This window comes from Blennius ocellaris, assembly GCF_963422515.1.
Source record: "Blennius ocellaris genome assembly, chromosome: 12".
Classification (NCBI taxonomy): Eukaryota; Metazoa; Chordata; class Actinopteri; order Blenniiformes; family Blenniidae; genus Blennius; species Blennius ocellaris.
Genome location: NC_137661.1, coordinates 13,338,501 through 13,478,379, shown reverse-complemented (window position 1 = coordinate 13,478,379; position 139,879 = coordinate 13,338,501). Strand labels below are relative to the sequence as shown.

Below are 139,879 nucleotides of genomic sequence, written 5' to 3'. Positions count from 1 at the left end.
ATGCAGGGATGAGTGATCCACTACAAGGTGAATTTCACTGAACACGATTTTTCGGAACAGGGAAACAAAGCAAGCTCAATCCAAACAAAGGCAAAACAGCTGAAAAGGTGTTAGTCATACAGAAAGTGATGAACAGCTGCGATTTCAGGGAAGCATGGCTTGATATGACGCTGGACTGCATATCGTCTAATCCAGCAGCATCCAATAACGTGATGACTTTGCCTTGAATCAGTTGTGGTCACAGAGAATATTAGTCACATCAACAAACCTACAAAAAAACGAGGGACTGTTGACCTGGGAACTTCCACAGTTTAGTGTCATTCAAGTTGTGCAATAAACCAAAAGCAAAACCTTGTTGTTTTAATTACTCTATGTATCACTCAAGATAATATACCACTTGTTTCTACATACAGTAACATCTCTCTTGTGTATTACATATTAACTAAGCAGACGTTAATGGAAAATACATTGTAAATTGCCTTGTAAAATTAAGCAGCTCATATTTGTCATTTATGCACAAGTTGTAAAAAAAAAAAAAAAAGAAAGTGGTTTCTGTCAAGTAAGGGGAAGGCGGTTGTACATCAATAGGAGATACTTAGGGTTGAACACTTTGCCCATTTACCATGAATTGAGCAATTAACAGCTGCTCCACAACCCAATAGTAATAAAGGACATCTTATTATTTAAATATTTACAAATGCATAGCTAACTCTAACGATGCGTACGAGAATTGGTGGTCAGCAGTGGGATTCAAACCCGCAAACCTGCAAGTTGCTTCTCTAACCTCGATATAACCGATGCCAAGTCATTAAGCACCGACTAAGTTATTTTCAAAAACAGTTTCCAACTGTTACAACCACCCAGTATTTCTGCTCTTTTATGCCCATACTTCTCTCGTTGTCCCTCTACAAAGAAGGTTTATTCTAGAAATACCGATGTTGACAGAAACCTGATTAGTGGAAGAGATAAGAGGAACAAAACTTTACTGGAGGACATGGAACATTTGTCAGCCACGGACCTGCCTGATGACTACCAGCTGCGAGGACTGTGGGGAAATAGTTGAGAAGGTAAAGCAGCCTAAAAATAAGGTTGAATTATTTAACACTAAAAGGTGAATGGACATAAATAGACCGTATTACATCAGATTACCTCTCATGTTGTGTGTTGTTATCTACACATCCCAACATGAGCAACAACATGAACATGGTCCTTAACGCAGGTTCCTTTTGAAATACTGCAGAGCAGGACTGGTTCTGAGGTCCTGAAAAAAATAAGTTTTTTCTTCCGTCAAGGGAGAAAGTTAGAGACTGTTAGTCACAATTTTTTTTCATTTCAGACGTCATTCCAATCCTGGGAAAAGGAATTTAAAATTATCTTGCTTTTGGCCCTGAAAACATGACAGATTTCAGCATGCTTGTCCAGTGCGATAACATTTATCGGCAACATCTTTCAGAGTTTTAAGGACTGATTTAAACCCGACAAGGTTCATCCAATTATCACTGGATCCACACGGCTCGGTGTCAACCTACTTTATGTCCTCGGGATAACTCACTCAAACAGAGCATGATGAGAGACACAACCGTGCAAAGTTCTTTCTCTCTCCACTCATGTGATCCTCTGCTCCAGATGACCTAGGAAATGACAAGGATGTCTCTGTCCCAGTCCAGGACCCAGCAAGCCCCCCTACACAAACCCCCAACCCCCACCCTCACCTGTAAGGGAGCGGCACTGAAGCTCAGTCAGAGAGGAGTTATTAAACCAAGGTCCCCATATCACTTTGTTTAACATACCAATGATTTCAAATAGCCTGTGTCATGGTCAAAAGTTAAAAGTGAGATTAAACAAGCAGATACTCCATCTAAACTGATTTTAGTAATAATCTAGTTATATTCATAATATACAACACTAAATGTTATATCCCTGTCATGAAATGAGAAAAAATTGATTTCAGGCTTCAGCAGAAACTTGGTTCAACAAACACACACATACACGCACACACACACACACAAACACACACCCACCAGTGGGTACTATGATGAGACAATTCCATTGTCGGCCGCCGCCCATGTTGCTGCTTGTCCACCCAGGTGGGAGATGATGAAGGCCACCTTGGCTCGTTCTGTCGGGAAGGCAGCTGACCGGAGCTCAAAATGTAGTTCACACTGGGTGACAAACTGCTGTAGCATCTCCGTCTCCCCTGAAAAACATGGTGGAGGAGCCAGCGGAACCAGCGACGGAGGCGTGGCAGGAAGTACGGGGGTCTGGGTCTGTGGTAGGTTGCTCACCTGCGCCGAGAGGGTGTTTAGCTGTCCGCCAAAGGCCGAGAGGACCTGATCACTCTGTGTGACGTGCCGCTGAAGAAGAGCACTCAGGAACTGGAGATCTTGTCGAGCCTCCAGTGGTTCGGCGAACTCTTGTCTGCCGGCTGAGTCCATGGCCAGTTCGTACTGTCAGGGTTTGTGAACTCAATTGCACGGCAGACAAGAAGCTCAGTTCAAAAGTGTTTTATTTTCAAAAACACAGCAGAAGCAAAGTCAGGCAGTCCAAGATCAAAAACCAGAGCACGCAATGGAGGAGGAAATCCAGGAGGCGAGGTCGGGCAGGCAGGCAGAAGGTCAAAAACACACGAAGGCATCACGAGGGAAAAGGGCGGGTACGAATGGTGGAGAAACTCAGACGAACTGGCAACAGAAGCTGGAAGAGAGGGAACTAAATACACACACTAGTGACAACGCAAACAGCTGTGATCAGGAGGAGGAGGCAGGAGAGCACAGGAGAAAAGGCTGGATCATGACAGTTCCTTAGGAGATTGGCAGTGGATACTCACTATGAGTATATATAAAAAAAACCTCCAACCCAGTAGTCACACCAAAAAAGTATATTTACACAAATATGAACATATGAAAAAACAAGAACATGAACAAGCAATAATATACAATCCCCGATTCGATTATTTGTGGTGATTCAAATGAGAGTTCAATTGTCAAGGTTAAAATCCTCCAATTCAGTATTTCGTGGTATCAAGCTTGACCCAAAACAAAATAGAAGAAAACAAGAAAAGGAAAGTAGCAACTAAAAGGATTTGAGATCTCAGAAAAATAATGAAAAAAAAAAAAAAATCAGCAATCCTCCAAGCTAGCTTGGTAATCTGTTCCCTACCACCCTCCTTGGAAGCAGGTGTCCTTTTGTAGAGAAGTGTCCGTTTCAAGGACCTCAGGTGGCGTCCAGTCTTCAGACCACACGCTGGGATCTTTGTCCAGGATTGTTCACATAAAAAAAACAAAAAACAGCCTGCACACAGAGCAATTACTCCAGCTGTCAAATACACATAATTTATCTAAATATATCTATAATGTCCACATCTTGTCTAATTACACTCATACCTCCGTGGACTACCAGAATTCTGCGGGAAAGCCATCTGCATATTATGGACTGATTGACGGTCCATATCACTGCCGTCAAGTGAGCCGGCACTCAATTTTAACTGCGCTTTTATTATCGTCTTTACGGTAAAACACAAGACAGCGTACGGCCGCAATGCTGGAAGGAAATCCTTCAAAATTAAAGCCCTGAAAGCAACGACACACAGACAGCCTGTTTTCAAATTGCAATAAAATGGAATCCTTCATAGGTTTACACCCAATTTCACTTCAGAGCAGTACTAGGCATACTCCTTTGTTACTACAAGAAACATGAAAGAATATTACAGTAGAAATTTGGAGTAAAGTACTCTTAAACTTGGATCTGTTGGTCGAAAATAATGGTCTATCGCCTGTTTTCAAATTGCAATAAAATGGAATCCTTCATAGGTTTATACATGATTCCACTTTAAGGCAATACTAGACATACTCCTTTACTATTGCAAGCAGTATCAAAGAACATTACTGTAGGAATTTTGAGAAAAGTACTCTTAAACTTGGATCTGTTGGTCAAAAATAATGGTCTATCGCCTGTTTTCAAATTGCAATAAAATGGAATCCTTCATAGGTTTATACATGATTCCACTTTAAGGCAATACTAGACATACTCCTTTACTACTACAAGCAGTATCAAAGAATATTACTGTAGAAATTTGGAGAAAAGTACTTTTAAACATGGAGCAAATTAACGAAGGAGACCATTATTTTCGACCAACAGATCCAAGTTTAACATTACTTTTCTCCAAATTTCTACAGTAATATTCTTTGATATGACTGGTACTGGTAAAGGACTATATCTAGTATTGCACTGAAGTGAAATTTAATGTAAACCTATTAAGGATGACTTTTTATGGCAATTTGAAAACAGGCGATAGAACATTATTTTCGATCAACAGATCCAAGTTTAAGAGTACTTTTCTCCAAATTTCTACAGTAATATTCTTTGATATTACTTGTAGTAGTAAAGGAGTATGTCTAGTATTGCCCTAAAGTGGAATCATGCATAAACCTATGAAGGATTCCATTTTATTGCAATTTGAAAACAGGCGATAGACCATTATTTTCATTGATTTGCTCCAAGTTTAAGAGTACTTTTCTCCATATTTCTACAGTAATATTCTTTGATACTGATTGTAGTAGTAAAGGAGTATGTCTAGTATTGCCCTAAAGTGGAATCAGGCATAAACCTATGAAGGATTCCATTTTATTGCATTTTGAAAACAGGCGAGAGACCATAATTTTCGATCAACAGATCCAAGTTTAAGAGTACTTTACTCCAAATTTCTACAGTAATATTCTTTCATATTTCTTGTAGTAACAAAGGAGTATGCCTAGTATTGCACTGAAGTGAAATTGGGTGTAAACCTATGAAGGATTCCGTTTTATTGCATTTTGAAATCAGACCATCTGTCTTTCTGTAATTTCCTTCCAGCATTGTGTTTTACCGTAAATGCGTTAATAAAAGCGCAGTTAAAATTGAGTGCCGGCTCACTTGACGGCAGTTCCATATCCACACACAGCGCACATGGAGCGTAACCTTGTACATGCTAATAACTTAGCTTTACCCCCGCACGTGCACGCATGCTTTCCATGGAGCATAAATCAAGTTTCACAGGATACAAAAACTCACCAGGATATTCTTGATAAACTCTCAAGCTCCGCAATTGCCGCACCTCCAGACAGGACTATGCTGCTCGGTGTAGTGAGAGAGAAAAAAAAAAAAAGAAACTCGAAAGCTGCAGCTTACACAGTTGCGGTGCATTCAGCTAACTGGAAATTTCCAGCGTCACCAAAAAAAGTAATGTATAAGAAAAAAAACCAATCTAAGTAATAAAACAACACCATTGGCCGTAAAATAACCTTGGGTTACAGGTGAACCGTAGTTTTCCCACCCCTGTACTACAGTATATTTCACCCAGTGGTCGAGTCCACAGTATAGTTCACCCGGGGGTGAACTATACTGTAGACATTTATGTAAACACACCAGGTGTTGTTTACATAAATGACTTACTGGAGGGGCGGGAGTTCTTCTTCTTCTTCTTCTTCTGTGTTTAACGGCAGTTGGCATCCATGACGCTGCAATACTGCCATCTGCTGATTGTAGCTATCTATACCGGCCCCTCCGCTCTCAGGTGGATTAGTCCGATGCTAAGGCATCATTAAAATGAGCTGTTGCCATGGTAACGCCTCACGAAGCCGGCAACAGTTGGATGTTTTTCACTGCTTCTCCGCACTTCGGACGTTGAAGACGTGTTTCTGAGGGCTACTCCAGCAAAACAAACGATTGTTTGACAGACTTAAACCACTGCACATTCTGTAAGTACTGATAGAAATGATTTACACTGAGCAGGATATAACGTAATTACACCCAAATGACTCAAGTGGCTCGTTTTACACACATTTGATCATTGTTAGCTAATATGTTTGTGTTACCATGAATACAACTGAGGAATCGGCCCAAAACTTAAACTTTTGGAACATTTATCTAGAAAACAATCATAACATATGATTACCAGAGTCTAATCTGCACTAGGTTTAAGAATCTTCTCCTGCAATGTAACTTGTGTATCTGCTGACATGAAGTTCGCTTCACGCTGGCTCATATATTAAATATGGCTTCAGTTTGACATGACTTACAAGATGAGATGTTTGTAATGAGCTCAGCTTGTTGTTTCTCTGTGTGACACATCTGTCATTTCCACAATGTCAGAATATTACGACCAAACCATTCGGGTGACAGCGATGGAGTCAAACAACGGCTTTGAATTTTCCCTGGCGGCTCTGGTCAACCAATTGCTAGAGGCAGAGACTCCTCCAGCAGCGTGCAGAGCCGTACCAGTCCTGTCCACCCAGAGTGAGGACCCACAAAACGCGTTCGGTGCTGCTCCCATACTGCAGCCGTTGAGTCCCATCATGGCTCCTCCAAACAGCTGGCAGGCAGTCCAGAACAACGTGGCAGGGACAATGAGTCAGGGACAGGTAAGACACCCAGCAAGAGGCAGGGACAGACGTCCTCACCCGTTGACTTGAACACATTTAGAGAGTAGTCCTAGAGAAATCTGATGAAAACTAACAAACTACTGACAGTAAATAGTGATATTTAGTGATAAACATTGTAGTTGTAGTTCACACATATGCGTAACTCTCCCTGTTTGAGTTTAAGACGTAAACATCACTGGACTTTATTTCCACATCAGTGTTTTCATTCCTCATCATTATCTAATGATTTTATTGAAATGTCAAGCGTTGATGTTTGAGTCTACTTGTCTTGGTATTGATGGACCGATGTGCATTGTGCTGACTGACACTCACGTCTCCCTCTGCAGGACACACAGTATGAGTGGAGTGTATGTAACGGCTCCTCAGCTGCAGCCGTCTTCCTCCCTGCCGCTCCAGTCCTCCCAGTAAGAAACTGAACTCTCCATGTTGGTCTTTGACAGTTTGTTCATTATAGTCAGTAACACTCACTTCTCCCTCAGCAGGACATGCAGTATGAGTGGTGTCTTTATAACAGTCCCTCACCTACAACAGTGAGGACGCCCCCACCGGCTGTAGACCCAGTAAGATCATAGTGACCCACTCACATTGTACAAACAGGTAGAGACTTATGACACCATGACATGTGGACTGACTATGTTGTTTTTTTCCAGTGGGATAATATACCCGTGACTGGAGTCCCCAAACACGTCACCAAAAAGCCGGCGGCTGAATCACTGTGAGTAAATCAAACGATGTGAACACAGCTCCTTAGTTTCTGTGTCTTCACTTCCTCACCATTGAAAAGCCGGTGTCTTTTTGTCTGCAGGACTAGAGAGACGGCGCCCGTCCTTCCCGCTGCTGGTCCTTACGCTAATGTCAACAACTCAAAGTAAGTTTGCTTTTGCTGGTTTTGTCCTGAAGGTGTTTCTCCTTGATAACAGGCTCTGGATTTGAACTGAAGTGGATCAGGTTTCTGCTGATGCACTTGAACGTCATCATGATCAACATCTTTCATGAGACGCTTCATCTACCTATACACCTTTGTTATTGATATTTTCATGTGTTCATATATTCTTTCATGTTTAAAGTGTTTACCTCCTCTCTCCACAGTTGTAGACGTTGTCCTCACACGTTGGTTTTCTCTTGTGTCCTGATAGAAAGAGAAAGCATGGGGACCAGCAGGACGGGCCGTACATCAAAAAGCCGGCAAACGCTTTCATGACGTTCCTCAAGGAGCAGAGGTCCGTCATCACGGCTCGTACAAGCAGCGGAGGAAGTGCCGCCATAAATAAACTCCTGGGAGAGAAAGTGAGTGTCTTTCCTCCAGTGTCACCACTCAGCAGTCAGTGACAATGATCATCTGATGAGTTTTATATGAACAAGCTGGCTTTTAGCTGAGCGTCAGTGTGTGCTGACAGTGTGTTGTCCTCGTTCAACAGTGGAAGTCCTTGTCAGCCGAACAAAAGAAAAAGTACTATGATCAGGCAAAACGAGAGGCCGATCTACATGCAGAGCGATTCCCACAATGGTCCACGAGCCAGAACTATGTAAGTGAGCTTTGTTTCTACAACGTATCATGAAAACTCATGAAAGAATCAGTCAATATATTAGATGGACTCACAGAACATTGAATATGTCTTTAATTTGCAGGGAAAGAAAAGAAAGCGGATTCGTGGCCCCTCCAGAGCAAAGGTACGCTATGATTGCTGAGTGTCACGTTAGATTGGGCGGCATGGCTTGGTTGGGGGAACATTACATTTCTAAAGAAGGGATGATGATGTTATAGTGGTTTTAAAGATTGGGAGAAATAGTTATTTCACTGAGATATTAAGTTAGGGTTAGAATATTTTCCGGATCATTCAACTACTTGTAAATAACTTGTAATATTCAAATTCAGTCAAAATAAGGTGCAACGTGTTGCTTCACACACACATATGCATTGTTCTTTATGTTGCACCCTCTGCTTTTAATCCTCCAGATATAATTGAACATCTGGATGGCCTGCCAGGACCAATAATGGAATCTTCTGCAAAAATAAAAAAACTATAAAAATTTACTGTTGACTATTCCTCCTTTTGAAACTATCTTAGGGACATTTCCACCCTTTTTCCAACATGAGTAGTACATGAGTACTATATGAGTAGTATATGAGTACTATATGAGTGTGGTACTCGGTAGCCCTGTTAATGAGCAAATATTCACATTTCCACATGCACAGCACGAGAGTGCATGTCGTGAAACTCACACATAACGATGACCGTCGGGTTCACCTTCAGTGAGAAAATGTTTGTTTAAAAACCACTGAAGATCCAGGGGGGGCTTCACTGCAAACGTCCCGGTCCGGACATAGGTCTCCACAGGGTTCACTCCACAGGCGTGGACACGGATTAAAACTTGCAGCAGAAGGCCAAAAGAGGAAGAAGATACACTAATGAAGACTAGTCACTAATTAACTATGAATACATGTTTTTGAACTGTGAAAATACACCAAACTAGGTGGAGAAACGTATCCAACTCCAAATGAAAAAGCGAACCACTTGATGTTTTTTTTTACTGTGAGATGAGAATGCTGATCACTACACCATCACGTGTGTCAAAATCTAAACAAAATCTCTGTATTGAATAAAACACACACACACACTTTCTTCCCCGTTGCAATCAGACTTCTGAACAGCTTCTGACATGTTTACATTTTGCACATCTCACTTTCTTACTAATATTTTTGCACTGCTGTTATTTTATTTTATATTTTATTTTATTCTATATTTTGTGTATATACTTACTTATTTATGTATGTCGGCACCAGGGTAGACGGCAAAATAAGAATTTCATTCACTGTGAAACCTGGCTTTTACTGGTGATATGACAATAAAACACCTTGAACCTTGAAAACACACACACACACACGCACGCACGCACGCACGCACGCACGCACGCACGCACGCACGCACGCACGCACGCACGCACGCACACACACACACACACACACACACACACACACACACTGCTGTTCTGGAGTCACACTGCTGTACTGCTGTCAGATAGTTGTCAACTATAACTTATCTTGTGGTTTATTAGCATTGTGCTTAATATAGTAGCCACTATGCAATATATTCATTCCGCTTCCTTGTCAAAGGGTCGAGGCACAAAACATAAAATCTATTGAGATGGGCAACTCAGTGGAAACAGCTGGCTCAAACCACCCCGTCAAGATAAACCCAGAGGAAATGATCCAGCACTAAGAGTGCTGCTCACAACAGCTGTCACAAATGTTGTGAAACTTAACCTTTCTGACATTTCAAAAAAGGGAGGAAAATAAATCTTAAAAATTCAGAACATAAAGAAAGTAAACATAAAAACGTTTAACTTATAGATTAGCAGCAATAAACAAACAAAACAAATCAATATTTGCCAAATTTATATCAGAAAGATCATGGAAGTTTTAAAAATTATTCACCAACAGATGTTCTTCTGAGATATGAATTATTAGTTAAAAAATTTACTCTGTGAATAAAGTAAATAATATGTTATAAGCCTCCCATATACTGAAATTTGAATGAAAGGGGTTAGTCATTGGTCGGAATGAAGGATGTGTGTGACTGTTGATATATGGGCAACAGAGGGTGCGATAAGTTGATAAATATTGAGTACTTGTCTCCTCAAGACAGCAGAAAATAGAAAAGACAGAAGAGCTACAGAGTTTCAGTAAACAGACAATGATGGATCTTTACTTCAGAGGTTGAGAGATTATGGATTTTGCTTTTACTTAATCAGAAATAAGTAAAAGAAAACTTTTTAAAACAGTATGATTTATGTTGTTACTGTGTTTAATCACTTAAACAAAACGTATTATTCATCATATGAAATAAACTTGACGTTCGACTTCACCTTCCATTCATCAGGATACACCCTGGACCCTGTCTCTGTGTGTGTGCCCAATCCATCACAGGCCACACACACATAGACAGACAACCACACACACTCACGTTCACACCTTGGGGCAATTGAGCATCTCCAATTAACCTCACATTCATGTTTTTGGACTGTGGAAGGAAGTACCCGAATAAAAACCCATGCACACGAGAACATGTAAACTCCACACAGAAAGGCCCCGGGCTGTACTTGAACTCACAACCTTCTCGCTGTGAGGCCCCACCTTACTGCCAGCAAGTGTATTGGTTTCTCCATCACAGATGTACTGGGGGAGCTCCTTATCCAAACTTATTTACTGGAGCTCAGCAGCACAAAAATCAGCATCATAAATGAGCAAATTCTCTCAAATCATAAGCTTTTTGTTGCACTGTAATCTGACTCTCAGTCATATCCACACTATGCTCAAGTATTCTGGCTCAAGTATAATGCTGACATTCCAATGGCCTCATTATTCCTCCTCCTCATGTGTTTAATCCACTGGGCTTGCAAGAAGAGCTGCATCAAATGGGAAAATATTCAACATCATTGGTAGAAGATATGGTTGAAGAACTGGTTTGCTTGAAGAGTTTGGTCCTGAGCTGCAACAGACTAACTTGCTCAGCTCCAGATATGTGATGCGCTAAGAAATCTCACTTTTTCTGAACATAGGTAGGGACTTCATAAAAAAAGCTTCCACCTACAGTGTTTTACTTGTTGGCTAAACAGCCAATCTACAACAAGTTGGAAGTGCAAGAGGCTAGAAACTCAATTCCTGAGTCCATGTGTCTCTGCTTCAACACATCTGATTGCAGTGAGCAGCTCGTTATCAGACTTTCTATTCAACTCGGTGATGAACCATCATGAGATTCAGGTGTGTTGAAGAAAGGAGACATGGAAAACATGCAGGGCTCGGCCCTCCAGGATCTGAGTTCTACATCCCTGATTTAGATGATCCATTGAAAGTAACACATGCCCTTTCAACTGATGGACAAAAAACATTTAAACCCTACGACACCTGTCACACATTATATAATATAATATAATATAATATAATATAATATTATATCAAAATGATATTGTTTCTCAGGTAAGGGACTTCCTAATTTCACTGTAGTATGTAATATAATTGTGGACACACATGAAAATATAATTTCTTATATTTGCTATACTGCTATACTTCCAGAGAGTTTTACTGAGTGTAATGACATTTCACCAATATGTGCTCATTACCTGCACATTCATTGTGTTTATAAACCTTCTTTAACATTACAACAGTAATAAATTGAATTTGATTTGTAGGTATTGATTAAATGCATTTTTTGCTCCTTGATTTGATCTACCAGTAGTTATGGATGTAGATACAAGGATATTTAATTGAAATGTCATTTTAGTTTCATTATGGTTATGTTTTTATCTCTGTTATTTGATTTCATATGACAAAAGCCAGATTTCTAAATTAATATACTGGATGACCAATATTCACCATTCTTTTTTAAAATGTCATCCATAAATTCTTCTTGAACATAATTCAATAAGTTACTCTTCTTCACGTAAAAACCATCTCTCTGGAAGCTTGTTGTAATGGTGTACTGCTGTCTGCAGCAAACTTCTGGGGAACAAAATTCAATATTTGCACTCGTAAACAAATGTCAAGGCATATTTTAACATGCTGTCTGAAAAACCTGTACCAGGGTAAAAGCTGTGTGTGAGACAGCAGCCAAGAAGCATCGCCCCTTGCCTTATCAGTTGATTTCATTTCCTTCTCAGAAATAAGAGAAAATGGGCTTTCCAGAAGTGAATCGGTCATCATGGAATATTCATCCTCCACCTTCAAACTTTCCACCAAAAACAGGAAGCACACAAACCCTGACATACTGAAAATTGTCAGAAAAGATAATAAACATATTGTTTTCCACACTATTGTACAAATGTCAAGACAGTGGAGCTCTTCCAGGTAAAATTTCACGTGTATCCATCGAGACAAATGTTTCAGTGTTTTCAAGGTAAATGGTGATTTGAGGGAATCTCAATCACCACATGGAAGCGAACACACACACACGTGCATCTGTTGTGCTCACTTCCACATTAAGGTGGAGGCAGTATAGGAAAGTGGTTCAAATGAGTTGAGGACCTACGAGAAAGATTCCCTCCCTTACCTCAGTCATTGTGTCAGGATTCTGATTCTTTCTTCCTCAAGCCACGTTGAAAAAAGCCATGTTGTTTAAATGACGAGCCTGGAGGGAAATAAAAGGTACCGTCATGGGAATATGTGAATGTGACTGAAATGCTTACATTGTGTTTTAATATTGGTTGGTATGTGTGGATCCTTCATGGGTACGTCTGCTTCTCGTCTCCTAAATGTGAGGACCAATACTTCGAGCCATCACATGAATGGACATTTCCATACCGTATCAGCAGTGCTCAGACTTTTGACTATATTTTTATATTTGATAAAAAAAAACAATTAACTGAGATAATCTTATAGCACATTTTTCTTTAAAAACAAGTTTAAAAGCTTAAAAAAAAATACATATTAAACATTATAAACAATCTGCTCCTCAAAGTTTGGTATACACACCTCTATGAGGTAATTGTTAACATGTGTCAAACCGGACCATTCTGTTAAAACATCACATACAGTATGCTGCTATAAAACGGTTAAGTGAGGATTTATATTTCACAAGTTCTCTGAGTTTTTAGGTGATACTTGTCTCCTGTGTTTCACAAGTCTCTGTTATGAAACTCATCCACAACAATGTGTACATCGATGGCTTGTTTGGAAAAGTGCAAGATTTCTCGTAACGTCAAAAATAAAACCTTAAAGAATTAGGAAAGATTATATATATACACACACACACACACACACACACACACACACACACACACACACACACACACACACACACACACACACACACACACACACACACACACACACCTTTAAGCTTCTAACAATATCAAGTTCAGTTCAGGATAGGCCTTGTATAATTAAGCAATACATGCTGGATTAGGGAATAGGCTCATTTTGAAACTCTTGACGTTGCATTTTATCCAGCTGGTAATATTCTTTGATGATAAAATAATGGAGAAAAACTGACTGCTGGTCATAAAAGTTTGTAAACACCCACAGACTCGCAGCAAATGCCACAAATTCCAAGAGAGGTGATTGGACTGTAAAGTAAACCCAAACAAAAGAGGATGAAATGGTGAACAGCCCCCAAGTTCATTGCTATGACAACAACTGATTAGGCTTTTCCAGGCCGCTGAGCTCACATAACAGTACGCACACGCCACATGCCCATGCTCATGCTCTGCACGCACGCACGCATGCACACACGCGCACACACACACACACACACACACACACACACACACACACGCACACACGCACACACGCACACGCACACACTCACACACACACACACTTGTGGGAGAGGAAGTCTCACTGCAGGCACACAGTGAACATGTGACCATGATGAAAAACAAAGATTAAAAAAAAAGTTGTTTTATTGACATGACATCTGTAATGACCTTTTCTTCAACTGCTACTTGGAGGGATAATCCAGAGCAAAGAGGTTGTTAGTGTTATACAGTGGCTGCTAAACACCAACTATAATATTAACAACCTGTATTTTGTAGCCACATGTGTTGCTGAAGAAAGACGGAACAGCAAACAGGTTACATTTGAGTCTAATATGTATATTTTTTTCATATCAAATCATGTTTGAATTTCAAACTTGGAAATGCTCTTTATAAATATGGATCCAAAATCTCATCAAAAGAAACGTTATTTTCATTTTCTAAGTACACCACTGAAGTATTTAAGACTATAAATAAACTTTATAACAGTAGTTTACCTTATTTTACATATCAAACTCGGATAGATTAGATCAAGTGTGATGATATACAGTTTATATTGTTGATTTCACTTTACACCAGTTCACAGGTCATACATTACTGCTATAGAATTAACAACAAGAATATACCTCCTGCGATTTGACAAAAAGTATGAGAAAGCAGCTATTCATCTAATTAATAGTCCAAGCGTATGCTCTTTCACAAATAAAGCAATTTACTGAAATGACATCAGGAAGGCCATTGAGTTCACCAGGCATTTACTGAGGAGCAAGTAGTTGAACAGTCTTGTACAAGACTTGTGTACCTTGCTAACAATATAACAGATAGTATAACAGATATAACAGATGTAATAACAGAATAGAAAAAAGTGAAACATACAAACAAAAACAGTTCACCTGTCAGGCAGTCTGCTGAAGGATTCTTGTGTATTACTGGACAATCACCAGCGCCCAGGAGTGAAGCTTGAGACTCTAATATGAACTTCAAAGAGAGCTTTTCTTTTTCTTACTGGATAATGAGAAACAGATGAGCCGCATTTCCTGATAGAAACAATTAGGCTGAATGAATGAGACAGTTGAAATAGTTATAAAACAATATGACCACATACTATCTGCCTGTGTCTTGGCAGGATATCATACAATCCCGATCTTACAGAAGTTTTGAGTGTTGATGCAAACCACTCTCATTATCTGTTTTCCTGTAGCTTCCTGTGGAAGGAAAGTTAAATGTTGGAAAACATCCTGTTGCTCAATGTTGCTTATTTTTAAATAACGAAAACACAACATGTACGTGAATCACATTAAATCTACACGGAGAAGTTCAGAAAAACCAAGCCAAGTTTTTTCTTCTCTTTCTTCTGACTAATCTGAAGTTACACTGACATGCTGATAATCACAAATACACACAACAGCGGGGAAAGCTTTGTTCGATAATTTTATCCCTGATTGTGCACTGCTGAAAGATGTTTTCACACATGGCTGCATAGATGTTTGTTAAAGTGTTCAGCAGAGTGAACAAGGCCAAGGCTGCCAAGTGGTTTACAAGCACACCAGTAACCTCCTACTACAGATACTTTCATCTGTTACTTTGCACACCCAAACACAAAGCACATGCGGTACAAAGTACAATTGCCTAAAACCAACAACACAGTCTCACCACTTTTGCAACCACACCCTCAACACAAAAATGTGTTGGTTTTTTTTTAGTTTTTTTTTTGCCATGTCTGAAAACATATGGTTCCCATGTGGGAGCACAGTCCAGCCATCCCACTACGAGCATCGAAATGCCCATAAAAACACAAAATCAGTTCAGACACAGAGTAACACCAGAAGGTGGGGCTTTCCCTTGCCTGATCCCCCTCTACCACATTTAGCAAAAAAAAAAAAAATGCTAGTGTGTGATAGGCCAGCAGACACACAGAGGGGGCAGGGAGAACATGTCCATTGGCAGCAGAGAAAACAGAGCAACACAGTTCATGAGCTCATGGTGAGAAAAGGCTGATTAATGAGATTTAGAGGTGACTAAGAGCAGGAAAATATGATAGCGTGAAAGCTTGGGCAGTGCTGGAAAGTTTCAGAGGTTCACTGAAGTTCAGGAAAGTGAGGACATTTATAAATTCAGCCCTACCAACAGACCGTCTCTCTTCTCTGCTCATCAGCAACCACTAAAGGTAAGTTCTGCACCATGGCATTATGTTCTGCTTAACATAGGACTGATCCGTTTTAAAACTCTTTTACACAAACACATACAGACATTTCATATCTCAACTATGTTACACACACATACACACACACACATATATATACATATATACATACAAAAACCAATAACCAAACAAATTAAGAAAACTCGCTAAAACAGTTCTTTGTCATTTTTAAATAAATCTACAATATGGTATATCTGTGTTAATACTTGTGTTTGTATTGTACATTGAACCATTGTCAAAATTAATTATTAAAAAAAACTGTACAATTTAACTTTTTTATGGCAATAAAATTGAAAATCTAATAAGAAAAAAATACAATTTCATCCTGAAGCTGTTTGGAAAGACAACTTGCTTGTTGAGTCTTTTTCCAACAGACATGTGTTTTCATGTGATGTGGGAGGGGGGGGGGGGTTTGAAGTATTTAATGATGAAGTGGAAATGCCATCGGCATTAGACTAAAGACTACTTCAAGCCATTGCAGTTAAGAGCAAAGTGTAGCTGTAGATGGACTGTGGTGATAACATAAACATAGACAGCTGTTTAAGCTGTTTTACTTCTATTTATTCTATGTTTTTATTTAAGAAATTATACACGAGGTTAGTCATATCATGAGACTCATGTAGTAATTCAACAGCAAGACCTTATGACAACTGTCAAAGCACTAAGTGACATGACTTTTATGTGGTATGGTTTTCAGTTCACAAAAAGAGGAAGGGAGGGTGAGTTTTCAGTTTTCTTGTAGTTGTGCAAATGCGAGTATACGCCTGACTGACATTTGATTTCTGACCTCCACACAGACGTTAAAAAAGGGGGAAGTGTGGCGTAACAAAAGTACAGGGTGGTGAACCACAAACCAACATTTATAACATTTACAGATGATGGGTTTTGATGGCACAGAAAAACAAAGTGCATTGTTATTGCTGGAGCTGAAGTGTAAGAGTAAATAGTGCAGCCACCATATCCTTTCGACAATAGGAAACGTATGTCCCAGGGTATGGATGAAAACTTTCACAGAAAATATAATCTTTTTTTTAAATTGGATGAACTTCAGTCTTTTATATTTTTATTTCTGAATTATTAAATATGTTTAAAATAGCAAGCAAGTAATATAGGAAAAAGAGAAGCAAAAAGAACAAAAATGAGTATATATTTGAAGGATATACAGGCCTCTTTAGACACTTAACTTCCGAGGGGAAGACTGTTCTTGCACCCTAATACCTCTCGGCCACCGAGGAACAACTCAAGCTTGCCAACCTTGAGTTGCAAATGGGTTTGTATGGAGAAGCAGGTCATTCTGTTGCCACAGCTTTGTCTCTGTCGCTTTCTATTCCATTACAAACAAGTGAGAACAGCCTCAGTCTCAAACATGCGCAAGCAGTCAGCAGTCCAGCTGAGAAGTAAGCAAAACACAGAAAACACTTGAGGCATGAGGCAGCAAATTGAACAGCAGCTCTGCATTCAATCGTCACTCAAGAAATTCACCTGCAAAACCACATTTTCCAAACATGTGGGGTGATCATAACTACCATGACCACAAATACTAAGTAAATGGTTATAATGGCAATGTTGATTGAGTGGTTTAGTAGTCAGGCCTGTTGGCAATGCTGGCAGCAACTGCTCCTACCAACAGCCAACGCTGCATCCAGTTATGCAAATATTTCCTTCTTGAATAAAGCAAGACGCCGAGGCGGCAACATGTACACACGGTTCCTGATTAGAGATGGGTTCAGTGTAACTGCCTTATTATACTGGTGATTTAAAGTGCAAACAATGTGGCAGGGCGAGAAAAATAAATAGGCCACAGTGATTTTCTTTACTGCCTCGACAACCACCCACTGCCATACCAGGGTAACAGATCCAAGAGTAGTGTAGTAATGAAAACTTTATTCGTTACCAAAAATAATATTTCTTCATGAACATTTTTTTTTTAAATTAAAGTGTTTTAAGCTGTTTTTTTTTAAAGGTGAATTTATGTTAAATCTGTTCTGCTTACTGATTTATTATTCTTTTTTATTTTTGGAATAGCAGCTTAATAAATCAGAGATTTTTCTTTTGTTTGTTTGTTTTTTTACATTTTTTTTATTTTTACTGCAGATCTACTACAATAGTGGAGGGGAAAAAAATAACAAAAACCGGATTTGGAAAAGGAACTAAATTAGAGTTACACTGACTTCCACATGACATAAATTCCTCAGAACGATTGAAACTTTGAAAACAATACTGCTTCCTGCCCTGTAAATGCGCACTTTTTGAAATTAACATCGCTATCATGGGAGTCATATTCCCAAGGTTAATATTTACACACAATGTAATTCAAGTGTCCTTGAAAAACAGCGAAATGAGTGTGCTCTCAGTGAGATATAGATAGACTACAAATAAAAGGTAATAAAAATACACCAAAAACTATTTAATGACTACAACATATTGACAAACCTCTTAAGCTATACTTGAGCTATGAACTGAAATGGCAAGACTCACAATTGACCTGTTACTGTAACATATTTTCATTTTGTATTTCAGAGCAGTCATGGACCTGCCGCTGACACTCCGGGCACTTCTACTGCTCTGTTCAATCAAAGCTGTAGTTTGGGCGTGTCCAAATGGATGTAGGTGCCAAAACAACAGAGTCCTCTGTGATGGCCTTTCTGAGTTCCCCACAGCTTTGCCCTCATCAACCGCCAGTGTCTACCTTGCTCAATGCAGGTTTACCTCCCTGAAGCCAGAAGATCTGACAGATTTCTCTGATACGCTGGTCATGTTTGTGGTCAAGGACTCAGTTTTAAGGGAAGTGCTTCCTGGTACATTTGATTCCACTCCAGACCTTAATGCCTTGGGTTTAATTGGCAATGAACTGCAAGATCTCCCAGAGGCCTTATTCCAAAATGTTCAGAAACTCAATTCTCTGACTCTGAAGAGCAACAAGCTGTCAGTACTCCGGTCTCAGTGGTTTTCCACGTTCACAGAGCTGAAACAAGCTGACCTCAGCAGGAACCTTTTCTCATCCGTACCTGAGGAAACCTTTCAGCCACTTACTCAGCTGCAGTTTCTGTCACTTTCCATGAATAATATCAGCCAACTATCGAGACAGACATTCAGGGGTCTTTCTCAGATAACACATTTACGTCTTAACAAAAATATCCTGGAAGAACTTCCCATTGGTATTTTGGATGACCTTGTGAATCTAGAGGAACTGTCACTCCAGGACAACCTCATCACTCACCTCCACCAAGACCTGTTTGCAAAGAATCCAAAACTCCAGAAGCTGTTCCTCTCTAACAACAAGCTCACATCTCTTCCACAAGGAATATTCTTAAACCTGCCCCTCCTTTCCCAGATCTCGCTGTATGAAAATGAGCTGGAGAGTCTGGGTCCGGGGGTATTCGGGCCCATGGCCTTGCAGCAGTTGTGGCTGTATGACAATAAGTTAAGTCATATAGAAGATGACACATTCAAGAACCTGACTCAGTTACGTCTCCTGGTGATCAGTCGGAACCAGATCAGCCATGTAACCACAGGTGCATTTAGAGGGCTGGAGCAGCTGGGAGAGGTATCTTTGCACACCAATTTGCTGAAAGTCCTTCAAGCTGGAACTTTCCAAGGACTGCCAAATTTGGTCAACATTTCTTTGGAGCACAACTTCCTGAATAGTCTCCCTTCGGGCTTTCTCAAAGGCATCAGCCACCTCGGAGAGATCGACCTCAGCAATAATTCTTTTCCAAACCTACCACAAGAGAGTCTCAATGCTCTCACTGCGGCAAATGAAGTACTTCTCAAGCAGAACCCTTGGAGATGCGACAAAGACATTGTACCTCTCAGGGACTGGCTCAGACAGTATCCTTCGAAGGCCAACCAAACCCTTGTGGTGTGTGAGACTCCTTTCACTCTCAGCGGTGAGATGATTACTGAACTGACAGATGAGACCCTGATGCCTCTCAGCTCAACTGAGGAGCCCGTTTGGACATCAACAGAGAAGAGGAGGAAGCCCAACACACCTCCAACCAGACGGAGCACTTCTTCACCTTCTGTCAGGACCACGGCCACCTCAGAGCATGAGGAAGTCACCAGCAGTGGACAAGGAGAGGGTGGAACGACTTCTCATGATACTTCAATCACGTTAATTGTCATTGCAGTGTTATCTGCTGTCATCATCAGCACGGTCATCGTCTGCTGCGTGTGCTGGAACAGGAATAAGAGAGGCAAGGGGAATATTGGCCGCAGTAATAAGAACTCTGTGCTGTAGCACAGCCTATTGAACGTCAAGTCAAGAACTTTCAAAGACAATTATCACTGTGGTTTACTTGGAAGACATGAAGCCAGGATTTAATTGTAGAAATTGAAGAGCAACACAAAGAATCACGGCAACTTCATTCAAAAGTAACGAGTAAACAGATTTGCTTTAAACTTCATTATCATTCAGTTTCATTTTTCAGATTTGTCAGGAAACAAATCTTATCAATCATGCTGTAAAAAAAAGAGGTGACATTTTTTGCACTAACTGTTATAAAAATATGCCAGTCTTGGAAATTACCCGGACCATTTGGTAATCTCAAATGGGCTGATGGGGTTTACGTCATTTAGTGTACTCAGCCTCTGTTATGCACAAAATGAATTTTGGACTAACAATGCATTTAGCAAACTGAAAAAGGGCTTAATGAAATGTGATTTTGATTTCATTCTCATACAAATAAATACAAAATGTGTCAATACGATCAATAAATGCACATTTCTTAATGGGAGTCACCTTGTGTTGTGTTTAATCTTAACTGAACTTCATCTTTCAAAGTATAAATTCAAGCTTAAACAGCGCCCAACAAGCTGGACGATACTTATTTTTAACAAGATATGAATATAGATAGAAATTTATCTGAAAATAGATTAGAAAAGTGAACTGCAAACAGCTTTAGACTGACATTGTGCATGGGGAAAATAATCTTTAAAAATAAAAACCAAAATACATTCACACATCTAAGTATTGAAATTTTGATAATCATACCAAAAAACAATGAGCTCCATTTGTGGACTCATGCACTGAATTACCAACCAGCTGTGTCAGTTTATTCAATAAAAACAGACATTAATCAAAGTCTAAAGAGATTGAACAAAATTCAATGTCTGTTGGAAGGAAAAGTTGAACCCTTAATAAGAAAGGAATGGCTCAACACTAAACATTTTATATATTCTAACCTCCTAACTGAATAAATTTCATATAATTTATTTCTTCCTTTAGACTGCCATCTGCTGGAAATTATTCAGATTACTGCAGAAATAATGTCTAATTGCATCACAGGTGTTGTAATGTATGTTGGACTACCAATTTTATCAAGGACATTTTCTTTTATTCAGAAACCTTGTAATACATTTGAGATATATGAGTCAAGGAGAGACAGTTTTAAATCATTTTTAAATGATTATTTTGCTGATATTTTAAAATAAATATTTATATTGACATGAAATCATTTAGAGAAATGATTAAAATATATACTCAGAAAGCTGCACAATTTTTGTGAGCCTGAATAACCAATCATACTCAACACAACAAATTGCAGTTCTGCAGTCATTGTTTTTAAACTCATTGGCAATAATATTGTAATCATCCATCAAATTTAGATGCAAAATTCAGAGTATGCCCATCAGTTGTCATTGCAGTTGCACACACATTTGTTTTAGTGAATTAGTAGAATTTGAGGCAACACTAAAGTGTTTATACTGTATTTATATAGGCTGTTTTTAACTGTTCATTGTTAAACATAAGTAGCAGCCGTACTACAGAGACATATTTAAAAAAACAACCAAAAAAAACCAACTCTTGACTCTTATCTCATAGTCCAGAAGTATGTTACGCCACGCCTCACATGGGATGCAACATACTTGAGGCTTACTGGCCAACATAGATACAAAAAGATAACTAATGAGCCTGCACTTGTTTGTGTTCCCCTGTGACTTCAAGTTCCTGGAGCAGGAAATAATCAGGTAGGCAAATGTCATTTGTCCTTTTACTGTAACAAAGTGCAATTTCATCATAGAAACAATGCAAAGCTCTCATGTATAAACTCTGGTTTCTGTTTTAAGTTTTCGTAAGCACAACTGTTTTTCTCTTTGTAGTGAATAAGAATGCAGAGACAAGAAATCATCTGCCTTTTTCTGCCTTTATTGCTCAAGATTTCATTGACTCAAGATAAACCATGTACATCAGATATAGACTGCCCGAATGAGAACCAGCAAGTTTTTGGCTCATCTCAAACTGTAATCCCTCCCACACTGGAACCTGGTGTACTTGAAGTTTTCTTTGTGTCGAGCCAAATTCAAACAATCCCAGAAGCAGCCTTTACTGCAAGCCCCCAGCTTCAAAAGGTGGAGTTTATGAACACTGCCACGTCATCTATTGAGCTGGGAGCTTTTGAAGGTTTGACTAACCTCAAGCATCTGGAGATCTCCACTAATCCTCTGACATCTGTTCCAGTGGGTGTCTTTAAAAGCCTGAGCAACCTGGAGATGATCACGCTTAAGTTTAACAAGATAGAAAGACTCGACAAAGGCTTGTTCGAAGGACTTACAAAATTAAGAGAGCTCCTGTTACATGGGAATCAGATTGCATTAATTGAAGACGAGACATTTGATGGCCTTGACAATCTTGTTTCACTCAATTTAGGTAAAAACAATCTTACTGCTGTATCCACCGACTTGTTCTCTAACCTGAAAAAACTGCACACATTAAGGCTTTATGATAATCAGCTGACCAGCTTACCCGAGGATATTTTTCACAATTTACCAAGCCTGAAAGAAATTGGTTTGCAAGGGAACAAAATACAGGAATTATCACCCAATCAGTTTCCACATAAAGACAAACTGGGTAAACTGACTTTAGATAATAATCTCCTGACTACTTTACCACAAGAATATTTTGTTGGTTTCCCTCTGCTGAAAACACTGACCCTGAACAAAAACAAACTGACAAGTCTCCCACCTGTGCTTTTTGGAGAAATGCCTAAATTGACTGAATTAAGCCTCAGTCAAAACAATCTTGACACACTTCCAAAAGGAATATTCCGCCCTCTGAAGAAAGTGAAGAAGTTGGATCTGTCTAAAAACCACTTGGTCGCCTTGTCTGCAGAGTTTTTCGATGGACCCGAGAAGCTCACGGAACTCAATCTGCAGTATAACGAAATACAGTCGCTGGACGTGGATGTGTTTGAGAAGCTCAAATCACTGACTACACTAAAGCTTGCTCAAAACAGCCTGCAGACACTTCCTGAGGATATTTTTGAGCCTTTGACAAAACTCAGAAAACTTTACCTGAGTGGCAATGCCTGGAACTGTGACTGTAATCTAATAGGTTTTCACAATTGGATGAAGGCGAACTCTGACAAGCTTGTGGCTGGTGTTTCCTGTGAAAAACCAGAACACCTAAATGGGATGGAAATCACATCATTAACGGAGGATCAACTGATTTGTCCAACCCTTCCACCCACAACTACGCCCTTGACTACCACCACAATTGCAACTACCACAACCACAACTGCAACCACCACAACACTTCCAACAACAACGCCAACAACCATCCCGGCAACCACAACAGCTCTCACTACAACACAACTAACCACATTCACCACCACAATCCAAACCACAAAACCCACAACTGCAGTCTATATGACCACCGCATCAACTACAACTTTACATGCTACCACGGCTGAAGCCACGACTGTTCCCGAGACCACACTAGTCTCAACATCACCAACGACAACAACCTCCATGACCACACCCATAATCACCACAACCACTATTCCACTGACGACCACTATCACCACACCAACTAGTGAACCCACGACGAAAGCAACAACTCCAGTCACAACAATCCCAACAACTACACTCACAACCTCTTTGACAACAACTACACTTGTAACCACTTTGTCCACAATAGCAACAAGTACACCCAGGACTACATCTCCAACTACTACCACACCAATTCCCACAACAATACCAACAACAATCACAACTGCAATTCCCACAACATTACCAACAACATATCCCACAACAATACTAACAACAATTCTAACAACAGTTCCCACAACAATTCCAACAACAATCACAACCACACTACCCACCTCAACTTCAACAACTGCAAGTACAATTTCGACAACAACCACCACAACCAGGATCACCACAGAGAAAACAACCTCACTCCCTACAACCCCCCTGATCTTCACCTGTCCCACTGAACCAGCCACAGAGGACCTGCAGCCCCATGTAGCCTCATTTATCTATGACGAGAAGAAACCTCAGCAGTGCAAAACTCAGATGATGATTTACACATCAGTGCTGGTGGTGGAGATCGCCTGGACACTGGCTCTGGCTAAGTTTACCAAGTCTCTGTATAGCCTGCTGCAACGCGATGAGAGGAGGTACCACCAGGTCAAGCTGACTCACTTCTCCTACAGGAGGGAGGTTATCATGAGGCCTGTTTGAGAGGCAGACACTTAAGGACTTTGAACAACAATGCTACATGAGAGAGAGCCAGCAGCAGTCCCACTACCCTTCAGGATATTGCTAACCATACTCCTAAACCAGGGGTGTCAGAGCTCGGTCCTGCAGGGTTTGGCTCCTCCCAGTTGAAACACACCCGATGGCATTGAGGGGCTGGTTATTGGGCTTTTTCACAACTTTGGTGATGACATCATCATTAGATGCAGGTATGCTGAAGCAGGGAGATAACTAAAATATACAGGAGTTTGGACACCCAACCATGCAACCTTTATGACCTCTGTTGCTCTATGTCAACCAAATAGATTACTCCTTACCAGTAAAATATATTTAACATTGGTACAATAATTATAGTGGGAAGCAATGTGTATTTCAGATTAAATATTGTAACTGTCTTATAATTCAAGTATGATCTGTCCAGTATAACTGCAAGATGACAGTCAATTTGAAAATGGTCTACTGTGCATCATAATATGAACATATACATTTTCTTTTTCTTTTGGATGTGAATTGATTTCTATAACTTATATACTTCAAAGTGTTATACTGTGGGATAATGTGTTCAGTGATTTAAGAAATCCTACCTGGAAATGTGTTTGTGTGATTATATTAAACTTGATTCAATTCAAATAACTCACAATAAAAAACATTTTTGATCTGTTTCATTCATACAACATGAATGGATTTTATGAAACTATTGAACATAAAAGGTAGGAAACACCCGTCTGTTGTTAGGCTGGAGCAGGTGCTTTGAAATGTAACAGCCTGATTCTTATATAATAAAGGAAAAGGAAGTGTTTCTCTTTAAGGATATGATATAAGAGCATCCTTGATGGACCATAACACAAGCATCATTTACCTATCACAAAAGTGTGCACAACTCTTTTTTGTAATTAAGATTTTGTTTTTCCTGAGATTACAAAAAAATCTACCACGTAAATAAACTAGAAGGCAAGGCGATGTTTACATTCAAACCCAGTGGATCAGGTAAGGCTTTTATCAAAACTTAATTAAACAACAGAGACTTGTCACATCTCAAAATGATGCTGTTTCTCATCAAAGTCTCTGGATAGAGCCAAAAAAACAAACATGTTCAACTGTTATCACAGCCATCAGTGTAATCTGGAAAAAGAAGAAGGAGAAGAAGAAGAAATGCATAATTCATAGAATGTGAGAAAGACAATTAACAATCATTGTTTAAATTGATAAATCTGTATAGCTATACCTTTAATATGCAATGCCAAAGCAATGGGAAATGTTGAAACATTCATATCACAATTTAAAAGGCTAATTGTCCAAAAGTTTGCACAAACCATTTCATATGCACTTTGGTTTTGGTGCAAACACCTCATCCTTCATCCTGATTCTACAGCCCTTTTGATCAAAGCGTTCCGTGCACCGTGCACTCAAACAGCAAAATAAAAAGGGAGAAATAATCAAAATGTTGAGATTAAACCATGTAACAAATGTGAAAATGTTACGCTGCTGAAGTCAGGATGCAATTAAAATGTCTGAAGTTTTCTCTACGATCAGCATAATATACATTTTTAGAAAACATTTCTATTTCTTATTATTTCCTTTCAAATGATCATATTTGGAATCATTATGGCAAATTCTAATATTACTTTCTACTATGCTCAGTCCTTTCATTTTCTCAATGGAGATCATGATAATTAAAAAAAATGGTACAAAATACTCAGTGTTTACAAACTGAAACTCTAGATACAACATCTGTGCCTACATTTTCCTAAAGATATATAGTAGCAGTTGGACATTTCAGTAGCTTGGCCATTTTTCCAGTCGCATGTGTGATTCCTCCAAATTATCACAATTTGCCTGATGCCTGATGATAGTCCAAGGTGTCACAAAAAGTTATGTATGTTTAGGTATGTTATGTATGACCTCAAAAATGCATTTTCTCATAATGAAAATTAGTTGAAATGAAGTGAGTTATTAATAATAATAATAATAATCTTTACAATTTCAATAGGTTCCTTCGTCAATTTCAGTGGTCGGTCCCAAATAGTCTTTACAATTTCAATAGTCTTTCCGCATTTTCAGTGCTCGGACCCAAAATATAGATGTATACTCAGTATTATCCACCAGAGGGCAGTTCAGCATTGACGAAACACAATGAAACCCACAAACAGTCCAGAAAAAAAAAAGATTATTTCAAGCATTCACTCTATTTTTACTTTCCTAAAATGGTATTTTCTCTACAGTTAAACTGCTGTATTGAATTGATTGACTTACCCACAGGCTGCCTCACAATAGTCGCTGGAATTAACAGGAGGTGACTATGTTAGCTCTGATGGGGATTTGTTTGTGATGTGTGTGGAAAATAGTATATGGAAGTCTTTATCACAGTGGACATAAAGCAACTGAAATTGATGTGTTTCTCAATTCCTTGATCTGACAAGCAACTGCAACGATAAAATCAGTGTCACCATAAAATTAGTAACACAGATGTTTGGTGCCCATGTGACATAAAAGAACAGGAAACCCACCGAGTTGTGTTTCTAAATATTTCATCCTACTCTGGATGGTTGCTCACTGCAATGCACAGTTAGCTTTTGTTAAGCCATTTCCTGTGATGTTGCATCACAAAGCCATTCTCATCTCAACATGTTTTAAACAGTCTGAGGTCTTCAATATTTATCCAGACTTGGTTGAATGAATTATTACAACTCACTCCAGTTTCCCTACAATGCTTTTGTCATAACAGACACAGGCAGCCGGAAGGACTGTCTGAAGTTTAAAATACATTTTCCAATGCAAGGTGATAAGAAAAGTTCAAGTTGAAATCGTATGAAGAAGGTAACAATACACTTGTCCTGCTGCAATCACACATGGCTTGCTTTAAAGTCTCTAACTGCTCCAACACAACATAAATGAAACTGAACAAATGCCCATTTTAAACACGAGAAGACTCCTCTGTGCTGTGGCTGTAACCTCCAAAAACAACTATTCTGCCCGTTTTTCTTCTCCCAACTATTTATCCACTGGATGGTATCTTTAAAAAGGTTCACAGGGGGTAAGATATTAGGATTGTGCTCGGTAAGCTCCACAGAACAATTTGTTGAACTGTCTCCCACTGCTTGTAATGAGAAGTTTTATCATGAGAACTTGCTTTATTGTTTGTGGCAACAACTCAACAATCTGCTACGTTTTGGTCAATAGTAACATGTTATCAAGCTCGTTGCAGATTTGTCAGCCACACATTCATGATGTGACCCGGCTGTTCCAGCACACCCCAAAGGTTCACTATAGGCTTGTGATCAGATGACTGGTGCTTTTGAGCATAATGTTTATAACACTGGAGACATTCATTACACATTCATAGACTGTCGTCATTAGGTCATTGACATGATAAGTAACAGTACTGATCAATTTGTTATGAGTCTTTTTGTTTTAATATATTGAATTACTGAGTGGAGCTTGAACATAATCAAGTGAGTCTTCTTTAAGCTACAATCTTTCTATTGATGAAACTGTATTTATTTGATGAAAAGTAGTTGTTGAATCCTATTTGAGTCACTTAAGTTGGTGGTCTAATCCTCATAAATAAACACAGCTACGTTTTAGAGATCTAACAACTGAATCATATTTGCACAAATAGTTTAGACTAGTTGAATGTGGTAATAAACCATGAATAATAGCCATTATGCAAAATGTATTGAATTATTAATGATGTATTGGCCAGTGTACAGTAAAACTGATGATTTTGAAATGACTTATTATCGTCCTGTTGAATGTAAGATAATTATTACTAATTCTTACTATCAACTAGGTAAACTATTGCTTTAGGGGCTTCGGTGTTTCAACAACACTCTGCTGGTATGAAGCAACTAGCATTAATACACTCCCACCATATATGGTGTGAGACTTATTTCTGCCCCTGTATTAGCAGTGATTTTGTTTTTGTCTGATTTTCAGGTTTGCTGTGCCATGCAATATATAGTGTCAGCTTTGCACGGGTGGCACATGCTGTGGTTTGAAGTTGCCCATATCCTTCAAAGTTCATCTTGTTAGGCATTCAGAAGTGGTTATTGATTTATTTATGATTTATTTGAAGCACCTCACAATGCAAGTGGAACAATTCAGCCTTGCTTTTAATGTCAAATTCATTATACATAGGGGTTTTCAGAAAATGTGGGTGATGGTCCAATGAAGAAATCTTTCATGGGCGGTTGTTGCTCACTGATGCACCACAAGTGACGGGATCATGTGGTCCATGAGTTCATGTCTGCAGTGGCTCAGCCAGCTGCAGAGATTCTGATAGAAATATGTCAGTGATTTTCTTTACATTTTTCAACATTTCTCTCAATACAAGATTTTTGAAATGATAGGATGATGATTAAACATCTTAAGATGGTAAGTCAGATCTCAGAATGCAGATAAAGCATTGTGCACTTCTTAACAGTGATCAATAATTCACATTTGAAGGTCAGTTATACAATAAAAAAAAAAAGTGAAAATGTGATCATCAAAAGATGGAACTGAGTGTGGAGATTAGTGGCCACACTCAGTTCCATCCATTAGTGGATAATAAAAGGTTATCGAGGTCTGAATGATTCTGAAGCTGTTCAACCTCTAAGCCTTGAGGGCCTTACGTAGGCCCGTGGACAATGTAGGATCCATGGGTTATGTAGGATCCAGATACAATGTTTTTTTCTTTTCCCAGGAACATACAATGAAGCCAAGGCCAGATGATTCAATAACTGTTGTGAGAAATCTTGAAAAATTGCTACTGAGATGTTTGGGTTGGATCTCACTGAACCCGTGTGACTTTCTCAGGATCATTGAGGAGTGGAAAGAAGAAATGTGATCACGCAAATCGATGGAAATGTCATTTCTAAAATCCTATTAAACTCACATTTGTCTTTCTTCACTCGCCCACATTTGGACTATATAGGTCTACTGTAAGTATATAAATGTGCAAATTCAACTTGTTTTAATATCAAGTAGAAATCATTCAAGTTCCTCTTAAGTTTGAAATGTGATAAACAATCGTTTTGCAACGGCAGAAAAACTTTGTCTTCCCTTGAAGCCACTGCTTTTGGGGAAGAATGAGCCTGTAAGTTCTACTAATGAGCCTGAAATGGAGCTGAGGAGGTAATTGCGTGTGAAAAGGGGCAATGTGCTGAAGAACATAAGAGGCCATAAAATGAGGAAGAGCCCATTACAGCCAAACCAAAATATTTCAAGTGGAAAACTGTTTTCAGTCCGCAGGCGGATTTTCGGTTGGTACGGTAAAGCTGATTACCTGGGGTTAATAACCAACTGAAGGTTTTTATGCAGATTATGTGAAACATATGATGAAGCTGTGGCTGATTGATTTTTGTGCAACTCATTGTGTTTAGTTTTTTCCTTGCTTTATGGAGCCATAAGAAAAAGTGAGCACGAGAGAGTTTAACACAAAAGTAAATTCAAAAATATTTATGGTGATTATGGCTTTATGACTTCACTTTTCTTTTCTAACTACGGTATAGTAAAGAACTATTTATTTAGAAATAACTAAAGGAAAGAGGTCAATGTAGAATCAAAATACACAGTGCTCAATGTTTTACAAGGAAAATGCTTGTCGCCATAGAGAGAGCTTTCCATCCTCTGTTCGTAACTCTTCAAATAAATTCTGTGAAATCACCGAGTGTAGTGGACAATCAGTTTGAAGGGGATTTCAGACAGCAAATAATAATGACAAAACTACAGGGCAGGGGAAGTCAAATTTGACTGGACACCACCAAGTGATGAGATACGAAGCAGAAAAGTGCACAAGCATAAAATTGTGTTTTGAAGTACGACCACCTGAAGCATCATTTAAAGTATAGAATGTATTCCAATGACCAACAAAGTCAACAATGTTCTTCACAAGCCAGATATAAAAAAAACAACTAAACAACACACTGAAATTCTGTTGTAGGAAAAGAACTAAGACAAACAAGTCGTCTGATTTCTCGAAACCTTCACTCTTCTTTTCTTAAAGATCTGTTGTGAGTACATGAACATCGACTGTCATATTTACTTCAAGCTTAATATTCTGTACCCACTTTAATGCTGCCCTTTACACTACCAACTGTGATACAGTTTATTCTGACACCTGCCGATCAGAACCAGAACTAACTTGAGCAGTGACTACAGTTTTTTTCTACAGTTTATTCCCTCCTCATGTCAATAAGTCTTAAAAAACCATGACCAAGTTGCAGCCTCACTGTTTTTCCTTCCTCGGACCATATTTGATAGACTGAAAACCACAAGATGAGCAGTTATGACCCAGTCATCACTCAACTATCCATTGTCAAACTGTTGCAAGCTTGTTGCTGTTGCTTGCCCGTTTTTTTTCTTTTTTCTCTGCTTCAAACACAGCGACTCTGAGGACAACATGTTCACTAGACCTACTGCCTCATATAGCCCATCGACTACCAGGAGCCGTGAGAAAAAGAGATAAGAAATGTTGCCTTTAGCCGTCATGCGTTTAACGGTTTAATTATGAGTTCAAAGCTACAAAACCTGTAACCTTCTGTAGCTCATAAGAATGCTTGCTTCATTCTTTGATTTAGTTTTTTAATTGCCTATATTCCTATTTGGAGTTACTACACATTTTATGAATTATTTTACCATTCGTGCCTTGAACTGTCCATGACTGCTATTTCCCAGCTCGTCACATCTGACACATCATGGATGGACAGCTGTCTGGTCTTGGCTCAGTGGACTCAGGCCCTCAGCTGCCCTCCGGCCTTTAGGAAGCTTCTGATGAGGCATCTGTCACCTGCTGTCAGAAACCCACACATACAAATGTCAACAAATACACAAGCTAATAAAAAGCACTAATGAATTTGTCTTTTTTTTTTTTTTTTATAAATATAATTTGTGGTTACTTAATTCTGCATTTAAAAGCACAAATGAGAAAGAAATGATATAAAAGAAACTAAAAATAATCAATGAAGCCACACATGATATTTGTTCTCTAAACATCTTGCTGGTGTAACAGGATCCAGCTTTCTGGGATGTGTTGTGCTTGTGTGCACATGCTGTCCAGTCGTGAGATCGAACAGAAATGTGTCATTATGACCTCCCAGATAATAGATCGACACTTGGTGGCATTAGCAATTCTCTCAGGACCACATTTGCATACAAACACAAAAATGTTTTTCTGAGCCACAATTTCCCAAAAAAGATAAGACCACCTGCGACTCTTAAAATCTGGTTTCTTTGATTTACTTCCAATTCTCTATACCTTTCCATCATCTGGCTTCCCTGTGAGACATTTGTTTAAAAAACAAAGCCTCTATATGCACATTTCATTGTTTCAAATATAGTTACCAGCAGATACGATGACTCGGTTCACAAAGTAATTCTAATGACAAAATTCTAAGTGTGTATATTCACCATTCAAAAATTCACCCATTGTGTTATTACTTCCCAACAAGGCATAAGACTAAATATTACAACTGTTTTCCAAATAACTAGTAATTTTCCAAAGCCTGACCTTAATACAAATTATTTCACAAATGTAAACTCTTTAAATGAGTCAATCATTGTCGCCGCTCTTTGAGCGGCATCGACACAACCTGCAATGCAAACATGTGGATGGACAGAAAGCGATATGCATGCAAGCGGTGTCACACATACAGAAAGCACTGAGGGGTGTTCCTGGCCTCTGGCACAAGAAAACATAATCACATTGGCTCTGGTGTCTTACAGTGCCCCCCCCCCCCCCCCCCCCCCATCACTAACCTCCACCCAATGAGTCTCCAGCAGTGCCAAGCAGCTGAAGCCAATCTGAGCCTTGCAGCTGCGCCGCTCCGAGCACCATGGAGCTGAGGTCACCATTACACCTTCTTATGTGTTACTAAAATCTAAATTTGTCAGAATCTCATGCTGAATAGTGAGACAGAGAGAATAGAATTGATTGATAGAGTCGATCTTTATTATTACCGAACCCCCACAGGGACAAAGTACATTATCACATGATTCACAGCTGTTGATGAAGAAGTAGGTATATTTTATTAGTGTAGCTTCTAACCATTGCACGACAGTTATTACATATATCAACCCAAGCACATACTACTTCCAAAAGGCAGACTGGGAGAACTCACTCCTGAACACAAACGTTGGCTACTGCCACCTGCTGGAAGAAGTTTGAAAATAAACGTACGCTTTGTGACAAACTTTATTGAAGTTTGCTATTCACAATTAATGTGAATATTAATGTTTTCAGAGTCATACATTATTGTAAAGTATAAGATAAACACATCGCTGCATTTCTAATGTCTATTTGGTGTTTATAAACAGATGGAAAATGCTATTTAATGACTGAGATGAGTCCATTTTTTTATCTTAAAGCATTTTAAAATAAATTGTGAACAACCTGCTTTAAAACATGGTTTAAAATCATTTGAAAGATTTTCACATTTGCTTTTCTCTGCTGAATGCTGAAAATCACATAATTTCATTGTGAAGTGATGTTTGCTTACGCGACAACAGCATACGCGCATTATCCTTGGAGAGAAATCATGAAAAAGAAAGTAAAAAATGTTCATAGACCCAAGCTGATGAATCTTGGATGATACTCTGAATAGAGATGCCAATGACCCAGCTGCCAAAACAAGAAAAAAAGAATGGCTTCAAATAATGACTTGTCAGAATTTGTATGAAGAAATGCGACAGAAATAGTTCAGCTTGAAGGGGGAAAAAAATGGCCTTGTCTATTTTTACCCTGTCCTCTTCTCTTTGTCTAATTTTAGTCCAGAATTACTTGAGCTGGCTGCTCAAAATCATCCATCAGCACAAGGGTGTTACATTATTACCAGAAGTCGTGAACATTTCCCTCACGTACCTTTAAACACGTGGATTCACACTGATTCGACACAAAGTCACATCACTTTCTTCTTCTCAATGTGATTTTGAAGAATTGGATTACGGAGAGGCTCTGGGTATCTTTGGGACTGTTCAGACCACGTCTTTTTAAATCACACGAGAGACACTGTTGTCATTGAATTAATGGGATGTGTCACCTTTTCTACACCACCCAGTAGGTGGTTGGGCATTAGCCCGGGATACAGGACACAAGAGAATCCATTTAACCTAAACATGTACAGGGAGAGAGCTTGACTCTTAATTGGCCATCTGCAATTACTGCTATTCTTTTTGTTCTGTTAACCCACTCCACAGGACTGCACTGTGAGTCAATAAGTGAGGGAAGTTTAATTAGAAGAAAATGTATTATTTTACAGTTTTCAACTACAACCACACATTTGCTGCTCTTTAACTGTGTTAGGAACGACAATCAATTAGACAACACTGAGCTGCACACACAAAGTAAGCAGTCGGTTTTACAGGTAAAAAGTAGGCATCTTAAGTAGTGGTAGCTTTGTTGCAAGGACACCAATAGGTATTACAAATATAAACGGTAGTATACTGATATTTTGCTATGTCAATTTTTCACACTACATTCCGTGTGGTTGCAACAATGGGACTTTTTTGTTTGTAAAGCTAAAATACACAGCTTAACCTCTCGTGTGCATGGGTTTCCTCTGGGTGTTAAGGTTTCCTCTTGCAATCAAGAAACAGACACGTAAGCTTAATTGGTGATCTTGAATTACCCCTGTGTGTGTGTGTGTGTGTGTGTGTGTGTGTGTGTGTGTGTGTGTGTGTGTGTGTGTGTGTGTGTGTGTGTGTGTGTGTGTGTGTGTGTGCCCTGTGATGGACTGGTGACCTGTCCAGGGTGTATCCTGCCCTCGCCAATAGTTAGTTGAACTTGTCTCCAGTGCTGAATGAAAATGGGTAAATTGGTTTAGAAGATCGATGGGTGTAAGAAATGACCATTACATACAAGTACTGTAGTCTTATGTGCAGTCATGACATATCGAATATGTTTAGACTATCAATAAGGTAACTATTTTTGTTTATCTCCACACATGCCCTTCTACTCACACTTTTAGAAAAAACACTAACACGATTAACAAGCACTGATTTTTAAACTGCCTGACTTTCAAACTGAGAACTGGATATTTTTAGAAAGGAGTATCACCATTCTGTCAAATTAGAATCAGACGTTTTGAAGCAGACTATGAAATGAACAGTTCAAGAACAAAGTCTCATCAGCTGAGCTGCTTCAGATAGAGCAGACACGGATTACATTTTTTATTTTTTTTTTATGATTTTTGAACTGTACTGTGGTATCACAAATTACATTATTCGCCAGTATTACTGTGTGAATGTGAACTCTGACTGTGATTGCATGTGTTCCAGTTTTGTCACTTGCCTCACTAAACAGATCGTGGCATGTCGGCAGCAGTGCCTCATGGCCTTCAAATCCTACTGTGGAAAGCACTAAGATGAAATGAAGTTGTTGGTAGATGAAAGAAAACATGGTAGATTTCACTAGTATTTAGAACTCCTTCTGTCTCTGTTCATCCAAGGGTTTATTCAAAACGAAAAGACGACCATTCTATCTGAAAGTATAGCTATGTCAGGCTGTACACAACTTAATTCCCGTTGGTAGCTAAACGAGAACTCACAAAGGAACAAGAACTGGATTTTTTTCCCCCTAAAATTTGAGAATATGAGCAATATATCCTTGTAATACAGCTGACTACTGATCAAAGAACATTAATCTCCACAAATAATTGCTTTAGAAAGAATATCTTGTACACACAGCAGCACTCTCCATAGCTGATTGCCTTTCAGTCAATCTGAAGTAATGCTGCAAGAAGCCGTGACACAGTAGGTGTTCTAGTACCCAGCCGGCTGCCGTCATAAGATGGATTTACACGCCGCACGATTACAGAAAACCTGAACTGTTCAGCCTGAACATTTCTATTGTAAATTTCCCACTAAATCAAGTGTGAATTTGAAATTGTCTGAGTACGAGCTGAGAGAATCAAATAGTTTCAATCCACATTTCATTTTGGCATAATTCCACACAAGAATCTGTTTGTCTATCTTAAAGGCTGCTTTATCAGACAATCCATCCATAAATCACTCTATGCTGGCTTTACTTGGACAAAGGTAGTGGAAAGGTTGACAGATGACATTAAGCCAAAAGCATCTAAGTGTCCATCAAAGAGCAAACAGAGAGACATACTTAATTAACTGAACATTTTTCAGGCTGCAGGCACAGAAGGAAAATACAAACTCCAGTTAGAAAAGCCCCTTGAGTCAGAAGGTTTATACCCAAACTAAAACATTAACTTGTTTTGTGCCCTGAAGAAACTGTGTATGTATTAGAGATGATGACACCACACATGGTAGAGTTTCACATTCATTTTAAAAATGCAGTCTGATCTCTTAGCACCTCTAATATCTGAACACTCGCTATGAGTAAAACAAGACATGGAGGAGTTTCATGACAGCTTTTGAAGCTGTACTATTTTGTAATGTTGTACTATGTGAGAATAATCTGTTCTAAGTGTTTTGGTTTTGTCGAATTCTGTTTTTTGCAAACTTTACTAATTTTCTGGAGTAGAATTTCTGGTGAAGATAACTTTGTAAGGTAGTCCTCATTCATTACTTAACTCATAAAGTAAATATTTCAAGAGGAACAATGGACATTCATTATCACTGACAAATGTCAAATCACTTCAAAATACTGAAAATGTTTGAATAAAAGTGTCTGCTTTATTGTTGTGTCATGAATGGTTCATATGGGTCTTCAATAAAAGCACCTAGGATACAAAGATTCCTCTGGCTTGTTTGGAACTTTTACATTTAGTGAACATTAAACTTGAAATCCTGTGTTTGAAATCCAAATGTCTTTTGAATAAAATACTGTTTTTAATCCATCGTACATCTGAGTGGGAAATAATAAATCATCCAAGTGCTGTCACCTCATCTCTTATTATAATAAACTGTACCTGCCTGCATTATACTCTAAACCACTTCTGTTTGTTTTTTTTAGCACTTTAGCATTCACAAACTTTTGTCCTTCATTTTGACTTCAGCCTCTGTTGGACATTGAGCTGACCCTTGGGAAGTCATCGCTGCACACATGTCAGCCCAGTGAGGAGCCTGTCGGCTGCATCAGGCTGCTCACTGATTTAACTTCACCATGAGCGACTTTGAGCATTAAGTAGCAATATAAATGGAAATTACGCCGTCCAATGTAGAGAAAATAAGAGTGCAAGGAAACAATATATGTTTTGAGATAAGTAACAATGATAACGATGGCATGGAAATGACTGCCCAGATTTCATTCTAGTTGTCAGGACCAGGAGTGAATGTCTCATTTCTTTCTTGATGTATGTGTCTCTTGTCAAAATCTGTTTTATGCTTTTTGCTCCATCAATGCTGACAATAATTTACTGAGACTTCCCACCTGAAGCTGCTGCAAACTCCCCCAAAAATCTGTACTTATGCCTGTAATTGATAAACACAATAATCTGTAGTTTCTACTTTCTCTGAAGTTTAAGAAATTGCTCTTTTCAGATTTACTGGCAATGTCAGACGGGTTTCAGATTTCGGGCTGAACAGAGGACCAGCTGAAAAAGACGACCTGTGACTTACAACGTGATGGTGTGATGCTGAACCTCCATCAGTCTGGAATTCAACCCATCTGTGCCAGAATTAAGGCCCCCAATGATTCACACTCATCAATTATAAAGGAAATGTGTTTGGGTGAGGGAAAGATAGCTGTCAGGATTGTTGCCTGAGATTTTAAATGACATTGAGGCTGGTGATGAAACAAGCTTAATCCACAATCTGTGGCTTGTAGCTATAGGGCACCCTGGTACAGCAGACATAGTGAAACCCAGTAGCAAGATGAACAATGCAAAGTCATCATTTGTTCAGACAGCTGTGGCAAACGACTGTGTGTCTCAGCAGCACAAGTCTCTCTTTCTTTTCTTCCTGTGGCTGAGAAGCTCAATACTGCTGGTGTATTTCCTGCTGGAAATAAATAACTCAGTCAGTGGCATCAGGAACAGTGGGCAGGGAGAAGAGGGGGGTGGGGGGGGCTTTGTGAGGTGCTTACCTCCCTCTGGCATAGCCATAACCATTAATAAATAAACACACGAATAGAAGTATCTATCTATCTATCTATCTATCTATCTATCTATCTATCTATCTATCTATCTATCTATCTATCTATCTATCTATCTATCTATCTATCTATCTATCTATCTATCTATCTATCCTAAAAAGCAGTGTGGTCTGATTCAGCCAGGGCTCATTTTTCTTGGTCACTGCCGAACTTACTTGTCGTAATAAAACGTCTTTTTCAAAGAAATGTGACAAAATTATTGATGCCTTTTGATCTCAACCACAACAACCGACATTTCATTTTATTACGACATCTCTTGTTTGTCTGCAAGTCTGTTGTCAAACTTTCCACCACAGTAAGATTCCATTACATTTTGGAGGTGATCTGGAAATATATTTTTTTCTGATTCCTGGTCAAGCTTTGGTGGACGTCAGGAATCTCTGATTGCTCTTCTTATAAATGTCTTCGATTTGTGGAGGTTTTTTTCATAAAATTTTTTTTTTTCAAAAGCATGATTTGTAATCATATATTTCTTCGTCTCCACATGAATTAAGACAGACCACTTTTTGAACATAACAAGTCCCTCAGGGATTTTTCATGACAAAAACAATATTGACATAGTAAGAAACTTTATCTTCTTCTGATAAATTTGGCTAAAGTTTCCACAAGCAAATAAATATTCTGATCACCTTTGCATACGTTTTTTTCTGCTAACATGGAATCTACTGTAAAAACACATTATAAAAAGATTACGTTGCTTCCTAATAAGGTCATTATACTCCACCTATTTTCAGTATAAACCATTCATTACCAGCAACAAGAAAATGCATCAATCCGAACAAATAAGAAGCCGAAAACAACACCAGTGAAAAAGGCATGGTTGAATGATTTATGCTAATGATAATATTTAATAGCCCCCAGGTATGGATATTTGTTCATATACAGGCAACCTTCCAAGGTTGAAACTTGCTGAAATCTCAGTGCTCACTGTCAGATGTGCTGCAGGCTTTAGTGACCCTGTGTAGGATGAGCAGGCACGGGGAAATAGATGGATGGATGGATGTTTGCTCTTGCATATGTCAAGAGGCGGAGTGATTCAACAGCGAACCACTGGGACTGTGGCCAGCAAGTTAGAGCAGCCGTTTTTTTTTTTTTTCTCCCCCCCTCAGAGCTCTCAGACATCACATACAACATTCTCACATCTCAGCTCTCCTGGACCTGCCACAATTCATTTAATGCTTGTTTATCAGACAGGGGTCGGACATCTATCTCCTTTTTCTCAATCATAATTCATGACTTGCGTTTTTCAAGCTGGGATACTTTGAGCTATACATAGCTTAATCAATTGTTTGCTGGAGTCATGCAACTGCTGGTTGCAGAATGACACAAATCATTTTATTACTGTTTATTATTTGGACCACATAACATGCCATGATAATGTGCTAGTGAGGACAATTGGACATAGAAACAAAAACAAAAGGAACAGTATAATTTTCAAGAATCCTTTTTTCCATGTAACTTTGGGAATAAATCTTGGTGAACAAGATTTGATCTTGGAGTATAAAAAATACTTATATGTATTTGAAACACGCAATGACACCATAGGTGTAATAGGTAGGACAGATGTAGAACAGGCATTAAATCATTATCAGGATGAATGCTTTCATATGTGTGTGCATTGGCAACTGTTCTATTCTTTATATTACATTATATATGATATATAGTCAAGTCGTGGCATGTTGTTAATATTTAAACCACATTGTGGTGCATTTTTATTACGTAAAAATGCAACAAAATGGTTTAAGAATAAATTTAGATGACATACCGAGTTTATTTTTTACATTTCGGTTATTAAAACTTACAGAAATAATAGAATTACAGACACTGCTAATTATGCTCAAACCCAAAACTAGATGTCTACCAGCAAGCCTGAAAAAGTTTTTTTGTGTTTACTTCAGAAAAGGACAATCTTAGGAGAAGATTTCGTTTAAAGTACCAAGTTGCTCAGACTAATTTGAAATGTGAAAGTCCTGTAGTCCTGTATTTGGGAATTCCAGATTCCCAAATACAGGACTTTGTTTGTCATAACATATATACATAACACGACTCCCACATGTTGGACTTCTGTGATAGGCCCATATAAGCCTCTCATGTTTCCGGGTCAAGTTGATATAAACTTTCATGGTACTCAATTTTTGTGTTCTATGGGGTACTATTAGACGCGCATCTCTGGGTCTCCACTCCAGAACCGTCCATCTTGAGGAGCTTGACCATGAACACGTCGCTCCTGAAGACATAGCTCTGAAGATCACCAAACCATGCAAGCCCTTCCATCACGATAAGGCCACAATCAAGGAAGTGGTTTTACATATACCCTAATCCTTTTTGCTTCTACTTGAAACTGTGACGACGTTTAGGACATGAATTGTTACTGTTTCACTTTGGTTTATGTTATTGTGGAGTATGTTATGGATTTTCCTTGCATGGTGACTGAAAATCCATGAAAATATAGGAAAAAAGGAAATCCAGTTGAGTATCAATTCACCATTCCTGGTCCTGGAGAGCCCCTGTCCAGCATGTTTTATGTCTCTCAATGCTTCATTACTGGGCTTTGTTATTAGATTCCAAACAGGGAGAGAGCCTAAACATGCAGGACAGCGGCCCTCAAGGTCCAAGGTTGGGGAACCCTGGGGGAGGCCATGAAAACAAAAATATCCCAGACAGCTAGAGAGGAGTTAGCATGAGGAGATTTCCCACTGGTGTATACGATGCATTTACATTTCTTTCTTTTCACCAATTAGTATTGTTTTTCTTGGCTTATGTTCTGTTTTTAATTTGATTTGAGTTGTGATGTGTCTTTACTTTGCAGCGAGATGCCAGCAACTCACTCACTCATCACCCTCAGAAGTCTCACTGTTTTCTCTCTTTCACAGATCACTTTGTCCCCTAAATAGTTCCCCAGTGAGACTAATTTACCTTAGATGATTAGTCAAAAACTACAGTCTGCTGTCATCTCCCTGACTGAGGAGTGACACAGAGTTGGCAGGGGAGTGAAGGGAATGTGACAGAAGAAGCACAAATTGTTGGATGAAGAATATTTAAATGTTGATCTGTGCTTGTGCCATAAAAACTCCAGCCAAAACAGCCTGATTACATTAAAATTCAGTTTGAGCTTCTTAAATATGTTCGCCATCTCCTCACAGTTCAAACAGCGTGGCCCGTGCTCATGTTAGTCATGACAACCCTGCTTTAAATTCACACAGAACACTCAACCTCACCCTTCAAATCATTTAATTGTGACTATTTGCAGAGAATCTTTGAAAGACTTGAATCTCATCTTCATCAACAACTTCATAAGCGTCATGTGTCTATTTTTTTCTTTATGGGTTTCAATCATTATTGCAGAGGACAGAAACCTATTCAGTGCAACAACATGGCAAGGTCATACCTTCTGGTGGTATATGATAATTTCTTGAAATAAATACGTGACTGATGTGAGCTCATGAGTTTCTTTACTAGATGTGTGTCAATTCTGTTCTCTGTAAGATATGCTCACAGCAGTCTGTGTACTTGGAGTGATATATTGGATTGCCAAAAAATAAGTAGTTCAGCACCACAGCCTACAGAGTCTATGTTACACTTGTCTATTACACACTGCAGGCAGACGTGTTTATCATAGTATTTGTCAGCAGTGTTTCTGACTATCCAGACACACCAAAAATACAGTGACTTTCTTCATATAAATGAGGGACATAGAAGACATATGACTGTTAATATATAAAATGAAGAAATGCAAAGAGTCGCTGTACATGAGCACTTATGAAATATTTGTTATTGCTTACACACAGGAGACTTGTTGAAAATGAAGAGAGAAGGACTGTGAATTCCCTGGGAGGCAATATAGCGAGCTCGCCAGTGTTATGTAAGACAGTGATTGCTCCTTTTACAGACACTGGCACCTCAGTGCTCTCCTCAAATCCTGCCTCAAATTTCCTCCTATACCGGAAAAGATAAGCTTTATTACATACTGGGATATTAGTGTTTTGGCTTTAATAATAAGGGTAAAACAATTAAATAAATCGACCACATATTTTTTTTTTTCCGGGCACTATATGGAGAAGGCTGTCTTCTTTTAATCTCTAAGAGGCTTACCTCCTCCCTACTGTGAAAAGAAGTAATGTTTATAATCCCTTTACAGGGAAACGTTTATTAAAGTTTGGGACTTCAGCAGTTGAAACATCCTCTTCGAATGATCCTTCATCACAACAAATTTAGACCAATCAGTTATTGTCAAATTATGTTCATGATGTATTTGGGAAACTTTCCAACATATTATCATCAACTCTGCAGTACTACAACACTGTGTCTAACTTAAATGTTCTGTTCGACAGACATTTCCATGTTTTCTCCTCCAGTTAGTTCTTAGCAGTCTGAACGAAAGAAGAACATTTTTTAAGCCAAAATACATTTGATTTTATTAAATTGTATTTTGTCTCATGACATTCAATGGGTCTCTGTGTGGACTCTTAAAAATAAATGATTTTTTTCATCTCAATAATAAGCAGATTAATAACTAATAAAACATTCTACTATGAACATGATTATTGTTTGGCTATTTGCGCCAAATGGGTTGGTCTGAGTATTTCAGAAACTCCTCATGTACTGGGGTTTCTGTACAGAATCACTGCTAAGATTCACAGAGAAATGGCCAAACTAAAACCCCCAAATATCCAGGCAGTCACAGGAAATTGTTGTCAATTGACTTGTTGTACATATATGTGTGCTTGTCAATGTTAAAGTACATCCTATAGACACCACATACTCCTGCAATAGATTAATCCAATTAAATTTTGTTCGTACAGCATCAAAACAACAGTTACCTCAAGGCACTTAGGTAGAGTAAAAAAAACTATTCCACATAAGCAAGCATGGGCGACAATGGAAAGGAAAAACACCCTTTTAACAGAAACTAACCTCTGCTAATTATATGGTAATTTAATTTATTGTCTGACAAATTTCTGTCTGGATCTAATGTAAAATAGGATTAAATAACCTGTAAACAAACAAACAAAAAAAAAAAACACTGCTACTTTTCTTCAAGGGAGTATTTGTTGGTCTAAATTTAAACAAAACACAGTGCCAGATGTTTAACTTTAAGCATACATTTAGCTGTTGAGGAGCCAGATACGATTAACACATGCCCACTTAACATTTGAATCCCGAGTGCCATTTGTAAGCACAAAAAGCAGCCAGCTGTTCGAGTATGAGGGGTCAGAACACTGTTCTCCGGACGTCATATGATACGACACAGCTGCCAAAGAGTGGGCAACAAAATGGTACAGTGAGTCTATGCTTTCCCAGCAGAGGTGGCAATGATAGAATGCCACTGGAAAAACGTCTGTGATATATTTGTAACCAGTGTTTGAATAATTGTTGGGCACACTTTGTTTTTTTGTTTTTTTTTAACAGAATAGGCAATGAATATAGTGTACATTTCTAGGTTTTGCCCCAAATCTCTGCACAGTAAATATGGTGATATTATTGAACAGAAGAGAATGTGGAGTGAATTGTTGTCCAGAAATTGTTTTGACTCACTGTGAGATTTCTCGTTTATTATTATTATTTTTTACATTTATTTATTTATTAATTTAATCACTTCTCACAATGCCATTGCCATCTGTCTGTGTGGTCGCACAAATATTCCTTTTTCGATTTACAATACAAAGACTAGTTTTGTTTTGTTTTGTTTCAATGATAATTACTTTCTGTCAAACCACTTCTTTGATTTATACATTCCTGCAGTTATTGTCCTCGGTAGTTCTCGTCATTCTCTCCTGAACAAAGAATACGTTAAGACTGTAATGATGTTAGAATGCTTTCTATTGAGAAGTGTTTAAAATGAAAATTGTCCAGCATGTGAACTTCACAAGGAGAAATTAAATTGGAATTTCTGTTGCACTGGATCACCTCATATTCCACAAATGTACCCAAAGGACTATATAAATGAATGCAAGCAGTATGATTGAGATGAGACAAAAACAAGATAGCGAGAAATAAATAAATGGTGTAACAATTACAATTGTCACATTCAATCAGTGTAAGCAATTGTTCTCTTTGTCTACTTTGACATTATATAATTGTTTTTTTATCTGTTTTGTTTATGTCATTACAGTGAAGTGCAAATCTTTCTCCATTCATAGTTTCTGCTCCATCAAAATTCAATACAGAACAGCTTACTTCCACGTTCATCACAGTCCAAACACTTCAACTGAATTCTTTATTTTGTCTCTTGCTCGGTCACCCTTTGCTTGTCTTTCACTTTCTTCAGGTGTTCTGCTTAAAATTAGGCCATTCTTCCTACATTTCACAAATTGGTGGTTTTTAATCAGTAGCTGATATTTTATGTTGGGATTCACAGAACGAAAGTCAAAGAAATGAAAAGCCCACGTATGACAGGCTCAGTAGAAATATCAATGATTTTTATTTTGAAAATAAAACACCTTGTTACGAGAGTGGGTTTACGACTGTTGATTGTACCGAACCTCAAGATTCATGACATTGTTGCATGACAGCATACAACACTGCTGTGGTTTGAAGAAACGTCTTGAGAGGAGACCTTTGACAGCATCTCCATGTCATTACTCCAGCCTCTGATCACTTGCTCCATCAGTGGATAACCGACAAATGATAAGTAATGGAGGTAACAGTCCATTGAGGTTCACTGTTCATTCTCAGGGCCCACTGTGGTCAGCATTAAGTGGATAAGGTCTTTTCCATAGCTTACATCTGCCCACTCTATTTTACAGGTGAAAACCATGATCCAGTTAAAAAAAATGTCCTCTGGGACATGATTAGTAGGTTGTTTTTTTTTGTGTGTGTGTGTGTGTGTGTGGTAGTCTTATTTTATTATAACAAAATTTGGAGCTATCATTTGAAAATGTTGTATTTACTATTACAAATCTGTGACAACATTTTGATTACATGGAATAGTGTGCAGGCCTGAATCAAAATGATTTGAATGATATATATTAAAAAAGAAATGAATAAAACCGTGACATTTTACAGCCATGCTTGTGGTATGTTTGGAGCTTTAAGCAAAAATAACAAGAGCACATTACCATTTCTTCTTGGAGAGTATGCTAACACAATCCCAATGAGAGCGGAAATATACTGAAGCTCGGAAGCTTCCGGAGCGCGCTACTCCTTGCAGGGTGGTCTTTTCTTGAGGCGTGCAGGTGTTTGTCAAGGTTGACTTCAAAGCTGTGCAAGCTCATGTCACATGATCAAATGTACATGCTAATAAGCCCTTGAGGTGAGGTTGTTGTGTCAGCTACATAGAGTCTAGGCTTTGCATGAGGTTACGCCACGAGCATTTGAACAAAGTATTGAAAACTATGTGAAAGGAATTGATTATTGTGGGGGAGGACACATTTTCAATCTTTAGTCAAAATGGTATAGAGTGATAGAGGTGGGTTTACCCACAACAACATATCATCAGTATTTTGTCTCAGTGAAAGTATAAGTCCATACCGCTGATTATATTTATATATATATTATATTACATTAGTGTGATAATGTGCCCACGAGGTCACATAAGTGTTATTGGTTGTCATGGCGGAGAGGCAGCACTGAGAGATAATCACACCATCTCTCTGTCAGCCTGAAAGCCTAAATACTCCAGGCACTAGGCATACAGCCAGCTCTGATGGGATTAACCGAGAAATGAAAAATACTGCTGTCTTTGTAAGACAAATGCACAATTTGCCATCACACAGGTCAAGTATAGTAAGTGTCTACATAATGACAGACAGAAAACATGAAGAAAAGCATTTGAGACCAATAGGTCTCCTCTGTGGCCACACGAATACAGCTTTAAGAAATAACATTTGGAATTTATAAGAAATAAACATGCAACATATGTACCAAGTGCAACACAGAGTGATATGCTATCTTCTTCATTGCTTGTCACAGTTAAAACATACTCATGATAATAATAATCTGCTGGGTGAAAATGTGATTTGTGAGACATTTACCATATGCCATAAGAGGCAGAGAAAATTGAGTGAAAGTTTGAGCAAAATTAAGAATAATGAAATGTGCCATGTTGTCTCTTCAGTAACAGGCTGTCTCATAACCTTTCAGCATTAAATCATTTCACATCAGTTGTTTTCATTTCACTCTCAGGTTGCAGCCTCCAGATTAGATCTCTCCGAGCACATTTCCAAACAATAATTATTCTTTTTTCGACACGAGGACAAATGTTCTGAATTACCGTGGTGTATATATAGTAAATGAACTTCAACAACATCCGCAAAGTGTTCACCAAGTTCGTTAGTTGCATAAAGTAGCTATCCATTGAGACACTCGGTGAGAGTGAAGCAACATGGCAGAGGCCCAGGAAAACAAAACACGCTGGCAGAACAGAGCTGCAAAGATGCATTTCATTTACAGAAAAAAAAGAAAAAAACTAAACAAGGAAATTCCTTCCACAACCAACCAAACTACATGAAGGAATAAGCCCATCAAAAAGAACCTTCTCCATGCTCGGACTTGTGGCCTTCACTGCCATTCCCCCCCTACTAAATGGTGCTCTGTTCTTTACACTCCTGGCTTCAATTCTCACTGACTTATCAGTTCAGAGCATGGAGGACAGGTGAAAGATTTGAAAGAAAATGTATCACACTTAATTGAAGTACCTCTCCTTCAGGCATCATACGGAATTCCACCTTGCTTCCCAAGAGGCTCCACACAGGAAGGAGCCGGTGCTTTCTAACAACATGAACAAACATCGGTAGGAATCATCAAGCTTGGTGAATCACTGTGAACACGCAGCAGTATATGACACATTTAAATGAGCTTTCTATGGTAATTAGCTGCCCTCATCCACATCTGTCTCACATCGCCTCTTCTTATCATATCTTCACCCTATTGTACTGAGGGTGTCAGGTTTCTTTTCACCAGAGGGGGCGAGTGAATGAAAAAGGACGAAGGGAGACCAGCTTTGGGAAGAGATGACTAACTATTCATCATCGTATGAGGGCCTCCACGCATGTGAGCCAACCTGTGACACAATATGAGAAGGTGTTCAATAGACGTCACGCTGCGAACTTATCAGACGGAGAGACAAAGAGGAGATTTAAGTAACACTGTCTAATGGGATCTTTCATTCAGTTTCTGGCTGCAGTATCCTGGAGATCAGACACATGCTCTTCATTTTGACCTCACTGGAGTTAAAATGTAAAATATAAAGTTTCCAATAATGTGTTTTCCAACCTAAAAGTTTCTGCCCAACTAAAGAAAAATGTATAAACTAGAGCTTCTAATGAAGGATCTTAGTTTTAAAGTACAGGGTACAGGGTGTTTCATTATAAATATGTAGATTATTCAAATGCCATGTTGTAAAATGTTCTACATTTTGTTTTGGTCACGTTTACTCTGGCTGGCAAATCCCCGAAATATCTGACAGTTATTTTAACCTTAATCTGCAGAAAAAACACATCCTCATGATAAAACAGATTTACAGTGACTTGTAGAACTTGTTTAAAATTTAAATGCACTAATTAAATGCAATTACAAAGTAAAGACAGTACTGACTCCAGAGCTGTTTTATGTTTCTCAATTGGTTAAAAGCACCTAGTTCTTTGAGCTCTAAGTCCCAATATTTATTAAATTCAGCTTGTACCATATGAAGGGCACATACATACCTCAAACAAATATGTTTTCTAAACAAATAGTTCCATATAATTTTCAGTGTTGATGTTTGACGTATTATATTTAGTACAAATACAAGTATAGAACATGTGAGGAAGAAACTTGATTTGAGAAGTATCCTAAAAGTGACGTGTTTTGCTCTTTTGCAAGACCTTAAGCTGTAACTTGCACCTGTAAATGATTGCTCTAAAGTGAGAAGGAGATGTTGAGAAGAAAGTACAGGAGATCAGGTGTTTAGTTACTCAACTATAAAGAGTATCAATATTGCTTTGAATTGCAAACATGAGCCATTATGCACATCTAGTGTAACAATAAAGACCCAGCTATCATGTGGTTGGATTTGTTTATGATTCCAACATAAATTAAGCATCTTTACTGCCAAATGCAAAACGTCATAGATCAAAGATCCCAGAGCTGTTTAAATGGCGATGGAGTATTTAACCAACACAAACAGAATGCATTCTGAACCCACAGTGCCCAGACCTCTTCAGTTGCCTACCCAAATTGTTCCTGATTACATTTCTGAGGCTCTCTCAAATTCTATAAAACGTCTTGCTGGGGTACAATTGTGACTTTGTGAGATATAGCCCTCTCTGGAGCCGACAAGTTAAATATTGCTGAAGTAGTAGTGTCACCACTTTGCCAGTAGAGTATGTGATCTTGCATAAAGCAATTCTGCACTTCTGTTTTATATCAAAGATTTCAATATTTACTTAATATAAATTTAGATTGCTTCTATCTCTGTCTCTGCCCTGTCCTGTTCTCTTTATATATCCCCTCAACCATATTTTGTTCTTGTTACAGGAGTGCTAACCGCTAAACCAATGTTAACCCCTCCCATGCCAAACCCAAAAAGATGGTTTATCAATAAACAGAATCACAAAACACTAACAAGGAATATAAAATTTGTGTTTCATTGACAGACTAAATAACTGATATATCAAAAGCCATCACACTACATTGTCTATAGGTTGTGTTTTATGTCCAGATGTGACAGGGTTCACCTTTGTCATTTGCTGAAGAGGATGTCTAACAAAATATAAATAATCTCCATTGCTGCAGTAATTGACCTTGCCACTAACAATAGACTGCACAGATAAAAGGCGAGTCACTGACGGGTCAACATTGTTTGAAGGCACTCGCAGCTCAGCGGGCCTGTGAATGCAACCTGCTTTTATCAACCACCAAACAACTAAATACAGCAAGAGCAGGCAGCTGTATTTGCATTCTAAACAGAGTAACAATCAGTGGGTTGTGATATCAAAGCACAACAGACCCCTTGATCTGCATGTGTGTTCATCAAGAAAATCCTGCATTTACTGATAAATGAAAATACTTCTGCATATGAATGATTTGAGTTTGCTTAATCTGGAGCAGTTCAGCTGCCACATGAGTATGTGTTTGCATTGGAGATGAATGGGATTTCTGTGTATCCCTCTACTCATCTGAGGGAATATTTGAGAAACATGAATTATGAATTCAATGCTGTGCACAGATAACCATGGTAATGAACCCGGCAGAACAACTGGATAGGGTACATATTTAAACAGGCTACTTCCTTTGTGGACATGTCATCTGGGCATTAAAGATTCAGACGTTGTGATAGCCCGACATTAGAGGGAACTGTAGATTGAATAGGTTAGAGTTGAGCGCATTTTAGTCAGCATTATGGGACTGATGACGGTAGCAAAAAACCAGAGCTGAGAGGGCCAAGTCTGACAACCTGCCACATGTAAGCTTTACTGTAAAGTGTCCATAATACTTCTGTGAAAACTTCAAAATATCCTTAATTGTTCATGTTGCACATTCTGAATTGTAATGACATCCACATGTAGGAAGAATACTAATGCTTGAGTGGTGAAGGATAATTTAGAGCCTCAAATTCTGTATACTTCCAAACTCTTTAGTAACACCAGAAACAAAACTAAAAATAAATAAATAATTGCATACCTATAAATAGATAACTAAAAATGGTGTAATGCTTTAACTCAGACCGAAACAACAACAGAAAATAAGACTTGTGCCAGACATAAATGAGACTACTGCTTGAAATTAGTCACCACTTTGTATTTTTTCAAAAGCCTTTCTTCACGTCTGCGTAATTAGGCATTCCTGCTCCACTGAGCTGCATCTCAGGCTACGTCACTCGGCTTCTCTGCAATAGTATCTCCCCCCTAGATCCTTATCCTGTCTTTCATACTAGATTCTTGACCTGACTCAGAATATATTGAACCAGAGGAAAGAACACAAGCTGTTTAATCTTCCATTATATCGTGGTTAACCAAGACCAATTGTTTAATCAAACGCTCACTGGAGCCAGTTCACCTCAGACACAGATAAAGACACCGTATACCACTTAAAGGTCTCCACTGACACCAGAACATTAGAAGAATATGTTGACCTGTGAATTCTCAGAGCCACTGACTGCTGGGATTTGAAGTGACTTCCAGGAGCTTCACCTCTTTGTGCTCACAGATCTGAGTGTAACACACCAACAGTGAATTAATGGTGGAAAGGTTGCACAAGCCTCATCATTTACACAGTTGAAAATACCCCAACAATTAAACTGAACCCAATAAAAAAAAGAAATAAAGACTAACAGTCCTCAGATGATCATTTCAACCACCACGAGAACCATTTGCTATCAGAAAACTATTTCTGGGGCTTTTTATATGCATACTTGAGTGTAAATGAGGTGCTGAAGTGGCAATTATGTAAACAAACATTCTAGTAAAAAGTGACTAAAGGAAGAATATTAACATACGCTGTAAAAATAGAATATCTAATTATACTGCACATTTAACTAAAAGCTGGCATATTGCTAAGGACACTGCAAAAAAGGGGGAGACACAAGCTTGTTGGCATGTAAACTGGTGCAAAACGTCTGCCACTCGACATCATTTGACATCGTTTGTTTGCTCTATTAGCTTTTTGTCATTCTCTTCTGCAGCTCTGTGGCTCACTGCTAATGACTTGTCCTCCAAACAGCAGATTAGGACTTAGAATGGTAGTTACACTGTGGGCATAATCAAAATAAATCACATTTGGTCTCAAGTGACCTGATGGAACAGGCTGTTTTCAGGAGTCGGTTTTGCAGCCAAAGAAAGATGGGAAGACATAAACTTTCGGTGACTAATGAAAGAAAAGCACCTGCCAGACGACATGCAATTCACGTCTAATGGTGAAAAGTATGTGACACAGTTTTGCTTTTCGAATATTGACAGCAAAAATCACCACATACAGTTTAAAAAAGGTAAAATAATAGATGCCACCTCCTCAAATAGGTTTATTTATGAAAACACGCTTTCAGGATGATTGCATGCTGACGTTGACCGAAGAGTTGTGGCCCTCTCAAGCAAACGAAGCTCTGTGCTGATGTTACTACACTATAGTCCACAGCAAAACGCACAATGGATAGACCAACAAAAAAAAAAGCAAGACTCTAGGACTGCATGTTGGGTTTGAAGATAAATTGAGGCACAGAATTGGCTTGACTGACATCCTCAGTGACCTGTTGCCCTGTAAGAACTGGGAGTCTATAAAAATCACTTGAAAAGAAATGACAGACACAAGCTGAGCTTCAGAGGAGGAAATGTGTGATTGAATTCATGAGGCACTACTCAGAAAAGGGTAGCTGAAAGGTGACTTCTTTTATAGTGCCTTTACAATATTTGTGTGTCACTTTTTTTTTTTTAAATAAATGAAGGAGATTGTCATGGACTTTAAGGGAAAAGGGGTCAAACATAATCCAGCTCTAATCACTGTAGGAATGATGAGATTTCTTGAGGAAAGTTAAAACACCTTTAAGTCTTTCAATTGTTCTTATTGATATTATTTGGACCTTTTGCTTTATTTGTTGGTTTGGAAAATCTGCCTGACAAGAACTGCATGCACGCTGTCGTGAAGGTCTCATCTGAAATAATGCTGGGTGGAGAGGTAGCTGGTTCAAAAAGCTTGGAGAATAGTTCCCAAAGTGACCAAACCTTTCCCTTCAAATTCATTATAATGCCCTTCGGACATAACATTTTAGCACGAATGAGGAGAACAAATTAGTCCTTTCATCAGGTATGTAGCCTTTGGAGACTAATTTCACAATGTCTTACTATCTTACACATGTTCACATTTAGCCCTGGCATTTGCATGCAGCACATTGCAAATGTGCAAAGTTTCTCCTTGACTATGACATCAATGATACATGAGGTAAAATGGAAATTTTAATTTTTAAACACTACATTTATCAGGTGAATATGTAGTCTGGACCTGAAAATGTGACAACTGCATCTGCTCTTGTCCCTGGTACTTTTCAATACATTCAGAGCATTTCAACTATAGCTTAATTTGCTATATAAGCTGCTTCTCATTTGACATATTTCTACTATTCATTACATTTTAAATAGTGCTATCATAAAAAGTTGCTACGATGGTAATTATTATTGATTTATTTCTGTGGGTAAAATATGTTTGATCAATACATCAAACGTTGCTTTGAAAAGCTTCTGGAAAAATAAATAAATGAGCTTTGAAAAAAAAGAAATCTTGCAACACAGACATCACCCCCCCCCCCCCCCCCCCCCCCCCCACTTCACCCACCCCCACCCTTCTGCCCCCAGGTTTAGATTATTGTTTAATTCTATAACTGCCTTGAGATGACTATGTAATTATTGAAAATAAGGTTAAACAAATTGCATTTTAATGCTGATGTTCTAAGTAACTGCAGTCCATCATTGTTGTATAAAAACAAATACATTTAATTTTGTTCGGATGGGTTAGTTTTAACAAAATATCCTAATTTTCACATATGACGTGACTTCTAAATATTAAGCCCAGCTGCTCCACATGTACATTCAAAGGGACACAAACAGTATCCTCCTGGGTGAATGTTTTTCATTGGTTCAACCACCCCCATCATTTTATGTAATGCAGACTTCACTTGATTGTCAATAAACTCTTCTTTACCACCTTCTTTTCTCCATTGTTCCTCTCATAATTAAAACTCAGTGTATTCATGATTAGCAGCATCGTGCACTGCAATAATGTTCTGACTAGGTAAAGACACAATTGTATCTTTATGTATGAGAAAGGAAGTCATCAAAGGAGGTGAGACATTTTTTTAATGCAATCATGCAACATGTAGCCATTGATGCTACTTAATTATTTGTTTTCACTAAACCTTCACTGCTCTGTATTCATGAACAGTCGGCCTCCCTTGCAGCTGGCCCATTAAGATAAAGATAAAACATTTCAATTTGATGGAAATTATTTGTCTGTCAGAGAGAACATGCTGTCCATTCTCCTGCGCAGAGAGGTAATTCCCCTCATTTTACATTAATTGTATTCTTTGTCTGCCTGTCAACAGATTGAGATTGATGACTAAAGGAGGAAAAACCCAGAAACTGCAGTCCTACGAGGTTTGTATGTATTAGGTTAAGCCAGCCGTTCCTCATTTCTGTCTGGTGAAGTGAGCTTCACCAAGATTTTTATGGTCGCTTGTATTGTAAGTTTTACGGTAATAACTAGGCGCAGAGCCAAACTTTTGGTTTTCAAAATAAAGGACATTTTGAAATGATATGGTTTTCACGTTTGTAACCCCATACCCAGGGAGCGAATACATAGAGGGGATGTAGTAGTACGGTGGGGTGGGGCCTGGATTCAATTGGTAACACCTTATTTTAACCAAAAACATTTTTTTTTCCAAAATGAAAAAGAGCCAATAAATGGAAAAAGAAAAGTAAAATAAACAATATGGATAAATAAAGTTGACTCCAATAAAAGCAGGAGAATCATATCAAATCGGCACCCATAAAGGAAACATGGTTTGTTCGTCGCTAATCAAATATACTTACAGGCACCTAAGCCATGGGAACCTAGATTTACTCACTCACACATCCAATCCTCCTCCAGGAGAGGGTGTGGCCTTCACAGTAAGACAGAGCAGGAGTGACTGACTCTCTGTCATACCAGTAAATAGTGGTTTTGAGTCATTTGGGCTATGAAAAGCACAAAATGCTGGTACAAACTTCAAACCTATAGGTACTGTGAATGACTGGAAATTGAAAAATGAATTATAATTATATTACAATTAAAACAAATAATCAAAATGAATTTTTCATTCATTTCAAATTAGCTTTGAGTTGGCACTGACTACCCTGACTGTACGTCACTGATCTATATACAGTTTATGGTATGTATGTATGATTGCTGGTGCCCAAGTTATTTAAAGTCTTCTGTCCTCTATCGTCTGCAATCCATTGATGGCAGCTTTATCATAGCGAACATCTATTTCTCCAATCATCAGTATCATCAGTTTTATTACAGTATATTTGATAACAATTTGGGGTTGTTGCTTCATACTGGGCTCAAACTAGACTCATCTTCATGCAGCAGTATTTGGATGTTTTAGACATGTTTTATTTTTATATACAGTGGGGATTGAAAGTTTGGGCACTTTCTTTGGTGGGGGAGGGATGGGGGGGGGGGTCTTGTGTCAGGTTCACCATTGAGAAGCGTTTCTCTTTTTCTGTTTTTTTGCTTTTTTCTCTTGTCTTCTGCTCACATACTTTTTTCCAGGTCCCTATGTGAAAAACAAAATTACGTTTGTTGTGTAAAACAACGCAGGTTGAATAGCCTTTCAACCAAGGTTAGTGCAGCAATCTAATTAACTATATGTAAAATACAGCCCATCCAACTGATCCAGTAATTTTTTCAATTATAAAGAACAGCTTGTCTTGTCATTGATGTGCTTACTTGTGTTACTGTTGGATTTATCCTTCTCCCTCGGGGGGGGGGAGGGGGGGGGGGGGGGGGGGGGCGGTCAGAAGTCTTGCACTTCATCTCCTCTTCATTTTGTTTTGGTGGTATTTAATAAGCAGTAGTTTATTCACACACACACACACACACACACACACACACACACACACACACACACACACACACACACACACACACACACACACACACACACACACACACACACACACACACACACACAAACATGTATTTACCCTTAGTTGGGATGATAATAATAAAAATAATAATAATTATTATTATAAAAGATAAATGAGCTTTGTGCTTTAGAATTTCTGGTTCTTCAATAGAACATAATACTGAATACCATTGAAGACCGAAGATGTGAAAAATTGACACATGTAGCTTTAAACTAAACTCTATACAGTGGTGTAATGTTACTACTCAAAAATCACAAATGGTGATGCCTTTTTTATTATCTAGAACACATGTGTCGAACTCCAGTCCTCGAGGGCCGCAGCTCTGCAAGTTTCCCATGTCTCCCTGCTTCAACACAGCTGATTGCAATGAGCAGCTCATTATCTGGCTTTGTGTTGAACGGGGATGAACCATCAGGACATTCAGGGGAGGGAGACGTGGAAAACATGCAGAGCTTCAGCCCTTGAGGATCTGAGTTGGACACCCCTGATCTAGAAGAAGCAGTTAAGCACAGGTCTGAATGCATCTTTTCCATATTGAATAAGCACAATTGTCGACCATGGTCAGTGTCTGAAAATATATGGAGGCTTATGTAGCTTATCAGTGTCACATATTGGACATGTTTCACTGAAGTGCACTTTTATCTGTTTTCCCATAAAATTACTGATAATCTATACATAAGACACTGAGGGGGGATTTTCTGCATGGAAAAGTTACACTTTTCACATAGTGAAGATTGCTGTGGAGGCGTAGCAAGTGTATTAAAAGCAATGAATGAGACCGATACTGTATGAATACTAATCTTGGCTGTTGTGTATAAATATAGAGAAATGTATGTTCCAGTTCAACCAAATAATCACCTGAAAACTGTAGATTTGTAATGTTTCCGGGCAGTGGGAACATGAACTCAGTTGTGTATAATATGGATTAATGTTTCAGGTATTAGATCTAAGGTGCACAATTTATTTATAATTTAATGACACTGTATGTTGCACAGATTATCTTTACTCAGTGTGTATATTGGTATAACTGTAACTGTTAAGCAGTGATTTTCATTTAGGCTACTACTGAATTACCTCTACTACCATTTAAAAAAGTACAAGCATAATAAAGCATTTATTTTCAGTTACTACTAGTACTTTCACAATCTTTTACAATCTATATCATTCTTTAACTGAGATTGTTATCAAGTAATATTTTTCAGTTCGGGTACAATTAAAAGTGACTTTACTGTTTTAGGAAGTATCTAGTAACATTCACTGGAAGTAATTTTAATTGCTCGTGATGTATATCAGCAGTAATTAGTAACTATGAGATAAATGAGATAATAAAAACATGCAGAACTGTAATCAAGTAGTAATTGGTGGAGTAGCTGTAGTAAAGGGCTGATATTCAGCAAGTTGCGGAGTTACTTAAGGCAAATACATAACCACACCTGTCGTGAAACACTGACACGGGTATCTTGTGTATGTCTCGGGTGGTTGTGTTAACACACCTTAGCGATGATTTGAGATGCATGAAAACTGTGACGTGTGATCATATTAGTGCTTTTCGTGTGTTGTCTGAACATGATCCGAAGTGAGCGGGCGAAGTGGAGTGCGTCAGCACCGGAGGTGGCACCAGAGGGCTGGGTTTAGAGGGAGTAGTTGACAAACCGGAGAGAGGAGCGCGCTATAAGAGGAGGATGAGCCCGCAAGAGCGTCGGAACGTTGAAACAGCAGAGAGACAGAAGGAAAGAGCGACAGACACTGGCAGTGCGCTCAAGATGAAGACTTAATTTGCGGAGATTCTTTTTTTTTTTTTTTTTTCTCCAGGAAGGACAGCGAGATAATTGTTCACCGGGTCCCTAAACGGCACTTCAAACCCAGCTCGCAAGCAAAAGGGGATCTGAGAGGCGAAGCAAAGTGCGCTCCGACGACGCACGCCCGGCGCGCCTCTGTGTCACCGCGCGCACAAAATCCTGGATGAACCCCAAAGTGTCAGCTTCAGCACCCGAGGAGAGGATAGCTCCCCTCTCCTTCGGACCTCCTGGCCATAAACTCTGCTTCGGCTTTAATTATCCACACGTCCACCTGGACACTCCCACAAGTATGAAAGAAGTGTAAAAAAAAAAAGAAAAAAAAAAAAGAAGAAGCTAACTAACAAACAAACAAACAAACAAACAAACAAAACATCTGCTGACGGAGAGATCAGCGACTGACTGCGCGATCAATATGTACCAGGGGCATTTACAGGTAAGAGAGTCGTGAGGCTTGTTTGGTCATTGTGCATGGACACCAGTTGTTCTAATAGTGACAGGAACTGGTGTGAACAAGGAGCACTGCATGTCATATCCAATTTTACTCAAGGGATACCAGGTAGTAATTACGAGACAAACAGAGATTTCGTGCAGATGAGTGTGTCTCATCTATTTGTTTGTTTATTTATTTGCCTAAGCTGTGTGTAGTAGTCCCGTTGATTCTCCAGGTTGTAACAAGAACCTCTTGGGGGAAAAAAAGTAAGGTAATTGAAGGGCTGCAAATACACGATTAATCAAGTAGTTAATCATCTGAAGCCACTTTATGTCATGGTTTTTAATGTGTTCACTGAGAAATCACAGCGAAACAGGGCGCTTATAGAAGGAATCTTGCACGTGTGAGAGCATGACACAGGTAAACAGGAGGGGAGCCTGCACACTTTCACCAGGGAGGCTTTGACATGACAACTAATCACTAGTGTCTCTGCCTGCTCATGAATAATCTCACGTCAATTTCCATACAGCAAAGTACAGTAGTATTGTCTATAGACCCGTGTTACATCACCAGCTAAGACTAATACCCGGCTGAAAAATAGGACAAGAAATGTGCAAAGCATGGCACATTGGCTAATGATGAGCAACCTCAGCTCTCTTTCAATTATAACCAGATGGTCTGTGTGTGTAGCTGCTCACAGGAGCCTTGAAAACTGTTTGAAATGATACAAACAATAAATTCTACTCCTCGGTGGTTAATGGGAGACTTTTTATTGTTGAGATCAATGGTTTGAAGTTAATGCTGCTGGTTGACAGAGATACCTCAGTTCCCAGACAGATGATTATGTAATAAAAGATCATTCCTGAGTCAGTACTCTGGAGCATTGAAGACCAAAATTTAATATTTCATGATATTCTACTCGAGAAGCAGTATACATTGGAAATGCATGAAAAGGCGAAAACAAAGACGTGTTTAATAAAGGTCAATGAAAAACCTGCCTATTGGAAAATCAGCGATGTCATAAGAAATATAATTCCACATTTATATCCTCATTGAGTCAGAATTTTTTACGTTTCATCCGTGTTTCAATTGTCAGACACTTTGTGTTACTCATCACATGCATGTGAATCATTGCACTGAGTGATGTTTGGATCACAATTGAAACTAGATGATCTGCATTTCCCGCGGCAAATGCATGATAGTGTGAATGCTGCTAGCAAACTGTAATGCTACCTGCGGCCGGTAGACTGTAATGCTTTGTCCTGCCGGCCCGTCTCTGGTCTGGAGTGAGAGTTGAAACTTGTGCAACTTTTTGAAATGCTACCTGCGGCAGGTAAACTGTAATGCTTTGTCCTGCCGGCCCGTCTCTGGTCTGGAGTGAGAGTTTAAACTTGTGCAACTTCTTTTAAAAGTGTCAAACAGTTAAAAAGGTTCAAACAGTGAAAAAGTTTAAAACAGTGAAAAAGGTGCAAACAGTGGAAAAAGGTGCAAACAGTGAAAAAGGTGCAAACAGTGGAAAAAGGTGCAAACAGTGAAAAAGGTGCAAACAGTGGAAAAAGGTTCAAACAGTGAAAAAGTTTCAAACAGTGAAAAAGGTGCAAACAGTGGAAAAAGGTGCAAACAGTGGAAAAAGGTGCAAACAGTGGAAAAAGGTGCAAACAGTGGAAAAAGGTGCAAACAGTGAAAAAGGTGCAAACAGTGGAAAAAGGTGCAAACAGTGAAAAAGGTGCAAACAGTGAAAAAGGTGCAAACAGTGGAAAAAGGTGCAAACAGTGGAAAAATGTGCAAACAGTGAAAAAGGTGCAAACAGTGAAAAAAGTATAAACAGTTAAAAAAGTATAAACAGTGAAAAAAGTTCAAACAGTGAACAAAGTTGAAAAAAGTTGAACAAGTTTCAAAAAGTTGAAACACTCTAGAAAGTGTCAAACAGTTGAAAAAGTAAGGAAAAGTGAAAAAAGTGGAAAAAGTTGAAAAAATTTGAAAGTTTCAAAAAGTTGAACAAGTTTCAAAAAGTTGAAACAGTTGAAACACTTGGAAAAGTGTTAAACAGTTGAAAAAGTAGAAAAAAGTAGAAAAAAGTGGAAAAAGTTGAAAAAAGTTTCAAAAAGTTGCACAAGTTTCAAAAAGTTGAAACAGTTGAACAAGTTGGGAAAAGCGTCAAACAGTTGAAAAGGTTGAAAAAGTTGAAAAATTATCAGTTGAAAAAGTTTAAATCACTTGAAAAATTTTCAAAAAGTTGCACAAGTTTCAAAAAGTTGCAACAGTTGCAACAGTTGAAATAGTAGAACAGTTTAAAAGTTGAATGGTTGAAATCGGTAAAGATTTGAAGAAGTTATAGCGAGTTAAAACATTTCTCCATCCGTTAACATTGGAAAAAAGTTGCACAAAAGTTGAAATATTTCAAAAAGTTAACGAGATTTCAAAAAGCTAGAACATAGCCGGAAAGTCCCAAAAAAGTGGCACAGTTTGATATTTGAATGATTACGAACGGGCGAAGATTGCCAGAGGAGAAGCGATTTGAAAAACGTACAGAATAAACAGAATAATAATAATAACTAGATGATCTGCATTTCCCGCGGCAAATGCATGATAGTGTGAATGCTGCTAGCAAACTGTAATGCTACCTGCGGCCGGTAGACTGTAATGCTTTGTCCTGCCGGCCCGTCTCTGGTCTGGAGTGAGAGTTGAAACTTGTGCAACTTTTTGAAATGCTACCTGCGGCAGGTAAACTGTAATGCTTTGTCCTGCCGGCCCGTCTCTGGTCTGGAGTGAGAGTTTAAACTTGTGCAACTTTTTGAAATGCTACCTGCGGCAGGTAAACTGTAATGCTTTGTCCTGGTGACCCGTCTCTGGTCTAGACTGAGAGTTTAAACTTGTTCAACTTCTTTTAAAAGTGTCAAACAGTTAAAAAGGTTTAAACAGTGAAAAAGTTTCAAACAGTGAAAAAGGTGCAAACAGTGGAAAAAGGTGCAAACAGTGAAAAAGGTGCAAACAGTGAAAAAGGTGCAAACAGTGAAAAAGGTGCAAACAGTGGAAAAAGGTGCAAACAGTGAAAAAGGTGCAAACAGTGGAAAAAGGTGCAAACAGTGGAAAAAGGTGCAAACAATGGAAAAAGGTGCAAACAGTGAAAAAGGTGCAAACAGTGGAAAAAGGTGCAAACAGTGAAAAAGGTGCAAACAGTGGAAAAAGGTGCAAACAGTGAAAAAGGTGCAAACAGTGGAAAAAGGTGCAAACAGTGAAAAAGGTTCAAACAGTGAAAAAGGTGCAAACAGTGAAAAAGGTTCAAACAGTGAAAAAGGTTCAAACAGTGAAAAAGGTGCAAACAGTGGAAAAAGGTGCAAACAGTGAAAAAGGTGCAAACAGTGGAAAAAGGTGCAAACAGTGAAAAAGGTGCAAACAGTGGAAAAGGTGCAAACAGTGGAAAAAGGTGCAAACAGTGAAAAAGGTGCAAACAGTGAAAAAAGTGCAAACAGTGAAAAAAGTATAAACAGTGAAAAAAGTATAAACAGTGAAAAAAGTATAAACAGTGAAAAAAGTTCAAACAGTGAAAAAAGTTGAAACAAGTTTCAAAAAGTTGAAACACTTGAGAAAGTGTCAAACAGTTGAAAAAGTAAGGAAAAGTGGAAAAAGTTGAAAAAATTTGAAAGTTTCAAAAAGTTGAACAAGTTTCAAAAAGTTGAAACAGTTGAAACACTTGGAAAAGTGTTAAACAGTTGAAAAAGTAGAAAAAAGTAGAAAAAAGTGGAAAAAGTTGAAAAAAGTTTCAAAAAGTTGCACAAGTTTCAAAAAGTTGAAACAGTTGAACAAGTTGGGAAAAGCGTCAAACAGTTGAAAAGGTTGAAAAAGTTGAAAAATTATCAGTTGAAAAAGTTTAAATCACTTGAAAAATTTTCAAAAAGTTGCACAAGTTTCAAAAAGTTGCAACAGTTGCAACAGTTGAAATAGTGGAACAGTTGAAAAGTTGAATAGTTGAAATTGGTGAAGATTTGAAGAAGTTATTGCGAGTTAAAACATTTCTCCATCCGTTAACATTGGAAAAAAGTTTTACAAAAGTTGAAATATTTCAAAAAGTGGATGAGGTTTAAAAAAGCTAGAACATAGCCGGAAAGTGCCAAAAGAGTTGCACGGTTTGATATTTGAATGATTACGAACGGGCGAAGATTGCCAGAGGAGAAGCGATTTGAAAAACGTACAGAATAAACAGAATAATAATAATAATAATAATAATAATAATAATAAAGATTTGAATCTCAAGAGTGTGAATGCCATGCATTCACACTAACTAGATGATCTGCATTTCCCGCGGCAAATGCATGATAGTGTGAATGCTGCTAGCAAACTGTAATGCTACCTGCGGCCGGTAGACTGTAATGCTTTGTCCTGCCGGCCCGTCTCTGGTCTGGAGTGAGAGTTGAAACTTGTGCAACTTTTTGAAATGCTACCTGCGGCAGGTAAACTGTAATGCTTTGTCCTGGTGACCCGTCTCTGGTCTAGACTGAGAGTTTAAACTTGTGCAACTTCTTTTAAAAGTGTCAAACAGTGAAAAAGTTTCAAACAGTGAAAAAGGTGCAAACAGTGGAAAAAGGTGCAAACAGTGGAAAAAGGTGCAAACAGTGAAAAAGGTGCAAACAGTGAAAAAGGTGCAAACAGTGAAAAAGGTGCAAACAGTGAAAAAGGTGCAAACAGTGAAAAAGGTGCAAACAGTGGAAAAAGGTGCAAACAGTGAAAAAGGTGCAAACAGTGAAAAAGGTGCAAACAGTGAAAAAGGTGCAAACAGTGGAAAAAGGTGCAAACAGTGAAAAAGGTGCAAACAGTGAAAAAGGTGCAAACAGTGAAAAAGGTGCAAACAGTGAAAAAAGGTGCAAACAGTGGAAAAAGGTGCAAACAGTGGAAAAAGGTGCAAACAGTGGAAAAAGGTGCAAACAGTGAAAAAGGTGCAAACAGTGGAAAAAGGTGCAAACAGTGGAAAAAGGTGCAAACAGTTAAAAAGGTGCAAACAGTTAAAAAGGTGCAAACAGTGAAAAAGGTGCAAACAGTGAAAAAGGTGCAAACAGTGAAAAAGGTGCAAACAGTGGAAAAAGGTGCAAACAGTGAAAAAGGTGCAAACAGTGAAAAAGGTGCAAACAGTGAAAAAGGTGCAAACAGTGAAAAAGGTGCAAACAGTGAAAAAAGTATAAACAGTGAAAAAAGTATAAACAGTGAAAAAAGTTCAAACAGTGAAAAAAGTTGAAAAAAGTTGAACAAGTTTCAAAAAGTTGAAACACTCTAGAAAGTGTCAAACAGTTGAAAAAGTAAGGAAAAGTGAAAAAAGTGGAAAAAGTAGAAAAAATTTGAAAGTTTCAAAAAGTTGAACAAGTTTCAAAAAGTTGAAACAGTTGAAACATTTGGAAAAGTGTTAAACAGTTGAAAAAGTAGAAAAAAAGTAGAAAAAAGTGGAAAATGTTGAAAAAAGTTTCAAAAAGTTGCACAAGTTTCAAAAAGTTGAAACAGTTGAACAAGTTGGGAAAAGCGTCAAACAGTTGAAAAGGTTGAAAAAGTTGAAAAAATTATCAGTTGAAAAAGTTTAAATCACTTGAAAAATTTTCAAAAAGTTGCACAAGTTTCAAAAAGTTGCAACAGTTGCAACAGTTGAAATAGTGGAACAGTTGAAAAGTTGAATAGTTGAAATCGGTGAAGATTTGAAGAAGTTATTGCGAGTTAAAACATTTCTCCATCCGTTAACATTGGAAAAAAGTTTTACAAAAGTTGAAATATTTCAAAAAGTGGATGAGGTTTAAAAAAGCTAGAACATAGCCGGAAAGTGCCAAAAGAGTTGCACGGTTTGATATTTGAATGATTACGAACGGGCGAAGATTGCCAGAGGAGAAGCGATTTGAAAAACGTACAGAATAAACAGAATAATAATAATAATAATAATAATAATAATAATAACTAGATGATCTGCATTTCCCGTGGCAAATGCATGATAGTGTGAATGCTGCTAGCAAACTGTAATGCTACCTGCGGCCGGTAGACTGTAATGCTTTGTCCTGCCGGCCCGTCTCTGGTCTGGAGTGAGAGTTGAAACTTGTGCAACTTTTTGAAATGCTACCTGCGGCAGGTAAACTGTAATGCTTTGTCCTGGTGACCCGTCTCTGGTCTAGACTGAGAGTTTAAACTTGTGCAGCTTCTTTTAAAAGTGTCAAACAGTTAAAAATGTGCAAACAGTTAAAAAAGTGCAAACAGTGAAAAAGGTGTAAACAGTGAAAAAGGTTCAAACAGTGAAAAAGGTTCAAACAGTGGAAAAAGGTGCAAACAGTGAAAAAGGTGCAAACAGTGAAAAAGGTGCAAACAGTGAAAAGGGTGCAAACAGTGGAAAAAGTGCAAACAGTGAAAAAAGGTGCAAACAGTGAAAAAAGGTGCAAACAGTGAAAAAAGGTGCAAACAGTGGAAAAAGGTGCAAACAGTGGAAAAAGGTGCAAACAGTTAAAAAGGTGCAAACAGTTAAAAAGGTGCAAACAGTGAAAAAGGTGCAAAGAGTGAAAAAGGTGCAAACAGTGGAAAAAGGTGCAAACAGTGGAAAAAGGTGCAAACAGTGGAAAAAGGTGCAAACAGTGGAAAAAGGTGCAAACAGTGGAAAAAGGTGCAAACAGTTAAAAAGGTGCAAACAGTGAAAAAGGTGCAAACAGTGGAAAAAGGTGCAAACAGTGAAAAAGGTGCAAAGAGTGGAAAAAGGTGCAAACAGTGAAAAAGGTGCAAACAGTGAAAAAGGTGCAAACAGTGGAAAAGGTGCAAACAGTGAAAAAAGTATAAACAGTGAAAAAAGTATAAACAGTGAAAAAAGGTCAAACAGTGAAAAAAGTTGAAAAAAGTTGAACAAGTTGAAAAAAGTTGAAACACTTTAGAAAGTGTCAAACAGTTGAAAAAGTAAGGAAAAGTGAAAAAAGTGGAAAAAGTTGAAAAAATTTGAAAGTTTCAAAAAGTTGAACAAGTTTCAAAAAGTTGAAACAGTTGAAACACTTGGAAAAGTGTTAAACAGTTGAAAAAGTAGAAAAAAGTAGAAAAAAGTGGAAAAAGTTGAAAAAAGTTTCAAAAAGTTGCACAAGTTTCAAAAAGTTGAAACAGTTGAACAAGTTGGGAAAAGCGTCAAACAGTTGAAAAGGTTGAAAAAGTTGAAAAATTATCAGTTGAAAAAGTTTAAATCACTTGAAAAATTTTCAAAAAGTTGCACAAGTTTCAAAAAGTTGCAACAGTTGCAACAGTTGAAATAGTGGAACAGTTGAAAAGTTGAATAGTTGAAATCGGTGAAGATTTGAAGAAGTTATTGCGAGTTAAAACATTTCTCCATCCGTTAACATTGGAAAAAAGTTTTACAAAAGTTGAAATATTTCAAAAAGTGGACGAGATTTCAAAAAGCTAGAACATAGCCGGAAAGTCCCAAAAAAGTGGCACGGTTTGATATTTGAATGATTACGAACGGGCGAAGATTGCCAGAGGAGAAGCGGTTTGAAAAACGTACAGAATAAACAGAATAATAATAATAATAATAATAATAAAGATTTGAATCTCAAGAGTGTGAATGCCATGCATTCACACTAATAATAATAATAATAATAAAGATTTGAATCTCAAGAGTGTGAATGCCATGCATTCACACTAACAAGTCACCATCATATGGGGCTAATTTAGCAGCAAATGTTGAGTGAACGCTCGATCTGTCTGTAATTACTTTACAATGACACTTGTGAGTGTGACTATCCCGTTCATCTTGACAGTTTGATCTTGACAGCACTTTCTCCTTGAACTCCAATGTGTCCCCCAGTGTGTGTGCACGAATGGGCGTGTGTTCGTGTGCGCGCGTGTCTGTGTGAGCGTATGAAATGAAATCAGAACCACCTGAATTTGTGAGTAATGCCATCCGACCTTTGTTAGAGCTGGGAAGTGGTAGTATTTCTTTTGTGGCAAATGGGTGAAGACTGCTGTTTGGTACGACATCACAAACACATACATTGTTTATTTTAGCAGCGGTTGATCAGCATGGAAAAAAAAAGATGAAGACTAATGATGAGATCAATGTCCAAATGTACTTCACCGTAAAGTATGTCAGTCTTTAAAACAGTCTTTCAAATAATATCAAAATGTTGCTTGCATTTTATGTAGATTATCTTGTAAGCCATTGCATTAATTTCGATTAAGCCTTCACTCTCTTCATTATTATGTATTTCACTGTGCTTGGGAAAGCTCAGGCATAAATCATTAAGAGTTGTGGGTCTTCTGCTCTGGATTTTAAATGAAGCTCATACTGTAAACACGTTTTGATGTAACATAGTTGCAGCATCACTGGGTGGCTCATAGTCAGAGCTGACAAGTTGCCTTCTACCAAGCACTTCCAACTATAAGCCCATCTTTATTGCAAATGTCAGCAGGAATTGTCAGGTTATTAGCGTTTAAGTTCAGGAAGGCACAAGCTGCAAGAAAATGATGAGGATGTCCACTTGTAATATTTGTTTAACTTTGGATCTGCATCAGTGGGTTGGTGCTTCGATTTCATAGAGCGTGTTTTCTGTAAAGTGAAACATGTTTTGCATGGGAGCCGTGGATCGGCACTCTGTGGTATATCACTGGGAGTATCAAGTATCTTGGCACTAGTCGGGTGTCATAAACACTCCTAAATGCTGTCTTCATGGCTGCTTGGTGTGGACTCGCCTCAGTCTGGGTAATACCAAAGCTTGGAATAACGCAAGCTGTTTAGTTGATGTGCGCAGCTCGTTTTTTCCACTTCTGTTTTTCCTCGGTGAAAAAGACGTGGTGGATAATTGTTAACAAGGAGCATATGGTAGCATGGTACCTACTTGTGTACGCTGGGAATTCTATTTGAGTACAAATGTTGATGCGATTCAAAGAAAAGCAGTTTAGAGGTGTGGATATTCCACTCATTGCTCTCACTGCGAAGGTGCAACTGAAGTCGCTGTGAGGTGAGTGAGCTGATTCAGCATGGCTGCTTATGCTTATCAGACATAAAGCTGGAAGACATACTGTTCAACTCACTGGTCTGTATGCATTTGCTTCAATGCCTTTTATTTATGCAAGAGCTTCAGATTTACTTTGTCCATGCTTTATCAGACGATATGTTCTTGTGACATTTAACATTAGAGATCGAAATTGTTGAAGTGGTTTTCCTGCTGCGGTATTCATGTTTACAGTGAATCTAATTACAAGAGTGCTTGTACTGTGAGTATAAAGAACATACTCACTTAATGGAAGTGATGCTCCAAGGCTTTTTGATATTTGCTCTGTTAAGCACAACATGATTATATAATTTGATTACCATATTTCAAGTCCCTCAGGGATGAACTTGGATGGATGCTATCGTTGATCGGAAGTAGATCAAGTCTCTTAAGATCACAGTTATTCACACCATAATTTCATTAGACTTCTGATCTGCTTGTGCAGTTTGGTTTGTGGTTCTTGGTAATAGATTGTTTGTTTTAAAGCTATTCTCATACTGCTGGCACAATAAATACAAAACTCACTCTGCTTAAGTTTCACCATTGGAGCCTGCGTTATAGAAATTTGTCTCAAGCTGAAGCATCAATGTTTTGTTTTTGTTTTTTTTGGGGCGGGGGGGTTGTCAAAATCTCTCTCCCAAGGCTGTGCTGAAATATTAATGTTAAGTAATGTAAAGTAATGATTTTGAAATAAAGATCATTTGTATCTTACAATGAAACAGTAACAATATTTTTTGACTGACAGCCTCTGTGAAAACATGGCAGAGAAATCAATCAAATCAATGCGTTGACATGCAGAGGTGATGGGGCATCACATCAGTAGGCCTTACCTAACGCCACAGCACATGCACTCATCAATCATAGCAGTACACTTGATCAGGCTGTCATTGGTGAATGTTGACAGCTGGTCCCACCCGACTGTGCCTTCGTTCACTGTTCCATCCCTGATGCAGCCGAGGTGGTCAGCTACAGGCAAGACAAAGGAGCGCTGGATGCTGGTTCCACTATTTTAAAGTCTCCTTGATTTAATGAACCATGGTTTTGATTAAGAGCGATTTAATAGGCTTGACTATTTCAGGCGCCAGGATAATGAGTGAAATCAGGTGGTATCCGGCTGGAACGAAGCTCCACAGACAGCACTGCTGTCCTTGTTGAAGGTGTGTGCCAAGGCTGCAAACTGAATGTCTGCAAGAAGCACAGCTGAGACTGAAGATTGCCAGTAAGGTTTCAGAAAATTGTGAGGCATGAGCCACACACATTTTTATTTCCTTGAAGTGGCTTTGAGGTAGTTATAATTTACTGGGAGTATCGGCCTATTTAAAGTCCCCACACCTACAAGATGATCTCCTTGAGAGGAACCTTTTTTTTTTTTAATGTTTTGAGTCTGAAAAAAAATCTGCATAAGGAGTAGAAGTTAGGGTTGATTGAAGCATTTTTTTTGACAGATTGTCCCACTAAAGTTAAAGTTGACTCTGTATACACTGACCTTCACAGCATATACATGATAGCATCTGTGCATTGATGTGAAGTGGAAGTCATCCTGGTACTTGGTTTATAATTGAGAGTAAAAAAAGAGTAAAAATGTGAATTTAAATGAAGCTATACTTGGATCCATTATGAGCATGCCAAACCTATAGGGGGCAATGTAAACAAGAAGGCTCACCAATCAGAATCCTGGCAAAAAAAAACAAAAAACTTCCTATGTGTAAAATAAGTTTGTAGGAAAATACTAAACAGAGCAGAAGGAGACTCGACACTGTTTGGTGTTTGGAACGTATTGGCACAGTTTTTAGAACAGTAGCTGTAAACGGAGGTCGCACACATATGAAGTTGATGACCCTTCTGTCATATGCTGTGATGATAAACTCTACAACCAAATGGAAAGACAAAGTTTTTCCAAATCTCCACTTTGGCCAGAGTTTTAATATAAAATCGTTTTCGGTGACTTGTAGCTTTGTTTACGCAAACAAAAGGCCCAAACATGGAAATACCACTATTTTCAGTGATACAAAACAGCTATAGTTTTTGAAGTGCTATAAAGTAAAGTTGACATGACCTGAGTGTTCAGTGTTGTGAAAATGGGACCTTTGATTTGAATAAAAGCCGCAGCGGGGAATGACAAGGAATGGGATCAATTATGACTCAATGTAATCCTTTCACTTTCTGGATTGCTGGTTATGTGCTGCTCTCAAATATGTGATTAATGACAGACTTTGCTATGAAATGGGAAATATTTCACATCCATGAGTTGGACAACCTTTGAGCAAAAACATGATGTAGAATTTTTTTCACATGAATGAATCATTGAATAGAGAAACAGACATCAACCCTTTGACAACAATAACCTGAAGATGTGGCTGGCATGTAATCTTCACTCTTTGGTGATGGTGAGAGGCAAAACAGGAATCTTTCATTGCCCTGGTTCGGCTTTGAAGGCTTTACAGAGGACCTGAGCAGCTTGTGGAGCTTCCAAAGCAGACTAAAGAGAGACTAAGAAGGATTCAAACATTCATCAGCAGCTGTGGTCCCATAAGCTGATTAAGAGTAAAAGCAGTTGCTCTTCTTGTCTTTACAGTATGATCTTTTACACCCTCCCAAATGACAAGATAATTGAAAAAAAAAAATCTAAGTATTTGATTAGATGCGAGTCATGTCAAAATAGCTGGCTGGTGCCCCAAAATTGACCTGCAAGCAGATTGAATCAGAATCAACAAGAAAAAGTCTATTTCTTTTATATTCATCGTTTGTATTGTTTTAGTAATAGCAAATGTAAAAGTTGGACCTGAAGCAAGAGATCAGTGCTGTGTCAGTGAAAACAGCGAAGTAGCGTGAGCATCAAATCCATATATTAGTCAGGAGAGAAATGGGGTACCTACCTTTCAGTTGCAGATGTCTAAATTAACTTTTTGGGGAGATTTCATTGTATTTTGCACCAGGAACCATCATTAAGGAGGGTTTAGTATTTAAAATGCACTGGCTATTCCTGAAGAACCTCAATTTGGTCAAAAATAATGTATATTTCTTTTATGTTTTCATATTTTCTGCACATACAAAAGGGAAAACATTTCGAGTCATTATTACCGGTATTTATATGTTCTTGTAACAATTAAACTAATTAGCAAGCTGCAGTCCAATAAATCCTGTCATACCTTTGGGCCACAAAATGATGCAGTGCGTCCCTCTGCCACTTTCCATTCATCAGTGCAAGAACAGGACACTGAAAAGAAAGGAAAATATGAGAGCTATAGTTCACGGACACAATTAACCCAGTGCACGACAGTATATAACCTAAACATAAAAGAAATTGTACAAGAAAGTGAAAGTTTTGATACAAGTTTTGATATCATGTTACATTTGCACAATGGAATAACTAAATGACATGTTCTCATCAATGATTTATTGTAAATAGGGTTGGTTGCAATAGGAAGGGTTTTTTTTTGGATGCTATGCTGCTTATAAAGTTCCTACACAAAGTACCCCTGTTTAATTGAGATTTTTTTTAAATATATAATTACATAAAGGCGCTGAAAGTTAAACAGACACCTCAGCCAAGCAAGTGTGACAGAACAATATCTAAACAGATTGCAGTTTTTTTTCTTCACACAAACCATGCTCATACCTCTGACAGAACACATTCTAAAAACCACAAGTCTTACTTTAAATAAATGTGTTCGACAGCAGCAAGAAAAATAGTCGATAGAGAAGAAAATGTGACACACACCTTCATTAACAGGGCCGTCTGAAAGGACAAAGTGAGCTCCACTGTTTATCATGGTTAGTAATGCAATATTTCTACCTGACAACACAGATGCATTGTGGTATAACGTTGTGGGTCTTTGCAACTAGTCACTGTCATACAGCGCTTGAAAGATGAATAATGGTGTCATACTGTATGTTGCACTCTTTACATTAAAATAGACCCAAACTTCTGGGGTGACAGCGGGTGAGAGTTGCAATTCAGAATCTTTTGGCAATATTATGTGCCCAAATGGCAAGGGACTGTCTTGGCCTTGCACACACACACACACACACACACACACACACACACACACACACACACACACACACACACACACACACACACACACACACACACACACACACACACACACACACACACACACACACACACACACAGTGAAGCAAGCTTCCTTAAACAAGAAGCCTGTGTTTTGAGAAGGGGGTATAATAATCAACAGCTTCACAGCTCAACATTGCCGTCTCAGTTGGTAGATTTCCTCTGGGTGTCTTTCTGCTCCAAGTCTGTTAACACGGCAGCCCTCCCGGCCTCACGCTGAGAGTCCCCCGAGCTACTGTACGAAGCCACATTCTTCTCGAAAAAGTAGGACAAGCCCCAGCGTCTTCGTCACTGGGAGCACAGGGCTGTGCAGAAGAATGGGAAGACCATCCATCTCTCTTGCCCAACCAATTCTTAACAGTCATTCTCCAACTGGGAATTAATTTGCTCCAGAAACCAGGCAGCACAGGGCTGGAGTGCAGGGAGTGTGTGTTTGGTCCTCCAGGGTGATATGAGTCATCATGAATGAGTGCTGTTGATAAACCCTTCAATCTGCCACATGTGAGTAGAATTTATGCATTGGAGGGGTTGCTCAGTTATGACTGAGTCATGATGACCCATAAAAGTGTGTTCATTTGCAAAATACTGCGAATTACTACGCACTGTCGCATTCTGTTGTCGATTGGATAGCTAAAGTTATTCTAGCCAAGCTCTGACATTAATCAAGTGTAAAAAAAAAAAAAAAAGCCAGATAAATTGTTATTCATTGTATTGTGATTATTCATTATGGAATCTGAAATCAATCTTGCGTATTAATCATTTGATCATTCATTCATCATTCATTCATTATACAGAAATAATTTGTGGAAGGATGAGGGCCCCACATCCGTATTTGATACCCCAGTTTTACCAATCCTAATCCCAACTATCATGCGTAACAATGCTTTGTCTCATGCTGTTGTCATTTTTACTTGGAATAATTTTTTCATGTAATAAGCTGTTGCTGTTGGGATCTATATAGGGCTGCTCAATTAATCACATTTAAATCGTGATTATGATTTTGGCTCCAGACGATTTGAAAATTCATATAATCGAGGAAAAACGATTATGTTGTAGAGCCGATGAACGGGAGTCGGCGTGTTCAGCAAGGAAGTCCAAACTTTATTCTCCATCCATCCACACTTCTCAGTAACTCTTCTTTTCTCTCTCTCTCTCCAACATGAGAGCACAGCGCACACGCTCTAACACCAAAATACTACCGACCGAAAAACCCCACCAAAAAATAAAGTTCCCCACTGTGGTGATCAATTAAGGTCATAAGTCACCCAGTTATTGTGGGTCGGTGGGGAACTTTACAGGAGCTTTACAGGAGAAGCTCTCTCCTCGGCACTATGGCTCTTCCTCAGCACTGCTTTGTTGTGAGAATCTTTTCTGCACCCCGAGCGAGAAATAGTGAGCTTTTGATTTGCTCTTTTTGCTCCACACCCGTCCTCGAGTTTCAAATCTATAGTAGCAACCCTATCCTCTCCCTCTGTCTCACACACTATTTTCATTGAGCTGTGATCTTGTCAGACAATTGCAGAAGTACCATCTACAAAAACCAGAGCCTCACATATTATCACAGTAATAAGCATGTACCCACAAATGCAAATTACATCCTTTCATAATCACCACTAATGAAAATTTTCAGCAGTCTGTCACAGCTTTGTATTACAACTGAGTGTTAGCCTGACAGTTAGCAGCAGGGAAGTAAGTAAACTCTTTGTAGAGAAATCAAAATAATGAAACATAAACGACAGCTACTCTAATTCCCTTAAATTAATTTTCAAGACCTTTTTGTGCCGCATCAACCAATAATAAGTCCCTCTCCATCTCTTGTGTGTAGCTATCGTGGATGTTATTTGTACACACTGAAAAATGCTGGAGTGTGAAGGATAATGAATAAGAGACTGAATAATCTGGTTATTTTACTACTTTTTTCAAGAACACTGGAAATATACATTTGATGAGTTCAGTTTTTTTGTGGTGGCTCGATATAGAGCAGTTTTTACTTCTAAGTATTGCCCTAAGTGAAAATAGTGAGTCAAGGAAGTGAGTAAGATTTAGCTATATGACTTTCAGATTGTATACCAAATTCAGTTGATGTGCATTGCAGCCTCTCTTTAACTGTTTGTATGAGCTTGTCAGTTGAAGGCAGGTGAGAGGAGAACATTTCTATAAATACCTATGAGACAGACAGTCAGTGAACTCCCCGACAGAAGTTGAGGGCTAACCTATTGAGTGGGACCGAGAGAGGAGCCGCTTGTAAGGATGGGATGTATGTACGTTCAAGGGTACACCAGCTGAGAGGTCTAAAGGCAGGGAGGCAGGACCATCTTCTCCCCGAGGGCAGTCCCACAGGCCACACTCTGACTTGAACTCCATATGCATCTCACCTTCTGCTCACATGTGTGTAGGTACAAGTTTACATTATGCGTTCATGTTTTCTCAAACACACATGCAGTACCTGCATGCAATTGTGTGCACATGTGCATCTGTATGCCCCGGAGCATGCAGGCATGTTCACACAAGTGTAGATAATGAGGCAAGGCATGGATGTGTGATTCATTCTCCACATGACAGAAGCTCCAGTGTGCCCAAGAGGAGGTCAGAAGGCCCTGCTCCCCTGACTTCTCTCCATACAAGCAGGGAATGAACAATGCTGCTGACAGCAAAGTGACTGACGATACTTTCATGTAGTCCTCACCAAAGGTTTTCTTTGGGTATGTTTTCAGATTCACACCATATCAAATGTCGCGAGAGCCTCGATTATAAAGCAGGTTTTGTCTTTTATTCATGACCAGTAAAAAGGAATAAAAACTGGAATAAACACAGATGACAAATTAATGCATATGTGCCTGAATATGTGCCCAATGAGGACGTTTCGCTGCATGGATGAATTAAAGAACAGGCTCAGCATATAGCTGAGGTCTTATCGTAGTAGTTACATGAGCTCTAGTTTATCAAACCAATTTCAGAGAAGCAACTGTCCACCATTCTCAAGTCACAGCCCTGACTTAAATCTTTTTAATTTATTTGGTCAGTTGAAAAGTCAAAAGAGCTGCAATCACAAATTTGATCATCACCTCAATGATTAAAAAAAATCAACAAAAAGAGAATTACAGATGCACTGAAAGGCGGGAATTCTGTCTCCTGACAAATTACACACTATTCATCAGTGAAGCGAAGTGGCTTGTGAGACTCTTTCTCTGCGTTTGTCCTGTGAAGGACTAGTGACCTGTCCATGGTGTTTTCTGCCCTCACCCATAGTTAGTTGGGATTGGGTCCACTGCCCCTGCTTAGGATTAAGTGCTATCATGGATGGATAGATGGATGGGCCTTGTTGAACATGGCAAGGCCTTCTGGTTAGTGTTATTTGAAACTGCAGTTAATGACCTTCGAGAGGAGAAGCTGCCTTTTAGTTATAGTCACTCTATCCTTGTGTTTTTGTTCTGTCAATCATGGGAACATCTCACAATAAACATCAAATGCTTCCACACAAACTGTGAGGCAGGTGTTGGAGAAAAAAAAGTGCCCACCCACTACCACCACTTATGGTTTTTACACTTTGATTCTTTACTGTGTGTACGGCATGACTAATGAAGCGAATCACACAAATCTTCTCACTATCTTCTTAAACTTTTAGTTTTATTGGAATTTGAATGAGTGGTCTCGCCACATTGTCAATGAAAGGTTTTATACACTGTTTTCCTTGTTTGGTATATCTGTCCCAGTCCATGTGGATGCGTGTGTGTATGTGTGTGCGTGTGTGTATGTGCGTGTGAATAGTTTCTTCTGGTTTGTTACAGCTCTTATTAATGCCCTGCAGTGTGAAAAAATGATGTGATACATCCTTGTTAGCCACGAAAAAAAATAGTGCTCAAGAAACTGAACTAACTGGAAGCATCTGGGTAGGCTGGCGAGATGGATGGCTGGATGGAAATAAACTATGACAATGAATCACCATCCACGTCTGGTTTACACACTTCTATTTCTGGTTAGCTTAAAATTACCCTTGTGATTAATCTTTCTAGACATTACTATTGTTTAGAATGGAGTTAAATCCTAACACAAGTGAAAGAGCAAATCAAGATTCATTCAATACAGTTCATTCAGAGTTTAGACCTCACTTAAATTGATTTATCATGTTCTAGCTTGTAGATAAGCATGCTCTAGATAAGAGTTGCATGTCCGTGGTATTTAAAGCACACCAACAGACAGTGGCGCATTTTCTCAGGCTTGGCACTGTTGTTCTCTTTCTAGATGAGTCTATAGGGTCCAGTGAAGAGATAACAGTGATATCTAGGACTCAGTGTTGTGCAGCAGCGAAACATAGGGATTGCTCGTTAAGTTTACAACTTTCTTACATATAGTGCAGAACTATCTAAACTGTTCTTGGATCTCAAGAACTTTGGGAATACATGAAAAGTTCATCTGCAACCTCATTTACAGGTTGTTTTTTTTTAAAAGCAGCTATCCCCATAGGAGTATTGTCGAGAAATGTTTAAATGCTTTTTATCGTCACTGTCATTTACAATCATGAAGAGACATTTCTGACCTTGGGGAAATGCTAGTAACCTTTCTACTTTCAACATTTCTTTAGCTACTCCTGTCCCTCACCTTGCCCAACCTCAAGAAGGCTATCACGTCAATTAAAGCCTATCCTCCAGCTGTCATATGCCCCTAGGTAGTTGGACAGTCTGCCACAGAAAAGGTCAAATCCTTAACAATGGTTGAGAGAGAGAGAGAGAGAGAGAGAGAGAGAGAGAGAGAGAGAGAGAGAGAGAGAGAGAGAGAGAGAGAGAGAGAGAGAGAGAGAAAGAAAGAGAGAGAGAGAAAGAGAGAGAGAGCTCAGACAGGGGATGTAGGGGATGAATGAGAAACAACACTGCTCCAAACAGCAGGTGAGGTACTTGTTAGTTTTTGAAAAAGCAAAATAATCACATATATTTCAACTATCTGTCTTGAAGGCAGTTCATTCAGCACTTGTTGGGGTGTTTCATTTTGTATCAAAACATCAGACAGACAGAAATGTCAATGTCGGCGTCTGAACAGATTTGCAAGCAAGGCTGAAAAAAGACTCAAGCAAGTGTATTAGCTAATCAGCCCAGTAACTTATGGATCTGCATCTTGTTGTAGATGATGAGGTACTTGCTCATATGCGATTCTTTCAACTCACCTTTTTCTACATTATTTTTTAAAGGATTCAAGTTATTTTAAATAAGTCTTCTGATTCACGTATTCATCAAACAACATCTGGTATTAATGACACAACGGTGATAGTAAATTATGAATATCCAGTAAAAACTCCAAGTAACCAATAATGCCGGAATGTTGACAACAACATACCTGCTGTTCATTTTGGCGACAATGTGTTCATCCTTTTGTGTGACCATCATCATTAACTTCAATAATTCCCTGAGACTGTTGGAGAAAACCCATATGAGGGAGCCATCAAAGATGAGAGGACCGGCTCTTCACAGATTGTTCACTATTTCAGTTTGTTCCCCTGCATTAATTTTGTGCGACAAAGTTTTCACAAAAGGACCAAGACCAGTCGCAGAGCTGGAAACTCTCCAGTCTGGCAGGAGGTAGGAGATAGCAGAAAAAAAGAAAAAAGAAAAACTTAAGCTGTATGATTACGTGTGCCTCACAGCCACTTCTGTAATCAGCACCACTGCTCACATCTAATCTAGTGTGAAGAGCATTCTCTCCATCACACCCGACCCTCGACCACACACGCACACACTTTGTACCCATAACCTTCGAGGGACATTGCATTGACTTACATCAACAAATTGTAACTTTGACCATAACTACTATCCCTAACCCTAATAATTACTCAAACCTTAACCTAACTCCAAATATAGCGTGACCACTTAACTATCACTAGATCTTCATACAGTGATTGGCCCTATGGGATTTTGACTTCTATCCTAATATTTCAGACTCCTTATTACACTAGTGTGTTAACAGAAATAGTTTGGCACAGTGCAAGTCTAAACAAACGCAAACATACATATGTTTCTGTACCTTTTTAAGGAGATTGCATTGACACATTCTCATTTACTACAGACTTTTTCGACACTAAGCCGTACTGTATAAAACGTGCTAAAATTGCATGCTCATGCAAAGACCATGTGCTTTGACTTTGGGTGTGTTTGCAGGTGCTCAATGAAGAATAACAGCATGAATGACATCATGTGCACATAGCATTGTTCAAATGAGGGTTTTGAGTGCATTGGGCCCAGTTCACTGGAGAAAGATCTGCTGGAAACAGTCTGGTTCCCATGTCCCTTTGCTATACACTGCCACTAAGTGATTTGATGTGTCATTCTGTCATTTGGGAGAAGATGTCATACAAATCTGAGTATTACAGAGTGTAGATCTGAATTTGTCCCCCAAAAAATGGAAAATGCAATATTGGAAATGACAATAAAGTCAAAGCTGTGTGGGAGAAAAGATCAACAGACGATATTCTGAAAATATTCTAAGATTAAGGTTTACAGCACAAGAAATATCTAATAATAAAGTACACAAATAAAAGTTGTGGTCAGCCAGCAGAGGGAAGGTTTTTCATCACAATAAGATCTTCAACAGACACAATCCTAAAGTTGTGAATCGCTTTGTAAATACAGTAAATATTTCAGCATATATTCGTCCCAGTCTTTTGCATGATGGAAAATGAACTAGGTTAACAGACATCTCTTTGACACAATATCAAGTTTTCAACTATTTTATGTGGAAACCTTTAGTACATTGGGTTAATCATGTTTTCATTAATGGGGGGCTTTGTATTAATTCACATTCTTAACATAAAAGCTTGTTCAAAACTAAGCTCCTACTTGGCAAACCATATATCAGTGTTATCTGAACACATATCTTCACTTGAAGTGTAGATGTATTTTTGTGATGAGGACTCTTTTACTCCACTATCAAGGAAGAAAAGTCTCCTCATTGTGTGTGTGTGTGTGTGTGTGTGTGTGTGTGTGTGTGTGTGTGTGTGTGTGTGTGTGTGTGTGTGTGTGTGTGTGTGTGTGTGTGTGTGTGTGTGTGTGTGTGTGTGTGTGTGTGTGTGTGTGTGTGTGTGTGTGTGTGTGTGTGTGTGTGCATAGATTTGAATTTCAGTCCTCACAATGGCTTTAAATACCAAGATGAACATGCACACATGCGTAGATGAGATAAAAAAGAAAAAAGAAAAGAAAAAGCGGCTTGATGATCTGTTCCTCAGGTGGTGATTTGACATTTGCATGTATAAAGCCTCATGTGCCTCATCAAGAACAGCCACTCACATCTGCTCAAGTGACTCAACATGGTAAAGTATTCATACTGAATTTCATCTCAGTGCTGATGAAGGCTGCTCATTACCACTGATTGTTTGGGCATACGGTACCACATGAAGTTTGATGTTTCTATCAGAACCTGTCAAAATAACAAAGTATGCATGTAAAAATGGCTTCCTTCACCTGAAACAATTGGACAGTAAGGTGGCGGCATACCAGCAAGCTATTGACAACTGAGACCATGCAATCGATGGCGAGGCACAAAGCCAGCATGCACACTAAAGTTGTAGATGCTCTACATAGGAATCCCACCAGTATGTCTATTTCCACTAAAGAGGCATGCCTCTAATTTTGATGTCATTATTGCAAGCACCTATTAATGACAACTTTGGGTAAAATACATCCTTGAGTAATACTATTATCTATGTTGAAACTGCTGAGGAAAGTTGTATGGTGAGGTAACGTTATCCCTCTGATAGTGTACAAGGTTACGGAGTAGCTCAATGATACAGCGATGATTTTATTCAGCATCACTGTAGTGTCCCTGAACAGGAGCACAGCTTATGATAATATGGCAAGATGTGAAGTAGGACTGTATACTAGTTTGCCAAAGGGTGAGTTTGAGATAGAGTAGTCTAATTGTGTGCAATGCTTATAGGCCATATTGCAATGATGTATTGTTTGATGATGATGAATGAAATTAAAAATATCTTGGCTCACTGATGTGACTGGCTGCTGCTTATTTTTGAAAAAGTATGAGCATCAAAAAAGAGAGACTTCAAAGATTGAGCCAATAAAGGGCTATACTGTGTCTCAATTTGTTTTGAAAGCCATCAGGACAAATTCAAATAAATCCTTATGAGTCAAAGTGCAGAGAATTAGAAACAAATAGCTATAAAGGTGTTGTCAGTGTCTCACCTGGCCCAGCTTCTCTGCATGAATGGCTGTGGTCTCCTAACAATCTGTTTGTGTGCCGTTAAGCCTGGTGCGAACAGCCTTATCAGAGCATCAGTCTTCTACTGATAAAGGCCTCCAGGAAAATCCTACCTGAGTCTGACTTTTGCCAAAGCTAGATGACCTAACTTTGCCACTGCTTTTTTAAGGCTTTCTCGACTTGTAGTACATGGCGTCTGGACACGGACTCTTGATCGGGGTGTGATTTATTTTCATGGATTTCAAAAAGGATTACAGCTGATTTTAAACTAATACCCTGGAAACATTTTGATTACATTTCCTGAAAGACAGAGATTCATAGCCACGTTTTGCCCTGCGTGCCACCCACTGATGTTGTACAGAGTTGAGTTAGATGACTTCCTGCCTGCGCTGAGATCAATGGTACTGTGAAAGGGCATTTATCATCTGACGGATTTCTTGTAATTGTGGTGAACAGGTAATGAGCTGCCTGTGGGCATCTTTCTTTTTTTTTATGCCTTTGTCACAATTTCTCTTTATCACACACACATACACACTAAGGTGTGTCAACATTAATCTGCACACCCGACCATACACCCACATACACACTCAAGCGACACCAACTGAAAGAGAAGCAATTCAGGCCATTGTAAAGCATCTTCACAATAGAAAACCATCTATAACTGCTGGCAGTTCCCATTTATGGCATGTTCTCCTCTTTGGGTCATACTTTGCTTTGATCGATTTGTACTATTACAATGTGCTGATCATAATAAAGCTATTAGATGGGTGAGTGCACCCTTTCTTAAAATGTAATGACTTTGCATGCCTTCCAGACACTGTGACATTGTAAGAAAGTTCCACAGATTCATTCACGCCAGTAAGGTAGAGGAACCTTTTCATTGTCCAAATTCAGTAATTTTTTTTTACTTGGTAGAGGGTGAAAGGTCACCCACTTGGCTCTGCTGAACAAAGAGCAAAGAGTGGGGTATGCTCTACTTGTCTTGTGAATGGCAAGAATATTAGCAACCAAAAGTTATTTGTTAAGTGCACACAATGAACAACAGTGTCTCCTGCCTACAAAATATCATAGCATAAATAACACTCTCGCCTCCCAGCCAGAAGGTTGTGGGTGCAAATACGCGCCAGTCTGTGTGGAGTATATATGTAAAAATAGGTTTTCTTAAAATAAAATAGGGAAGGGCACTTGCTTGTTTGCTTACTAGAGATGCAACCTGGCGAGTAGTCTGTGACGTCATGCTTCAGCAATGTCGACTACAGGTACGTTAGAGTGCAAGACCAAAGTCTGCGGTGTGGAATTTCTTCTTGACATGGCAAAAAATAAAGAAGACTTTCAATTACGTTCTGCCAAAAATATCACAAAGAGCATACCAGCATCTTCATCACTACTGAATTTTGATCCAGCAGAGTTAGCACGATGTTGCTCATTTGTTCAACTGCTCAGTGGGTCCAGGAGGATTCTACTCCGAGCCGTGCTACATGCTACATGCTACATGCTACATGCTACATGCCAAAGAGCTCTGAAGCTTCCACACCAGAAATGCTCCATGCAACACATAATTTAAGTACAACTGATACACATTAACAGCAAGCTGGAACATGTGCGTGGCACACAGAAAGCACAGTCCCTACAGTACACATAGGGTAATGCATAGTATATCTTTTGCATATGGAATAAAAATTAGGCTTTATGGAATAAATACTCGATTTGGTACTTGGTGTCGACAAACAAAAAAAACACCTAAAAGTCAGTGCCCCTACTTGAACGCCTTCACATTATCTGTTTACTCGCATTTTCTTCCATTAAAAGAACTACAACCATAACCGCTGGACCACGTACCACACATTTCATCACACAAAATTAGAAATACATACTATGTTCTTAACAGGAAATAGATGTTATCAGGTTATCAATGAGATTTTGTTGAGAACTGACTGGAAGGAAGCAACTGTGTGGAAGGAGGACAGGGTTAGAATTGGTCCTGATTCTGGGAGGATGGTGTGGTGCTGATGGTTGTTCATAATGATCCATCCTCCTCATCCTGCTCCCTACAATTCTCTATTCTTGCAGCTGCTATTTTCAAAGGCTTTAATTGGCCAAAGTCACTCAAGGTAACAAGGGCCTCATGGGCCTGTGTCTGAGCAACCTGATTACTGCGTGTGTGCTTGTGCCTGTGTTTGTGTGTACCAGCAGGGCAAAGGTACCATCACAGGGGCACTGAAGTCAACAAGGATGACTTGTAATTGCCCATGGTGTAAAATGACGTTAATAGGGCAGTGGTTTGCTTTGATTAAGGTTCAGTTTCCGTCACTACTGGAAAAAAAAAAAAAAAGGTTTTGCCTGACATCCACATCATCATAATAAACATGGAATAGTAGAAAGAAATTTATAAAAGCCCATCATAAAAATATAGTTTAATGACTTTATATAGTTTATATATAAAATATATAGTTATATAGTTTAATCTACTCAATCTGCAGATGCCAGTGTTTTTGGTGATTCATGTTCAACTACCAAACACTGCTGACGTCCATGTGATGCATCCTAAAGGATACTGTTCTGAATGATCTTAATAAATAAAGGATCACTTAAAAAAAAAAAAATCTGCATAGCTTCTCTGTTTGGTACAATTGTCACATATTGCTCCAATTTACATTAAAATAAACATCTAAAGAAAGACTTATAGAAGAAAGCCTTGCAAAGATTAAATAACATCAAACAATGATTCTATAAATCCAGTTGCCTACATCTAGAAGTATCATGATCCAATTCACCTTTCTATAGCCATTACATCGAAGGAACAAATCATCTAGTCAAGGCTATACATGAACATTGTTTCATTTTTTTAAAACTAGAAATGGTTTTGTTCTGGTCAAGGGAGAGGCGGATTAAAAAAATCTTTCAAAGGAGGCACAAATTCAAGTTTGAAAAGTGCTGCTCTGCAACATCAACACACCTGGGAGCTCACCTACAAGCTTGCAACCCAAATTCTAATTAGCAAATATTATACCGACATTGCATCAGTATGTTAGTGTTGCCATCGTGAGCGTCTTGCCATGCTGACTATAGACTTTAGCTTATAGTACTTCTGTGCCAAAGTACGACATCACAGACACTTACACGGCTCTCGACTCTGATTTGCTCTCTCTCTCTCTCTCTCTCTCTCTCTCTCTCTCTCTCTCTCTCTCTCTCTCTCTCTCTCTCTCTCCATAAATAGCTCAGGGTCTATTTCAGTACCACAGATACTTGAGACTGAACAGACAAACGAGTGGGCCTGGATTGAATTGCAGGTATCCAAAGCATAAAAGGCAATTTTCTGGTTTAAGTCAACTCATTAAAAGGTTGCCAGGTGATTAGCTCTCAGCTTCGAAGCTGCATAATATGAGCTGTTTTCTTTATACGGTCCACATCTGAGCTACAACTCCCTGGGGTCCACTGTATGTAATAACATCTTTGTCATTTAAATCAAAGGCACCTCAATCGGCTTCGCTGACTCTACATGGATTCTTGAAGCACAATGGATCTCAACTTAGACAGGAACGATAAGCATGAACTGGAGAGAAAACCATTTTAAAATACTCAGAAACAGCTGCTAAGGCCTTTAGTGTGACAGCTCCTTTTAAAAGCATGGTGACAAACTCATCTATACAGAGGAAGTCAGTGCAGGCTTTAAGATCTGGGGCAGTTCAGTTGCTCAACATGAGAGCTGCGTTTTCTGCTGTAATGTAATGCTATTTTCCGGGCAACCACTAATAATCAGGTTACTGTACCCTCCTGCTCAATGCACAGAGGGGATCCTCCTTCTTTTACTGCCATATCTCATCATTAGCAGCAGGAGCCAAAGCTGCACATAGTGACACAGCTGCGGCCTAAATTATGACTTGGAGTGGTTCTGCAAGAGGGGCTCGGTGTCCTCTTTCTCCACAGCTTTCCTTAATAGGAAGGTAATGGGGAAAAGGAAAATTGGCCACTGGAGCCAGGAGAAGGCTTTTGTTCTGCCACTGTGTGCTGAGTTATCAAAGGGGAAGCGAGTGCTCATAGAGGCCGAGGGAGAGTTCAGCCTGAGGGTGAGTGTTACCGCCCAGCTGCCATTAAATTTCTTTCATCCTTCAATCCTGCACTCTCTTCCCATTGTTGCCATCCTTATACCTCCCACTGTTCTGGTCACAAGATGAGAGGTGAGGTATGAAAGAAACATGCCAATATATATGTTATTTATTAAGTTGCCCAACATACTATTGACTTGGAAATGTGGTAAACAAATTAAAAAGAATATGGGGGAAAAAACAACACTTCATTAACCTTGTAAATATTATGACTTAAATTAATCTGCTGAAATCCATGCAAGTCAGCATGATATGAGGTGCTACACATCTCATTTAATATTTGGACAAAACACGTGAAATCAAGTAAAATAACGTGTTAAAATGTGTTAAAATTATATTTGAGAAGACAAATTACAAAATGGATGTGGTATAAAATGGGAATTACTTTGAAATGATGAGTCAAAATTGATCACGTGAAGAAAACTAAATAGAATAATACAAATATAATGGACAATAGAACAGATTTATACAATAAATCATCCAGTCGGTCAGTCATCCCTGTCTTTTCTAATGAAGGGAGACAAACACTTCAAATAAAACACAATTATTTTTTTCATAAATCCATTTTTTAAGTAAGCTCATCTGAACATGCAGGTTAGAAGCTTATTAATTTAAATTGATTTGTCATTCCTGAAAACAAAAATACTGACGTATTCTTTATTTTCAATTTACCAAACGAGTTTAAAGAGACAGAAGACGCCAGCATTAACATTTACATCTGTTTCTACCACTGCAGATGAATTGTTTTCGTCTGTTGCCATATGACTCGCGATCAAATGGGATTAAGGCGCACCGAAACAACCCAGATTAGGCAGATGAATTTTTCCGTTTGTGGTTGTGCATCTAGTTATAAATGTCTAATGCTATGGAGAACCACGTAGAACCAATGTGGAGCTGAGTTTCGACTTTAAAGGTCAGAAGAGATCATCCATCCATCTCGGAGACTGTCTGTTCCAGCCTAGGGAGGGGCTGGATTTGATCCCAGCTGGCATTGAGCAAACAGCTGGTTCCACCATGGTCACCAGGCAAACACAGAGGGACAGACAATACTCACTCACATTCATACTTACAAACAATTAACTTCAAATGCAGGTTTTTGGACCATGAGAAGAAACCAGAGTAGAAAGCCCACTGACAAAAAGACCTTGCAAACCAGGCCTCCAAATCTAGACGTAGACTGTTGATATTCTGGCTTTAGGTAGAGTGCTAATCGCTTAATAGCATCCAGCCCAGGAGAAAAGAAAAAGATTGTATCTGAGTTTAACAATGATATTGTATTATGCACTACTGTAAATTACAAGTTACTTTAAGATAAACTCAGGCAGCTTTTAAGATTGTTGGACAAAACTAGCTTGTTTCATATCAAAGTGAAAAACATAAAATGATTGAAATGCATCTTGAATCTTAGCGGTAATATAGTGATCTTTAAGCTTCACTCATGACTCCCCTCACTCTTCTCCCTTATAGGTTAATTGTAACAGGTTGTAACAGGAAATGCAGCAGCATTTCAGCAATAGACAGGATGACCACACTCTTACACGCATATAACGTCAGCTTCTTTTATTGCCCTCCAGCTCGTGGTTCTGCTGCTGCTGCTGATGGAGGAACTTGTGCAGCTCTTACTGAGCACTAATGAGGAAGGGACAAGCCTGACTCGGGGCAATAGAAGTCAAGGGCGAGGTGAATTAGGGTGTGTTATGTTTTTGTGATTGCAGATGTGTCCATTTGTTTACACCTGCAAGGGAGGAGTTTAAAGTGGAGGAATTACTTTTTTCTTTTCATTACTTTATTGTTATATCAAGTCATTTTATCCACCACAGTCTTCACCATCAGAATGGATGGATCAGTTCAATTCATACATTTCCAGTAGAGTTTGGCATGGTCTATCTTTGAGCATAGCATAATAATAAAAACATAGTGTGTGTGTGTGCGTGCGTTTGTGTGCGTGCGTGTGTGTGCGTGTGTCGTAGGGGGCCAGATACAACTGTGAATCACTGCTTAACACCATATATCACAACATATGAAGAAACGGTGCCAACACCTGCCCTGCGAGCACTCAGAGCAGGTTTGTTGTTTAAAATAAAACATGCCAACGCTGCATATTATTAGTCTTGGCCGACTTAGTGCACCGAGGAGGAAACTCTTATCAAGAATTGCTGAACTGCTGGTATTTCACAGGTTCGCCACTTTTTTCAGAGGCTCACAGATGCCTCGTGTGTTTCTGAATGCTGGTCTGTAGCTGTTGTGACAAAGACGGAGGAGAGGACTGAGTCATTTTTATTTGTTTCACAGCTAAAATTAAGGCCTCGCTTCACTTACTGTTTTGTGAAGTCTTGCTGCCAGGTCATTTGGGCTTTTTGGAAAGCAGCAATAAAATAATCAACAGGCTTTTTTTTTTAAACCATGCACTCAGTAATCTATTGTTGAAGGACTTTAAGAAAAAAGAATTATGAAATATGTTATTTCTAATTTAAAGGGGGAAAAAAGCCTATTTTCCAGTCATGGCCATTTTTCAGGGGAAATTGAATTCACCCTTTAACAGCAACCTGGTCTTAATATTGAGATTCTCATATTATTACATTTTAAAAAAAATTTCATGAATGTGCATCTACTGTCGGTTGGTTTTCTTGTACTGAGTCAGTTCTTTTTCTTTAGCATTAGTTTTCGTCTTGCAACTCTTCCGCCCAGCCTCTTTCTTATGACGGAGTCATGAACACTGACCTTAACTGAAGCAAGTTATGCCTGCCGTTCTTTTAGATGTTGTTGTGGGGTCTTTTGTCACTTCTTGGATGAGTCGTCGCTGAGATCTTGGGGTAATTTTGGTCGGCTGGGAAAGTTGACTATTGTTCCGCGTTTTCGACATTAGTGGATAATGGCTCTCCCTGTGGTTCACTGGAGTCCCAAAGCTTTAGAAATTGCTTTAGAACCATTTCCAGACTGATAGATTTCAATTACTTTTTTTTTTCTCATTTGTTCCTGAATTTCTTTGGATCTCGGCATGATGTCGAGCACTTTTGAGGATCTTTTGGTCGACTTCACTTTGTCAGGTAGGTCTTATTGAAGTGATTTCTAGATTGAGAGCAGGTGTGCAGTAATCAGGCCTGGGTGTGGCGACAGAAATTGAACTCAGGTGTGACCGACCAGTTATGTTTTAACAGGAGCTGGGGAGCAAACACTTTTATTTCACACAGGGCCATGTAGATTTGGAATTTTTTTTCTTCCTCATTTATAAAACCCTTCATTTAAAAACTGCACTTTGTGTTTATTTGTGTTATCTTTGACTAATGTTTCAATATTTTTGATGATCTGAAACATTATAGTATGGAAAACATGCAAAAAAGAAAGTATTTCACAGAGACTAATGTGATTTCTTCTGCTTCAAAGAAAGATAAAAAATGTAGCGTATTGTCTACTTTACACCGATAGGGAAAGGGGTGCGATAATTACAATTTGTTAAACAGTTATTGATTAGTAGGGGGATATGTTTCCAACTTTACTGAAGCCCTCGACGTGCACATAACATATGTATGATTACGTCACGTACAGATGAGAAACTTGGCGTCTTTTCTTTCCCAGCTTGTCCCTTTAAGGGCATGTCCATATGTTCATTTACATCTTCAACATATAACTTTTTCTTCCTGAATTCATGATTCATAAGGAATATGTCAAATAGCATGGATTTTCTGTCCATCCCTGTAATCTGTCTGCTTCATCCATTTTGACTATGCAATTTAAAGTCCCCAATTAACCCAACAAGTGTAGTATTTATGCCATTAGACTGTGAAAGGACGTTTTAGCACTTACAACGAATGGCCCCAAGAAAAAACATGCAACCCCCCACATGTAAAGACCCCTTTCCCAATATTGAACATTTGTATTTTCGGTGTGAGGCAAACCTTTAAACCAATAGAGCATCATGCACATTCCTTAAAGGAGCATGATTACACTGACCTTGTTTATGTATAAACTCTTCTTGTGAGCTGTATGAGAAGCGATGTGGTGGTCTCATCCCAGACCACAGACACATACTGAACACTCACAGTGTGCAACTGTAACGGTGTGCTGGCAGAGAGAAGTCGGGTGAAAAGACATCTTCATGAAGTGGTTTCTACAGCTTGGATAAGAGGACAAATAAGTCTTGTTTCAAGGTACAATAAGTGGTTGTATCTCACTTTGTACTACAATGTGAATCATGTCAGCAAAAAGGAGAATTCCTCAAGAAGCGATATGAGGTTAAAATCATGATGCTAAGAAAAAATGTCACTTTATGTTGTGGTGAGATGCCAAGAATTCCTGTAGTGCACAACATGTCTCGCTGGAACATTCCTTTTATGAAATGCTAACCATTACAACCACACTGATGAGCTGTCTTTCTTTGCTGAGATCTAAATTAATGAACCTGCCAACCACAATGAATAGCAGTCCAGGTTTGGAAGCCGTCTCTGATGTTTCACTTGCGCTTAATCAAAATGTTCCCCTTGGATGCAACAAATGACGGAAAGAAAACAGCGATGTCACTTTAAAATGTTCAGAAATGAGTGACTATAGAGTGTATTCCTGTAGTTTTTAAACTTCTGATAGCTTCAGTGATCAATGGCTGACAGCACTTCCTTACAAGGTCAGTTTGCTTGTCTGTCCTCTGCAGGCTTATGACCATCATCATCAAATATTGAATCAATGTCCTTGTGGCTGACATGACCATAAAAAACCTATCTGAGGTTTTTGCAAAACAACTTTAATTTAATTTAAAGCTTCACAGTTTAATATGGTCTCATCATCAAAACAGGATTATTATAATTTTATTTAAATCCTTTTAATGTATCTCAATACGAGCACCTCCAGGCGTTGCATAGAGTTTTAAGGGGAAAAATGACCGGAGTATGTAAGCTTCTGGAAGCAAAAGTAAACCTGAAAAAAATGCACAATTGCACTCCTTTGAGGTTATACAAGAGAAAGATTCCTGGAATGTTTCTCACCACAGAGATGTAATTATGAACACTGCATAGAGATGATAGTGCCTTTCTGTGGGCTCCTTTAAAGAAATGTCATCATGAACAAAATGGGCATTTTCTCAACAGTCTAATTAATTTCTAATCCAATTAACTTTTTTTTCCATGCATGCCTTGCATTCCCTGTACTCTGAGGCAGATGCCAACATCTGCACATGTGCTTTCAATAAGCAGCCCAAGTAACACAATATCTTTTAAAAATGTAAATGTATGCATTTGTAAAGGAAATTGCCATTAAGTTAATCCAAATCTCCAAAACACATTTTTCTGTGCCAAATTACATGAGACTTCATGAGATCGAGCAAAATGACATCCGTTCCCCCAACTGGGAGGCCCTCAGGGTAATGAATAACCCCCGGGGCCACTTTGACACTGAAGCTGACACTTCCTGATCTGTTTCTCAAACCACTTCATAAACAATTTTAGTCAAATGGATACAGTGTCCAGTCTTCATACATATTAATGGTTCAAACATAGTGTACATGATGTGTACGATACCAGTGTCTCCTGAGTCGAGTCCTTGTACAGTCTAACCTGAAACTAACATGCTTTTTACATGCTCTGTGATCCTGTGTGAATTTTTCATGAGCCTGCATGTTCATGTTTCAACATGAGTCCACCGCATATTGCTCCCGTCCAGGCTGGAGGGCTTACTCGAGTATCATAATGTGGTGTGTCAGCTGATTAGTTTTTGAAATGATCCCTTCACCCCTATTTTATCTCGGGGCAGTGGCTTTGCAATGGATATGGCCCTCTTGGAGTGTCCTCTGACCTCTGGACCTCTGGCATCTTGACCTCCAGTCAGAGGTGACTGTGTTTGAAATGCTAAACCAGCGGGCAGATTATGAAACGACAGGACCTGAGAACAAACACACACCAGAGAGACAGACTGCGCTTCCATGGAGACGAACACCTAAAAGAAACCAAAAAAACCCCACAGTAAAAAAAAAATTGCACTTGTTTTGTGTGGATGACTTGCAGATGTTTTGCATCATCTTGTACCAATCTGTTTTTTTTCCCTCATGTTGCTCATGTTTAGTTAATTCTCTGTTATTAATTGGACCAACTCAGCAAGCTCCAACTTTGGAATATTGTAACTATAGTAACCCCTCCACACTCAACTAAGAAATTACAATACTCTACTTATGCTACACTTGAGCATACAAATGAAATTATATCACTTTTACTAGGGCTGTGAAAATTAATGCATAATGTATTAATGATTAATCTGATAAAAAAAAAAAAAAAAAAAACACAATAAACCCATCTGCAGTGCAGAAATCCCTGAAACGTCTCTGGAAATGCATTTGCAAAGTTTGTCCAAGTAAACCTGGAGGATGCGAAGCAGCAGGTTTATCCTCTTGAAATATGTCATGAAGGTGAAGCATACATTGGCAACATTGTAAATAAAAAGCAGCCAGCTCGCCTCTCGGACATAATGATAAGTAGTAATTGCAATAAAATAGGTGTGCAGTACATACAGTTACAAAAGTAGTCTTTCCTTTTGATTCATGTACAAGCAACCTTCCATTATGTCCCTTGCCTTGCACATTTGGGATTTCTCATTGATTCAACAATTGAATTGGTCCTGAGCTCTGCAGAGCCCTGATAATGGCCCTTTCAATTAAATCGGGTGTGTCGTGGGAAACAGACATTAAAGAATACAGAAGCCAGAATGTCCTTATAGGCCACAATTGAAAAAAACAGTGTAGATCTCGGCCAAAACAATCCCCAATGCCCATTTGCTGTATTGTTGGTAGTGTTTTGGACCACATTCAGGTGAACCCTGGGGTCAGTGTCTTTAGTGTGCTTGGTGTATATTATGTATTTAAATTTTTTTGATGTGGGTAATATCATATGATACTGCAGAAAAACAAATCGGTACAGAAAACTTTGTGAGACCAAAAGCTTTCCAACCCGAAACTACTAATGCAACGATACAGCAGAAATTGTGAATGAAAAGATTTTACATGTGGATGTGTGAATAGGGTTAAAGTTATTACAGTGATTACAATACAATTCATTTCATTTACATTCAAATCCAAAAACTGTCACTCCTTCCTCCTTTCCACACTCACAGCTGCACCTCCTCCTGAATATAAGGAGGAGGATCTGACAAGGAGGAGGAGAGACCCACACAATTCTAATTATCAATTAAAAAGAAGTACTTCAAATAATGTTTCATTTCATTTCATAAATGTATAGCAAATTCTCAAAGAAAACATATAGTCACAATTGCCTCCATCAAAGCTTTTTTTTTTTTTTTTTTAGGTTTAACAAGGTTAGAAGGTAAATTACATGCTTTGAATTTGATTTTCAAATTTTTTGGCAGCAGTTTCTTAACAAATTTTAATTTGTGCCGAGATATGCCAAGTGGTCTTTTTTGAATTAAAAACTTGTTAAATATCATATAATTAATTGTTAATAAGTCAAAAAATAAATAAAAATGTTCCTAAAAGATACTATCCAATAGCTTCTTAGACATTCGAAAATGTGTTGTACATGCTTGTTTAATATTAAATATTCACAAGTTAGACCTGTAGCATAATTAAATGAATTAAAGTTGGTTTACCAGCTTTTGTCTGCCTTGTAAGATGGGATTGGGCTGTTTCAGTCCTCCCACTGTCTGACAGAGAATTCTCGTGCATGTGTGTGTGTGTGTGTGTGTGTGTGTGTGTGTGTGTGTGTGTGTGTGTGTGTGTGTGTGTGTGTGTGTGTGTGTGTGTGTGTGTGTGTGTGTGTGTGTGTGTGTATACACTTGTGATGTTGGCTAATGGCTTCTGATACGTCCATTGAGTGCAGAGACACGGTCCAGTTTAATTGTGAATAGATTCATCTTATTTAGCTGTTCAAAAATCTACACCGTTGAACTTGAGGCCACATATCTGCAATAATGGATGGAAATCCTGAATGATGTACATAATGCAATTTGTGCAGAATAATCAATAAAGAGTGATTAATTGAAAACTGATTGATGGAGGGATTATTACAGACAGATGAAACCCTCCTCTGGACTGATGGGAGTGGATCTCCTCACCAGATAAATACTTTTTTTTTTTTAATTAATTTGTGGTGTCTCAGTATTCATTTGGATAGTTTTCAGGGTCAGTAAATAGTTGTAATTCAATTTTTTTTCAATGACACAACTTGTTAAATGTGTTTGCAACCTTAACAACAAATTGTATTTGCGGTAAAATAAAAAGACAAAGCACTAAATATATCACTTAAGTGTGCTGTACATGAGAAACTGTATCGTATCAATGTGATAATATCAGTTTAGATTTGGTCACACAGGTGAAGCCGATATCTAGCAATTTTTTTCCTTCTCTATCAAAGTAATACAGATTATGGTCTGGAGGTGGCTTCAGAAGGGACTCACCCTAGTTATTGATCTAGAAACACAAAATGTCCTGTGTATGAGGAAATACCATTTGTGTGAGGAAGAGCTGATCGTCACTGATAGGCTAAAGTGTTGTTTCACACCAGTAGCTCTTTTGTTCATGTTCTCCCAAACTTACAAAATGCAAAACATTGCAATGTTTCCATATAGGCACCATAGCTTGGGTAGAAAATCCCAAAATATGTTTTGTTTATGATAACACATGCAATATGCAGAAGGTAATGGATGTGTGGTGAATGGATGAGACATTAATATAGTTAGGAAGTAGTTAATTTAACATTGATGAAAATAAACATGTTTTGACGAAAAATAAACAGACAGATGATTAAAATTCACTGCTTGTCTATTTTTCACTTTCAAGAAAAGCTGATTGTGGGAGATGTGTGTTTTTAAAAAATATTAAGATATATCTATATCAGTCATTGATGTCAGGCAATATTTTCATATCAGTGCATCCTTGTGCAACTGAATTGTTTTTTCATTTTTTTCTCCATGTTTTTATTCTAGTTATTGTAATGAAGCCAGCTAATTTGTATGTAGGCCTATAAATCCACAACAATTATATTTATTTTGCGATATATGAGACCAATTATTTATACTTTTTGTCATCTATCCTTCTGTAATATACAGTTACAAATTTTAAATCTCAATTCAGTTTCAACCCACCTCTCCACTTTTTTCCACAGTATATTCCTTTCATTGAGAATGTCTCCAGAAGACCTTGAATAATGTTATTTGTTCTTCATTTATTCAAAGTTTAGTTTAAATTTGGCACATATGTTCAGTGGTGTGATTGGCAAAGGTATGATTGTCTCCAGGTTTGTGATGTTTATATCAACTGCTGGTTGACTGAGGCAACTGTGAGGTAGTGACTTTAATTAATGCAAGGTTTTTTATTCTAATGTTTTATAGCCTCACATTTCCTCAGGGATTTATTAAGTTTGTGTATTTAAATTGCTTGGTAGCTGTGGCAGTTGTCCAGATGTGGCTGTCCTCCAGACTCTTGATAAAGTGTACATCAGACTGTACTGCTCTACATTATGTGACGTGACGTCAAGCTGCTTCATGGAAACCAATTTTAGCACATGGAATGCTTTAAAGTCACAGGCTCACTTTACTGCTGAACAACACATACGTTGTTTACTTTGCACATTCAGCTGAATGCATTTATTTCAGATGAATATGACTTTTTTAATATGTGTTGTTTTTTGGGGGGGATTAAACAGTTCAATATTTTCTCCTATCTTGTGTTTTCACAAGTAAAAACTGAAAAACCACTTAAAGTGATCAGAGTAGTTTCTGATCATTTAGACAATCCACTCAATTTATCAGTTTTTCCCCCCAAAATATATTTTTGGGAAAATATTGAGTTTATTGGTTTTGCACAGGTTATATCTAAAAAAGATGTGTGGACCCTATTCAATATTTTCTTTAATAATCCCAAAGTGGTGGTTAAAAACTCGGGTTAATATTTGGGATTAGGTATTGGAGTACCGGTATTTCTTTTTTTTTATTTCTTTTTTTTTTTTTTTACTTATATGCATTGCTGCAATGTTTCTGTTCCAACATTTGAGTTCCAAACTGTGGTGAAAAATGTAGCTTCAGCTCGGGGCTCCTGCCACCTCCTTATGCTGCAGCTTTACATTCACACACATCATCTGCTCTAATGAAGCTTTATCTTTGTGAGATACAAACACATGTGAAGGCCTTCCTCCACTCAGGCCGCGATTTCTGAAAATGCCCTGACGGTTGGGCTGTAATTCGATCTATAGTATTTTTGTTTGTTTGGTTTTTTTAACCACATTTGTTTCACATTGTTTTCTTGAGAAATGATAGCGTGTGAAACCCTGAGGGGCGTTTTTTTTTTTCTTTCTTTTTTTACTTCCATCACCATTAAAAGGCATTACAGCCCTCTGCTTTTCACACAATATCATTTTATTTCTGAGAAAGCTGCACTCTGGCACACCCTCTCCACGATGACATGCATCCAGATGTGATACATTGGAACTGGGTTTACAGAGAATCAGTGAAAGGAGTTACCGCTGTGTAAATCTAATAGGGGATAGCGATTGTCGCGAGTGCTGATGAAACTAAAGTTAAGTAGGTCTTAGCTGATAGGATGAGGCTCACTTTCATGCCTATCGGGGACAAACACTGTTGGATCTGTTATAACATGGCAAAGGGAATATATATATATATATATATATATATTTTTTTTTTTTTTTTTTTAATGTATGAGTTTTCTTTGTTTTTAACTTTCTATTTTTCAAACAGCACGTGATCTGCTTAAACTGCTCGCATGATCTAATAGTCAATCGTAATCAGCTCTTTGGATGTTCCTGAAAGTTTTCACCTAAATTGAGCATGTATGCTACAGATGTCAAACTTATTTTAAGCTGCAGTCCACATACAGCACCATTCTGTCTTGAAGGGGCTGGATCAATTCTAAATGTTTCCTTTGTTTTAAATGCAAAGAGGGTGTAATTATTTCATGAGCAACTTTATATTTAATTTTACAAACCCGACTGAGTCAAAAAGACGGCTGTAATAAAAACAGATTTTGAATCCACAGTTTTTGCACACTTCCTTATCAACCTCTCACATGTGTCCACCGTACAATGCCAGTCTCACCTATATGACAGCTGAGTACACCAAAGCCAACTCAGAACAGTATTTGCTTTGGATCCCATCCAAAGCAGTAGCCTGACATGCCCTACGGTCGTTAAATGCTGCAGGTGCAGAAATGCAGCCACAGGGTGTCTTTCAGCCAATCGCTTGAAACCTCTTTTGTTGACTGAGGGATTTGTAGCATCACCAAAGCTTAAATCCATACAGACTTGTCTGTCACAGTGCTACGGTGGACATTACTGACAGGCAAACACTTTTACACAGATCACCAGCCAAGTGCTGCAGACCGAGCAAACTGTAGGTAAAGTATCTGCAAACAGAATAAGCTGATTGCCTTTGAAGCCACTTGAATGTTAGAAAACAGAATAGCATTCACTTTAATTTATTATATGTGGTCTTTTTTTTCATATGTCTTATGGAAAGAATATTTGAGCCAAGAGGTCACAACAATTATTCTGAGTTTGAAGGAAGCACACATGTGACTGGTCTCAACCTTATGGTGCAGAAACATATGATGGTGTTTAAATCCCCCTCTTCCCATTTCTTAGCGCACACATAAGAGGTGTTGAACATGGTGTCTTAAATGGTCATAAATGTTTTTGATTGTATTGTTAAGTAAACCAATCGCAATTTAATCTTCAATTATTTGCACACACCAACTGCCCCTGAGCACATTTGTGTTTATAAATATGCAAAGTGGTCTAAAGGAGGGTTTTTCATGCAAAGGAAACTGATCACACTGTTGTGAAAGGGAGAGCTGCAACATAACTTAGGACCAAGAATGGCTATTGAGAAATAAACACAATGATTTTGTGACAGCCTCTCTTACAATTATATTAAGTAGCAAACATCTGATACAATCTAGTATTATCTCTTTATTGATCTTGGCGATGAGTAAAAGAAAACAATTAGATGCCATACAAGAAGTTGAGCCACATGTGTATGTCCAGTGAAAATCGAGATTATAGATCCTGCTGTCTTGTAATTCCATTTAACAAACTAGGAGGAAATAAAATCATCCAAGCAGCCAGAAGCAACACATGAATAGCAATACAATTTGTTTTTAAAATGACTTGAAAAGTTTGCAGTGTTCACTTCAAATCTGGTTTTAGTTGGTCAACATTTAATCACTTACTGCTTCATCACCACTGTGTCTGACTGCACCTGAACCCTTGGCAAACCTGAACAAGTGAACACAAGTGTGTTGTTTGTGGTTACAAACATTTAAAGGTTTCAATTGAGCAAAGATCACTGCCGATTTGTTTAGTATTCACTTTCACAAAAAAAAAAAGTTTAGTTTAATATCTCAGGATTAAGTTAAATTCATGAGAACTGCTAATCTACTGTGCAATAGTGACAATGGGATGATTTAATGAATGTAATGAGCACACCAGAGGTTATGTAGTAAAAAACAATTTCCTGTAAAGGAATAATTTTGGTTCTGTTCTTGGCAGCTCGAATGACTGAAAAAAACATTCTCAGTTGCTTCTGGGACTGTGACATAATATTCCCACACAGCATTAGATGACATCAGAAGCATGCAAGAAACAATTTAAAACAGACAATTTTTCTGCATCTTCTGACACTGTCGTAACCAAGAATAAAAAAAATAAAAAAAACTGATTAGAGACAACAGATGAACCCACTATGTTGTGTTTCATTGTTATAATTATGTGCCCATTTGAATAATTGCAATTAAATAAGATAATTTTACCACAGGCGGAAAGAACATTGCTTTACAAACAGAATAGTGCACTGACTCTGAATAAGCCGTTAAATTCTTTCATTGTTTGAGAGTTAGATCCTATTGAGAGAGAAAGATGTTCATTTGACCGGCAATTACATCATGTCGCATCATTTTTCAAGTCTTTACAACTTACTTGGATGTCATAATTAGATACAAAATCTATATTCCTTTGACAAGCAATGGGGGAGAAAGAAGTAATTTTTATTGGAACATAAATGTCTCAAAGATTCTGGCAGTAATATTAGGTAAGATCTGTATTAGCCACCATCAACAAATGTATCACTTGTATTTGATGTTAGACTGCAGCAAAGACTTGCACCGTAGTGTACAGGCCAATTGTTTTCATCATGATGTATGAGCTGCTGTAATCAAAATAGTATTTCAAGCCCATCAGTTTGTCATTTTTGGATGTCATTTATTCACTAATTATCTTTTAGGTGACATTATTATACTTTGGTGCTGTACTCATTATTATATGCCACCATTTATAAGCTTACTGCTGTGAGTCGTGTGGAAAGAAGTTTAGAGTATGCACTCCTTCTTGCTTGTGATCAATTTTCCATTTGCAGAGAGGCTCTCCACTGTTGTTTGAGATTTCTCTCTGAAGCTGAGAGGGAATCATGTGAGAGTTGTGAGGTGAGAGGTCTGCCTGTATCTCAGGGACATGCTTCAAAAACCTTGCTGCATTATCACAAACACGCTATACTGTAGCATGTGGCAAGTATAGAGAGCTTCTTCTTATCAACATACCTGAACACTCCAGACAAAGGAGAATAGAAAATATCGTCAAATTTTTTAAAATAAAAATCCAGTTGTAACAGATGTGTTTCACACTGGTTTCTTATCTGGCTGTAGCTGCTTCAGATCGGTCGCCAACTTCCAAATAATACTCAGAAATTAAGGCCCTGTCCTCCTTTCCTGTGTACTGCTAATATTGTAAATGACAGAGTTGCTGTTCAATCACACCCAGAACAAAACTAAGTATCTGCCAATGTGATCTAAGCATTATAGGGTCAATGTGGATTTGAGTTGTGTCAGTATGTCTTTGAGATATATTGACTTTTAAGAAGAAGTTCAAGTCTGGGCTCTGTGTTGCTGCAAAACTCCTTATTCAATGTCCATCTAGAAAATGGTTTTTGGACTTTGCATGCTTGAACGCACTGTCACTGAATAGATGTTGTCGTCGAAACGGTTAAGATGATAGTAATTCACTAGAAGACCGAAAACATTTGAATCAGACTCTACAGTTTATTCCTAGAGGGAAAAAAAACACTATTCAGCAAATATATACACCAAACTTTCGAGCTGGTCCGCCAAAACAGTTATGCCAGTGCAAACTGAGAGCTTTGATGATGGACGATCCTCCACACTGTTGGCTGCTAGAACACCTGCACAGAAGGAAGACTCATCGTCAACCGTTCAGACAAAACAGCAAAAAGCAAGTGTTTAGGCTTGTTTAGAGCTTTTCTGAATCATCTCCGGCTGTGTGAATGCTGCTTTGCCCCTGGCGGCATCTTAGCAAGAAATGTTGTTCATTTTTTGCTGAGTGTGTCAAAGCAAAAGATCCTGGAGAAGGTGGCGTTTGGGACTGTATTAAGAGCATTAGGCTTTCAAGAGATGGCTCCCTCAGGGCGAGTTACATGCACACTATGACGTGATCAGTTGAGGGAATCAGTAGAAGAAAAGCCAAATTCATTTTTCTGGCAAATGGAAATGTGAAAAGCCTTAATAGGATCCTGCTAAAAGCCTCCTTGAGTGCCTAATGCTCTGTCTTCGGAGGCAGTGGCAATGTAGAACTAAGTTTTATCTCCATCTGGCCTACACATCAACTTGTAGGCAAAAGAGCTGTTGTTGATGAAAAGTATAGTCTGTTGTGAAATGGTAAAGCTGTGAATTTCCCCCAAAAATGTTTATTTAGCATGCTAAAATACAATACAGCATCTATGATCTTCAAGACCTTTATTGTTATCGGAGGTTATATGATAAAATGATGTGCCACTCTCTATGCTGAATTTTGACAAAATAGGCCTGATAATCTAAGATCCTGCATATGGTGTAATGAATTGTACAGAAAAGTGTCGGAGGTGATCATTCACAAAGTCAGTATCTTCCTAAATGTAAAAAATATATTTTATAATTTCTGCAAACAAAAGCGGTTACGAGTCAAAGCAAATGCTTCGACTCACAGTAACAGTCGCTTCTCTTCTGAAGGCTGAGCCGGTCTTATGTCACCTTTTCATATGCAGATAAAACAAATGTATTAATAACTGAAACATTTTCAGACGTAGTAAAACCCATACCTTAATTTTTTTGCCACATATTCTTTCCTGATGTCGTATTCATGAAGACAAATGAACTCGATGGATAGTGTGATCTCCAATGCTCCCCATATCAGCTTTGACACTGCGTTTGTCCATTTTCATGTTTACACTTGTCTTAATGCACACTACTTTTTGGTTGATGAGTCCCAAAGACAGTGTTTACTAAAACAGCAACATAAATGCTGGACTTAAGCATCAGCATGCAGAACGTTTGAGAGCTAATGCAGTTGGTTTTTTTAAAATGATGTTTGTCATGTGTAAGGAACATTAATTTGTGATTTGAATTTTAGAAGATTGGAACGTTCAAGTCTAAAAACACGACACATTGGCAATGTAACAGTTCATCTGTTGAACAAGCAGAAGCCTCTGTAGCATGTGGAAGAATGGCCTTCACAGCCTGGCACCTCCTCTACATGGCGGCCATCAGCTCGTTCAGTCACACACTGCTGTGGGACGGCTTCCCGTTCTTCAAGCAACATTTGTGGCAAGTCAGCTAAAGTGCTTGTTTTGTTTACCCTGGCATGAACAGCATGCCTAAGCGGTTCAAAAATGTTTAATTGTGTTGAGGTCATGACTGGCATCAGGTCAGCAATAAGATACAATCCAGATAGTCAGCTCTGCTGCTCATCTCACAAATGCATGTTTTTCAGAAATGTGTCTTCGATTAAAAAAGAAAAGGAATAATCAGGCTTTCCACTTGTGTGACATGTAGCACTGACCATTAAGCACTGCTACAGAATTAAGACATCTACCAAACACAAACGTAATGATTTCTAGATCCATAGACACAATTTTAAGTTCACATAAAGCTGAACTGATATGATTTTCTCAAAGAGTAATTAATACTTGGAGTGCAACATTATAACTGCACCTAAAGAGTTATAGTAACAATAAACAAACAAACAAATAAACAAATGGCTAACAGCAGCAGTATGTACAAGAAAGCTGCAGCAATGGTGTAAAACTCCATATACAACAGTGTTCTATGTGGTTTTGCAGCACTTTAATTGTGATTGTTCATTATTGATCCTCAAACATTCTGATCGCCCAGGGGGAGAAACTGGAGGTCGTGGGCAAAATGCAAATTGAAAAGGTTAATGAAGTCTGCTGACCTGCTACTAAACCATACTATACCATCCTGTGTGCCGGGACATGCAAGACACTGTTGTCTTACTGTGAAGGGTTTTGTTTTCAAACATGGAGTTCAGAAGACTTTATGCATTGAAGTTTATTGAAGTAGTATTTTATTTTAATAAGTATGTTGTAGTCTGGATATACCTGATAGCCTTGAACTATAACATTCTGGTATATATTTGACTTTGTGCTTGTATTATATGAAGTATGCCTTAACCAGGAACCAGACACGCAATAGGGGGTGAAAAAAGAAGAAAATATGTCATCATAACTATTTTTATTCACCACATGAAGAGGAGACTAATACAGAGTGGTACACAGTAAGCATAACATTCCCTCTTTAAAAGAAGCAATTAAGTTCAGAACAATGTGTAATCAACTAAATTAGATAATTTCACGCCGTTCAGTCCTTCTGCTTTAGAAACATCCTTGATCAGAAAGGGACAATTATGTCTGCAAATGATTCCTAGTGTTTCTATTTACCAAATAATTGGGCCATCGTAGTTTGCACTTTGGTTCTTATTTTGATTTGTCAAGTTATATTATTTTGTCAATACAAATGAAACAAAAACTGTTTGACTAATAGCTGTACCAAAACCCAAAGATGGGATAGAAGAAAACATTGGCTAAATTTTACATAAGGCGCTGTAAACTTAGTCTGTTGTGACTATAGTTGAAGTTTTTATTATTACAAAGAGTTGCAGTTGTTCATAAGACAGCGAAATAATCATAATTCATACGACAGACTTTGTATAAACTTTAATTTTAATGTGAGAAAATGTTTATGTGAAAAACAAACATACTACCTTGCTAACCTTGACCTATGATTAATATAAAACCTTAAATGGATTTCTTGTGAATTTTGGTAGTATGACGTATGCAGAGACCGTATATAAGTATTGCTTGTATGTTCTGATATTTAATTAAGAGAAGCAGCCTTGATTTATGACATGTCTGAATTTTGGAAGTCTCATTTTCGCTTTCAAGTAGTTTTCAGCTTCAGAGACGGTTACGTCACAGTATTCAATCAAAGTACTTAAAAAGCCATGACAATAAACGGTTATCGGTGTTGTTGTTATTGTGAGTCACAGAAGATGAATAGGCTGTAAACTAAGACTCAGTCTGGTTTGATTGGCAAAATTATGAGTTTCTAGCTTTCAAATTACCACTCAAATCTTCAGATGTGTATATTAAAGCCAAATAATTACAAGAGTAGCTGTCATTACAATGTGAAAACATGCAGCTGTGAACAACCATGCTCATCTCTGTCCACAATTAACACCACATTGTGCAGTGATCCTTTCTTCATTGCCATAGTCTTGTGGAAATGTGTCTCGAGTCGATGTTTTTGTGATTAGACAGCCCCACACACGTTACTAGCATTTCCATCATCATAAGGTAAAGTCTGTTCTATTAGATGCCCCGGATGGGGGCAGGAAGCACTGAGTTGTCCAACTGTCCTGACACGAGTCATTGTTGATTTCACTGTTGTAGGGGAAAGACTCTAGGGCTGCAGATAAGACTGTTGCCATGGTCCTGAAGGAGATACCAAGTAAGGCGTCATCAGAAGGGAAGCCCCTCCTCACAGTGACTACCAAGGTGGGCAGATCCATTTCAGAAAATACCCCTCTCGCCCTCACCCCTTGCTTTTAAGTGAAGTATCCTCATGTGTTGGTCACACAAAAACATGAGCAAGCTTTCAGTGTCCTCCAACTGCCTTCCACTGCCTTCTAACACACTACTTGGGTCCCAACAAAGGGGTACCACAAGTTTCAATTTAGCTGCTCTATGGGGTATTAAACCTTTTTTTTTCTATGTCATTACATTTAAAACAAACACCCAGTAATGATCTTATCATCTACAGACGTACCTTCAAATTGCTACAATTATCCTTGTGACTTTTTATCTTTTCCAATTAGCCTCTGCCAGACTCCAGACTCATAGTTCTCCTGCTTAAAATTGTATATTTAGCACAGTATGGAGGGGGGGATTAGTGAGAGGTTCACCACAAATTTTCCCGTGCCAATCCTAATCAGGTCAGCAAAACCTCCACATGAACTTTTTAGACCTCATAAGCAGCTAATCCTCAGCACAACAGCGTGTGAATGCATTTCCAAACTGCTATGCCACACAGCGTGGCACTGAGCTACTGATTGAGTTCTCTGTGTACTAAATGCTGCACTAAATTACTGTTGCCACTCCTGAGCTTTTTCACTTCTCTTTTGCTCTTTGAGTGTTATAGCAAGATGGAGTCAGTGCACCAGAGGCCAATATGAGTTGTCTGACTCCATCCTTGATTGCTTCTGTACAGTTGGTGTGCGCTGCTGCTGCTGCTGCTGCTACTGCTGCTGCTCTTGCTGGTGTGTGTGTGTGTGTGTGTGTGTGTGTGTGTGTGTGTGTGTGTGTGTGTGTGTGTGTGTGTGTGTGTGTGTGTGTGTGTGTGTGTGTGTGTGTGTGTGTGTGTGTGTGTCTGTCTGTGTTTTGATGAATTGTGACATGTTTTTTTACTTCTTTTTTTTCTGATGCAAAGTCTACTCTGAAACGTTCCATACAACCAAGATAATGCTCCACTCAAGTGGAAAAGTTGCAGTTGCAGCTCTGCATCTTTGAAAAACAGTTGGCGTCTGCTCAGTTCACACTAATGAGACACTTCATTTTTTTTAAAGCATATTTTTTTTAAAGCATATATAGCTCAGACGTAACATAATGCGCCATAACTTCAACTACTAGGAATTCAGTTGTTTTTACCAAATCAGAAAAGCTGCTCAATTATATTTAACCATTATATGTAACCCCTATGTTGTAGTTATATCATTGCTCCATCACACATGATTACAATTAGTAGCTCACTATTAGTCTTGTTGCAGCCTAATATGTATATTTAAGGTTAACTAGGAACAGAAAACGGGAAATGCAGAGAAGGAATTTCCCTAAGGGTATAGATAAAAGTGTGCTTTCTTTTTTTCCCTTCTCTTAATAGAGCTGTGAAAGCTTAATCACATAAACGATCAGATAATAATTTATTTATACAATAATGTATGTATATGTAATTTCCTCAAAATGTCATTTTAACAAAACATCAACTTTCAAATTGACATTCACCATAGTAACAAAAAACATGGAACCAGAGTCATAAACTGGGAACGTGAGCTGAGGTTCGACTGTCGTGAGACAAGTTAGTTTTAACTCACTGCTGATGTGTTGTAGCAATAGTAACAAATCCTTTCTCAGCTGATTGGGGCCTTGATTGACCTCAAATGCATTTCATTTTCTCTTGTGAAGAAAACCAGGGTACCTGAAGAAATTAAAAAACAAAGCATGCACAGGGATAGCATGCAAACTAAACATAGAAACTAAAAGGGCTTGAACTACTGATGCTTCATCACCACTTCCACACCGAGAATTTAACAAGCTTCCAAAACCCAAATTGAAAAACATCAAAATACATCACGACACATGCACGCACGCACATACATACACACAAGGCAAAAGCAGCTGTTGCAAGTCAGTCATTGAAAACAGTTGGAGCATTTTTAAGATCCAAAGTCAATAAAGCTGCTGATAAAGGGTCTTTGTATTTCTTTATTATGTATGAAATGTTACTTTGTTACTTAGAAGTTGACAAATCACCTCTCACAGGACTGTATTTGTGCGGTGCCAAGAATGCCTTTCTTGGGAAAATAAAGTTCAAACGAGAGTGCCAAACCAAGTTAGTAATCTTGTTTTCACTTGACTGAACACAACTCAAGACTGAAGTGCTCTCAGGAGGCTGGGGCTGCACGGCTGCAGTTTGACGGGCATTATGTCCCAGCATGATGTCATTTAAAAAGTCCAGCTCTCCTCGCTACACAGGCCAGGTTAAGTAAGTCTCTTTGTAAGAGCCAATACCGCATGCAATGTGGGGGGTCACACAGACATGATCCAGGCTCTCGGAGAATATAAGGAAAACTTTTTAAACGCATTTCAAAATGCATGCAACATTAAATTGTTACAGTGTGCACTGAAACAAGATCAAAATCCACAATACACAATACACAAGATAATAGTTTCCATTTTCTAAAGAAGCATTGAAGAGGAGTTAAATGTTTTCTATAGCTGTCATATAAATAACTATAAAATGCTATTTTGTTACTTAGAAAATACAATTACAGACCTTAAGACATCATCACTGCATGTTTGCTGACTGAAAGGTTAGTTATGTAATCAACATGTGGAACATATGTTATTAAACACAACATAAGTCACAACCTTGCATTCACTTTTCATTAATTTAGTGATGATAATAATAAACCAACAAATGAGTCTGTAGCCACAATTGTAGTCTCACCAATTGCATATTTAGTGTTATTAATGGAGCAATTGGTGTAAGGACCAATTCCCAGCTGTTTAATGATTCTTTTGCGAGGGCTTTGTTTATTTAAAATAAATCCACAGCTTCTGTTTTTAAGGAGTTATTTGTTCAGCTGCCTTGTCTTTCAGTTAAACATACAAAATCAGAAACAAAGTGAATTGAACAGGTACTTTTTTTTACTTCTACAGTCAAAACCAAATTTATTTAAAAAAAGAAAATGCACCTCAATGCGTAATTAAACATCCAACTAAGTGCTTTTTTTTTTTTAACAAGCCAGAGGAAGTGTATGGACAAGATCACGGCCTTAAAAACAACTTTAATGAGTAAACAACCTGATGAGTTTCAAAAAAGCACTAATCTCATTTGTAATGATCAAGAAGGGAAAGTTTTGCCTAAATATTTAGATGCCAAAAGTGAAATGTGATCTAATCCTTCAACACAACAAAGTTAACAAACTGCAAAGCCTTGGCTGTAATTATTTTTCTCGGCAACCATCCCTCGTTAAGCCTTCTGGTTCAATTTATTGGCTGTTTTTTTATTTTACAGTACACCTTCTTCTTAATCTTGTTTATTTCATCCTCAGGATCCCCTCCTATCCACACCTTTGCCTCCCTCCTTCAAGGCTCTGACAAGTTTAACTGGTACACAACTCCCTTGACAGCAACATCTGAGAGATCTCCTGGAGACAAGCCCAAGCGGCACAATTAGCTCAAGTTTTCCATTACATAATTTTCTTGATTACTGCTTAAAGCACTTGTAAACAAAATGCCAAAGTGCTTTTCGTAAAAGAGAAGCAAAGTGGTATAAGAGAAGGGGTGCAAACGAAGAACAAAGGCGGTCAGGGAAAATATTAACCTCGTTGTGGTGAGAGGAATGGGCAAATAACTCAGGAAGCTGCTCTCCTGTGTGAGGAGTGAAGCTATAATTAGTGTGTACATACTACCTGCTACGTTTCTGGCGTGTCTTCCCAGATGAGCACAGCTGATCTTCCCCATTTTTTGAAGAGGGAATGAGAACGTTTCATCATTTTCAGTACCACAATTTAAAACGGGGCCCCTCATGGCAGTCATTGCAAGTGCTGTGAAGAAACTGCGCCGATCTGCCACTACAAAGTGAGCCGACTTTAAATATTGTACTGGAACAGGAGGTTGCCGGCTAAAATATACTGAATCAATCATCCTCCTTGCAGTTTCTGCAGCTTCTGTCACAGTTTTAGGACATATGGGGATCAAGGAGGCCTGGCTGAATACATCCGTATACCAGACGATGCTGATTGCATGGAGGGGCTCACAATATTCAGGCTGAACAGAAACGGCTCTCTCACCGACAAATCCCGAGGCGGCCGTGTCCCAGGACAGTGGCGTAAACATCAATAACAATTGGTGCAATAGTGCGGAGTACTAATTTCTTGGAAAAGGAAGCGCTAAGTCTCAGCGTTCAATCATTACTGCTGAGGTCACTTAAATTTGTAAGTTTAGCAGTTTCAGTATCTATCATCGTGAACATCAGCAGCTTTAAGATAAGATAAGATGAGACAAGACGAGACATAAGACTTCATTTATCCCACAGGGGGCAATTATATGTCAATATTTACTCAGTTTCTTACAATATTGCTTTGATTTTATAACTGAGGCTGTTTTCTTGCTTACAAAAAGAAAGCCTTTCATAGAATATGGGATAATTCAGATGTGTATCCAATACTGGACTTCTCAATTTCCCCACGTACATCGATGTAGTTATCATACACATCCACATGCTGTGAGCATCTCCATTTATGAACAGCATATATTGCTTACAGTCTTTAGGTCTGTTTAGGGATTTAAAAAATGAGGCTATATGTGAACAGCTCAGCTGGTGTTTCAATGGGTCATTTGGGTCAGAAGTGGTTTGGATGAAACTGCAATTATCTTTATACTGAAACATAGCAAGCTGTTAAAATCCATTTGTTTATTCCCAATAATGTAGAACATAAATTACAGTATGAACCCCAGAAGTGAATTTGTGTCAGAGTCATAATACATTTTCTACATTGAAACCAGTTACCGTCTCATGCTGTTTTAAGGCATGGCTTCTTTCCACTTTAATGAAAAACTAATGAATTATACATTGACAGATCTGTGCGTATTTCACATAGTGCCTGAGGCAGGACCTTGGGCCATGAATTGATTTAGCTAATTTAATGTTAACAAAATTCAATCTTCTTTGTATTTAAGAAGTAAAACTGAGATTTGAGTCAATAGAGACGTGTCATTATCCCACTAACCTAATTAATCACCAAAGCATGCATTTAAAATGCAAACTGAGGGCCCAATGTTGGAGGTTAACATAGGGAGGTTGAAGTGTATCATTATGGTAAAGAGTGACTTTTAAAGTGTGGAGGCATCAATAAAGCGTTTCTAACTTACTTACTACCTTGTATTGATTCATGATTCCAGAAGAGTACAAGTGCACAACAGTACAGCATTTTTTTTTTCTGTAAATCCATTTATATTTTATTTCCTGAAATATGACTTTTACTCACAGTGGCATCCTTTTTCGCCAATTGATTATTTAATTAAAGTAATTGAAAAAAACTCAGGCTAATGGTCTTATCAATGTTCTTTTACCGAGGACTTTATTGAAGTGAAGCCCCTATCTCATTTGTGTGATTGGAGCACTGCACCCCCACCAGTACACAAATGTGGAGTTGAATGTGTTGGTATAGGAAATGATCAATACATAAGTTTCAGAGGTACTAAATTATATTGTGTGCTGCACATTGATCAATGAGCATGAACTCTTTCTGGAATACACACCTGATATTGCAAAACCATGAAGGCAATACACTAAGTGGATGTTTTGAATCTGGTGGATCAGTTTCCATACATCGCTGCACACAACCTATTTGTTGGCGATCAGGCCCTATGAGATGGAAAAATACTTATTATTATTAATTATTTTATTTTCTGTAGGGATCGAGCCTGGGACCTTGAGCCCACCTCTCCTACCTCTAAGCCATCACTGACTATTTGCCATTAAATTCCTTCACATCACAAAGTGATTATTGTACTGGGGAAAATTGTATTTTGTAATGGAATAATACAATAGAGAAGGGTTAATCCACTTATGTATCTAGATACCTTTTCCATCAGAAGGTATTTCAGTATTTTGGGGCAAAAAAAAACAATAACAGCAAGTCAACATAGCGTTATGTAAATTAAAACAAAATTAAATATAAACCTCTTGCACCTCTAACTATTGTAAATCAGTCAGTGGCTCAGTTGCACTTTTCACAGCTGCAGTCTCTAAACCACTAAATGAATTCAATAAGTCGACCCTGATGTGTCCGCAGTCCCTGATTTATCACCGAAGTCCACTTTACTGTAAAAGATGCAGAAGCTGACAGCATCTGAGGGTGATATCAGGTTACTTCACCCTGCAACACTTCCCATGAACCAGATCTTTATTTTGACAACAGCACAAACCCTCAAAAAGTCTAATTACCCATGCTGGGTCAGCAACAAACCTCTCACTCAACAGAGTAATGATCCTCTCTGGCTATTATTCATGCTTTTTTTTTTTTTTTTTTTTAACGCCTCTGCTTGTTGCAGAAACTTAGTTCAGCAGCAACAATTAACTTTTTACTGCTTAAGCATAATTACAAGTAGAACAGAAAAAAACGTCATCTGTTTGGAGTTTTCAATAATGAGTGTAAATGTAAAACTGTTATTTATTATTTTAGAAAAATATTCAATAAGCCAGAATATAAAGTTGTGGTTATAAAATAGGTTTAAATCCTACAAGATTTTCATTCCCAGTTTTAATCCATCCACCATCCATAAATCTTGTCTACTGCTTAGTCCAAATGGGGTTGCAGTGGAGGAGTAGACTATTGAATTTATAGAATATTTGGTGGTTTAATCACAACCCACATAAACCCACCCAGTGCAACCTAATTGAGATGTTTTTGCTCATAAGTGACCCGTATCCGACCTGTTTGGTGGCTGTGTGAAAGTTCAAATTCCAATAATTTTTCAGACCAGAACCAAGCCTCATTCATATGTGGTACCAATGTGGATGTTTTTCTACATGCGACTGCCTCGTCACTGCCGGACGCAGCGGCTCCGCCTAAATGTTTGAAGCTGTGCTCTCTTTTTTTCCTTGTTCTTCTTCTTCTCGTCATTTTGCCCAGAATTTTCTTGGCTCGTATTTAACATCCACTTGAAATTCTCTTTGTGCATTTGTGTGTGCATGACGTGTTCTTTATTACACATATAATAGTTTCACAGTTTTAATATCATTTCTACACAGGCTGAGATTTGGGCTGGTTTTTATAGAGATGTGTGGGTTTTACGTTTTTTTGTCAGACACAAATGTTTTTCACAAGATGTAGTCACTAAACCTCATTCTTTTTTTCTGTAGTTGACTTTCCCTCTGTGTGTTGTTATACAGTCTAAAGTCAAGTTGTCAAATATTCAACAAGCCAGATTTACATATATAAGCAATAGAAAGGACACAAATATGAAGCACAAAGATGTTACTGTAAGAGTTTCTTAATATTTTTCTGGTAATGTATTACTTTGTAACCATCTTTCTGACAATCCTCTACAAATTTTCTATTTCTGCTGTAAAAACAGTTCCAACAGTGAATCACTTTTATGATTACGATCACTCTTTCAATTACTGAAGCTTATTTGGGCTCATTGCTGTACATTGTAATTGTATATTTAAATGTGTAAACAATTTCAGAGTTGCAGATCTATTGTTCTTTCTGATGTACTTTATATTTTCAAGAAACCTTTAAAATAATTCCTGTAAATTTTATATAACCAATTACCCTTCATCATCATCTTTCATTCACTTTCTTATAGTATAGTATATAGTATTTGGCTGGCAGTTCTATGAGTCCTAAATCAGAAAACAGAGTATATCTGAAAACAGAGTATATCTGTGGGCTTTACCTTAGAAATATAAGTAATTAGTTAATTCTTTGTTGAATAATATTTTCCACACTTTTTGGTATGTTTCAAGTCATTCAAAAGAAAATGCCAGACAGAGTGGTTTCATGCAAAGCTCACTCCATAGTCTATTTTATACAATATATTTTCTGTATACACAGTATGAGTTCATAGTGTACACACATAAAATATTAAACATGTATGGCCATTCAAATAAGGGACCGTATAAATTAAAGTGTATGTAACTTATTTTTATAATGCACTAGGGCATGCGGGGAGGCAGCAGTAAAGTGAAAATCCATTAATCACAAGACAACTATAAAGCCAGTTATCCAGGGAAAGATATATTACACGCATGTAATGGTGACAGCATTTGCTGTTCAGTTTAGACATGATATGAAAACCCAATTCAGCACTTTTCAATAAACATATGGCAGTCCATTTCATGCTTGGTAATTAAAGTTTTAGCACCCTCATTAAGATTCTGCATGCGAGTGTGCCGTAGAGAGCAACAATAGCAAATGTCATGTTTCCTGGCTGCCAGCAGCATGTACATGCTGGACCAGCTGAAAACACTGGCCGTGGCTGCCGCGTTTTCTAAAAGGACAAAACTGGTTTCCACCTCCAAATTATGAAGGCAAATTGTGACCAGCTGCACCTGGAGCAGAGCGAGGCTTTGGAGTACCAATAATAAACTGGATGTGACCCCTTTCACAGCTGCAATGGCAAGCATACAAATTGTTGCATCATAGACAAAGGGTTATTAGCATTTTCATGATTTTCATCAAGGTGAGGAAAGCAGTTGTGGTCAAGATTTAATACACTGCTGGAACCTGGTAGTATTTCTTTATTAATCTATTGCATAACATTATGTGATACTGTACATTCTGGTCAGCCATAGTGGTGAAGACTTCCATATTTTGCAAGGCAGTACATACTGTGAAAAGTTACTGATCTAAATCCATCTTGTTTGCATTGTCTTAAACTCCTATGAATTGTCAGGGAGCACAATTGTGTGTTTCTCCTGCAAAGAGATGCAGTGGTGGCAAATAGAACAAACATCCTTTCATGATACAGGAATTTGTCTGAAACAGGCTGTGATGTGAAACAAAGGGCTCAACTTCACTTCTTATTAAGGAGACCAGAGGACTTACGCAGGAGATTCGATGGGGGTTTCACAGAGATGTGCGACTTGAGAGCCTCAACTGTGTCATATTTGTCCTTACAGCTGGTGAGCGAGCAACAAGAGAGCCGCCCGCTTCTGAGCCCTTCCATCGACGATTTCCTGTGTGAGACCAAGTGTGATGGAGTTTCCCGCCCAGTGACTTCCAACACGGCTGGTATTGCACCTTATTGGAATCAATGTACAATGCAATGCCATCAATAATCCCCCTCTCTGCAGTCAGTCACATCCTTCTGTTCACTTGCTTAGGTCGTTTTTTTGAGTACATTTATTAGAGAACATTATGGTTGGCAAGAAACAACTTAAAAATCTTATTTGAGATGTTAATTGGGATTTTAATGTCATACTCATGAGCGCTCCTCACAGATCTGATGTCTGTATTTAAAAATAAAAGAAGTCACCTGACTTAATATACATATTTTTTAAATTGAGTTTAGTTACTTTTTAATCACTGCTAACAATGTTTTTTCTGTTCATACTTTTTACTTTTACTTTACACTTTAACATTTCTGCTATATTCATGGTAATGAATTATCCAACACTCTTAATAGAACTTTATTCTGGTGGTGTTCTGTTGAGAAGAAAGGCTTAAGTAGCCATGGATAAATTAAGTGTCCTAACTCAACTGAAGATGACGAATTCCATTTAGCTTTCCACATGGGTGGATGGGCCCATGCTCAGTGAGCTGCACCATCTATTCAATGATATTTTGCAGGACCAGATTGCACAGCTGACATGTGTCATCTCCAAACTGGCCACTGACTGTGCTGATTCAGTCGAGCAAAGTATGGAGAAATACTGTGGGAATCTGTGAACCTTCTGTTTCCTCGAAACCTCCTGCTGCTCCGGCTGTCAGCGGCTCAGGCCTTATGTGACTGGTCACGATTCCCAAAATTCATAGTACTGAAAAGTTTCTTAATTCCAGTGGTTATGAAAATATTAGACAGACTTTCATTTCAGTCCGTGAATACACAAAGGATCCAGTATCAAGTAGTTTATCAATAGCAATGCTTTTATGCGCTCATGTCTTCCCACAGTTTACAACTTGCAGGTAATTTTGAGTTTCATTGTGAAACTTGTTTTCATATTGCGTGCAGTTCTCGGGAGCCAACTAACAAGATTTAGCCAGGAAAGAAAATCAATAATAGGTGACAATTTCCAGCTCCAGTATTTCAATATACAATATTTTCAATCAAGCTTATTTAATTGTCTGCTCTCTGTTACAAACAACTCATACTGGAGTTGGAAGCAATATAGCATTTTATTGATGTCATCAAGATTTTGTGCCTCGAAAGACACTGGCATTTAATTTTCCACCTCAAATGAAAAAAAGTGCGGACAAGTTTGAAAATTCAGCTGTAAAGATAATTAATGGGTGATCATATAAATCAAATAAATCCTCTGAAGTATTCATGTAGGATGAAACTAATTTATTCAACAACAGTCTCTCATCAGCACCTGCCCTCGATTTATTCACATGTTCACATTATTCTCATATGATCTTCCATATAGACACAGAGGCAGTAAGGACACCGCGTCTCACCTCTGAGCTCCTCAGGTTCAACTTCTTCTGATTTCTGTGATCAAATGTCTCTCATTCTTGACCCATTAATAGTTTGGAACATGAAAATGAATACATTTCACGTCGAGATATCTTGAGAAAAAGAAGTTTGATTGAGAAAAAAGAAAAAGTGGTCCTGCAGCCAGTGTGTTCAGGAGAGTCTCATATAATAACCACATAGGTCTCTATCTGTTGATCAATACCAGGCCACCACAGGAAACCTTGGGTTCATCCTTGTCGTACCAGAATGCCCATCATGCACATCTGACAGCAGACTCAGTCTGATCTTTGGTGGTATGATGACACAGAAAACACATCCCTGGTCCGTCAATAAAGAACTGGAAGCTTGGCTTGATGTTGCTCCGCACCCACATCTCATTTACTGTGAGCAGTTCCTTTCTCTTAGGAAAAAAAGTTATTTTCCCAGTTTGACTTTTTCTTCCTTGTGTCACTTGGAGCATCAGAGAGTATTTACTGCTCTTTGCTTGTTCTGATATTGGCCATTTCAGTAGTGGTTTTCTCAAGTGTTTTTAATACATATCTCTCCATCCAAACCCACATATGGGGAGAACATGCAAACTCCAAACAAAAACGTCCAGCTAATACTTGAATTCAAGACATTCTCACTGTGAGAGCAAGAGCACTTCCCACTGCTTCACTGTGTGGGTGTGTGTGTGAGAGAGAGAGAGAGAGAGAGAGAGAGAGAGAGAGAGAGAGAGAGAGAGAGAGAGAGAGAGAGAGAGAGCGAGAGAGAGAGAGAGGGGCCTTGTACATTCTCATATTTATTTGCTCATCATCTTTAATACTTCGGTCATCACTTCACATCTTATACAGCAGCATCCTCTTCATGAGGAGAACGTTCTTATTTGTGTAACATATCTCTTCCCAGCTCTGTCACTTTAAGAAGACCTGGGGTGGCAAAGCAATTCTGACATCAATGCCTTTTCATAACAACTCGTGCTGCTTTTCCATGCAAAAAATACTTTAAGCAGCTGAAATCATGAGTACATCTCCCTTGATTTGTAATTGTACTTGTCATCTAAAGAGCAAAAAGGCATGGAAGACAAGCATACGCTCTAATTACGCAGAGATTTCAGTCAACAAATGCTCTCAGTTGGTTGTCAGGAAACAGCAGCATGCCAATTATGGAGTTGTGTGCCTGTACTTTAGAGCTCGCTTTGCACAAATGACACAGTCAGGCTCCATGGAGATTAGCAGGAAAGTGTTGCATTTTAGTCAAATAACCGATGAATAAAAGTGCTGTTTTACTGAGGTGATATATTTGTCATCTTGTGTGGACGCTACAATTTTTTTTCCAGCAGCTGCCATGTAACTGTGTTTTGCTTACAGTGCTTCTCACTACAATAAAGAACTCAGATGATAAATAATGTAAAAAAAAAAAAAAAAAAAAACAGCCTTTATCCAGCAGCTTAAAGTGCTTCATATAAAGTGTATGCATAATGTGACATGAGAAAGTCCATGCATGCACAGGGAGAAAAGAGTTTCTAATCCAACCAGTGTATTGTTGCTACTATATTTGACTAGCAATCATGACACCACTGAACATACATTGGACCTTGTAGTCTTGGTGATCTACTTCTAACCATTTTGTTTCTCTTTCTGTTGTCATGATGTTTCTCTTGAGCACTCTTTTCGAGCCACATCAGTCCCTCTACAAAAATATCAGTGCCTCCAGTTTAAAAAACAAAAATCCTGTTGTGATTTTTGGGAGATCTTCTGTCAAAACTGCTAGATCTGAACAAGACTAAAATACTAAATATTTGGTTGTATTGTTGTAATCATTTCCGTTTGATCTAGTTAGCTCTGAAACACGAACATCAAAAAAAGGTATTGGGAAAACTATTAATTACAAATATTAATTGTAGCTTTAAAACAAGGCAGTTTCACTGTAATGTTACATTTTCAATTTGCAGCACAAAAAGTAGATAAAGTTGTAAAGTATTACAGTAATTGTCACTGTTTGAGTTCCACCGATGAGAGCATAGTCCCATGACTTCTGTTCGAAAACTGTCCAAAGACCTCTACTGCTTGTATTGCATCATAAAGTTGCGCAAAATGCTAAAATAAGTTGTCACGAATTGTTCTGCAAACATTTGGTGACCTGTTATGGGTGGCCATGTTGGCAGACAAGATTGTGTTCTCCATACTGTAAAACCTTCTGTCACGATATGGTGGCAGTCCGATTGACGTAGCATGTGTGATGACTGCCAGTCTGTCCTGTGAATGAGGTCATTCCAAAATATGAAATGACTTTGAGAGATGTGCAGGCACTTTGTTAACGAGGTCTCAAATAGTAACTTATGGTTGGGGTCTTTATTTGTCCTGCTAGAAGGTTGAAAGTTACTGGAACAGCTGAGAACATTCAGAAAGCACGAGTTCAAAATGCTAAATCACACTACAAAAGGAAGTTAATGAACTGCTTTACTGCTGCTGCTGTTGCTACTGTTACTACTACTACTACTACTACTACGTCCACTACTGTTATTAATATCTGATCAACGGTACTATATAAAGTATAAAAACACTAATGTTTCCAAAGGTGGACACCCTGCAGCCTGATTACTCAAGACAGCTCGTCTCAGCAGAAAATGAGCTGCTCAAAATGAAAGCATTGTAGATTGCACAGAGTTTCATTATAACGTTACAACAAACTGATATAAACTAAAATATCAAAATTATTAGTTTTACTGTGAACAAGAAATTAATGTCATTATTTATCTGTGTCTCATTGGAGCTGCTTCAAACACTTAATGACTTTTTTTTTTAATAGAAAAATAGGTAACATAGAGATGGTGCTGCTAAAGCAAACTGAATTTTACTTGATTACATTAAATGTGAAACATAAAAGGTGTTTATTTCAAGACTTACATAAATTTAGTTTAGATTAAACATTTCAGTCTGAATACAATATGTTTGCATTAGATAATAATGGAACATGAGATGTTATGGATCAAATGTTAGTTGAAAATAAAAGGTGTTTGGATTAAATGTTCATAGAATGTAAAATATGTACGGATTAAGTGATCATTAAACACTTAAAAAAGAGAATAAAGGTAAAATATTTTATTCCACCTTCAAGTAAGCAAACTTCAATTTGTCAGAAATGTTGCCTCATTCACATCTGCATTTGCAAAAGTCTGCAGGGTTCAGTTCCCCCAAACGGTCGTATCCATAGTACAAAGAAACCCAATCAGTTAGTCCAACACAAGCAATTTTTGAAAGAATGAACTGATTGTCGCCGTCTCCTCGCAGTTTTGTCTTCAACACTGGACCTGCTTGATCTAAGTGAACCCGGGGAGAGGAGGAACCTTAGGGAGAGGAAGAGCACCCTGTCGTCCCGCAGTGACACCCAGAAGAACAACTCGCACAGGAAAAATACGGATGAGACCGAGCTGATCCAAGTGGAGGTGGAACACACAGGATCAATCATGCGAACCCCAGAGAGGGCGTCATTAGACTCAGGTACAGACAGACCACTGAGTCAGATGGTCTGATTACTGCTTAAATGTTTGAGCTCACAGAGTGCTGGTTGTTCGACCATGCTAGTGATGTGCAAAGTACCAGACATACCTGCTTGGTTTTTTGTTTAGTTTTTTTTTAAAAAGGGGAACAAAGAGGTTTTGTAGTATAGCAGTGGGCCATATAAATATGAAGCAATCATTTTGTGAGGGTCCAGCAAGGACATTGAGCTGATATAACAAAAGTATAAGTGGATGAAGACCAGGCTGCTATGCTGAGGGCTCATTTGTCCCCCTATGTAATTTAGAAAACCTAAACTTCATATGGTTCAAGACATCTATGACAACCATGAGAGTACCCCCCCCCCCCCCTCCAAAAAAAAAAAAAAATGTACAAATCACAACCATTGTTACAAGATTTTTTGACATTTCCATCCTCACAATCTGTCACAGTAAGTGAGAGGCTCTCAAAAAGTAAAATATTATGTGGGTACTGTATATTGTTGTCATGCAGAAACAAAAAAATCTGATGAATATTTTACTGTAACATAAAGCTGCTCCTTTTATACCTTCACCATTTTTAATTTATAACATTTCACATAATCTTAAAGTGATAACTTGCTTTATGCTACACTTCACTGAGTTTCCCACCAAAACACACCGTTTAAAAAAAGTTTTATTTAATTTTCATGTAATTGTGGGACGGTGTGTCACAGTTTAATGTACTAATGTAACACCAACAAACTAAATCCATGTTAGTTTTAGAGGCAGCCTCTAACTTATGTATACTTTTCTCATGTATTTTCTTTCGAAATAAAATTAATGGTAACAATACAGTATAATATTTTTCCTGTGAGTCAAAATGACTAACAACAAGATAATAATACAAAGTTTCCACCCCTCCCAGCCCATCCTTCTTAAATACCCCTGACAACTCCATGTCCCACCATGCGCTGAGGTACAGACCTCACACACACTTAAGATCGGCCACAGAAGGATTCATCCAATTAACCATAATGATAGTGATTATCTTTAAAGACATTCTCAGAACACGGTCAATTAATTTCACATTTGCCAGATTAAAAGGTCAAAGTCCTCAGTTGTAAGTAATCATACAGAGTCACACTGTGTTGTGTTGAATGATTTATGCCAGGAAAAGCCTACAGTTTTGTTTTTGTTTATTGCTTTTTGGAAAAACACAGATTACTGTATCATATGGCTGTTTTTAGCTCACTTTAGAAAAACAGACATTTCAGTGAAACTGGTGACGCATCAAATGTATTTTTGTCCCCAAATTCAGAAAACTTGAAAGATGATATTTTCAAGATCACTGATACTGCTGAAGTGGATGATAAATTAAGTTGTTTTGAATTTCCCTTTTGTGTTCAGTTTGGAATTTTTTTGTTTTGTTTTGTTTTATTGTATTGTCCTCTATATAATTTCATTATTGTCACCAGATGCCATTGGTTCATTGGATAAATGGGAAGAGCTCAATCCCAACCCTGAGAGAAACGGAAACAGAAAGTGGAAACTGGAGAGACGGCGATCTTCAAAAAATTCGTCCAACGAGTTTTTGTGGTACGTTTTTCATATTGTCCTCACCTAGTTTTTAATGATTTTCTGACCGAATTAATACCACAAGTGGCTAATATGTTAAAAAATAAATAAATAAATAAGTCTACTGTACAGAAAGAGGACCTTCCTCTTCAGCCTCTCAGTTTCTCGAGTTTTGAATTTCAGGTTTTCCTGCATTCAGTCTCATTAGTCTCAGTCGTAGCAGGTGGCTGTTTTTATCTAAAAAAGCTCCCAAAAAGTTGGAAAAAGAAAAAAAAACACTGTTGTTGACTGCCTGAACTGCCATGATAAAAGAGAATCTGGTATATATATAAAAGATCTCCCAGCAGCTAAAAAGAATATTTCCTCCAGGAATAGTTGGCAAGCAGAATTCGGCTTGCCTCATCTGCTACTAGATAATTGGAAGTATAACAAAGTCTATTATTGGTTATCCCAATTTCTAACCGTCAAGTTGTTCATGTGCATGGAATTAAAGAAAACTAAAGTAGCAACAAAAAAAAAATGTCCAATATCAATTTAATGTATCCTGCAATTAATGTTCACGTTACTTTTAAATGCAAATATGTTTTTATTATATATTTCATAAAATAGACAGATAATGATGAAGATAGTAACAAATGGCAAGTGAAAGGCAAATACAAACCATACTTTGTTTTTTCCTTTTGTACTCTCCATTAGGTTTTCTTCTTCATCTGACAGAACAAAAACACTCAGAAACAAAGAAAAAACAGGGCTTTAATAACAACTTTGAGAATAACTTCAACAAAATGTGAATAATACGCCAAGAGAAAGTCACATTTCAGTTTATAGCCTCTTACTGAGCTTGTCTTTCAGACATGTAGCTTATGCTAACTTATAAAAGAATCCAGTCGTTGTATAATTAGATGGGGGCAACACTGAATGGAAATGCTATTGAGTCATCCAGCCCATAAAGAATTAATAAACACTGACTGATTGGGTTTTGTTACACTCAAACAAATTGCTTTAAAATTGAAACCACGGGCTGGAATGAAAAACAAAATACATTCAAGCAACTAAAAGTTATCAATCAAGAAAACCAACATTTAAATTCAGCTGCAACAAACAACAATTAATTTAGCTCCAACAACCAAATAAATTGCAAGACAAACTTCAATTAAAGCATGAGTCACAGTACAGGAAGAGTGTATTATTTTCTGCTGGAATATATGTTGAGGTGCACAAGAGTATTAAACGAGCAACAGTGGCACTGGCCTTTGAGTAGAGAAATGTTTTTTTATAGCATGTGTACATCTTAACAGTTATCAAATTGAACCATATATCTCATTTGTCTCTCACCTCTTCCTAGGTCCATAGATTGTAAAAGCCAATTAGACGTATCAAATAAGAACATCGTGGAAGCAAATACCAAAGTCGAGCCGGAGTCTGCCCTAGCATCACAAGTAAGTGCCCAGTATGACAGCAGCAGGCAGTAATCACCACTATTGCACATAATGTTTACTCTTTGAAAGTCACAAAGCCTCACACAGCTCAAATACAGTACATTGCACTGACTGACAGTTAAGATGGTATTTTAGTATCACAAAATCATAAACGTAGCTTTGTTTAACAGCTGCATGTTGTCCTAAAATCAAACTTTGTATCTAATATGACGCCCTTGTTGTGTGTGACTGTTTACGCATTTTGTTTTTGTCCTAACACCTACAATTCTTCCATTTCAGCTCAACAGGCAGTATATTAGTGGACGACATGTAAGCCTCCCTACCCATCCCTTCATATAACATTGAAAGACCAATGCATTTGCACCCGTAGAAAAGCGCACACAACTTCAAAGATCAAAAAGATGTAATTGTATTCAGGTCGAATACACCTTTGTGAAAATTGACACACACTTGAGAGATTGTTCTTTTGTGGTGCTTTGAGGTCCAAATGTCAAGTGCTTTCCTCCTTAGTTGATGTCTCTGTGTAGGTCTGCACAAGGGGTCTTGTTTCCAGACACCATTATTAGATTAATAGCCTATGAATTATTCAGCAGTCTTACTCTGAGCCCATTAGCGTTGATCTCACCAAGCCAGTTGAGCATACATCACCTTTTAAGCACTCTGATAAATAATAGATTTGGGGTTAAAGATAGCTGTTTGAGATGGAGGGAAGTTATTGGCAAACACACCAAATTTGTTTCACGCAGGAGTTACATAGCCGCTTGTTGACAGAGATTCTTGAAAGAGTGGGTTTAGTTTCCCCTTGAAATGCACGCACGCACGCACGCACGCACGCACGCACGCACGCACGCACGCACACACACACACACACACACACACACACACACACACACACATTTACTTTTTGGGGCTCATAGCATAATGTCTTACCAATACCCGACAGCGTAAACTAATCTATAAACTGTTTATACAAGTTTAATTGCACAATGTCAACCTCCGACTGAATCACAGATGCTGATTTCAACAGCTTACCCACATTAAGTATTTTCAAAATTTGCAATATGGTTCACTATGTTTCAATGTATCTTTCTGTTTGTTCTCTCGACTTTAGAAAACATTATTCCATATGCCTATGTGAATAAATGCTCTCATCATTAAACATAAACGCATTATGAGCACCCGACTTACCAACATTTTGTCGCATTACATTCTGGCCTTTTAAGTATTGTGTTAGAACAAACGTGACACTAACTGAAAACTAGTATAGAGGTTGATGTTAATAAATCAAGATTTCGTGAAATTGAACTCGGCCAATTAGAAATCTTTTTCTTATTGCCAAAATTTTAAGGTGCCTGGGGAATTGTTAAAATGGAGACAACCAGATTTGCAAGTAGGCAACAAAACCTGTTTTAAAATTGTGTTCCTTTGTTCTGGATGGTCTCTTTCTTCGACAGACCTGCTTTAACACATTAAGACCAATACAAATGTGGTAAGATTTTCTGTTGGCACTTCATGCATTGTGTTCATGTAAATAAGATCTACAAATAATGAAGAAGGCAATTTCCTCAGTCCATTAATAGTGACATTAGGTAACCTAAATTAATCTTGTGTAATGGTAATTTGCAGAGATAGGTAATGACCAGCCTGATTGCCAAGCATGTGAACCCAAAGGCCACGCACGTGCTGAGCAGCGTCAGTGTCTTTAATGGATTTGTTAGTCCTGAAATAGACAATGCCTGTGGTACTTACAGTAAATCACAGCCAAGCATGAAAGGGTATCTCCAAATCATTTACCCCTCACAGTTTCAGGTGCAGGTGTAATAGTAATAATGGAGTCAGGTAAACTACACCCCGTTCTGACCCTGTTAAACCACATGTGTGTAATTGGTCAATATCCATTTTCACAGCAGAGCTTCATATTTATATGTTTGTAACAAATACTCTGTCGCCATTATGATTTTGCATGTGCAGGCTGGAGCGTACGGTGACACTGAGTAAGCGGCATGTTGTTCAGATGAGGAGCAGGAGTGTGAGGGTGCAGGTTGGGAGGAGGTGGCTGCTGACAAAAGTGATTCGGCTGGCCTTTCTGAGCTTGTCAGAGGCTTTGTTGAAGCAGGGATATTTACTTGTCCCTGAGAAAGAGACGGCTGACCCTGCACACTCTCCCACACCCGTCTATCGGTCTGGCTAAGTGGACTCGTCGGCGTGCGTGCACTTGAGTGTTTATGATATGCTTGGTAAATGTGCTTTTTTGCTGGGTTTTTTTGTTTGTTTGCGCATAAATGTTTATATTATGAAATGTATGTGCGTGTGTGTCTTGTGTGACAGGCGCGACTATCGAAGGAGCAGCGGTGGGGAAGCGCCCTTTTGTCCAGACATCAGTCCCTGGAGGAGGAGTTTGAGCGAGCCAAGGCTGCTGTTGAGGTAAGCACAGTGCTGCTTGGCACACCTCTCATCTGTCATTTGTCAGCAGAGAACCTTCACCCCTTTTAATGAGACTTAGCAAGAAAAAAAAACTACCTAATCTTTGTGAAGAAAAGAAAAAAATCTTTCACTTTCTCCAGACATTGTATTCATTAAGAACTAAGAATTTTTAGTTCAGGAATCAGGTCAAAGAGGTCAGGTCAGGTGAAGATGGATTTGGCTAGTTTTTATCATATTTCACTTTGCTTGGTTCAGGACTGCAAAAAGTCAGGTGAGCAAAGGTCCAGTCAAATAGCTGCAAGTGCAAATCAGTCAGCACAAACTCATCGGTATTCAGGAGTCAACAAACCTGATCACAAGCAAGAAAACTCTTTCGAAAACGGAAGTTTGCGGAATCGTAGGACCGGGGCAGCTTTCTTTAGTATCACATTTCTACTGTCTTTCCGACATCGCCCTGTGATTGCTGCTGATTTGAATATCTGCCTCCAGCCTTGTGGTGAGGATTTGCATTGGACTCCTTCAGCACCTTCTAATGACTTTGTCAAATGATCACTATAGATTTTCCGATAATATCTTTGCTCCTGTCGTGTTTGCTGACGTGTAACAGTATGGCGTCAATCGGCACTCTAAAGTTCATGAGGTGGTTGACCGAGAGACATATTCATGATCGTGAGCTGGCTAACAATAGAGAGGTAAATGGGTCAGTCATTTATGCAACCAGACATCAGATATCACAGAGGAGTCGTGACACTCGAGTAATTAGAAATGGCTCAATTTAATGCCGCTAATACAGAGAGTGCCAAACTGAATTTCATCGTTTTGTGTAACAGTGAAAATAAAAGCTTTCAATTTCAATTTCAATTCATCATAGGATTATGTATCAACACACGTTTGTTAAGATGTGAAATATGCCTAATGTGTTTGTGTTTCATCGTAACGACAACATTGAAAATATCGTGGAAACTTTTCATATCGCTGAGAACAAAGCGTCGCCTGGTCTCGCTTGTACTTAAAGCACTTTCAACACCTTTCAATCTTCAAACTCATCGTACACTAGGTTAATATTCAGGCCAGTGGGAAGATGAGCAGAATGAGATTGTGCTTTCCATTCAAAGTTCAATATTTTTTCTTCTATTAATAGTAGGTTTTGCACTTTTGTGTGTTACATCACATAGCAGAAACCTTACCTTGGAGCCCTCCCAAAAAAACCTTGAATTTATGTACAGGAGTTTAGGTAAGTGGTTTATTCTGAAATGTCTCTGCTTAGAACTTGGGAATTAGCATTATACTTCTGAATTACTCGGGTTTCCCTGGGTTGGTGTTATACTACACTGGTACACACTGAGCTATGTGCAGTGGACAATAAATAATAGAGCAGAGGCAGTAAGACAGGGAGAAAGTCAGGAACAGTTGCAGAGGAGTGCACCAGCCCACTTGGGGATCCCATCCCAAACTTAGCAATGACGTCACATCTTGTGGAAACCATGAGCTGCATCGAGCCGAATCGCTGGATGGGTTGAGCGCGCACATGATCTGGAGGCCATGTCAGTTATGAGTTTCTGAGATGCTGTAGGACAAGTGTGTGGGCATGGAGCATCGATTTGTGACAGTACCTCGGTGGCTCTATCGAGCTGCTTGGGAGTGCTGGCCTCTACTCCAGAGGATCTCTAATGCAAGTGGTCAGCCATTTTGGTTGCAACTGCCTCTGTCAAATGCCTCAGTTACATAATGTCCATTCAAGCAGCAGAACATATGCATGCGTTTTCATAATTATAAAGATGTAGAGATAGCACAGATGGCAGAGAGAAAATTAAATCACCACATAGCCTGCCTTTCAATTTATTCACTTAGACCAAGCAGCCAAACGTGGTAAAATTAGCAACAGAAGGAGTAGTCATTGAAAGAGTTCCTGAAATATAATCCATTTTATGAAGCTGGCATGAATGAAAAACAATTACTTTTACGGTTTATGAATTAAAAAAGAAATACTGTAAAAGAACATGACAGCATTCAAATGAGGTTCCCCCTTTGATATAATAATATTATCAAAGCGCTGGTAAAAAGATATTTAAAGGAAGTAAAGGACTGTCCATGACAAATGAGAACATTCAGTACATCAGTCATTAAGCTGATGCCAAGGTAATTCAACTTTATTAAACAGGGAACCAGTGGATCAGCTGCAAGCTACAGTTTGACATTGGAGATCTGTGTTTAGGCTGAAAGATGTGAGAAATGCTCTGACAAACATGTAATGGTGGTGACCGGGTGACCTTTTGTTTGATTAAAACAGAAAAACGACAGATTCACTTTTATCTTGCAGATAAGACTGGTCTGAGGCTTTATTGGCTTAGTTTGAGATTGCAGAGCCACAGTTGCCTACAAGTCAGAGGTACAGCCTTGTGATCAAAAGGTCAGTGGTTTTAATCCACAGTGCGAGTGTGGAGCGTGTGGATGGTCACAGTAAATGAGTTATGCTTTCATCCCCCCAGCGGTTCCCATTAGTGTCTTCCCAAGAAGAGCACAAAATATGAAAAATCTCCAGTGGTGGTTCAAAATGTTGATGAAACTAATGCATAGGGTGTCCACAGAAACTTTGCACCGTCCATTTCTTCAATCAGTGTTGCTGAGTATGTCATAAATCCAAAGCTCAACATAACTGCATTGGCCATCAACCACATGAAAGTGCAAGCCCACAGTTGCCTTATGTTTTGTTATCAAAGAAGGTACAGAAGGTAATCACATTGTCTGCCAAAATGTATTCATAACACTAAGTCGACTGTAATGTATTTTATTCTTCTCTGAGTGACATTATCGGGGCTCCAGCTTCCTATTTTTGTCCCGCTGACCAAGGGTTTGGCTTGCACAGAACAGCAGTCGGTGGCTCATTAACATTAAAAGACCAGGGCAGCCTCGCTCCGGAGATGAGAAGAGCTTCTTTCTCTTTTTAGGAGGCCACTGTGTCACTGGTAAATTATGAGACTTTTTGTAATACGCGCAATCTGGGCAAAGTGGATAACTCACCCCTATTCATGAAATGGTTTCTCTACCACCACTTAATGACTGATGTAAAGTGATAATGTTCGAGCACATCTGAGATGTTTTCACAAGGATTTGACAACAGAAGAAATAACTATGGCAAAAGAAGAAAAGCTACAATTCCACAATGTCTATTTTGGGTGTAAAAAAAAAAAAAAAAAAAGAAGAAATCATAAAAGCTCTGACTGTATATATTTGAAATTGTCAAAACAATAATAAGAATACATAAAAAGCCCAAGCAATCCATCAACCGAGCAAGAAGAAGCAGCATTTGTGTGTGGAATGGTACCATTATTAACCTGAACAGTTCAATTACTGTGTAAGCCTCCCATGAAAAATGTGATATCTTATTTACCAGAAATTGACCATTTGTTAACTGCAAAATGCTTTCAAGCCTGGACACATGCACTCATTTAACACCTTATTCATGCACACAATTGCTATCAGAATTACTTGAGCAGAAGTCATTTCACTGATACATTTGTCTAAATTGACACCCGGTTGATTCAATGGTCCAAATCCAGTAAGCTATTCATATTGATCTTCATATTGTAGGTTACATACCATATTTACTGCTTTACACGTGCATAGAATAGGATCAGCGTGACACTGACTAACTCTCATGCAGTTAAATTAAAAGCATGTATGTACAGCTACCACATTTTTAATTCTATGAGTCATTTGCTGTTACCCTGTGGTGCTCTTAAGAGGCAGACAAAAAAATACTAAATAGAGTTTCGTAATTGAATTTATATGAGAATATTTGCATAATGAGACCAATAAGTAGGTCACAGTGAAAAGAAATACTTCGAGAGAAATACTGCATGGTGGAGCAATGGTTGGCGCTCTCGCCTCACAGTGTGACAGTCAGTTCAAATACTGACTGGAACTTTCTGTGTGGAGTTTGCATGTTATCCCTACATGTATGTGGGTTTCCTCCCACAGTCCCAAAACATCCATGTGAGATTTAATCTTGACGGTAAACTGCACCCAGGTGTGAGTGTGTGTTCTTGTTTGTCCTGTGATGGGCTGGCAACCTGTCCAGGTTGTGTCCTGCCTTCGCCCATAGTTAGCTGGGATCAACTCCAGCGCACCAAGAGCTCATGGGGGTTTACTATTGTTGATGTTTTAAAAGTAGGTGAGTCAGCATTTAATTCATCCATGTCATAGAATTACTCAGTTTTACATTAAAGGTCCCTTATGAGTCTGATTAGAAAGGAAAGGCTCAGGTGAATCCAGAGCATGCTTTTCACATGTCAGATGTTTGTTTTTTTTTCTAAATCCCAATTTGTTTCTATAATTTCTGCCTTGCCTTTATTTCTCTTTGGTACTGAACTTTCTGCCTGCGGTCAACTGTGAAGTGTCAGCTTCAGGTAATCCATCTAAGTGTACCAGCCGTTAATTACGTGCCATCTCTTACCAACATGGTCCCACTCTGGCTTCGCCGTCAGTCAAAAACTTCTTGCAGAGATGAGAAGAGACCTTAGGCACTAATTACCACATTCTTACAGTAGTGTCCCCTGCCCTTGCTTTCCTCAGCGATATAATACACGCAAGCATTTACAGTACATATACTGATGACTTACTGGATATTGTAGAGTTTAAAATGCACACGAGGCTTTTCTGCTCTATTTGGCATTAGTCTTTCTGGTTTACTTTGCCTCTGACATGACAAAATGAATAAATAAATAAATAAATAAATAAATAAGAATCATGCAGTTAGCCAGCTGGAAAGGATTAAAAAAAAAACTGTGGCAACTCAATGCAACGCAAGTTTGACATGGGAAGCAGTCACGACATTAAATGCATCTGTTGTCACGATCATATGCGCCTGGAGCACTCTCCAAGATGTGTCTGTACATTTTTACCACAGTGCATGACTACAAAGACAATGAGAAAACAGATAAGTCTTGTGGTCTACTTGTGGTAATGCAGTGAACTACAACAGTATCAGTAATTTGTGACATATTGTATTTGGCATGAGTAGAGAGGAAATCAAGGTTTAGTATCTACTGGTTGTAAATATAATTTTGCAAAGTTCAGTAGTTTGACATTAAAAAAAAAAAAAACAGATTGACAAATAAATAAATAGGATAGGATTCATGCATTTGTGAATGAAAATTGATTCAACAACAAGAAAGTTTTCTTTAAATCATTTATTTAAGGCATTAAAGCAAATAATGATTAATATCGACCATTTAACAGTGCATTCCAAAATTAAATGGATTTTGGATCTAATCTTCACTGCATCTTGGAGCCAGGAAAAAATAGTTCACCGAGTCCGACAGGAAGGAAGAACTTGAGTTTAATCATGTTTTTCTTTTTAAATGAAATCAATGTTTTTATTGCATGGCTCAATGGTGAGATTGAACAAGTGTTATCAGCAGAGGAGTAAAGATACATTTCATGTTTTAGGATTGTGTGAAGTGAAGGAAGCACCTTCTGAGATGACGGGGATATAAAGGCTAAATCTGAACAAAATCCCAAAACACAGAAATCTAACATCGAAGATGTCATCACAGCATTTTTAATAAAATATGAACGCTATAGTTTTTGATATTTTCCCCGGTGATCTAACCTGTAGGCTAAAGAATAAGTTCATATTTTCAAATACAGGTCAAATAGCACCTCCTCATGAACTGTTCTCCCTCCTCAATGTTGGCCTGTCAATATTTCTCTTTTATCACTGATCTGATGGACTTTCCACCCTTGACATCATCGACTGCTCTCTCCATCACTTCAAGGGTTTTTGAGTCCCAGTTTGTTTTCCTCTTGGAGGTTCTTGATTCAATGCCTTTTCTTCAGTGGTTAACATTACAAACACACCAAACCAGTTGAGTATACTCAACTGAGATACCATTTAATACGTCAGAGACCATTGAAGCATTGGCTCAACTTGCTCTACAGCCTGTGGCTGAATTTACCCCACAGCCACCCGTTTGGGAAAAATGAGCTCGTTTTAAAAATAAGGCGAGGCTTTAGTGACGTGATTGACATGACTTCATACGTTAGTAAATCACCAACAAGCATAATGTAGAACTTTAGATCTGGATACATTTGCTTTGGCATAACAGTCATTTTACCTGCTATGCAGAAAATGTACTTTGACAAGCAAAAAGCCTTTCAGCTCATCAAGGTCAGGCCAAGTTCAAATATACAATTGATGAAATATTTTAAAGTATTGACATGAGGAAGACTCAGCTGTGATTAACACAGTCAGGTGCACAGCGGAAGCTTTTTGAGGCAACGGCGGCACTGTTGATTGCTGGAGCGCACAGTCATTTATGACAACAAACGCACTGCATGTGCAAGTTGGAAATAATCACGGTTTTGGTTTTAGTAATTTTTTATTTGTTCACTTCACTTATAGAACATTGTTGACCAAAACACAGGACTCAATTTGTATTTCTGTGCATAACATAAATGGAAATTAGCTGAATAAACAAGAATCCTTTTAAATTGCCACCATTAGACTGGTTTATGTCAGCTATTTGTGTTGCTGATCACCATTAATTCTGTTATACCAAGCCTTTGATCTGAGCTGTATCGATAATCAGGACACAGCACAACTCTGCTGTTTGTTAAAACAGTACAATCAATGTATAAATGTTTGTATTTAATATGGCCCCATTCCACTAAAGGGTTGCAGGTTTTATTTCTGATAGAAAATGAGAAGCTTTCTCAGCAGTGAATTGGCATATTAAACTGATGGGTTATCTATCTAACCTTCAAGCCTTTTGGTCAGCTAATTGAAATGCCACAAGGAGGAAAAACAAGCCAAATGTCAAGCAAGTAGAGACAGTTGGCGATGGGTGATTAAGAAACTACACAAGCAGTCATTTTTGAGAATACACAACATATATGTTGGAGTTATTAAATATACAACTACTGTAATCTGTACAACTAAAACTATGAGTTATTTTGTTTTGTTTTGCATGAGTGTGTCTGTGGCGGGGGGTGGGGGGTTGTTTAAGCTGTTTCACAGAAATTTTACACAGTACTAACTCTTGTTTAGCTTGATCCTGCTGACTGATCCACTAATGAGTTTGTATTTGAGTCACCAATTCTTTTTTTAATCTAAACTCCGGCCTGAAGTGTAAATGTGACAAGTTGTCATGAGTGACGAGTTCATACATTACAGTCATGAAGCCAGCCAGACGTGACATTTCCAACAACAGCATGAGGGTAAATTACAAGAGCTATTGTTCTCATGCACACTAATCATTCATTCCCTCCTGTCACTCTCGTTTTTCTCTCCCTCCATCCAACCTCCCCCCTTTCTGTTTCTTCTCTCTTGGTGCCTGCAGTCGGACACCGAGTTCTGGGACAAAATGCAGGCAGAGTGGGAGGAGCTGGCTCGGAGGAATTGGCTGACAGAAAATGAGCAGGCACAGATTCCTTCCTCCGTCTCGCCGCATGAGAAGGTAACCACCATTAACATGTTGCACTCAGTAAAAGTACAAGCCTGTGCTCTTATCGCTTACGTGGATAAGTACAGTACCACGGAAGTACAGCAAAGCTTGGGAGACCCACAACTTAATGGCCACTCCACTCACAAGTTCACTCAGAAAGCTGGACTAGTTTAATCAAATCTAAAAGTCAATTTTGTTAATGATGGCAAACGATAGCACAAGTCCCAAGCGAACACTCTGTCAAACAGTTTGGCAACAATTTCCAATTTTGACCCGTTTACATATTTTTGTTTATTTAACCATTATTTAAATCACATTAAGCTTAAAATTAGATGAGGTTCATGTACTTCGAAAAAGAAGGGCCCTTTAAAATAAGATTTGATGCAGTTCAATCTACATGTATGAGTTCCAGGGGTCAAAACCCTGCGGCGAAGCAGTAAACTTCACCCAACAGCTGACCTTCTTTAAGCGGGAAATCATAAGAGATCAGACTTGTGGGATTTCTGATTGATCCCAGTGCAGAGTTGGTTCTTAAGGAAGAAGCAAGTTCAAAGTCATCGCACTCAAAAGCATGCAACACACCAGGGTAATGACTATTTGAAAATGCAAATTTTAGCATTTAAAAAGAACAGACAAACCCAAGGAGCTGGGCCCAGGTTTACTGTGAAGCAGAAAAGATCGATTCCTACTGCTGGTGCTTTGTTTACAACTGCACAGGACTGTTGCTTTGTTTTGCATTGAAATATGAAGCAAGGAAACTGACATTGCCATTGTCCCTGTTTTTGTTGTTTTTTTGTTGTTTTTGTTTTGCTGACAGGGTTACTACTTCCACACAGATAATCCTTATAAGGACTTTCCTAATGCATTTGAAGAGGGACTAAAGAAATCTCGAGAGGGAGACTTGCCAAATGCTGTTCTTTTGCTGGAAGCTGCTGTCTTGCAGGATCCTCATGATTCCGAGGTGAAATAATTTTGTATACACACTAATATACATTGTGTAATCATCCACAATTTTTAAATTCAAGTAGAAAGGATTCCCTCTCAGTCCACAGATAAGTCTGTTGAAGAAGGAGACTGATTCATTCTAGTTGATCAGTGTAGAGGCTGCTATTGCTTGAGTCTGAATTCATCCACACTTACTCCATCTCATGTTGTGAGGAGCTACAAAGGAAGAGTTCCTCACTGGCCACAAGCTACATGAAGCAGATTTAGTAGGTAGCGCCCACAGGCTGAACGCTGATTGTTTGTAAAGGGCAAGGGTTTGAGTTTTTCCCCCCATCATGTTAAAAGACTTGTTTACTGTAGCAAAAATACTCAACTTGGTCTTGATGAGAATTTCCATTTACCCAGTGAACTGAATAATAGCTCATTCTGCAGTTTTTTCCCCTTCTTTTTGTACTCTCGACATTTCAAAAGAACTGACCTCTTTGCAAGCAGGAAGAGCAAAGCCTTCATACAAAGTACTTTCTGAATCCCCTGGAATATACAGAAATGTGCCAGTTATTCCGAGGAGAGGATTATCCCGCGGTGTATGGCAATAATACGATTCCAAAATTCCCTCCTGCGGCGCTTAGTGGCTTATTGCCCCAGTGTGAGGACCTCTGAATCCTTCAGAAACAATTTTGCCCCTCATTCCAAAGACTCGAACAAGCAGCATCAGCGGAGATCAGCTTTAGCGCAGGTTAGGAGTGCCCTTGCAGCCACAACATACAGAGGAGCAATCATGTAATGTCACATTTCTGAATTATATGTGAATTTAATTTATTATTATTATTATTATTATTATTATTTCTATTATTATTACTATTATTATTATTATTATTAACATTTCAGATCAAATTGAATTGAGATTCCACCTCTTCACTTTTTCAAAAGATAAGGTCCTTATCTAATCATCAATGGTAGGTTATAGAAATAATAGCTGTAATTCTAAAGTTTGGCACTTTGATGAAATATTTGAAAGTATCGAGGCAACAATGTACTAATCTAAGCACTTTGTTAGTGTTAATCATAATTGCCTGTGTCCCTGTTTCACCTCAAAAAAGTGTTGCATTTGGATTTCTGGAGTTGTGAGTGCTTAAATGTGCCACCGCTCCTCAGGGGCACGCTGTCTGAAACACTGGCATCACTCGCTCAGTGTTGGATCTCATTTGTTGCTCCTACTGTTTCTCAGCCCCCTTGAGAACACCGGCTATGCCGTCCAGGTTTCCACCCTGCTGATTAGCGTTACCTGTATTTTGTTTCCCTGCAGGCTTGGCAAGTGTTGGGGACCACCCAGGCTGAAAATGAGAACGAGCAGGCAGCTATTGTCTCCCTCCAGAGGTAATGAGAAACAACTGCATCTAATTCTCATTTAGAAATCAAAAGTCACTCGTTCACACGGCACAACTGTCAGCTGTCACCACTCGGGGACACCATATGTTTGCACAATAGGGATATGTAGAAATGTCAGGCTAAAAGATGAAGCCCAGTGTAACATGAAGCATCAAAATATGATTTGTATTTTCGTTACCAAAGAAGAATGGCCTCTCCTTCCAAATATTTCCAAGGTAATAATTCAACAAACAGCTTCTATATATATTTCTTAAAATAGAAATACCCCACATGGTTGGTGATTTCAAAGAGTAAGGGTTTGACTCCTCAATGGGAGGTGGCCCACTTTCATTCATAACACCGCTGAGGCCAGAAATTACACCTATCTGGCAGTGCGAACACTGACAAGTCAACTGAAAACACAGAGACAGCGATTCAGGAAAAAAAATATCCTTCCCCTCAGAAAGACAGTGAAATAAATAAACATAGTAAATACATTTTAATACATGTCTTCAGCCAGTAATTACTGTTCTAAAGGAAGGGATTAAATAAGGGTGCAAATAGTTTTTTATTCACTGCGGGAGTCTCGCTTAATCCAACAGACTTATTAAAATTCCCGAACACCATTCAGATATCAGTTAGTTTGCAAGTGTACTGGGTTTATTATGTAATCGCTCCGTCTGTGAGAGGAGTATTTTGGTATGAAGTGAGATTAGATGTTTAGCTGGCATTAATACTGTTGTGGCTGCACTGGCACCGTTTTATATGCCAAGCATCATGTTACAATGCCTCTTTATACAGTTTTGTTTTTAATAACTTCATTAAATGTTTGGCACGCAGCTTTTGAGAGAAAAAGTTAATATAACACTGACAATGGACACTTTGACAAGTAATTGTACAAATGAATGTATTCTTATGCAGATAGGTTGACTTTACTTCATTGTGGCTATGAAATGCTATTACTTATCGAAGATAAGTAATAGCATAGATAGTAACACACACACACACACACACACACACACACACACACACACACACACACACACACACACACACACACACACACACACACACACACACACACACACACACACACACAAGTATGTAGCATAAATTTGAGTGGCCAGAAGCAAATTTTATATAATCTTCACCGATGGCACTTTGTAGAAAGGGACTGAAATAATTTGGTTTGTCTGAGATTACGATGGTTTAAATAAAGTTGGCATGTCAGATGTAGCAAAGCTGGCTTGGAAATAATGTTGATGAAAGCTAAATCTTGTTTTGGCCTCTCCTCCACCCTCTCAACTAATCCAAGTTGCTCATCCAACACTGCGTGGTTCTTCTCCCCTTTTCAATTACAAAGGCCACAGCGGACCTTAGCAGAAATCATTCACATGACATAACCTGTGACATAACTTCTGCAATCACTGCATACAGACTTTCCATCTGTGGAACTATTGCCATGGTTGTATTTGCCTACATGCAAATCTAATTCAAATCATGCAGCCCAACTGGAGTCTGGCCATCATGCAAACCTGGTTCTCTGCAGCCGAGCCAAAACAGATATAGTAAAGCTCATCCAGCAATAATTAACCTCTGCCTGATGTTTCTCTGCTTTGGCCTTTCCAAAATAATTGTCAAAGGTTGAATTTCTCTTTGGAGTGTGTGCATTAAACTATCTCTCCTGTGTCTGCATCTGATCTTCATCCAGGTGTTTGGAGCTCCACCCAAACAACCTTGCAGCTCTTATGGCTCTGGCAGTGAGTCTCACCAACACTGGTATGTGCCATGATGCCAGTGAGGCTCTGCTCCGCTGGTTGAGACACAATCCCAAGTACAAGCAACTGCTGAAGGGCAAGACCCACCTGATGGGCTCTCCAAACTCCCAACGCAGGATGTCCCAGGTTCCCAACATCAGCAGACATGACAGGTGGTGCACATGAACTCTGGATTTACCCTAAATCTTTTGAAATGAGACTAAACTTGTTCAAAAACTGTCTCTTTGAATTGTATTCAATGGGATCTATTATAATAAACATTCAGCCATGTCTGAGCCACAATTACCTTTTAAAGATACTTTATTTTCAAACGAGCCCAAACAGCAAAGCCTCCTCAAGCAAATCTAGTTATACTTATTAATCTTTATAATTTAATTCAATGGTTAACCTCATTGTTAATATAGGGTAGTTTCACTTTGCAATCGATTCTCATTGAAAAAAATATAAGATCAGTTAGTTAAAATGTATGTATCAGTCATCACAAAATACATGTCGACTTATTGATTAATCCAATTATTGTTTTAGATTGGGCCACTCATCCCCGAGGTGAGTTAGATGATGAGAAAAGACTTATATGTGATTAACAAAACCATTTGATGAAGTAGTGTGAGTAATCCAGATGTTCGTCTGGTTATATTATCAATTAACAATCTCCTGCCTGAATCTAAAAAGCTTCAGCACAGATGGTTATGTTCCAGCACTTACAGTATGAGGTCAAAAGCCATCAGAAACAACATTGATCTTGTTTATTCCTCTACTAACTGCTGACGAACAAAGTGATGATAGCGAAGATGTCAGCAATAACAAAGGCTTGATTAATAGTTGCTGTTTTAAGATGAAGTAGAGCCTTAAATCCACATTAAAATGCCACCACACATTTTCATCCCTGACCAATGACTCAGAGTCAATCAGAACTTGACAAACACATGATCGATCATGTGCTGCATGTTTCACACTCAAAAAACTAAATCTTTCCCGATTTAGTGTGCCATTTGTTTTACTTAAACCGTGATTACTCTGTCAGAGGGAAGAAAACTTATTTCGTCTCACAACCACAGCTGGGAATTTCCGCAGCGAGATGGCAGCTGTGGTGCCATGTGCATCCATCTTGTCAAACCACTCTCAGTGCTGTAAAAGGCAAGCTGTCTGTGTTATGTTACACCAGATAAATGACGTTGTTAGGTATATCAGCTTTAAAAGGCCCAATTCTCCTCCGAAGGTAAAGCAGCACTTTATCAAATCATTAATCGTCGAGTCAGTGGGAAGAGATACAGGTACAACCCAATTACTGTGGTCTCCCCTCAAGTCAAAGCAATATCTTCCGTTTCATTTCAGCAGCATGCGCCATCACTCTCTCTTTAGCTCCTTTGTGCTTCTTCCTCCTTCCCTTTACATTCATTCCACTTACTTTGCTTTACCCTTCATCTCTGTGATGCCCGTCTCAGTGGAAACCAAGACGTGACACAAAGGGCAACTCTTATCTTTACCCAAAAGCTTCGCACCAAATGGTCACTAAGGTTGAAGGAGCAGTCTAACATTTTTTTTTTACTTTTTACTTTTGGTACATGAGGGAGATTTCCTGATGAGCCATAGCATTATGACCACCTACCTAATGCAGTGTAGGTTTCCCGCTATGCAAAATATTACCATGTTTTGTGTTTTCTCGTAGTATCTTTTCTTAAATCACAGCCAGTATAAGCCACAGCAGCAATATGAGCTGCTGTAGAGCCAGACTTCATTCCTCACAGGCATCAAGGAGGCTTTCTGATGACACTTTTGAACTGATCAATACAGACCAACAGCATCCCACAAGACCTGCACTTTTACAGATGCTTCGCCTCAGTAGTTTAGTCAACAGACTTGGCATTTCCTAAGCTTGCTTAAACTCTTATATTTGCCAATTTTCTCCTGCTTCTAACGCAAATACCTGAAGACAAAATGTTCACTTAATGTACACGGTACAAGGCTGTGTAATTCTGCAACTTCTCTTCCGATATTACTAATTCATACAAACACTAATATTAGAATAATACAGTAAATTACTATTTTACAGAAAGCACCTTTGACTAAATAACAAGAAAAACCTCAGGCTTAGAAGAGCCAACACTTTTGTCCAAGCTCCTGCATGTTTTTACTGCCCTCATTTTTAAAAATTCTTCTCTCTGATTGAGACTTTCTCCTGTCGTTCTCTCTTCCCCCCCTGCTGTCTCTCATTCCCTACCTCCTCTGAGTTAAAGCTCACTTATAGAACAGTGGACAAGAACAGGAGAGTTCAATCAGCAGCTTTAAGTCCCACCAATCCTTATCTACATGCTTGTACATGTGTTTGTGCCGACAGCTCCCTACTGCCGGAGGTCAGGGTGCTCTTTCTGGAAGCAGTTCAACACAACTCTGACAGCATTGACCCAGACTTACAGACGGGCCTCGGAGTACTCTACAACCTCAGTGGAGAGTTCAACAAAGCCGTGGAGGCCTTCAACACGGCACTCTCAGTGCGACCCGAGGTAGAAACTTCATATATGCAGCACTCAAGAGTTTGCATACTTTTGTATGCCCTTGTTTTTCCATAAACATATGGAAATCTCATTAAAAATCTTTCTTTTGAGGAGAAAAATGTGTTATAAATTTTCAGCTAGGGATATTGTTGGCATTGACTGGATACAGATTCCTAAGATTTGTATATATTTATCGTCTGAAAAACAAAATGATGACTGAATGATGAAGACTGGCTGGCCCGTCATTGCATCTACTATAAAAGCGTGGTTTTCTTAGAACCAGCAACCTTTCAATATTTGGACTCCAATAGGTGTAACTATTTGTCTTTAACCAGGCCCGTAAAGCTTTCATATTATGAGAACTGGAGAGGTGCCTTAAGTTATTTTTGTCTTCACTAGTTGCTTTGTACACGTCCAATATTAGAATTCAGTGGGATTTTAAGGGTTATTGTCAAACATATGTAATGTTCTAAGAAAATATTGGACTCATTCCATGACACATCAAATAATAGATTTTATCCACATTAATATATTTGTGTGTACCACTCACCTAAAGACAAAAACAGGGGAGGGTCATATGGAAAAGTAACTGAAGTATGATATATCTGCGAAAGCACTATAATAATGATGATAAATAATTAAAAATACTATGAGATTATGAATCTAACTATCACAAAATGGCAATCCATGTAGAGACTACACAGTCTACTTTCTGTCCAGTCAATAAAATAGGCTCTTTGATTTCTGTTGCCGGCTATCTTAAACCAGTGAGACTTGCAGACTGTGAGCTGGTGATAGTGAACACATGCGGATGTGCTGGTTTCCTTGGAGAATCAACATGTCTAACAGCTGCTCGCCTCCAGCTGGCATCACTCCATGCCAATGATGTAAATGGTGCTTTTCATCGGGTGCTATTCATGGTGGATCAACTGCTCATTCACATTCTCACGATTCATTTTTTTGATGATTGATGCAGTTTGTTTACAAATAGTAAGAAACAAGTGAGACTGTTTTTTTGTTTTTTTTAACGTTCCAAGATGTTCATAAGTTGCTACAAAGGGGAGGACACTAATATTGAAAATTGATTTGGTTGTGGCGTATATTTATACCAAAAATATACTATAAGCATATCCAAATCACATTTGTAGAGGTAGCACAGCAAGATTAACAAACTATCATATAAAATACACAATTTATAAATATACCCAAAAATAATGTTGACAATACTATATATGGAGAGACGGAAGCATCGCAAGCCACAAAAGCTGTAATCTGCATAAACTTAGCCAGACTCCAAAACATATTTTATACACTCAAGAGCAAAGATTCACCATCAGCAAAATGGACACAGCGACAAACTTTTTCTCTACCTCCTTCATGCAAATCAGTGTGTGTCCTCCCAGCGCTGTCCCAGGTCGGCATGAATATTACTCACTGATAAATCCAACCTCCCACATTTGACTTGTTAATATCTGCTCCCCTGCTGGAAAAATAGCTCTGAACACAAAGAGAGATAATTATATCCCGCTGCCGGGCTTATCCCAAGATAAAGGACCCCAACGTTGTAGCAGACCATGACCCTTGCATTTGCTTGTCTACCTGCAGGTGGGAAACAACAGCAAGGACATCCTGTGTGATGTAATTCAGCTCTCCTTAAGTTACCCTTGCTGTGCTGCTGTATTGCAGGGAGCTGTGAGGTTCTTTTTTGGGCTTCAAAAACCGAATCGTAGCTTGCTGATGTAACATTGCAGATACATTATTCACCTTCACCTGAACTCTTTTGCCAAACGCTTTTCAAAGTCCCCAACAGTAGATCATAATATTTAATTTTTAATTACCCACTGTTATCCACAAAAATGTTATATTTCAGGACTTCAGTAGGAATTTCTTTAATGTGCTCTTCTGAAATGTGCACACAATGGACCACATCACATAAATGTTTTTATCATGAAATCGTATTAGTGATTCCTTCACCATTCCTTATTCCTCCACCACCTACTTTCAATCCAGGACTACCTGTTGTGGAACCGTCTGGGGGCCACGCTGGCAAATGGGGACCGGAGCGAGGAGGCGGTGGAGGCCTACACAAGAGCCCTCGAGCTACAGCCTGGGTTCATCAGGTCCCGCTACAATCTGGGCATCAGCTGTATAAACCTTGGAGCACACAGGTAAGCAAGCAAAAGTCAATGTATGACATGGAAGAAGTTAGAGTTTTCACACCCCATACATTGCAAACAGGTCAAACTCAGCAGAAGACATCTTGTGGCATTAGCAAAACAAAATGCATCTGCCTCAATGTTGAAGCCGCACAGCTCATCTTCTTGAGGGAGTTCAGCCCGTCCTCATGGAAGAGTTGAAACAGTAGAAAGAAGGAAAATGACCAACAGATGTCGTCTCAAACTGACGTGTCAAAAAATACATTAGTTGGTAACACACTAATAACTGCAGATATGAATCACAACACATCATCAGTCCATCTGTCCTTACATACAACAATCGTTTGTCCCACTTAATTCACATCAGTGTCAGAGGAAGCTGGATTACATCCCAACTGACTATGAGTGAAGGCAGGTTCCACTCTGGACGAGGGGAAAGACAACTTCACACACTCACATTCACGCCTCGAGGCAATTTACACTCACCAGTTAACTTCAAACACAGGTTTTTGGCAAGTGGGAACATAATTGCGTCTATTATATTATCAAAGTTCATGTCTGTATCTAAACAACGAAAGAGACTGTGACTAAATGGGCACAACTGTAGGAAGCAAATAGACGTCTATATGTCAGTACTCAGCTGTAGTCACTCACTGGACCATGAATATTAGTAGTCAGCACCTAAACTGACTACTCACATCTATAAAGTATAATTTTCTATCCTTTAACCAGAATAATTGCCTCTTTCATTTGCTCCACAGAGAGGCAGCCAGTAACTTTCTGACGGCTTTAAGCCTTCAGAGGAAAAGCCGGAGTCGCCAGCAGTCTCACCAGGTGATGTCTGGAAACATCTGGGCTGCTCTGAGGATAGCTTTATCCATGATGGACCAGCCAGAACTCTTCCAGGCTGCAAACATTGGAGACTTAGATCTTCTTATGCGGGCCTTTAACTTAGACATTTGAAAAACAGGAGGTATTATTTTTTTCCCCCCTGTACTCATTCTCCTCTTTCTACCCAACAGCCAAAAGCCCAAAGTGCACATGTCAGCACGTCAGAATCAACTGATGTATGTTAAAGACAAGTATGTGTGTGTGTGTGTGTGTGTGTGTGTGTGTGTGTGTGTGTGTGTGTGTGTGTGTGTGTGTGTGTGTGTGTGTGTGTGTGTGTGTGTGTGTGTGTGTGTGTGTGTGTGTGTGTGTGTGTGTGTGTGTGTGTGTGTGTGTGTGTGTGTGAGTGTGTGTGTGTGTGTGATGTGTTTATGCACGACAAATTACCTACAGTCATCAAAGCTGTTATATTTTTCGCCCAAGTACCTTGGAGCAGTTCTGGGGACAGGTTCTTCCAAGTCGGAAGTGACTGCTTTGTGATGGATTTGCACTGCAATTTGTGATTTCCCTGAGGAGCACAAGGACGGGCAAAGATTGTACGAGCAATGCCTTAGAGAACACATCAATTAAAAACTGACTCATCCAGTGGAACAGAGCTGCAGCAGAAGAGAGACGCACGCAGACAGTTTGAGAAATATAGGAACCTTCACACACACAGTTTGCAGAGGAAAGAGTTTTTGAGCGGAAAAAACTAAATGTTTCACTGAAGATTGTCTCTGTCATTCTTGAAGGAGCAAGCGATAAAGACTGCACTGTATAACTTGGAGCTGCAGATTCTGCTACTGGCTTGTTTTCCTCCTCTTTTCCGCGGAGAATCATGATACTGCATGAATAAGCCTTTTCATAGATGGGAGTCTTGTTAAAAACCTGCATACTTTTAGAAGTTTTCCCTTTGCACTTCAAAAGAACAGATACCCTCCTCGAACCACGTGGAATGTGTAAGCCAGGTTGTAAAGCCTTACTCAAATGCATGTGACCAATTATATTTATTTCTATTTTTATGGCAACACAAAACTAGCCATTTTCAGACTGGTTTGGAATTCTTTAACTTCTGTTTTCTGGACTTGAAAGCTTCCTGAGCCATCAATGTTTTATGGTTTTTACTTTATTTACTTAGGTTTGTTTTGGTTTTTTTCTTTGTTTTGTTTTTTTCTGTTTGGCTCATAGCTTCTCTTTGTTCCCTTTATGCTGACTGGTTGGAGAAGTTTACACAAAAGCTGCACAACACTGATGAGTAAAACCTTCATTAGTGTTGCCAGACTTTCTCATATGGAAAAAGTTGTTGTTACGACTCTAAAAATATCTCTTTCATCTTCTTCTGCAAACTTCTGTGGTGAGTTGGGAAACCCAAACCAGGTTTGTACATGCCTTACCATGGTTTTTCTCTTTGCTGACTTTATTCATTTCAGTGGAGTGTAATGCTATTCCAGGTAAAAGATATATAGTAGCAAACCCAGATAACTTGTTGTATCTCCTAATGCGGACATTTGTATCTTTGCTACGCCTCCACTGGCAGCAAAGCTTACATTTAATCAAATCAGTTTGGCTCAGTCATCATGCATAATTAAACTATTTATGTAAGCTTGGGCAGAATGAAAAAAAAAAACGTTTTTGCTTTGCCTCTTGCAAGCTATAATTTACAAGAGGATATGAAACGTGCAATTGTTATGCATCCTCAGTTAATATGATTGTATGAAACACATCAATTCTCTCACGCCACAAAAATCTTTTGCACCACTTGAGAAACAAGCTTTTTTTAATCATGACTTCTTTTTTTTTCTGCTGACAACTTCACTTGTGTCATTGTTGCTAGTTTGAGCGCCACTCTGTGAGGCCAACATCTTGTTCTTGTGCAGAGTTACAGAATAAAACACAGATAATCTGCTGCGCTGTAGCTCAGCACACTTTGGTGTTTATCAGACATGTCCGCAGTCTGGATGTGCTTTCGAAGGTGTTTTTTGTTTGGGGTTTTTTTTTTTTGTCAGCTACTATGCAAAAGGTCATGTTTTACATTTCCATTCAGAATTGTCAGAGTGCGCCTGTCTGCCTCACTGGACCAAAGGGAAGTGTTGATTCTGTGTTTTGCAAGAATGCTATCAGGGGGAACCAGAGACCAGTGCAGGAGCCATTCATCTTCTAAACTGCACAGCATTGATGTCACGGTCTATGTAAGAAGAAATGTTTTATCAGGAACGAGGGGGAACAAAAACAAGAGCAAAACACTAAAAGTAAGTCTGAAAAAAAGAACCTTGACGGACATCAGCACAACCTCCTAATGTGTAGCATTTGTATTTTATAACTCTTGTGTAGCAGTGTGCTTTTGACCACTCAACAGGTTCACCCAATTTGCTTTTTTATTTTTAATCTCACTTATATGCACTCAAACCAATAACTGGAACAATACAACTATAGTCACTACAAATGCATGAATGAATTATTTGTCAGCACATACGACTCATACAACCAATAAGGAAGGGGAAAAACAAGGAGCAGCTCCAGCAGCCTGATACTTTCATAGAAGTAGTTGGCACGGAGCTCTCTGTGGCCGGCCATGATGTTTAATAGATCAAAGAGGAAGAGGAGCCCAGTGAGACACAGCACATATGTGCATGCCACTAACAATCTGCATCGGCGGGGGGCTGACAGTGGACTGTACAATGACAAAGGCAATGAGGCCAAGGCAGAGGTAGATGCAGGAATGTATTCACTCTGAGATATTGGCTGACGATAAAAGTAGAGTGCGAAAGCATGAGAGAAAATGAGCGATGTCCAGTAGTTCATGCTATCTGCTTCAATATTTTATTATCAAGTCTGTTATTTTTAGCCCGACATGTAGCAAGGGTCTGCAGACAGCAATGCTGGTCTATCCATCATTTTGTATAGGACTGAAATATCTTTAACAGAAGAGGTGACAAGAAAATGACAACATATAAAAGTTCTCAACTTTGATAAAAGTTGAAAACTCAGAAATTTGCCAAACTTGCAACACCAAATTGTCAGGACGCTTACAATTTCAAATGGGCATTGTTTCTGTTAAGTATCACTATGTTTTCATTGTTGTTATAATTCTATTATCAAAGCGATGCCTATTTTTCTGCTGTTAAGTCTGAAGGGGATTCAGGGGGAGATGTCACCCACCCCCCTCGTTAAACTGCCTCACATCCTCTCATAGAATAGAGTCTGTCAGATTCACTCTGTCTGACTGACTTTTGTGCAACATATGGCTCAACAATGTCAGGAGAATCATTGTACAATGTATTGATGAATCCTTTCCATTGATGAATGCAAAGCACCTCATGTGTACATCTGTTTGAATCCAGAGACTCTTTTCCCAGCCATCCACCACAGTCACCGTTTGCTGTACGTGCTGACTTGAAGCACACATAGCCATCGTCTTAGTTAAGCTCTGTCTAATGGATGCTTATGCAAGCCGAGCCGCTGTCACTTTTGTTTTTAATTCATAAACCCAATTTACTCGTAATAGCTCCCTGAGTGATTGCTGAGCATTGTGGTAGCTATTATGCTGGCCAGTATTCCTCCACTTTAAAAGATGAACACATACTCTGTTCCCTGTTATCCCAGGCGTCTTCTGTATCAACAAAACTGTAGAAAATATGATGTCTTCTTACTTTTGATTTACAAAAACAACTCTAGTTTTCCTATGAGGTTATAGGCCTTCGCTTTTTTTGCATTTCAAAACACTGTAGATGTGTTCAAACGTAAAACAAAAAATAAGAAAGAAAAAAAAAACATATTTTTTTAAAGAAACTTGGAACTGCTATTTAAAAATGTAATCTAATGTGCATCCTTTTGGTAGTGCATTGAGATAGGACGCTTGTGACAACCTTTTTTTCTATTGTAGAATCTACTACTATATCCTCTCAGGTGAACTGATCTAGCTTAACGCATGCTCCTGACAAACAGATCAAAGCTGATTGCATGTTAGAACCTCTGCATTATCTGAATGCTGTTTTCAATCGTATGCATGAAATACATGAAAGTGCTTTCTTTCTCTCCCACTAACATAGAAAACTCAAATATGTCACA

General features: G+C 38.6%; 3 protein-coding genes across 3 annotated transcripts; all 3 read left to right on the top strand.

Moving 5' to 3' along the window:
- Positions 1–15,735: 15,735 nt before the first annotated feature.
- On the top strand, positions 15,736–20,536 carry LOC308137830 (uncharacterized protein). Its single transcript, XM_080506692.1, has 2 exons — positions 15,736–15,837; positions 18,394–20,536. The coding sequence occupies exon 2, from the start codon at positions 18,401–18,403 to the stop codon at positions 20,111–20,113; it is 1,713 nt and encodes a 570-aa protein (XP_080362818.1). The 5' UTR covers positions 15,736–15,837; positions 18,394–18,400; the 3' UTR covers positions 20,114–20,536.
- Positions 20,537–21,808: 1,272 nt separating this feature from the next.
- On the top strand, positions 21,809–25,046 carry LOC308137092 (uncharacterized protein). Its single transcript, XM_080505668.1, has 2 exons — positions 21,809–21,843; positions 21,976–25,046. Exon 2 carries the CDS (start codon positions 21,985–21,987, stop codon positions 24,334–24,336), a length of 2,352 nt encoding a protein of 783 aa, XP_080361794.1. The 5' UTR covers positions 21,809–21,843; positions 21,976–21,984; the 3' UTR covers positions 24,337–25,046.
- Positions 25,047–56,199: 31,153 nt separating this feature from the next.
- Positions 56,200–135,907, top strand: pex5la (peroxisomal biogenesis factor 5-like a; the record flags this gene model as incomplete). Its single annotated transcript, XM_080506649.1, has 15 exons — positions 56,200–56,220; positions 99,318–99,422; positions 108,340–108,451; positions 113,129–113,338; positions 114,792–114,912; positions 116,237–116,330; positions 116,610–116,639; positions 118,659–118,754; positions 126,098–126,214; positions 127,020–127,163; positions 128,454–128,524; positions 130,227–130,445; positions 132,632–132,797; positions 134,799–134,956; positions 135,706–135,907. The coding sequence occupies 15 exons, from the start codon at positions 56,200–56,202 to the stop codon at positions 135,905–135,907; spliced, it is 1,866 nt and encodes a 621-aa protein (XP_080362775.1).
- Between the last annotated feature and the right edge of the window lie 3,972 nt (positions 135,908–139,879).

Excerpts from the sequence above, each read along its gene's own strand:
- LOC308137092 (XM_080505668.1), top strand. The coding sequence starts at position 21,985 with ATGCAGAGACAAGAAATCATCTGCCTTTTTCTGCCTTTATTGCTCAAG.
- LOC308137830 (XM_080506692.1), top strand. The coding sequence starts at position 18,401 with ATGGACCTGCCGCTGACACTCCGGGCACTTCTACTGCTCTGTTCAATC.